Raw genomic sequence first — 144,179 nt, 5'->3', positions numbered from 1 at the left:
GTATCTGACATTACGTAAACATACTTGTAAGTGGCAACAATAACCTTAGCCTCCTACTTATCTTTGATCAAAGTGAGGACAGTTTTTAATCTCTTTTCAAACCATGAAGTACACTATGAAATTTAAGCAAACATCAAGGATTTACCCAGTCCAATCAGAGAAAAAAAGGGCATAAAACACCAGAAAATATTTCCAAATATATAAGGTAGAAAAAGGGTTAATATCCTAAAGTATAAAGAGTTAGACTGTGGTTTCCTCGAGGGTAGGGACTAGCACATAGAAGGTATTGGTGTGAATATAAATTGATACAAGTTTTCTGGAAAATCACTTGAACTAATAGATCAAAAGTCTTTTTTAAATGTGCATAATCATGACCCAGCAATTCAGTTTCTAGGTATTTTTCCTAAGGAAATATTTGGACAATTAGGCAAAGACATATGTAGGAGGCAACATTTATGCTAGCAAATATTTGGAAAACATTTCAGGTATTCACTAGTAGGGACTGGTTAAGTAAGTTATGACACATCAATTAATTTAAGTGTTAGTAGTCAACCATTAAAACTCATGCTATGAGTCTGTATTTATTAAGTTGGAAAGCTATCAAGGCTGTATTAACTGAAAAACAAATGAGGTGTTTTTTGTTTGTTTGTTTGTTTTTGTTTTTCGGTACGCGGGCCTCTCACTGTTGTGGCCTCTCCCGTTGCGGAGCACAGGCTCCGGACGCACAGGCTCAGCGGCCATGGCTCACGGGCCCAGCCGCTCCGCGGCATGTGGGATCCGCCCGGACTGGGGCACGAACCCGTGTCCCCTGCATCAGCAGGCGGACGCTCAACCACTGCGCCACCAGGGAAGCCCTGAGGTGTTTTTTTAATCCCAATTTTACTTTTATATATATATATATATATATATATATATATTTTTTTTTTTTTTTTTTTTTTTTTTGCAGTATACGGGCCTCTCACTGTTGCGGCCTCTCCCGTTGCAGAGCACAGGCTCCGGACGCGCAGGCTCAGTGGCCATGGCTCACGGGCCCAGCCGCTCCGCGGCATGAGGGATCCTCCCAGACCAGGGCACGAACCCGTGTCCCCCGCATCGGCAGGCGGACTCTCAACCACTGCGCCACCAGGGAAGCCCACTTTTTTATATTTTTAATACCTGTATGTATTTATGTGTATATTTATATGTATGTATATGTTTACATATATGTGTGTGTATGTGTGTGTGTGTGTGTGTGAGTAGTATATTCACATACATATCTATATGCTCAGATTTCCTGATCATTATCTTCCCTTCTTGCTTCTGGAAGAAACATAGCTGACCACCATGTGGTCTCACTCCATTCTGCATCCCATAGTCTGCTCCCATCCCACCTTCAGAGGAAGACAAACACAACTATTCTCCTTGGAGTCTGGAGTTGACCTGTCATGTTTCACAAACCCCCGAGAAGGCAATGAAAGCAGCAATGATAACCCAAGCAGTCCCCAAAGAAATATAACTTGCTCACCCAGTGCATGCTGAGTGGGGGGATGAGCAAGCCAGACAGAGGAGACTAAAGCCTCCACTGTCATCCTGTAATTGATTTTACCTAAATGTATACTTCTTCCAAAATACGCTGCAAATCAATGGAAAACGTCTGTAATACATGAGTAATTTATTTTATAGACAGTTTGGGGAAAACAGGTTGAATTTACTATGTACTGTACATGTCATACACATGAAGGCAGTTGAGCCTCACAAGCCAGTGACGTAGGGAGGAAAGGGATGCCCTTTTTTCATTTGAGGAAACAGGTTCACAGAAGTTATGCTGTTCACACGAGACCTCTCAATGAGTGAGCGGTAAAGCCTGGATTCAAACTCAGACTTTCTGATTCCCATTTGTAAGCCCTTCCAGGCACAACAGGGCATCCTAAACTGGCCTGATTGTAAGAATCCCCTGAGAAGCCTAGAAAAAAATTCTCAATTCCAGACCAGCCTTCTCCCTGATGATTCTGATTCTGTAGGTCTATCTGAGATGGAGCCTGGAAGTTTGTATCTTTTTAGAAACCTCACCAGGTGATTTTTATGATTGGGTCAGTTTGAGAAATGCTGACTAACACTCTTGCATATATCCCTTATAAAGAGAAATATTTATTCTCAGTCACTACTGTGTTTTCAGATATTAAGATTAACCAAGACAAGGGCAGGGCTTCTGCCTGGGGACAGGCCTATTCTGTTCCAAACATGGTGCACCTTGGACCTCTTTTGGTACGTACATTCGGTTACCTCTGTTTGGTTGTCCTCACCATAGGCAACAGAACCACACCTTTGGCCTGACAACTTCCCTTCCTCAGCTGATCTCACCTCCCCTGTGGTTGAGTCTACTTTATGCAGTGGCCTCATTTTCTGGTCTCTTCCAACTCTCCCTGGACCCTAGTGCATGAATCTCCCTCACAACCTCTTCCTCAGAGGCTGACCCACAAGCTGACTCAGCTTCCTGTCCAAATCAGCAGCAGTTCAGCCACTGAGCAGTGTCTACTTGCCAGTAGAGAAGCTTCCAGAAACACAGCTTCTTACAACCGACGTTCCACGATCCTCACCACACACTGATTTACCACTTCCTTTCCTCTAAAGAAATGAGGCTGCTGACAGGACTGCTCACTGTGCGTGACTGGCTGAAAGGGCTAATGGGAGGCCAGTAATCCTCAGAACAAAAGACCCTTTCACAGCTCTGGTGCAGCCTACCCAACTAGAGTGCTGAGGGGCCTAGCTGTAACTGTTCCGGTGGGGTGGGTCCGTGTGCAGTTGTTTCCCAGCAGTCCTTGGCTGGGCTGTGTTATGACAAAGCTGTTCTCCAAGCCCATCCTCAAGGCTCTGCCATTGTGTAAGTCATATTCAGCTGGCTTACTCAAATTTGAGTAAGACATGAGAGGTACAGATTAAGTGTTTTGGGCGTTATAAGAAGGGAGTGAAGACTCTAGCCAAGAATTTAGAAAAGCTTTCTGGACTAGAGTGTACTTGATCTGGACCTTAAATTCTGAGTTGGATTTGGACATGTGATAATGTCTAGAAGGACATATGAATGGAGGAAGAAAGCATAAGCAATCATAGAGAAAAAAAAGTGGGGGGCAGGGGGAGGGTGATGAGTTTTTATTATTCTGTGACTCCAAAAATTGTCTTAGCTAGTTGGTTTTTCATACAGTCTGATAGGCTGTAATTCTTTTCGGAAGTCCAAACTTGTGAAGAACTTTAAAAAAAAAAAACTATATCTATAAAAAAAACTACATCCCCCCTTTTCTTCTTGTTCTCTTTCTCACTTCCAGTCTGTTCCTTCTATTATGATAAGTGGCAATGAATATTTAAGAGAGGATTCCTTCTTTTCAAAAAGGAGAAGTCATATCCTGCCTGGCAAATTTTTAAAAATAAGAAACAAAGAAGGCACTGACTTCATCTCTAGGTAAGGATGAATAACTTTAATTACTCAGTGAGTATAAAATTTAACACATGCTTTAAATTCCTTATTCAGGCCCTTAAACCCTGTGCCTTCTTTTATTTTATTATTTTTCAATCTTTTTTTTATTCAAGTATAGTTAATTTACAATGTTGTGTTAGTTTCAAGTGTACAGCAAAGTGATTCAGATATATATGTATATATATATTCTCTTTCAGATTCTTTTCCATTATAGGTTATTATGATATATTGAATATAGTTCCCTGTGCTCTACAGTAGGTCCTTGTTTACCTATTTTATATACAGTAGTGTGTATATGTTAATTCCAAACTAAACCCTGTGCCTTCTGACCCAAATGACACACACATACATCATGCAGTCAGCACCCATCCCTACTTATGACTAATGTCTTGACCTCTGTCATCTCATTTCTGCTTTATGCTTTTTCTTCTAGCTACATAACTCTAGAAAATTCCCCACATTTGCCCCCTCCACCATCCCACTCCTCACTGACAGCCAATTTGGCAAATCTAGTTTCAAACCTGGATGTCTTCTTCAGATATGGTTGTGTCTTTTGCCTCCATCTTTCTGGCTATTGTGGATGACTCGTACCCAAAAGGCTGCCCACATCCCTGTGTGACACTGACAAGAGTACGCAGCCTGGTTTCCCTTGATAAGAGATTGTAAACATTCGAACTTAAAAACTTGAAGTCAGGAAAAAAAAATGTTTAAACATGAGTCTGCATAAAATACCACCCAAACATTTGATAGGGGAGGAGTAAAAGGGTATATATAGCACAGAAACCTCCCAGGCAGACCTTTATATTATTTTATGAACATAAAGGAATGGAGGGCATTGTTTCTGTGCAGAGGGGGCATCTGCTGCCACTTGCACTGGCCCCAGAGAAAGGTACCCCTGCCAAAAACAAGAACCCAGAGTGACTTGACTGCCTCACTCACCACTGTATTCCACAGTGCCTAGAATAGCCTTCTCTGAAAAGTCAAAAAGGACATTATGGAAATTTCCATATTGACCAGTTCCACTGCATTTAAACATTCTAGAGGATGTTATTCTCCAGGAATTTTTACTTACATTTCACCTCCTACAGGACTAATATACTTCTTCTCATGGAGAAGATAGAGAATAAGAAATCATTCTTCTTCATACAGTGTCCATACAGTGTCTATAGCTTGTTGCAAAGGAAGTTATTTTCTTCTTCAGATTTCAATCTTTCAAGTTTCATTGTCAATACAATTTTCTAGTATTTTTCTCTCTCTCCCTAAATTAGTTTAAATATACATATCTGGAGACATTACTAAAACATTAATAAGGGGATTTTATACAGTAGGAAAAATCACCTAATTTCATCAAATGACCCAAATTTGACAAATTTGAATTTTTTTGAATCAAACAGGACATATTTGACAACAGGACTCTACAGACTTCTGAGTTAATCAGAAACTCTAGTGTGATAAAGCCAACCACCTGCTTAAAAAGACTGATTAACAATGAAGGGAAGATGGGCTCCACTGCAGGAAGACTTAACAACATATTTGGGGTTGCAACCAGTTGCAACTAATAATGCAAGCAGTAGTCATTATTCTGTTTTTATATAAATCTTGTTAAGTGGTAAAATACAACTGACTTTCTGTGTGCAGGAAAACGTCCTGTGTAAGTGAGTCAGAGTGTGGAAGGAGCACTAGCAGACCCTGAAAGAGATCCAGAAATCTGTTTTTGATGTTTTTAGAAAGTCTACCGTGATAATTCATCTCTATAATAGCTGTAAGTAGTTCCTAGAAGTCAGAGAAGTGTCCTTTCAAGCGATTTCACATTAAGAAGGCTGTGGTCTCCCAACCTACCTCCTTACACGCCTTCATGATTCCACTTGGCCCACTCCATGATTAACCTCAAAGATCACTGATGAACTCAGCAGCCTCATTAGTTATCACTTTGACAAAGAACCTACCTCTAAGGGGAATGGAAGGGCAACACTGGACTTGTCTTTATCAAAGCACTCATCACACCATGTAAAAATGACCCATCTATTTGTCTGGCTCTTGGTAAGCTCCCCTGGGGCTGGAACCATGTCTTGTTTGCTTCCTATGTCGTAAAACTGGCAGCACAGCACTAGCACCTGGGAAATAGGAGGTACTCAGTAAATGTTCCTGAATGAGAGAATAAATTCTGTTGTAAAACACTGGGCAAACATGTTGTAATGTGTCCTTCCATGTAGTTTGTAAAATTTTGGACTTGGGAGAGTGCAATGTTCCCAAATTTTTAATCTAAAAATTTTATTTGCCTAACAGTATTGTTAAATTTAGTCCTAAACTATGAGAATGAATTGATACAGTGAGTAAAAAAGGTGATCTTGGTATCCTTTTCTATTTTAAAAAGTGACTTAGGGCCTCCCTGGTGGCGCAGTGGTTGAGAGTCCGCCTGCCGATGCAGGGGATACGGGTTCGTGCCCCGGTCTGGGAGGATCCCATATGCCGCGGAGCGGCTGGGCCCGTGAGCCATGGCCGCTGGGCCTGCGCATCCGGAGCCTGTGCTCCGCAACGGGAGAGGCCACAACAGTGAGAGGCCCGCATACCGCAAAAAAAAAAAAAAAAAAAAAAAAAAAAAAAAAGTGACTTAGAGTTTGTCACATTATATCATGTAATTGATCTCTACAAAGTAAATGTATCTAATTTGAACCCTGAATATGCCAATGAATGTTATTAAGAGATTACTATCATATATGTCCTTAATTCTATCAGTTTCATCTTATAGCTTAAAAAGAAAGCAACACACACACACACACACACACACACACACACACACACACACACAAGCAGCATAAGAAAAGGCCAATGGCATTGTAGGGTAGCAAAACATATCATCCCAAAACACAGTCGTCCCTCAGTACTGGGAGGGAACTAGTTCCAGGATGCCCCTCAAAATCCACAGATGCTCAAGTCCTTTATGTAAAACAGCATTGTGCACTCTGCCCCCCATATCTACAGGTTCCGGGGTTAGTTGAAACCCTGGATCTGGAACCCATGGATAGGCAAACTGTGTGTCACTTTGGCATAAGGATTATTTTTGAGGGGAAGGCAATTAAGAAAAGCAGATACAAGAAAAGCTTTCTGCCCTCCTGGTTGCCTAAAACAGAGCATAAATGTACAAAGGTGTCCCTCCTCCCTCTCTCTACCAGGAAGGACAAAAGTTAATCACAAGAGACATCTTTAGATCCTCATCAGCCTAGAGATGGCACCAGAGGAATCTATATAACAAATTTTACTAGCTAGTCCTTGTCTTCCATTAGTTTCTCAAATATTTGCCTTTCCACTATTTGCTATCCCTAGAGACTCAAGGTCCTTTTCCTTTGTCTTGTCATATCTCTAAAAATGTTTTGTTCCTCTGCTAAAATGCTAACAAAACCTTTGGGTTACCCATCTCTGGTACTCCCATGTGATACATGCATGGTGCACATGTTAATAACCATCTGTTTGTTTTTCCCTTGTTAATCTGCCTTTGGCCAGTCTAATTCACAAGGCCACAGCTAGAGAACCCAAGATGGGTAGAAGAAGAGATTTTTCCCTCCCTATCAGCATCAACTATGTAGAAACTAAAATGGCATTCGTGGCAAACCCCAAGTATTTTTGTGTAGGCAACAACCTATATTTTGTATTCTTATTAGGTTTATGCATAAAATAATTAGTCACAAGGTTTTTTATTTATTTGGTTTATATGTTTCTAATTTCATCCTTTCTTCCAATCTTTAAGAAAGTATGACTGAGAGTACAGGAAGCACAGAGTATGTGGTGAGGTAAGGAAATGGCAATAACAAGCCTATTCTGAACAAAAATGGTGACGGTACACCATCCATTGTTGATTTTTAGGGATCAAATCATAGAACAACCATTAAGATTTTTGAATTGTTATATCTAGATAACTCTTCAAAACACACACACAAAATTAAAGGACTCCTTGAAAGGGTATTGGAATTTTATAGTGGAATAAGCCCACTATAAGAATATGATACAACTGAATTTGTTCTATCTACCCCATATTAACTTATTGATAAGCTGAATAGTGTTCCTTCTACAAATAAGTGGTATGGCCTGTTTTACATGAATTGCTTTGGAAAGGAGCAGTTCCAAGGATTATCCTTCTCATAAGGCCCTGTGCTACAGAGACTGGCATGCCACTTAAATTCTCTTTGTCAGTTCTAATGATGTGTCTAGACATGCAGAAGGGAGTAAAAAATTGAAGCAATCAACTACATAATTTGGACAGAAAATCACATACAGCTGAAATATTGATTGGATAAAAGAAAATAAACTTCCTGCTAGTCCTCACTTTTCACTGTCTGCTCAGACACAATTCTTATCAGGAATGCAATACCTGGGCTCAAAATTGGCATAAACAGGTATTTGAAAATGTGTGCAATCCATCTAAATTGTTGGTTATCGTGCACCCTCACTACAGAAATAGGGGCCACTAATCACAACGAAATAAACCTCCAGTTCTCTGTGGTCACAATCCTTAGCCATAACCCAAATCTGCAATGGACATTACCCCAAATAACTGGATAGGAATTGGCATTTTGACCAAATATGCAGATTGGATGAACATGCAGATATACCATCTGATCTTTGGATTTTCAGTTTTTCTACATATTTACAAAATATCTATTAACTAAACCTTTTTTCTACAAATACAAAAGCAAGACTGTAACTTCAGCATTTCAGTGGGTTTGATTGGGCAGACAAGAAAAAAAGAAGGTTCCAGGAACCCTACATGTAAGTTATTTCAAGTAATCCTCACAAAAATTCTTCACTCTTCCATTCAACAAAAAATGACTGAATGCCCACTATGACAATGCAGTTAAAATAAAAAGAGAGATGGCCACTCCTCTCGTAGAACTCACAGGGAGTTTGACACAGCAAATAATCACCATTAAGCTCAGTGCTCTAATGAAAAGAAATATAATTCTCTGAGAGTATATGACAAAGGAAAATGGTTTAGACTATGCATTTCTCATTTCAGAGATGAGACTATAGAGGTTAAGTAACTTGATCAAGATTACACAGCCAAGGTGTCCTGGAGGTAGGATTCCTTCCCAATCCTGCCTGACTCCAGAGCCCTTGCTCTTTTCCTTGTTTCTCTCAATCTCATTAAGACAACTGCATGAGAAACAGCAAGCCGGAAAGATTCTTTACAGTGAATTATACTTCCCTTTCTTCCAGCCCTTCTAGTTTAATATTTCCTAAAAATGTCCCTCTAAGTTTGAGGAAAAGGTTTGCAAATCCTTGCAGTATTAATTAATTCTGCTTTTATTTAGATACCTTGCACCTCTCTGGCTCCATGCTGGAACTTGATGTGGCTAGCTGAGTCAGTCCACAAAACCTTGGTCAGTAGTTACCATGTGTATTATAAACACCAGGCAGGGGATAATGATGAAAATAGTCCTGAGACCTAGAGCAACCGCAGGTCTTATGGTAGAGAGCGTAACTACTACCCTTTTGTGTAAATTAACATTAGAATTTAACATTCAGTTGATTTCACACTTCCCATATTAGTATTGGAGGTAGAACATATTGACCAACTTTTTCACATCTTGGTATGTCACCATTAAGGTGACTGACTGGTCCAACTTTTCCTGGAACTTCCCTGATTTTAAAACTGGAAGTCCTGATCTTGAGAAACTCAGGCCCAGGCAAACAAGGATGGTTGGTCACCCTAGTCACTGTGCTACTCAGGGATTAGAGAGCTATATATTTACTTGACCATTTATTTTGAAAATACAGGCAAATATATACTTATTTGGTGATATTGCATTAAAGTACATGGGGTGCTCAATGCATACATGAAAGTTCAAAGCATTGCCCCTCATTAGCAATGCATATCTCACTACAGTATGCAAAATAGCAATGAATGTAGTACATTAAATGCAGGATTTCCATCAATCCCTGCGTACACGTACACATACACATCTGTAATGCGTTGCCTCAGACGATTTGTACCTTTGCTATTTATTTTAAATAAAACTGTGCCTTTTGCCTACCCTGGAAGAAATAACTATAAGCTTCACGTCTGAGGAGCATGCATCCCACTGCACACAGCCACATATTCCAGTACAGTTTTGACAGACATCATCCCACCAGTCCCTTAAACAACTCCAGGGAACTTTCCCCCAGCAGCAGCAACTTTCACCCAGCAGAAAAGCAGGAACTTTTCCCCAATGCAGTAATTACTGCGTGTCTTGATAAGAGTCAAACATGGTGTGCTTCTAAACTTCATAGCTACACTATAAAGTTTACCAATTGGCAGGTAAAGTTTTTTGTTTGTTTTTATATTTTCCTAGAGAAAACAAAGTTAAAGGGTCAAAATTGGTACACATTTAATTCATGATTCTCTGCTTAGTTCAGTTTTACCAATACAAAAAGCTGCAAAAATGTTGAATACCAAAGCCAAATTGTTACATTAGTGGAATTCTACAGCTTTGACAAACTGAGAATCGTATTATCAGTTTCTTCCAGAGCAAACAAATTACAATTATGACAGCAGGAGCTCTAACAGATGAAAGGGCATGTACGTGACTACATGCAGTCATGCTTTAGTCCACCATGTGAGTCAGCATCTATTTCCAATAGGCACAATTTCCAGATTCAACTGGTGTATTATGTTATGGGCAAAATTCAGCCTTTTGGAATCTTAGCACACCTCTAAGATAATCAAAGGAAATTGTACACAATCAAAAACAGATTTGGGACAAAAGTAAATAATTATTCCAGGGTGTTACAGGAAAAAAACCCATGGCCTGAAAAACATGTTCAACATGATTATTATAAGTGATTAAGATATTTTTCTCTCTTATGAAAAAAAAAGTATAACTATGTCAACAACACAATGTTATTTTCTTAGGGTTGTTACTTTTGATATTTGATGTAAGTGAAAAACAATATTTAATAACTCTTGCTATTAAAAATAGACTCAAGTCCCCATCTTTACATCCAGCTTCATCAGTCAGAGAGAAAGTCAGTCAAGCCAGAAGCATCCTAGAAGGAAGAGCCAGCTTGTTTTGCTGTCAGTATTACTCTTCCTCTCAATGCAACTTACCAAAGGTCCTTTGAGGATTCATGTTCAGCACATGTCTAGGCAAGCAGAGCATATAGTGTTGGTTTTGTTACTAATTCAACAGCTACCAATTATGGAATACTTAATGGGTACTTAATGGCTTTGTCTCAGGCAAGCTGCATAAACTGTCACAAATCCTTACAACTATGAATGGCAGGAATTATTTTCTTTTAATTTTACAGATAGGGAAACAGACACAGAGGGTTGATTAACTCTGCAAAGATCACCCAGGAGGAAGCAGCAGCAACTGGATCAGAGCATGAGTCTGTGGGATTCTGTCCATATATCCATGTATAAAGCACGATGCTTTAAAGTGTTAAAACACAGCATAAATTAATATTTTGCTTCTCTCAGACTTCTCTTTAGAAAACAGAAAAGTTCTAAATTTTATAAAACACTGGTTTTTGTTTTATTTTGTTTTATTTTTTAAGTGCGGCATGAATCAGTCATCCAGGCTATTTTTTCCTGTGATATTTGAAATATTTTAAACACTCGACACTACAATAAAAACATAAATAATACATAACATAAATTGACATAATTTATGTCATAAAAATAAAATCATTTTGTTTGGATGCATCCTAATGTCTATGAAAAATCTTAGGAGTTGGAGGCTTACAGCATCCCTTCTTGTTAGTGTTTTGTTTTCATTATTCTCATCTCCTTCTAAAAACCACTTGAAGGTGATCAGAATGTTAAAGTCCAAATAAAATAAGATAGCTAATTTTTTACAATTGTAAAATGACTCGAAATAGATGTGTTAAGTATCTAGAATAAGATGATTATGGAAGTTTTTTTTGTTTGTTTTTTTTTTGTTTTTTTTCTTTGTTTTTTTTTTTTGCGGTACGCGGGCCTCTCACTGTTGTGGCCTCTCCCGTTGTGGAGCACAGGCTCCGGACGCGCAGGCTCAGCGGCCATGGCTCACGGGCCTAGCCGCTCTGCGGCATGTGGGATCTTCCCGGACTGGGGCACGAACCCATGTCCCCTGCATCGGCAGGCGGACTCTCAACCACTGCACCACCAGGGAAGCCCGATTATGGAAGTTAAGCACTAAATTTAGTTTTAAGTTTCTATCAGTTATAGAAAATAGGTAAACAAGTGAGAATATAATTCTCATCATTCATTCTATTAAAAAGCAAACAAGTTCCTCAGAAGAGTCAAATATTTTTCTGACAGTAACTCTTGAAAGAGATTTTTTTTTAATTACTACCATTTAGTGAGTGTCCACTCTGTGTTAGGCCCTGGCCTTGGCAGAACACATTTATTTCCTTTTAAGAAGAACAAACATTATTTCAATCTTTCTAATAGGCTTATGGAATAAAATATCTTTGACTACAGTTTTTTAATTGAGTCATTCTTCAAATGAGTATTTTTTAATCTGCCTTCTATGTAAAAAAAAAAAGACGATATAGCATTAACTATTTATTAATGCAGGAACAGAATTTCTAGAAATTGAGACAAATAAAAGATGATACAGCCTGGCAAGGTCTGATTTCTGAGGAGCTGGCTTAGTGCACGAATAGAATGAAAGAAACGACAGAAAGGAAGAAAGCTAATCCTTTCACGAGCTCTGTGAAATATCAAACACCTTAGGTAAGCCTTTGACATTTGCAAGACTACAGTCAGTTTATAGATGAATTCCTTAATATGTTCCTGCTTCATGGTGCTCTTTGTTGCCCAAAAAATCCCTGATATGCAAAAACTAATGTTAGAATTCGGTAGTATTGCTAAAAATTCTCATGGGTAGAGTCTGTCATCCTGCTTTTGTTTTAAATAAGTTGATGCCTATTTTGTAACTTTAAATAGGTAACATTCACTTTAGAACTTGAAAATATATACTGTTTTTAAAGTTGAAATATGATTACTTAGGATGCAGTTTATATCGTTGCTGTAGGTAAACTTAGAAATTTGCCCTTGTATTTTATACTCCCCTCCGGTTTTGTTTTCAGTATTTAAGATAAGCAAAACCTACTTTCTGTGATTCTTTATTTCTTTGTGCTTTTTTAAATGAAATGAAGCAATTACTAATAAGGCATTTTCACTTTTATATTTTTTGTATTATAACATTTTTATGTTTAGACATAATCGGTCATCCATTACAATACTTGAAGGAACGCAGAGTTTTTGAAGACCACAAATGGATTATATAGAAATAAATGGAAAATATACTATCCTAGAATATTAAATATATACATTTACGAAGCAGTTAACTTATGCTATATTTACATATATTATGAATGTGATTCAGAGGGTCTAGTTTCTGGTGAGAACCAAGACAACATCTTTGCTCTTGCGCCTCTGGACTCCTCCTTTTCTGGGTTCTGTAAATGTTTTCCTGCTGTGTGGCTCAGTTCTGAACTTGCATGTTTTGATCTTGTATTAGGATGCTTATTACAACAGACAAAAAACACTTAGCTTTTCATGAATTTGCTCAAAGCTCATTTGGAGTCATTATCTATAATTGATTTGGGGAACAGTTTACATTGTCCAGAAATCACACTCAAATACCTCCCACTGCTTATTCAGAACCAAGGTGGGCCATTTTCTCTTTAAATGGAAAACAATGAATCCTCCCCATGTGTTGTATTTTGGGGATCAAGGAAACAGTCCCTCCCAGATCTCTTCCAGGTGGAGTCTGAGCTGACACTGGCTTCTCTCTTTTCAGGAACACGGAATCTTAACATGTCCAGGTAACCCAGTTAATTCCACTCCTCAACTGGTCTTCAGCTCAGGGCCTCTCTACTGTAAGCTATTCCACATCTGTCCGCTGGAGAAGTATGCTCCTTACGTTGCACTGAGCTCCTCTTCTGTGAGTCCCATAACTGAATTCTACTGCATTACTTTCAATTTATCTGAAATATCAAATGGCTGGTTTGAGAGGACTGAACACTATCCCACAGCAGTGCCATGTCCGTGAGCTCATGTCTTCATGTTCACAAGCTCATTCCCATTGGTCAGTGTTTCTCAAAGAGTAGTCCACATATCAGAATCTCCTGGTGAGTTCATTAAAAATGCAGACCCGGCTTCCCTGGTGGCGCAGTGGTTGAGAGGCCGCCTGCCGATGCAGGGGACATGGGTTCGTGCCCTGGCCCGGGAAGATCCCACATGCCACGGAGCGGCTGGGCCCGTGAGCCATGGCTGCTGAGCCTGCGCGTCCGGAGCCTGTGCTCCACAACGGGAGAGGCCACAACAGTGAGAGGCCCGTGTACCGCAAAAAAAAAAAAAATGCAGACCTCCAGGCCCCACTTCTTAAAATCTTTCACTAGTAGGAATAAATCTAGGTGTGTATTTTGTTTTGTTTTTTTAATTTCCTAGGATGAATCCCAGTTTATCCGTTAACAGTGTGTCTTCAGGAAAGTTACCTAAACCCTCTCAGTCTCCCTGAGCCTTAGTCTTTTCAGCTGCAAAATGGGAAGACTAAAAACTATCATTCAGGCCTATTTGGTGTAACCTTAGTAGGCAGTTCGTGTTCAGTTCAATAAATGATAGATTTTTGCTTTTGTTTTTGTTTTTTTTGCTGGATTGCTATTGGGTTTGGGGGTTTCAGAGGGCTTCCTGGTGACTATGGGCAGTTCATACTCAGCAGCCTTTCCTGCCTGGGAACTGAAATTAAAAGAACAAGGCCAACAGTTGTTCTAAATCCCTCTATGCACAATAAATTGTTTTAATTAAATTTAACTTATTTGGGGGCTTCCCTGGTGGCGCAGTGGTTGAGAATCTGCCTGCCAATGCAGGGGGCACGGGTTCGAGCCCTGGTCTGGGAGGATCCCACGTGCTGCGGAGCAACTGGCCCCGTGAGCCACAATTACTGAGCCTGCGCGTCTGGAGCCTGTGCTCCGCAACAAGAGAGGCCGCGATGAGGAGTGGCCCCCACTTGCCGAAACTGGAGAAAGCCCTCGCACAGAAATGAAGACCCAACACAGCCATAAATAAATAAATAAATATTAAAAAAAAAATTTAACTTATTTGGTTTTTTTTTTTAAGATTTTTTTTTTATTAGTTTCTGCTTTATAACAAAGTGAATCAGTCATACATATACATCTGTTCCCACATCCCTTCCCTCATGCATCTCCCTCCCTCCCACCCTCCACATCCCACCCCTCCAGGCGGTCACAAAGCACCGAGCTGATCTCCCTGTGCTCTGCGGCTGCTTCCCACTATCTATCTACCTTATGTTTGGTAGTGTATATATGTCCATGCCTCTCTTTTGCTTTGTCACAGCTTACCCTTCCCCCTCCCCATATCCTCAAGTCCATTCTCAAGTAGGTCTGTGTCTTTATTCCCGTTTTACCCCTAGGTTCTTCATGACATTTTTTTTTAAATTCCATATATGTGTGTTAGCATACGGTATTTGTCTTTCTCTTTCTGACTTACTTCACTCTGTATGACAGACTCTAGGTCTATCCACCTCATTACAAATAGCTCAGTTTCGTTTCTTTTTATGGCTGAGTAATATTCCATTGTATATATGTGCCACATCTTCTGTATCCATTCATCCGAGGATGGACACTTAGGTTGTTTCCAGCTCCGGGCTATTGTGAATAGAGCTGCAATGAACATTTTGGTACATGTCTCTTTTTGAATTATGGTTTTCTCAGGGTATATGCCTAGTAGTGGGATTGCTGGGTCATATGGTAGTTCTATTTTTAGTTTTTTAAGGAACCTCCATACTGTTCTCCATAGTGGCTGTACCAATTCACATTCCCACCAGCAGTGCAAGAGTGTTCCCTTTTCTCCACACCCTCTCCAGCATTTATTGTTTCTAGATTTCTTGGTGATGGCCATTCTGACTGGTGTGAGATGATATCTCATTGTAGTTTTGATTTGCATTTCTCTAATGATTAATGATGTTGAGCATTCTTTCATGTGTTGTTGGCAGTCTGTATATCTTCTTTGGAGAAATGCCTATTTAAGTCTTCTGCCCATTTTTGGATTGGGTTGTTTAATGATGAAAAATCTGAAAATGAAATCAAGAAAACACTCCCATTTACCATTGCAACAAAAAGAATAAAATATCTAGGAATAAACCTACCTAAGGAGACAAAAGATCTGTATGCAGAAAATTATAAGACACTGATGAAAGAAATTAAAGATGATACAAATAGATGGAGAGATATACCATGCTCCTGGATTGGAAGAATCAATATTGTGAAAATGACTCTACTACCCAAAGCAATCTACAGATTCAATGCAATCCCTATCAAACTACCACTGGCATTTTTCACAGAACTAGAACAAAAAATTTCAGAATTTGTTTGGAAAAACAAAAGACCCCGAATAGCCAAAGCAATCTTGAGAACGAAAAATGGAGCTGGCGGGATCAGGCTCCCTGACTTCAGACTATACTACAAAGCTACAGTAATCAAGACAGTGTGGTACTGGCATAAAAACAGAAAGATAGATCAATGGAACAGGATAGAAAGCCCAGAGATAAACCCACGCACATATGGTCAACTTATCTTTGATAAAGGAGGCAGGAATGTATAGTGGAGAAAGGACAGCCTCTTCAATAAGTGGTGCTGGGAAAACTGGACAGGGACATGTAAAAGTATGAGATTAGATCATTCCCTAACACCATACACAAAAATAAGCTCAAAATGGATTAAAGACCTAAATGTAAGTCCAGACACTATCAAACTCTTAGAGGAAAACATAGGCAGAACACTCTATGACATAAATCACAGCAAGATCCTTTTGGACCCACCTCCTAGAGAAATGGAAATAAAAACAAAGATAAACAAATGGGACCTAATGAAACTTCAAAGCTTTTGCACAGCAAAGGAAACCATAAACAAGACCAAAAGAGAATCCTCAGAATGGGAGAAAATATTTGCAAATGAAGCAACTAACAAAGGATTAATCTCCAAAATTTATAAACAGCTCATGCAGCTGAATAGCAAAAAAACAAACAACCCAATCCAAAAATGGGCAGAAGACTTAAATAGGCATTTCTCCAAAGAAGATATACAGATTGCCAACAAACACATGAAAGAATGCTCAACATCATTAATCATTAGAGAAATGCAAATCAAAACTACAATGAGATATCATCTCACACCAGTCAGAATGGCCATCACCAAGAAATCTAGAAACAATAAATGCTGGAGAGGGTGTGGAGAAAAGGGAACACTCTTGCACTGCTGGTGGGAATGTGAATTGGTACAGCCACTATGGAGAACAGTATGGAGGTTCCTTAAAAAACTAAAAATAGAACTACCATATGACCCAGCAATCCCACTACTAGGCATATACCCTGAGAAAACCATAATTCAAAAAGAGACATGTACCAAAATGTTCATTGCAGCTCTATTCACAATAGCCCGGAGCTGGAAACAACCTAAGTGTCCATCCTCGGATGAATGGATAAAGAAGATGTGGCACATATATACAATGGAATATTACTCAGCCATAAAAAGAAACGAAACTGAGCTATTTGTAATGAGGTGGATAGACCTAGAGTCTGTCATACAGAGTGAAGTAAGTCAGAAAGAGAAAGACAAATACTGTATGCTAACGCATATATATGGAATTAAAAAAAAATGTCATGAAGAACCTAGGGGTAAAACGGGAATAAAGACACAGACCTACTTGAGAATGGACTTGAGGATATGGGGAGGGGGAAGGGTAAGCTGTGACAAAGCAAAAGAGAGGCATGGACATATATACACTACCAAACATAAGGTAGATAGATAGTGGGAAGCAGCCGCAGAGCACAGGGAGATCAGCTCGGTGCTTTGTGACCGCCTGGAGGAGTGGGATGTGGAGGGTGGGAGGGAGGGAGATGCATGAGGGAAGGGATGTGGGAACAGATGTATATGTATGACTGATTCACTTTGTTATAAAGCAGAAACTAAAAAAAAAAAAAAAAAAAGAATCCACCTGCCAATGCAGGGAACACGGGCTTGAGCCCTGGTCCGGAAAGATCCCACATGCCGCGGAGCAACTAAGCCCGTGCACCACAACTAGTGAGCCTGAGCTGTAGAGCCCCTGAGCCACAACTACTGAGCCTGGGAGCCACAACCACTGAAGCTCGTGTGCCTAGAGCCTGTGCTCCGCCACAAGAGAAGCCACAGCAATGAGAAGCCCACGCACTTCAATGAAGAGTAGCCCCCGCTCGCTGCAACTAGAGAAAGCCTGCGTGCAGCAATGAAGACCCAATGCAGCCATAAATAAATGAATAAATAAATCTAAAAAAAAAAAAACCAAGAAGCACAGCAGGTTGCTGATTTAAACTCCAAAATGAGCTAAATAAGAGTCACCAGTAAACAGCAAGTACTGGCCTACACAAAGGGGGCTGATTAAGATATTAGCTTTTAACTTTATGCATCAACTTAACTGGGCCACAGGATGCCCAGATATTTGGTCAAACATTATTCTGGCTGTCTTGGGATGAGATTAACATTCAAATCAATGCACTTTGAGTAGATTGCCCTCCACAACGTGAGTGGTCTCCTCCAACCATCAGAATACGACAAAAAGACCAGCGTCCTCTGAGCAAGAGAGAATTCTCCAGCACACTGCCTTCAGACTTCATCAGCAATGACGGCTCTTCCTACAGCATTCTACAGCAGAATGTGTTCAGATTCAAACTGGAACATCTGCTTTCCTGGGTCTCCAGATTGCCAGTCTTCCCACTGGAATTGCAGCAATGGCAGCCTGCTGGCCCACCCTGCAGGTTTTAGACTTGCCAGCTTCCATTAATATGTAAGCCAATTCCATGGAATAAATCATATATATATATATAATATATACAGTCATAATCATATACACACACATATCCTATTGGTTCTGTTTCTCTGGAAAATACTGACAAATACAGAGGCCTTAAATAACAGGCCAGGTCACAGAGCCTTTCTTCTGTAGGTGACGGGAAGATTTTAAAGACTTCTGAGTCCAGGAGTGGCATGACCAGGGCCGAGCTAGACTGCAGGAGTCTGAGAGTGGAAAACGGGATCCTTTAGAAAGGAGAAACCAGAAGCAGGACGGTCAGTTAGGAAGTTACTATGAGAGTTTAGTGTGCTGGCATTAAGGAAAGAGGGAGATCGATGGAAATTTTTAGAAACAACAGAACTTGGTGACTAATTAGAGGTGACATCTGAGCAAGAGTGAGGGCACAGGTGTGAGGACAGGCATCCTGAGAAACGGTGATGTCCTTAACCTGAACAGAAGTGCCAAGAAAAAGAGTTGGTTTGTTGGGAAGCGTTTATGAGTTCAGGTTGGAAATATCGAATTTGATTTGCCAGTGAGACATCTAGGACATCTGGAAAATTGAGAGTAGTATTAAAAGAGAAACAATAGTAAACATTTATTAATGAATTGCTGTATGCTAGGCACAGGCACAACACTTTACAAGCCTAATCCGTTGTAATCTTCCCAAGCAACGTGAGACGAAAAATCTCAACTGTACAAATATCTCCTTTGTACAATGGAAACAGAAGGAGCTTCAGGAGGTTAAGCTGCGTAGGAGACAGTCAGTCAGAGGAGCAGCAAGGCGGCCAGTGAAGCTGGAGAGCTGAGAGCAAGAGGTGACAGGGGTAGAAAACGAGACTGAAGACGTGCCGGGAGCCAGGTCAGGGAGGGCCTCTGCAAGGTATCTGCCTTGATTCTAAAGGAGACGAGAAGTCGCTGGAGGAGCAAAGGACTTAGGCTCTTTTCTTTTTTTTTTTTTGATTTTGTTCAACTTAAAATTTATTAACCAAATCATGTTACTTAAATTGTAAGGACTTAGGTTCTTAAAGTAATTTAATGTTTCAGAAGAATCACTCTGGCTGCCGTGTGGGAACAGACTGTAGACAGCAAGAGAGGCAAAACGCCAAGGAAGAAGGCTCTTGGGGGAACCCAGGCCAGAGAAGAGGATGCTCTGGACCAGAGAGTAGGGGAGATAGGGTTGGGGTGGGGATACATTTTGAAATTAGAGCCCCCAGGCTTTATTCAGGAACTCAGTGTGGGGTAATAGAGAAAGAAAGAAATCAGGGATGATTCCAGGATCTCTTGACTCAGCAAGCTGGTGCCTGGCAGTACCATTTACCAATGGGGCGGGGGGGGGGTGCAATAGGGAGGGGAAACCATGAGTTCTGTTTTAGACATGTGGAAGTTGTCAGTATAATTTAGTAAAAATAACAATATCCTACATTGTTACAGGGGCTGAGCATAGGCTGACAGGGTAGAATTTGAAATACTGAAAGGTGCTCTAGACGAATACTCTCTATTGTTACCCCTGAATGGTCATCACTTTGGGGGCTGAATCACTTTTATGTGTGTATCATAAACCTAACCTGACCCTCACTATCCCACAAACTGTAAACCAAACAGAACTGCCTAATATGTTATATTCAAGCCCTAAACAAAATCTTGGAGGCATGCAAATGATGGATGAGAGGCTAACCTTTCCCTCCTGGAGAGGGAGAAGCCAATGGAGGCTCTAGAATAACAGCATGGACCAATATTTAATGGGGACTTACTGTGCTAAATCTTTACCTGAAAGTTTCATTTAACCATACGGTAGTATTCTGGTCCTCACTCTGTGGCGAATTCAACCAAGCAACATACTGCAAAGATTTATTTGGTTGCAGTATGATAAACAGAGTAAGGAAAGAAAGTTGAAACCAGGTAACCAGTTAGAAGTCTAGCTACAATAGCTCACATTTATTAATGAGGGATGGCAGTGATAGTGAAGAAAATGGAAACAGCATGGGAGAGATACTGATTAGAATGTAAGCCCCAGGAGGGCAGGAACCTCATCTGTCTTGATCACATCCGTCTTGTTGCACTCTGAGTGGGAACAATGACTGGAATACAGTAAACACCCAATAAATATGTGAGAAAGAATGAAAGGAAGAGAGAGAAGAAGAAAGGGAGGGAAGGAAAGAAGGAGAAAGGTAAGGGGATAAAACTGTTCTTTTAATGTGTGTATTTCGGAAGAAATTACACACTGGGAATTTTTACTGCCCGATTTCTCAAATTTTCTGAACATCTGTCTCATTCTCCTTATGTAAGCTCCAGTTTCTCCATTTAAACTTGCCACCTAGTATCATGTTTATTTTTTCAGTATTACAATCAAATAGGTGTTGGCAATTCAATATAATTACCATTAGAAGTTCCCCAATTTCTTCCTCCTTCCTCAGAAGCGCCCTAAATGTCTGAAGGCTTAATGCAGAGGTAAAACACCCAAACCAATTTTCCCCACAATTGTAAAATTTTTTACTGTTGCTCATATAATAGCTTTACTACAGCTCTCCATAGTTTTTCAAAAAGATTTATAATTATATACGTGTTTGATAATAAATAGGAATTATGAATGAATAGAATCCTCTGCCTGGAGACCTAATATTTTTTATTCAACATGTTTACCATACAAATAATTTATTTTTTAAGGACATAGGTAACTACTTTTGCCCTAAGGACAAGTATCTGGATATGCAAATACATAACTTAAAATTAAAGGATGTACTAATAGAAAAAATTCTCTGGGAATTCAAATATCTCAGTCAAAACTGTTCACAATATGCATTGAATTCAAGTGAGTTGTGTTAAAATAAATCTGACATATGTTGTTTTTCTATTCTGTCTTTTCAAGATCTCATTCTGTTGTTTCCATTTTTTTCTTTGTTTAAATTTTTCTCTTCTAACTGTCACTTATATGTGAGTTTAGGACTCACGATCTCAGTATCATCACTCTAGAGAATCCTTAGCACAAAGGAAAGTACTAGTCTTCCTGGGATATTGTCTTCACTGATGGCGCCAACAATGGACAAACAGGTTGTCATAGATATTCTCACTTTAAATGAAAGAAAACAATGTTTCCAAAAAAATTGCCTTTGAGAACTTTGGGTATTCTACACTCTACAGAATATAAATTTCATTGTTAGCAAAAGTTAAGATCAGAGATGATGCGGTGTTTCGGCAGCAACATGGAATACTGGTTAATGCATAGAATACTGGCCCTGGAATCAGGCTGCCCAGGTTCATGTTCAGGCTCAACTACCTGTAATTCTTCTGTGCCTCAGTTTCCTCTCTATAAAGCAGGGGTACTGGTGGTAATGGTGGTGCCTAACTCCTAAGACTGTTGTGAGGATTAAACGGGCTAATTTATGTAAAGCATGGGGACACCTGAACTTACTATCATTTCTTCCAGAAATACACACTGCTGGCAGGCAAGCCACTTTCAAGAAATCAAAAAGGTAAGAATCTTTACTGATCTGGGATTTAACAGGCATGGAGATTCTCACCCAGAGAAGCTTTCTGCATTTATAAAGTTCCAGGAAAAAAATTAAAAATTTTAAAAATGAAAGATCATCTGGGTTTGTTTTGGCAAATTTTAGAAGGCTTAGCAAATAAGTTAGCCTTTATTTACTTTAATGTCATACTTTTAAAATAATATGCCCCAGCTATTTTCTTGTCCTGCCCCAATAAAACTTTTTTTAAAGTTTTCCTTTGCTAAGTGTCCTCTGATTGTTTCCTGTCCTCAACTGAACGAAAAGTTCACTGAGACCTGAAGTCGTCTTAGGCTCCTCTCATCTCTCCTCTAGAGCCAAGCAACATATTTCAGGCTCTCAAAAATCTATGTTGATTGACTGCTAACAAGGCCTTAAATTTGTATAGTGCTTCATAATTTACAAAGTACTCCAGCATACAGCATTTCATTTCATCCTCACACACGAAAAAAATAAGGATCATTTTCCAGTTTAGGAAACTGGGGTGGAGAAAAATTAAATAATTTGCCCAAAGTCATAAAAGCTAGTAAGTATGAAAAGCCGAACTTTGAGTTTTGGTCCTCAGAGCAAGTCCAGCGCTCTTCACTCTATGCATTTCCCCACAGCTGACTCCCCATCCTCAATCCCAGCAAGTGGGAACTCCCATGTACACCAAGACCCTCGGTTTCACATATTTCGGGGTAAAATGGCTCGCCCCAGACCAAGGTTTGGAATTCAGGGTCCTGACTCCCAGTCCAGTGCTCTTTCCAGAGATGAGAAAGTGCATTCGCTGGATATGGAAGGGAAAGGACAACTAATCGGGAAGTAAGTCAATGACGCCCTCCCCATTCACACCTAAAACTTGCCCAAAATGATTGCAAACCCCTAGAATTTAAAAGTATGTACATTCTGTATAAGAAACTCTGACTAGGGTTTTGGAACCCTGAGTTTTTATAGAAAAACAAACCCTATATATTTACTTATGCTTTTTCCTTCTCTTCTCCCTTAATACATGAAATTAATACAATTCCTGCTTTGGTCGGGGCTTACTCAAACATTTGCCTCTGGTGTGACAGATCAATGTTTTCCCCTCAAATCAATTAGCCATGAATTAATTCTAGTGTAGCAGATATGAATCTCAGTCCACAAGCTCAGGTGTTCAAGAAAGATTGCTGTTTTATTGCCTTTTAATCAACTTAATATGGCACCAAGCCTGCATTTCATCCCAGTCATGAAGAGCACCCCTTCCATTCCCAGGCTGCACCAGATCGATGGGGTCACTTGGAACGCAGAGAAGGCAGGAAGAGCTTTGGGTGAACGTCCTCCAAGCCCGGAGTGGTCCTGCAAGGGCAGGAGCCTTGGCCTCCGTGCCATACGTGGGCACTGGGGATCTTTACCTGGACTGGCAACCCTCATGTTTATTGTCTCTTCTCCCTGAGGTGCCGTTTTTCTGGGTCTTCCCAACTCAGCTACTACCCCCTACTAAGCAATGCATTTACTCCCCCATGAGACCTCAAACCTCTTACTTATGAGTTTGGGGAGACTCTTCTGCCTTGATTTCTCCAAGCCCTTAAAGGCCTTATCTATTTCCCTTTTCCTCATAGGACATTACCATTAGCTCTTTTTTCATTGAAATATAGTTGATTTACAATATTATATTAGTTTCAGGTGTACAACATAGTGATTCAATATTTTTATAGATTATATTCTATTTATCGTTATTACAAAATAATGGTTATATTTCCCTGTTCTGGCCATTAGCTAAGGAAGAAAGGAAGCAGGAAAGAAGGAAGGAAAGAAACATTGCTTCTCCCTTCTATCCAACAAAAATCTCTGAGCCAAAACACAAAAACAACAACAACAACAAAAACTAGACCGGGCTATATTCCTCAAATAGAGAAGAGGGGAAATAACAGGAGAAAATAATCAGCTAATATTTCAGTAAATTATCCCGTCACACTTTTTTGCTCCTAGGTCTTTGACGTAAGTAAGGTATTGATGCTAAACTATTTCACATGAAACAAGATTTAACAAGACTGGTTCCTCAAAACTATGACAGTGAGCATTGTTGAAAGCACTCATTAAGAAGCATTATGGAAATACAAACTTCCAACACGCCCTGCGGACGTGGTGCAAAGCTGTCAGAAAAACATGACCTCTTTTGGGAGGGACACAGGCCAGAGGCAATGTTGGCTGAGACCTTGCTTAACAAGAGTGCAAACCCCTGACACACCGACTGCCGCCTTCTCCCAGATCCTCTCCTGATCCCTTTCACACCTTCAAATATACCCATCTTTTCTAGGGCTGTCCAAAAGGGAAACAGAAATAAACTTTGGAGAATAACACGTATCTTTCATTTTTCCAAAAATATTTTCTTTAGCTAAAGGAAGAGTTGGTGAATAACCATAAAATAGTACTCTGGTTGGGGGGCGTGGTGTTGGATGGGGAGAGTAGGGGACGGAGAGAAAGAGGAGGAATGACACCGTCAAAGTCTACTCTGACACCAGAAAAACACAACTACTCCAGCCTCATTTTTCTAAGTGAAAGGAAAAAATAAAGACTCTAAAGGATCAGCCAAAACACTGTATTAAAGGATTGCGAACTTAAAAATCACTTAAACGTGAAAAAACTTCAAGTTTTTCAAAGTAGAAAGTTATTGGCGTTGTTTTTATAGTTTTTTGTTTGTTTGTTTGTTTGCGGTACGCGGGCCTCACTGCTGTGGCCCCTCCCGTTGCGGAGCACAGGCTCCGGACGCGCAGGCTCAGCGGCCATGGCTCACGGGCCCAGCTGCTCCGTGACATGTGGGATCTTCCCGGACCGGGGCACGAACCCGTGTCCCCTGCATCGGCAGGCGGACTCCCAACCACTGCGCCACCAGGGAAGCCCAATATTAATAATTTTTAAAACAGCAGTATAAAAGGCAACCCTATAAAATAAGAGACTATTATTATCCCCACTTTACAAAAGAGAAACTGAGGCTCAGAGATCTTAAGTAATTTTTCAAAAAGAGTGATTTGAACCCTTAGCTACAGGGGTCCAAGGCAAGTATAAATTTTACACACTGTTGCCACTAGTGTCCAACAGAAAAAACTGGAGAAAAGCCAAACTCGATGGTTGCATTGCACTGAAATGAAAAATCTGATATTCTACTAAAGCAGACTATTACAAGGCAGAAATGTAATATGTAATACGTGTAAAATGTAATATGAAGCAAAACATAGTCATTTAATATTATTCTATCTGGACATATATCAGATCTTACCCATTATCAAAGAGCAAAGAGATGCAGAAAAACACCAAATAAATGTCTACAAAGAGTGGGCTTCCCTGGTGGCACAGTGGTTAAGAATCCGCCTGCCAATGCAGGGGACACGGGTCCGAGACCTGATCCGGGAAGATCCCACATGCCGCGGAGCAACTAAGCCTGTGCGCCACAACTACTGAGCCTGCGCTCTAGAGCCCACAAGCCACAACTACTGAGCCCACATGCCACAACTACTGAAGCCCATGTGCCTAGAGCCCATGCTCCACAACAAGAGATGCCACCACAATGAGAAGCCCACGCACTGCAACAAAGAGTAGCCCCAGCTCGCCACAACCAGAGAAAAGCCCACGTGCAGCAACAAAGACCCAACTCAGCCAAAAAAAAAATAATAATAATAAAATAAATAAATTTATTAAAAAAAGAAGAAAAAAAGAATTCGCCTGCCAATGCAGGGGGCACGGGTTCAACCCCTGAAAAATGTATCTACAAAGAGCAAAAATAACTTTGAGGACTAAAGTGAAGCAAGACTAATACTGCTAATCCAGGCATTACCACCTGGCTCCATGTCTCCAAATTTCAATAGGTCAAAAGTGACCAATTTGAATTTTCTCTCCTATTCCTCAACTTCTTCTACCTGTCCCATTTTTATTTATTTATTTATTTATTTATTTATTTATTTATTTTGTGGTATGCGGGTCTCTCACTGTTGTGGCCTCTCCCGTTGCGGGGCACAGGCTCCGGACGCACAGGCTCAGTGGCCATGGCTCACGGGCCCAGCCGCTCCGCGGCATGTGGGATCTTCCCGGACTGGGGCACGAACCCGCGTCCCCTGCATCGGCAGGTGGACTCTCAACCACTGAGCCACCAGGGAAGCCCTACCTGTCCCATTTTTAAAAGCTCCCCTTAAAACCCCTGGATTGCAGAGATGAACTGAACCAACAGGGCAGAGCTGTAAATAGTGATTTTGGAAATTTTACAATTCCAAGTCAAATCTAAATCCCCCTGCTCTGAGTAGGAATTGTCCACAGTCCCCTGGCAGAGAAGCTTGTAGAGAAGAGGGGATGGGAGAGGGAGGGTGTGTTCAACCTTCATTTTCTCAGCCCCTCAGTGCACACTGGACCAGCCAAGCAGCTCTGAAAGAGGGATGCTTGGCAGAGGGGAATTCTAGTTCTACTCTCGCACTTGGGATTCCTGCTTTCCTGTGCACTTTCCCAAAGCCCACAGGCAATCTAAATCCTCCTGGTTAGAATCTCACCTCAGAAGACTGGAGTAGCAGGGCCTACCCCTTCCCCACTTCCCTCCTACATCTGCCTCACTACGATGTGTTCTCACTCTGATCTTGCCTGGTTCAGTCACCTTGTCTCCCACCCATCGTGCACCTATGTGTCACTTCACTTTGGATCCAGAGGATTTGGAATCTCAACTTTATTTCTAAGTCTACCCAGTTCTCAATGCTGCTCACTAATTGTTCTCTCTACCAGCCAAGTATAAGTGCTTTTAGAACCATTTAATATATATATATATATATGTATGTATGTATATGTATGATTGCACGGGGTCTTGGTTGCAGCTCGGGCTCCTTAGCTGGGGCATGCGAACTCTCAGTTGTGGCAGGCACAAGGGATCCAGTTCCCCAACCAGGGATGAAACCCCAGCCCACTGCATTGGGAGCATGGAGTCCCATCCCCTGCACCACCAGGGAAGTCCCAGAACCATTTTAAAATAAGTCACTAACTCAGAATTGAATCCTTCAGGAAATATCCCTATGAAAAGACAGAGAACAGATTTCCAACAGCAGCTGTGCACTAAAATCACCTATTAAATCCTGAGGCCCAGGCCGTGATCAGGACCAATTAACTTAGAAGCCCTGGGAGAGACACTCAGGCACTGACATTTCTAAACATTCCCTCAGTGGTCCCAGTCAATGGCCACATTTGAGAACCACTGTGTGGAGACTCAGAACCTGCTGGTAGAAGCTAAGCGAGGTAGACATTCATTTCTACTTTGTTTCTGGACAAAAAAAAACCCACCAATGATGTGAAGCAAAAAGCCATTTTGGCTGCATTTGTAACACTCTTCTATAACATCTGGGGTTTTCCGCTCATGTCCCTTATGGGTAACTCTAGATAAAAAAAAACCCAGAATTTGGCAAAGGCATGGCTGCAGGTTGTCGTGTCTAAGGATAGTGCTGGAGAAGAGATCCAAGGGTGAGAACTACTTCTGTGGAAGGAGGAGTAGCCAGAGTCCTTTAAAAGAATGAAGGTGTACTTAGGACCTCCCTCTCTCTCTCTCTTTCTTTCTCTATCTCTCTCTCTGAAAGAAGTCACACCTGAGAGCAAAGATTGTACCCAGACAATGTCTATTAGAGGACTGCATCTCTCCCAAATCCAAAGATTTTAATAGTTTGGTCTTTTCACAGTTTTCTTTTGTAATCATTCCCTCTGTGGCAGAGATTGCTAACTATTCCTCAATATTCATTCTCCTCTTTTCATAGTAATAGAACCTTTGAGTTTCAGCTGGCTACTTGGCCACCCAGAATACAGACAGCATTCCCCAGCCTCCCTTGAAGCTAGGCAGGACCATGTGACTAAGTTCTGGCCAACAGGATGGTTGTGAAAGTGATGTGTGCAACTTCCAGGCCATTCCTTAAAAAGACTATTAGGATATAGACATGATGATGCACCACACTGGACCTTACATGCAGCTGCCTTACGATGGCACGGCAACAAGGTAGAAGTCTGGGCCCCTGTCCCTGTCATGAAGGAGAGCAACCCTAACAGTTCAGACTTTCATACGGTAGAGAAACTCCCGTCATACTTAAGCCATTACTAATGGTGGGTCTCTGTTTCTATGATTAAACCTACATCCAAACTAAGAAAACCTCCAGTTTATTCCTTCAGTGATGTTTCGTGTTGGTGATATAGTAAAGAATTAAGTAACAGAGCAGGAAAAGATACTGTGTCCTTCTCCACACCACCATTCAGCTGAAGCCAGCACAATGGCAGCAGCGTCATATCATGAGGGCAATGGTTGTAGTGTCCAAACAGTGACCACCCCTGAAATAAGCAGAACCTCAGGGCCAAGATGAAAGAAGTGAGCAGGAACGTGTGCTACAGAGAAATAACTCAGGGGAAACATGAGATAAAACCACCTATCCCTAAATATACTAAAGGAAGAGAAGTCTTCGAGAGAAATTGACACTTAGGTTATATTTCGTTTTGAACAAATTGGGATGGAAGCAGATGGGTTAGTGCACAGACTTTTGTGAGGGAGAGACTTGAGATCTGTTGCTGACAAGCTGTATGACTTTGGGCAAGTGACTTGACCTCCCTTACCTGAGTGTCCTCTCTGGATTTAGTAATAGCTATTTCATAGGGCAATAAGATGGATGAAGTTAAATGATGCACCTTAATACTTGACACAATGCCTGGCATGTAGTAAGTGCTCAATGAATAACCTTAAAAAAGAAAAATAAAAAACTCCAGCCAGGAAAAAATCATTACATTACCTCAAAAACAGATATTATTAATTCCTGCTTTGGGTCACAACACACCTCCACTTCTAAAGGAAACTCTTCTTCCCCTCCCTGCAATTCAAGTCCAAACAGAATCCTACCTTCCTCATCAGGCCTTAGCTGACCATCCTCTCCCATCTCTGAAATATATGTAGATGTATCATCTTGTCTGTATCACTCACTGCCACTTAATCCCACACTGGTTTTCATTATAACTTAAGACTTTCATGTTCGGCAGGTCTGTCTTCCATTAGAGTCTAAATATCAGAGTCCTTTTCCTTTAGTTCACACATTCTATTTAGCCCAACATGGTGTGCTCCTAAAATACTCATTAAAGGGATAAATGACACCCTTCAAACAAATGTGCATGTGCAGCTTACAGAGAGCCAAGTAGAATAAATGTCATTCTATTCATATACTGAGTAAACAAATGGCAGAATACCTTAAACTTTACAACTCAAATTAATGGAATTTTGACATTTGCAATCATCCATGAAGCCAATACCATGTACTTTAAATTTTTCCTTGACAGGAATAGATGTTTTCCTTGACTTACCTCCCTAACAGCAGGTAAGTTCTAGCTGAAAACTCAGCTCCCCACACAGCTGTTTCCCCTGCCATTTCAAAGCCCATCATGATCCTATACTTTACTGGGCTCTAATGAAATAATATTCATTAATTTATTTCTCAAACATTTGTATGCCAAATAATAACTTGGGATATCAAAAATAAATAATCCTAGGAATTTCCAATCTAGTATAGTTTGCTACTCCCTTCTCGGTGAATTTTAATATTTGTGCCTTATATCCCAAGAGCAAACCCAGGAGAAGACAAGAGACACCTGCATCTATTGTTGGTCTAACTTCATGAGACGGTATAAAGTGTTACTCAGCACAGGAATTGACTGGAATTAATGTTTTGAGTGCCTAAGTCAATCTGTGTAAATCACTTTAAAAAATCCCTGGCAACATAGTAAGTACTTGACAAGTGTTAGCTACTATTAGTAGTAGTATTCATATTATTAGTGTTATTTACATTTAAAATCACAATATTCAATGTAATGTCAAAAATAATTCAATCCCAGCTATAAGTATTGACAATATTTGAAACCTAGAAAAGTGTGGAGGTAAAAAGCAAGAGTGTGATGAGCCTGATGCAGTTGTCCATAACTGGGAACTTATCAATTCAACTTGCAGGATCCAAAATTCATTAGGAACACAAAAATTAAAGTGTAATGAATTTATTGTGTAAAAATATTCCTTATATGTGTTTTCACTTCTATCAAAAAACAGCAAAAAGGAAACAAGAATGTTCCAGTAGGATATATTTAATGATTGATACATGGAGCTCTATACATTTATGAAACATCAGAAATATAAAAAGAAATAAATGTATTCAGATTATTTAGCTCAAAACCTTGGAGATTTTAAAAGGATAGACAAATGGTTAAGATGGTAAGTTGTATGCTATGCGTATTTTATGAGAAAAAAATTGTAAGTGTACGTAAAACAATGCAATGTTCTCAAAAAAAGGCAACAACCATGCTGATACCTATACATTTTTGTAACTTCTATATAAATAAAGTTTATGCAAAAGTGTTAGGAGTCCACCACAAGAGGAACTGATTTTTAAGCAAAATAGGATTAGGAAAATTGACCTGCTGACAAGCCTAAAAGGAGAGAAATTTACAGGTACACAATCAAGATTTCCTCGGCTTTAAAAGGAAGACCTACCCTAGATGTATAGTTAACTAGACTCTTCTGTTCAAGAAAAAGGGTACTGAGTGGAATTTGAAGAGATATGAAATATGATGTCATAATATGAAAATACCAGCTATTCCAAAGCAATGTCTGTTCACTAGTGAGACGAGTGGTGTGTACCTTAAGCACCACAGGAGTGTGGCCGGAGGGAGATGGCGCTGGAGGTCAGGGAGGCTTTTTGAAGAGGCAGGCTATGAGCCGTGTCTTTCGGGACCACAGAAGGCAGGAATAAGAGATGACACTGTACTTCAGGGAAAGGAGACGGAAGATGCAAGATTTAGAGGGACACTGAGCGCGCAGAGAATGAACAGATTAAAGTCTCACAATGGAGCGGCTGAATTTATCCATCCCCTTTCCCTTCAATTTCCCTTTCCATTTCTGGTGGTTTTAGTCACATCCATGCGGTCCTGGGAGAGATACCAGTGTCTCAAGATTTCCACCCTGACTCAACCCCTCAACCGACCCAGAGAACAAGAGAGGCTGAGAGACAAAAGCAAGAGCACAAAGTGACTCTACACATGGGATACCTGCCAAGTCTTACAAACCCAAATGGCGCTCATTGCTTCAATCAGTACTTGATTTATATTACTATTAAAAGAATTAAAAATTGCATTACCGAAGTAACCACAGTAGAGTGATACACCTTAACAGCAAAGTGAGTCACTGAGGAAGACAAGAGGTGCTTTTTCGTATTTTGATTGCTGGTGACTAAGCTATGGCTCCAGAGTTACTGTCTCATGCCTGGTGACGGCTCCCAGCTCCTCCAGGCAGCCAGCTCCAGGAGTCCTCTCTGTTTCCCCTTCCATCACAGCCCTGCTGGACTCTAGGTACAAATCTCTTTACATTTCTGTCCCCCCAACTAGGCTAGGAGCTTAGGGCAGGGACCCTGGGAAGGCCCGGGTTCTGGAGCCAGAACGCCTAAGTTTGAATCCTGTCGCTGCTATTCTCTAGCAGTGTAACTTCAGGTTAAATCACCTAATCTCTCTGGACCTCCCTTTCTGATTTATCAGGGGAGGCTGTGAGTCTGAGTTAACTCATAGAAAGCACTTTAAACAGTCAGTGTCTGTCCACAGTGAGCATTCAAAACGTTAGCTGTTTGATTCATCCAGAGCCTAGCACAGTATCTGGCATATAGTGTGTGCTCAGGAAATACTTGTGGAAGGAAGGAGGGAGGGAGAAAAAAATTTATTTACTGGGTGGAAAGACACTTGTATTCTTCTTTGCACCTCTCCCAGAACCTAGCAGTGATTCGTAGATCTGTATTCAAAGAAAGACTGCAGGCAAAGATTCTACCTAAAACGAGGAAACAAAGCCATTGGGTGGCATTCCAGATGCCCACGAGATTTTTTTTTTTTTTTTTTGATCAGAGATCTTACCTTCAAGACGCTCTATTCAGGCATTTTTTTTTTTTTTTTGGCTGCGTTGGGTCTTCGTTGCTGCACACGGGCTTTCTCTAGTTGCAGCGGGCAGGGTTTACCCTTTGTTGCAGAGCATGGGCTTCTCATTGCGGTGGCTTCCCTTGTTGAGGAGCATGGGCTCTAGGTGCGCGGGTTTCAGTAGTTGTGGCTCACAGGCTCTAGAGCACAGGCTCACGGGCTTAGTTGCTCCGTGGTATGTGGGATCTTCCCAGGCCTGAGCTCGAACCCGTGTCCCCTGCATTGGCAGGCAGATTATTAACCACTGCGCCACCAGGAAAGCCTCATTGTTATTTTTTTAAAACCAAAACACCAGTTTTTTTTTTCCTTCACAGTAAATATTTGTAATTACATATGATTTGTTTACTTGTTTATTATTTATTTCTGCCACTAAACATGCATTCCATGAGGTCAGGGATTTTGTTCTTGTTGTCATATACTCAGCAGTACCTAGTAAAGTGCCTGGAGTATATTACGTGCTCAATAAATATTTGTTTCATAAAAGAATGAATGGAAAACCAGTCATGTCATAAAGAACCAGCCTAAGTGAAGAGAAACTAATGAGATGGCTTAGAAGTAATGAGACTAAAAATGAATTAGTGAAGATTTTAGACTCAAATTCTTGGTTAGTGTTAGTCTGTATTTGTTGTTTATTCAGAGGTATAAGAAAGCAAATGTTTCACCATATATCCATTATTTTGTTCAATTCTTATAAAAACAACTTTTCCAAGTACATATTATCCTCATTTTACAGATACGTAAACTGAGGCTCAGGGAAGACACTGGCTCAGATGGTGAGTGACACAGGCTGTTGCGCTGTGTTGTGTTGTGCTTTGCCTTAACCACTTCCTCCCTGTAGGCTGATCATGAAGATTCCAGGAATAGTGGAGGAGAGAAAGCGGGAGGAGAGAGATCAAGGCACCAGAGTTCTTGCAGAGTAAGGAGATAAGAGCTGACAAAACACAGTAAAAATTCACCTCCCCAAAGATCCGAAAGCACTGAGGCAGGATCCTCATCGTTCCCTACATGATGAAACGCAGGCTTGCTCAGGGCAAGTGATTTGTCCAAAGTACTTGCACTCTGGGTTTCTCTATAGGTCAGCAGTGATTCTCGAGTCCAGACAATACCCTCTCTCTCTAGCTCTCTTTCTCTGCTTTTTGTCTGGTCTTTTCGTTCTCGGTAAGAAAGCTGTTTAAAAGGCACAAAGACCAAGCAAGAAGAGACAGTGTCGCTGCACTGACAGAAACAGGATTTGGCCTTCAATACAGCCTGAGCTGGGTGCTTTACAATCAGGTTTTCGTGGGTCTGTATTAAACCCCCCGCTTTGGAGAACTGACCTCTGGCCCAGAAGACTGCAGGAAATCAATTTGTTGCAATTTTTTGCGGAAAGCCACAGCCCTCCCCTTTGGTAAAACAGAAACTTCAGACTGAGGCAGTTTGCAAAAACTTCTCTAATGGTGTGCGAGCGCCATCTGACGCCCAGAGGCAGGGGTGGCTTCAATCTCTAGTTTCAGGCTTGACATCCTAATCACAAAATGTGGTTATCAAAATAAGCAGCCACGCACTCAGATTCCATGGATTTTCTTGTCAATAATGCATAGCCAGTAATAGCCATTATAACCACTAAAAACCTCAGCTGTAAATTTGGTATTCATATTTTTCTTTATATGAATTTCATTCTATATTTGTGACCTGAGTCTTATTAAGGCATAGCTCATATACTTCTATGTATATTACGTCACCTCCAATTTCACTGATTCAACTAATATGTGTTAAGCACCGACTGTGTGTGACACCCCGTTCTTGGTATTTCAGAGGAAACAAAAATGAGCAGGGAGAAAAAGTCTTGCCCCTAGGAATTTCCACTCTTGCAGTAGAGATAAAACATCTTGACAACTTAGTGGGGGAGAAGTCAACATTACAAGTTGACTATAAGAGGGAATTGAAGGAAGCTGGGGGAATATTCAGATAACGATCCACTCTCTTATAGCTGAAAAGGCTAAGAGGATCTGGGAGGTTTTATGAAATGTGGATATGGGCTCTCTTGGGGCAACTGCTGCCCTGGGGTGGGGGACAGGGTGGGTGGGATGCCTCTCCTGAGACTGGTGGGCTCAGCAAGGGCAAGACTGGTGCAGGTACAGATCAGCCTGCTATGCTGAAATCTGGGGGCTGGGGAAGGTAGGGGCACCTGATAACAGAGAGGAGGGTAAAGCAGAAGAATGCAACTCGGACACAATAAGAATTTCTTTCTTTTGTAACAGGATAAAACCCCAGGTGCTGATGATGGGCCCCCTCCCTCCCGACCCAAATGTCTGTGGCTTCCAGCTCTGGGTTCCTCACCCAGCAAATCCATCCCCCCAAGTGGGGGCTGAACTGGGCTTTGAATTTAGGAGTGCCTCCCGAGAAAGAATAAAGCCCCCAAGCCTCTGCACTGACCATGAGCTTAATCAGAAGTGGCTCCTTTCCATTACTCTCTGGCTAGTTCAGCAGTAGTGTTTTAACTGGGTACAAGTGTGTTAGGACATAGGAAGGCTTTCGCGGGACACGTGGGCATGGACATGAGATCCTCAGTGTCCATGTCTTTTCCTAAAAGTGACTGCCCCACACAGGCTCTGATGGGGGGCAGGGTCACCTGCCACCTCCCCTTTCACAAGAAGTCTCCCTCCTCACAAAGGAAAGACTCAGCCTTCCCCCAGTCTGACTTTGGAGCATTGCCCCAGGTCGGAAAAACCTCCAGGTCACTAAACCCATGGACAGTTTGAGAAAGCATCTCCCTTGAGGGCAAAGCAGAGCAAGTAAGGTAGGAAATACTGGAGGAGGTAACGCTCATTTCACCTCGGTGACACACTGATGGCAGTCTCTAAGCCTCTGTCTTCTACTGCTGGGTGCAATGCTGGGTGCAATATTGCTCCCTCCCCTTTAGGACAAGAATTCAGAAGAGGAACGGCTGTCAAAGGAATGTATCTGAATGGAACTGAAAAAGATGAAGAACACCACTTTTTTTCAGAAAGATTTGGCTGTTCGGGTTGACAATGAGGAATTGTTTTGTGGATTAATTACACGGTGGGCATATTTCATGACTAGATAACTCAAATCTACAGCTTCAAAAATATATTTGAAGCACACATGCAATCATCTGGTAACTGCACATTTATAACTACTTAAGCTTACGCTTAAAAATGTTTAAATATCAAGTATACATGTGAGAGGGGAGATAGAGGTTTTCAAATGATTTGGAAACAATTCAAGCAGAAAGTGAGAGAGAGAGAGAGAGAGAGAAGGGCTCTGGAGGGTGGGAGCAATTCAGAATCTCTCTCTCTCACCTCACCCCCATTTGGTCTTTATCGTTGATTTATAAACACCTTCTGTGGTGTGCATTGTTTCTTTCTTTGTCTTTGTTTCAACTTGTTGAATGTCCTTTAGTCAGAGACCAAACAGCCATACCTCACCCTGCCAGCTTTCCTCCTACTTCTTTTCCTTTGATGTTGCAGTATCCCAAACACGAAAGGTGTTCCTCCAGAAAGGATTCATGGCATAAATTTGGGGAATGCTGAATACTCTACCCTTCCTCCTAGAGATTCACAGTCTATGTTAGCATTGTCTCCCCTTCTAGACCACCAGGACCATGCCTGTGGTGTTCACTGTACCTAGTTCACCTGATACCTAGTAGGTGCTCAAGGAATATAACTTGAATGGATCAGGACACCAGAGACCCTGAATAAAAGAGTCTATATACGAAAACCTGTTCAATGTTCTTTAACTCACTTTCCCAGATTATTTCACCCTAGAACTCGTGTGTGTGCATGTCCTGCTAAAACACTTTCCATGCAGAGACAATCCCAGAGACAGTAGCAGATGGTTGACCTGCTAGGGCTCCTGTGGCCTATTTAGGAACAATTTCTTCACCTGGTAACCATGTTGCCTCAGGTACAGCCTAGCTCATAGGGGCACCAGGGATCACAGGAATACTCATCACCCACATTTTGCTGGTTCTTACACTTAACTACCACACAATACCCTAAACCCCTCAAGGCCCCCTTGTGTATTTTTGAGAATCCCCATGCCCTGTCTTATATGTACTCACAGGAAAGCCTAGTCAGGTATCAGGTGGAGCCCCACAAGCCCCCATCTCCTCTGGTGACATAAGATACCACCACAGGGCTTCCCTGGTGGCGCAGTGGTTGAGAGTCCGCCTGCCGATGCAGGGGACACGGGTTCGTGACCCGGTCCAGGAAGATCCCACATGCCGCGGAGCGGCTGGGCCCGTGAGCCATGGCCACTGAGCCTGAGCGTCCGGAGCCTGTGCTCCGCAACGGAAGAGGCCACAACAGTGAGAGGCCCGCATACCGCAAAAAACAAAAAACAAACAAACAAAAAAGATACCACCACACGTTTGGAACCTGCCTGCTCTGGGATGCACCTATGTCATCTCCTCCAGGTACCACTGCATCCTCCAGCCACTGCTGCTGTCACTGAACAGCATGGCCATGCCTGGAACCTGCTTCTTCTGCCAGGTACTGTCCCATTTGCCAAGCACTGCAGCCTGAGAAACACCTTGTCCACTGTACTAATGTTCTGGAACCACTGAGAAGCCAAAGGTACTCTGCATTCTCTGGAATGCTCGGTGTGTCAAAGCCACCTTGCATTCCATCTCCAAGTGGGGAGATCCTCGTTGGGGGTACACTCTGTTGACTGCCTGCCAAGGGAGTATCTCAGCCCTCAATAGAAAGAGGCTTAGATGTGGTCACCCACAGAAGAGTTTCCCAGAGATATATGTGAACCCCAGCCATGGATATTGTGTGGCTTTGAGCTATGAACCACCCACCAAGCCAACAGATAGCACGGCGCTCATCTCTATCCTCCCTGCAGAGCTGCTTTCTCCTTTCTCACCTCCCACTTGCACTGCAGTCAGCCCTGCTCTCCCACCCTCCAGTGGTGGAGCTGCTCCTGAGAGGACACCAGAGACCTTCTAATAGCTAACATCAGTGCACTTTTCCATCCCCAGCTCACTGGACCACTCTGTGGCACCTGCCTCTCCTGAAAACTCTTATCCTTGAGCTGTCTCCAATCTGGTGGCTTTCTATTTTCAGTTTAGCTTCATATGTATTTCCCCTCTCCTGCCACCCACTCACCCCACAAAAAATCCTCTTTATAGTGACCAGAGTGATTTTTCTGGGCCTTGAAACATTAAGGACCTAAGTAACATATTCATAAATCTCACTCTCCAAATTCCAGATCTGTATAATCAACTGCCCAACATACAACTCCATTTAGAGTTCCACAGACACTTTCAACTCAGCATGTCCAAATCTGAGCCTGTGTTCTCCCCCATCTACCATAGCTCTTCTTCCTGTATTTCCTGTTTCTGTTCATTTACTTGGAAATTCTTCTAAATGCTCTTATACATGTATTGTTCAATCTTCCCAAGAAACTTGTAAGAGGGTTACGATTAATTTCCACATTTTCAAGGGGATAAAACTGAAATTTAGAAAGGTGACGTAAATTTTTCAAAGTCCCACAACAGGTAGGACACAAAGCCAAGGTTTGCCCCTGGTTCTCTCCAACTACAAAGTCCGTACAATATGAATGGACTTAAAAGTCCCTAAAGCTGGGGAACCTTATCTTAATCTTTGTACACCCAGTTCCTTCTACAACTTCCAACACAAAGAAGATCTGCAATAAGTGTTTGCCCCTTAAATTACTAAATATTTGCCTATTGCCAAATATAAGCAAGGTGCTGTGCTAGGAATCAAGGGAGAAAGAATAAAAGAACAAGACATGGAGCCTGCTCTCAAGGAGTTATTATCTTGTTTAAAGGAAACAATACAGGCAAGATTCAGAAACAGATGACCTCATCACCACTATTCTTTAACATTATTCTGAAAGTGCTAACCAAAGCAATAAGATGCAACGACAAAATAAAGGGCAAAAACATAGGAAAGGAGAAAAAGTCATCATTATTTACAATGCTATGATTTGCATAGCTAAAAAACCCAATTTTAAACATTTTTGTAGAAATAGAGAGTTTGGTAAGGGGGTCAGTTACAAAATTAATATATCAAGGTCGAGAGTTTTCCTAAAAATTTAAAGTAATCGGCTATAAAATATAATGAAAATATCCTACTTTTAATATAAAATACCCAAGCATCAATTTAATAAGAAATATGAGAAAGCTGCATAAGGAAAACTATAAAATTCTTCTGAAATATATAAAATATGACAATAAATTATTCAAAATATTTCTAGATAGCTCAATATTTTTAAAATGTCAATACTTTTCAAATTTTATGTTTAATAACACCCACACAAAAGACCAACATATATATTTTTGTGATATGCAAAAATAATACCAAGTTCATCTAGAAGAATAAAAATATAAGAATAGCTAAGAATTGTAGGAGAAAAGAGTAATGAAGTGAGACCTATCCTTCCAGATATTGAAACATATCATTGAGCAAGGCTATTAAACAAAGGAGAAACAAATCAACAGAACATAATGGAGAACCCAGAGGCAGAACCAAGACAATATATTTGGAATAAAAGTGACATTTCAGGGCTTCCCTGGTGGCGCAGTGGTTGAGAATCTGCCTGCCAATGCAGGGGACACGGGTTCGAGCCCTGGTCTGGGAAGATCCCACATGCCGCAGAGCAACTGGGTCTGTGAGCCACAATTACTGAGCCTGCGCATCTGGAGCCTGTGTTCTGTAACAAGAGAGGCCGCGATAGTGAGAGGCCCGCGCACCGCGATGAGGAGTGGCCCCCACTCGCCACAACTAGAGAAAGCCCTCGCAGAGAAATGAAGACCCAACACAGCCATAAATAAATAAATAAATAAATAAATAAATAAAGTGACATTTCAAATCAGTGGGCAGAAGATGAACTATTCAGTGATGATACTAGACCATATGCTAACCCTTGGATAAATAAAATAGGATTCCCTACTTCATACATCAGTTACCTTTTGCTATATAACCAGGCAATCTCCAAACCTTAGGGGCTTAAAAACCACCTCCATTTATTTAGTTCATTTTTCTGTGGGTCAGCAACTTGGGATGGACTCATCAGAGCAGCTCTTCTTCAGGTCTTGGCTCTCATTCATGTGTCTGCTGCCCTCAGCTACTGCTCAGCTGATATCTTGGCTAGGGACCAACTGGTCTAAGATGACCTCACTCACATCTCTGTAAGCTGACTTGATGTCAACTGGAGTGATCGAGGGCAACAAGGCCCCGTGCATCTCATCACCCAGCAGGCTTGTTCATGTGTGGCCCAGGAAGTTTCCCAGAGAGCAAGCAGAAGCACAAAGCGTTTCTTAAGGTCTAGCTTTGGACCTACACATTGTCACTCCCATTCAATTCTATTGGTCAAAGCAAGTCACAAGGCCAGACTTCAGAGGTAGGGAAACAGATTCCACCTCCTCATGGGCAGAGCTCAACGTGACATTGCAGAGAGGGGTGGTACTGAGAAGCATGGAGAACTGTAGCTATTTTTGCGACCTATCACACCTATTAAACCTGAATAAACTCCAGCATATATAATGATTTCTGTGAAATGATAAAACCACAGAAAACTTAGATGAAAATATGGATAAATATTCATATGAAGAGGAGGGAGAGATACTTTTTAAAGCAAAACAAAACTAGATCCCATAAAAGAAAAAGTGGAGAGAATTAACTCTCTAAACACTTAAAATTTTCACATGACCAGAAAAACACCATAAAAGAAAGATAAAAAGGAAACCGGGTGCAACGTGAAATGCTAGGAAATGGTTAATGCATAAAGAGTTTTCATAATTTGCCAATTTAAAAAAAACAAACAACAATTCATAAAAGTAAAAATCACAAATTATCAATAAAGATGTTCATCCTCAACAGTAACCAAAGATACCAAAACGGTAATAACATATAATTGTTGGCCTATAGGATTGGCAACGAATGATTTTTTTTTTTAAATAAGACAGTGTTATCAAGGGTTTGGAGAAAGAAATTAACACACTGTTGGTGAAAATGTGAACTAGAGGAATCTTTCTGGATGGTAGTTTGGCAATAGCTGGCAAAAATTTAAGGACATATACTTGAACCCAGCTATTCCTTCTTTTTCTTTTCTCTCTCTCTCTTTTTTTTTTAATGAATGAGGCAATTTACTAACCCAGCATCACTTGCTGGAATGCTCCTTGTCGTCAGCCATCACCTTACCTGGCAATCCCATCCAGACGTCTCTGTTCCTGCGGTGTCAGTCTGTGGACCCCACCGGGCCTTTTCCACCATTTTCGGCGCCCCCGGAGCTGGGAGGACCACGGGCCACGCTCTTGGAGCCTGGGCTGAGGCAGGACGCCGCCTCCCTGCGGCCGCCCCCCTGCAACTCGGTCGCCAAGCCGCCCCAGCGCTGCCCTGGAGGGACAGGTGCCACGAGGTGTGCAGAACCAGTTCTCACGGTCGGGAGCAAGCGCTTTAGGCCTGAGCGGCTGCAGCGCCCACCCATTCAGGCACTTTCGGCCTCCTGGACCTTCAGGAAGGCTGCTAGAGCTCTGACGGACTCCCGCGGGCCTCTCACAGTCACTAAGCATCGTGCTGCTTTCGCACCGCGGGCCAGGGAACAGGGAGCAACAGGGACTTCCCGCGCACCGTTTGGGGTTCGGCTCTCGCGAGAGTTCCAAGCGCTCCTCCCGCAGGTCTCTGGAAATTCCGCTCGCTATGTATAGCCACAGGCAAGAATGCGTAGGGAGAGACATGTGTAGGTGGCAGGTATTTTTCCGCTTTAGCTAGGATGATATTTTTCTTAAAAAAAAAAGTTTTGGGTTTTTTTTTTTTGCGGTACGCGGGCCTCTCACTGCTGTGGCCTCTCCCGTTGCGGAGCACAGGCTCCGGACGCGCAGGCTCAGCGGCCATGGCTCACGGGCCCAGCCGCTCCACGGAATGTGGGATCTTCCCGGACCGGGGAACGAACCCGCGTCCCCTGCATCGGCCGGCAGACTCTCAACCACTGCGCCACCAGGGAAGCCCTTGCAGCTTATTTTATACTTAAGAGTTTGTACCTCTTTTTCCCTTACCCCCATATGGCCCCTCCCCCTCCCCTCCCCCCACTGGTAACCACTAGTTCTCTGTATCTGTGAGTCTGCTTCTTTTTTGTTATATCCACTAATTAGTCATATTTTTTAGATTCCACATATAAGTGATATCATACAGTATTTGTCTTTCTCTGTCTGACTTATTTCACTTAGCATAATGCCCTCCAAGTCCATCCATGTTGTTGCAAATGGCAAAATTTCATTCTTTTTTATGGCTGTGTAGTATTCTGTTGTATATATACACCACATCTTCTTTATCCACTCATCTGTTGATGGACTCCTAGGTTGCTTCCATATTTTGGCAATTATAAATAATGCTGCTATGAACATTGGGGTGCATGTATCTTTTTGAATTCGTGTTTTTGTTTTTCTTGGATGTATCACCAAGAGTGGAATTGCAGGGTCATATGGTACTTCTATTTTTAGTTTTTTGAGAAACCTCCATAGTGTTTTTCACAGTGGCTGCACCAATTTACATTCCCACGAACAGTGTAGAGGGTTCCCTTTTCTCCACACCCTCACCAATGTTTGTTATTTGTGTTCTTTTTGATGATAGCCATTCTGACAGGTAAGAGGTGATATCTCATTGTGGTTTTTATTTATATTTCCCTGATGATTTAGCTAGGATGATTATTGAGAAAGGGACACTGGAGCAAAGCCCTGAAGCTGTAAGGGAGTTAGAAATCGGGCTAGAGTGATCCATGCAGATGAGGACCACTGGTTAAATTGCCTAATTCAGAAGCACACCAAGGGAGTTTGAGGCTCAGCTCAGAGGCTGGTGTGGCCGGAGTGGAGTGATGGGGAGGGTCAAGAGTAGTAGTAGCGATGAGGCCAGAGAAGTTATGGGGGTGAGGCATGGAGGGGGTGACCGTGGAAGAGGAAGGGCATGGAGGGACTTGGGGGTGGCTTGGAAGGGTGTGACTTGGATCAATGGGATATGGAAGAGGGTAGGGAATAAAGAAGGCAGATCTTTTAATTTCTGAGTGAAATGGGGAGTCATTGGAGTGTTCTGAAGAAAGGATGACATGATCTGACTTACTTATAAAAAGGACCTCTCTGACCACTTCGTTAGAATAGACTGAAAGTGAGATTCAGAGGCAGAAAGAAGCCAAGTTAAGAAGCTCCTGAAGCAAAACAGGAGAGGAGATGATAGTGGCTCAGCCTGAGGTGATAGCAGTGGAGGGAGTGAGAACTGGTCAGATCCAGTGGATGGAGGGTGTGAGACAGAGAGGAGGCAAGGATGACCCTGAGGGTCTTGGCCTGAGTAATCAGAAGGATAGAGTTGCCATTATCCAGGGTGAAAAATGCTGGGGTGGAGCTGGTTTGGGGAGAAGACCAGAAATTCACCTTTTGTCATGTTAAGTCTGAGGTGTTTATTAGACAAGCAAGTGGAAATGTCAAGTAGACAGTTGATAATAGTCTGGAGTTGGAGAGGGAGTGTCTAAAGGGGAGATGGATTTAGGCGGGGGGCCAATAACAATAAGGGTCTCAAGCACTATCGCAAGTCAACTGCCATCCAGGAACTATGGGACATGGATTAGGCATGTTTATCATTTCATCGTGGCCTTCTCTAAAGTGTGGGAGGGAGGTTTGGACTAAGATAAGCCTTAGAAGCCACAGTCTTCACCATAGTTCCCTGTGTTTAGCCTCACATTGGCACGAGAAGCACTAGCTGAAAGTTGCTATTGAATTTTTTTCCTGAAACAGCATGTACAATTCTCCAAAGCTGTGTACCAGAAACCAAGAATCTAAAGAAGGTGGCAAGCACATCCTTAGAAAAGTTAAAATCTCTGAATGAAATCAAAGCTTTACAAAGTTAGTTTGCCCTTTATTTTTTTTTAACATCTTGGAGTATAATTGCTTTATAATGGTGTGTTAGTTTCTGCTTTATAACAAAGTGAATCAGTTATACATATACATATATCCCCATATCTCTTCCCTCTTGCACCTCCCTCCCTCCCACCCTCCCTATCCCACCCCTCTAGGCGGTCACAAAGCACCGAGCTGATGTCCCTGTGCTATGCGGCTACTTCCCACTAGATATCTATTTTACATTTGGTAGTGTATATATGTCCATGCCATTTTGTCACTTTGTCCCAGCTTACCCTTCCCCCTCCCCGTATCCTCAAGTCCATTCTCTAGTAGGTCTGTGTCTTTATTCCCGTGTATCCCCTAGGTTCTTCATGACCTTTTTTTCTTTTTCTTTTAGATTCCATATATATGTGCTAGCATATGGTATTTATTTTTCTCTTTCTGACTTACTTCACACTGTATGACAGACTCTAGGTCCATCCACCTCACTACAAATAACTCAATTTCCTTTCTTTTTATGGCTGAGTAATATTCCATTGGATACATGTGCCACATCTTCTTTATCCATTCATCTGTTGATGGACACTTAGGTTGCTTCCATGTCCTGGCTATTGTAAATAGAGCTGCAGTGAACATTGTGGTACATGACCCTTTTTGAATTATGGTTTTCTCAGGGTATATGCCCACCAGTGGAATTGCTGGGTCATATGGTAGTTCTATTTTTAGTTTTTTAAGGAACCTCCATACTGTTCTCCATAGTGGCTGTATCAATTTACATTCCCACCAATGGTGCAAGAGTGTTCCCTTTTCTCCACACCCTCTCCAGCATTTATTGTTTCTAGATTTTTTGATGATGGCCATTCTGACTGGTGTGAGATGATATCTCATTGTAGTTTTGATTTGCATTTCTCTAATGATTAATGATGTTGAGTGTTCTTTCATGTGTTTGTTGGCAATCTGTATATCTTCTTTGGAGAAATATCTATTTAGGTCTTCTTCCCATTTTTGGATTGGGTTGTTTGTTTTTTGGATATTGAGCTGCATGAGCTGCTTGTAACTTTTGGAGATTAATCCTTTGTCAGTTGCTTCATTTGCAAATATTTTCTCCCATTCTGAGGGTTGTCTTTTTGTCTTGTTTATGGTTTCCTTTGTTGTGCAAAAGCTTTTAAGTTTCATTAGGTCCCATTTGTTTATTTTTGTTTTTATTTCCATTTCTCTAGGAGGTGGGTCAAAAAGGATCTTGCTGTGATTTATGTCATAGAGTGTTCTGCCTATGTTTTCCTCTAAGAGTTTGATAGTGTCTGGCTTTACATTTAAGTCTTTAATCCATTTTGAGTTTATTTTTGTGTATGGTGTCATGGAGTGTTCTAATTTCCTTCTTTTACATGTAGCTGTCCAGTTTTCCCAGCATCACTTATTGAAGAGGCTGTCTTTTCTCCACTGTATATTCTTGCCTCCTTTATCAAAGAAAAGGTGATCATATGTCGTGGGTTTATCTCTGGGCTTTCTATCCTGTTCCATTGATCTATATTTTTGTTTTTGTGCCAGTATCATACTCTCTTGATTACTGTAGCTTTGTAGTAGAGTCAGAAGTCAGGGAGCCTGATTCCTCCAGCTCTGTTTTTCTTTCTCAAGATTGCTTTAGCTATTTGGGGTCTTTTGTGTTTCCATACAAATTGTGAATATTTTTGTTCTAGTTCTGTGAAAAATGCCAATGGTAGTTTGATAGGGATTGCATTGAATCTGTATATTGCTTTCGGTAGTATAGTCATTTACACAATGTTGATTCGTCCAATACAAGAACATGGTATATCTCTCCATCTATTGGTATCATCTTTAGTTTCTTTCATCACTGTCTTATAATTTTCTGCATACAGGTCTTTTGTCTCCTTAGGTAGGTTTATTCCTAGATATTTTATTCTTTTTGTTGCAATGGTAAATGGGAGTGTTTTCTTAATTTCACTTTCAGATTTTTCATCATTAGTATATAGGAATGCCAGAGACTTCTGTGCATTAATTTTGTATCCTGCTACTTTACCAAATTCATTGATTAGCTCTAGTAGTTTTCTGGTAGCATCTTTAGGATTCTCTATGTATAGTATCATGTCATCTGCAAGCAGTGACAGCTTTACTTCTTGTTTTCCGATTTGGATTCCTTTTATTTCTTCTTCTTCTCTGATTGCTGTGGCTAAAACTTCCAAAACTATGTTGAATAATAGTGGTGAGAGTGGGCAACCTTGTCTTGTTCCTGATCTTAGTGGAGATGGTTTCAGTTTTTCACCATTGAGGACAATGTTGGCTGTGGGTTTGTCATATATGGCCTTTATTATGTTGAGGTAAGTTCCCTCTATGCCTACTCTCTGGAGGATTTTTATCATAAATGGGTGTTGAATTTTGTAGAAAGCTTTCTCTGCATCTATTGAGACGATCATATGGTTTTTCTCCTTCAATTTGTTAATATGGTGTATCACACTGATTGATTTGCATATATTGAAGAATCCTTGCATTCCTAGGATAAACCCCACTTGATCATGGTGTATGATCCTTTTAATGTGCTGTTGGATTCTGTTTACTAGTATTTTGTTGAGGATTTTTGCATCTATGTTCATCGGTGATGTTGGCCTGTAGTTTTCTCTCTTTGTGACATCCTTGTCTGGTTTTGGTATCAAGGTGATGGTGGCCTCGTAGAATGAGTTTGGGAGTGTTCCTCCCTCTGGTATATTTTGGAAGAGTTTGAGAAGGACAGGTGTTAGCTCTTCTCTAAATGTTTGATAGAATTCACCTGTGAAGCCATCTGGTCCTGGGCTTTTGTTTGTTGGAAGATTTTTAATCACAGTTTCAATTTCAGTGCTTTTAATTGGTCTGTTCATATTTTCTATTTCTTCCCAGTTCAGTCTCAGAAGGTTTACGTTGCCCTTTAACTCCCTCCTTCACATGTGAGGGCTGGACTTGCGGTTCCCAGAAATCCTCCATTTCTAGAGCAGTTTTGTCACTGCCACACTGATGTGCTTTGTATCTAGGAAGTCAACTCTTCAGATTCCAATTTCCTTACCTGGAAAGGAAAGTGAATAGACTATGTAACTCTGTTTCAAATCTTTTCCTGTTTTGTTTGAAGCAGGGCAGGGTGAAGGCTGGTAGGAGCATTGAGCACCCCTAGTTTGGCTCTCCTCAGCTCTAAGTCCCAACTCTGTGTAGGCTGCTTAGGGCACTGTAGGAGCACAGCTTGGAATTACTGGACTAGCTGGTCCCTTCCCAGCTCTGAAGGTCTCTTTTTCTCTTTACAGCCTTCGTGTATATGGCGGTAGGGTGAAGTCAAGCAATGGTGAGGATCAGGAAGGCAGAGAATACAGCAGCACATGGGGGCCTTTGACAAAGGAAGTATGGTTACCACAAGTAGGAATTCTCCAAAACAAAGTAACAAGCTATGTGGCATTCCAGACAGTTATGGAGTTGCCATAGCAGGTGACAGAGTAATCTGGCCTGTGACACTTAATGGATAGGGTTTTTCTCTCCTTTAAACAAAGGTACTTTGAGGAAAGCCTTCAAATACTAATTCAAGTTAATGTTAATTTCTTACATGCCTATTGTGGATGCATGACTGATGGTTGGAGCCTCAGCCCTACATCTGGTTCATCATTCAGATCACACTGCCCTTACCAGCGACTGTCCCAAAATACTTAATACCAAATAAGTTCAAATTTTCCATGCATATTTTGTACTGAGGCTTCAAAAGGTGAGTCTCCTATTCTATTTGACCTTCACATTTTTTGGGTTTAGGGAATTTCAAGTGCCTACATATACAGAATTCTCAACATTTTATTTTGCAAATCGAAATGGTTCTCATGCCCCAAGCAGAGGAGTACGGCGGGGGCCTCTCCAAATGAGCTGTTGTCTCTAGATGACTTTCCCCAATAGGCAGCCAGTATCAAGGACTATAAGAAGGGACCTGCCAAAAGGATTCACCACCCCCTGTACCATATTCCACCACCCTGACACCGCTTCCTGCAGTCAGTGCAGAGTTACAGGAGGGTCTGTAACTCCCTTAGCATCTAAAACCACAGCAACCATTACACTGCTTCCTCCCACTTCCTCCTACATTTTTCCCAGTGCTGCAAACGGTGATCATAAATATGTAAAGAAACATCAGAAAAGAAACATCAGAAAAGAAATGCACAATTCTCTTGTCTTCATTTTATCAATATAACCACTTTGGCTGTGACCTAAGAATCTAAGTTGACTTCATTCCAGTGAATATTCTCTGCCTTTGAGGTCAGAAGAATAAGTTGGAAGAGTGTTGAAACATCGTATTGATTTTCTTGATAATGCACTAGTATTTGAAGTTGACACATTCAGACAGCTATTGGCTTTACTTCTGCATAGTGCATGAAAATGAATGAATTGACAAGTACTTAGTAAAAAGATGACCTACAAAATTACAGAGCTACTATTATAAATTTCATACTGCAAAGAGATCTGGGGAAAAAATCTTTATAAAATCAATTGCTCAAACTTGAATGGGTTGTTTCATCTACACTATATGCTTGTGAAGTTTAAATCTCTCTCTCTCTCTTAAAAAAGATGTTGCTAAATTTATTTTTGCATTTTATAGAGTATTAGCTCATTTCTCATGGGCAAGCACACCAGAGGAAGGAAAAAATCATGAACAAATTACCAGCCAAAGAAATCACCCCTTTATGAAAGCTGGTAATATATTCCTAGATCACTTTCCTCTACTCCTGCTTCCCTAATTAGAGGAAAATGACTCCTGTTTGGGAAAGTGTCTCCATGGAATTGAACCTGGCTGGTGTAGCCAGCATCGACATTCCTCCCACCTGAGGGACTGGGGTGGAAGGGGTTGGAGTGAGGAAGAGTGTTAAGGGAAAAGAAGCTTCATGCAGAGAGTGCTGACCTTGTCATTTTCTCCTGTCTCTTCTTAGCTCTCAGTTCTTCCCAGATAACCATGCAGAGGAGAAAGAGCAGGGACAGCCCCAGCCATCAAGGCCACCAGGAGGACCTGACTTAGAGTCACTCTGCTTATACACGTCATGGCTGGCAACACTGAATCAAGGAGGTGACCCATAAAAGCCAAGTGTTTATCTGAAGAGAAAGAAAAAAGATTAAGAAGCATAAAAGTTAAGAGAAGGAGCAGCAACATGAGTGAGTTTCAAAAATATAATGTTGGGGAAAATAAATCAGGTACCAAGAAACACAGAGAGTATGATTCCACTTACATAAAGTTCAAAAACAGGCACAAGTAAATTTTTCATATTGGCGGTGGTGATAGAAGCTGGACCCACAAGAGGACTTGCAGGCAATGTATTGTTTCTTGATCAAAGTGCTGGTTGCATGCGCATGTTCTGTCTGCAGAAATCACCAAGCTGTACACTTGTGCTTGGACACTTTTCTCCATGTATGCTATATTTAAGTGAGGAGCTAAAAGTTAAAAACCTAAGGGGTGGTAGCTAAAAACATGGGCTGAAGTAGATAGTGTCCGGTTAGAAAAGAATCCCATCCCAAAGCAAATATTTTAAGAGAAAATTGAAGATATCTCATGGGAAGGAAATTCAAGAGTTCTACTCCAGCCCTAAGTCATGATATTTTAAAACAACAATTAATCATAGGTTTCCCTTATCTTGTATGTGTTCCTGCTTCTCTCTGTTCTGTAGCTGTGTATTTAAGAACGCCTTCCCATACTATAAACTATAGTAGATATAGAACTATATATCTACTATATAAGTTTATAGAACTATAAACTTGAAAACCCATCTCCAATGGTTTACTTTACAACATTAGAGAAAGTACATTTTGAAGGACAATCCATCCTGGTTGATAGAAGTTTCTTCTTCTTGGTTCTACTATCTAAAACTCCTTAACAAGAGAGACAAAATTGTCTCCCAGGACAATAATCATCTGAGCAGTGTTGATTCTAGAGGAAAAGTTATCAAGGCACAGGAGACATTTAAAGGCTCTGCGTGAATCACTTGAGACCAACTTTACTAGTAATTGCTCTATTTTTTATTTAATTTATTCTTGACACTCACTAACAGCTACAGCATACTGCATGCTTAACACCAAACAAAAACAAATTAAAAACTCTGCCTCTGAGTTGTGCAATTTCCTGAAAAGACAAAAAAAAAAAAAAAAAAAAAAAAAAAAAAAAAAGATGCTACTCTTTCCTTTGCAAATTTTTTTCTAGGTGATGGTTTTAAATTTCTTAAATATCTTCATTGACCCTACATCCAAAGTAGGCTTTTGGGATGTGTGCTAATGCCTTGGCTGACATTCCATGAGTCCAGGCCCCCACTCACTACAACGGGCCCACCTGGTACAATATCCATTTAGCCTGCACATCAAAGCTTGCTCCCTTTCAGCAAGAGCTACGCCACACTCTGAACCAAGGAAGAATCTGAATTCAACAGGCTAAGATACTAAAACAATAGATTTACTGCCAGTAGAATAAAGTTGGGCATTCCTGAACCAAGAGAAGAGATGTAAACAACACCTGCTGAGGCCACTGGAGTTTCTTGTTAATGTTTAAAAAAAAAAAAAAAAAAACCCAGAACTCACTCTTGCCTGGATGTTTAAATTTCAGGGGCTAGAATGAGGTCCTGCCCTCAAACAACGTAGGGGAAAAGCGATTTTATGAGAGTTATGAAAAATCTGAGGACCAAGAACTGTTAGGACAGTGGAATGGGAACCACCAAAGGGATTGAGTGTTGCCTTCTCTGGAAATATGAACCCACAGTGTATACTCACCTCTGTAGCTCTTTTCATCTTGCTACTATGTACTCCTTAATATGGTCTGGATGAATAAATATTCTTTTGAATGTTCATGATAAGGGCTGGGTTCATACAGGGGTGGGGAGGGAAGAGAAATATAGAACTGAATAAGAAACATTTAAATTATAAATTTTTTGAGGCCACATCTTTTTTATGTCTCTTCTGTACCCTAGCACAATAATAAGCACACAGTAAAGGCATAATTTTTGAAAATGAGTAAAAAGTCATAAAAATAAGCATAGAGTAATAGTGTATGATTCCACTTATATGAGGTACCTAGAAGAGACAAATTCATAGACAGAAAATAAAATAAAGGTTACCAAGAGCTGTGGGGAGAGGGGACTGGGGAGTTATTGTTTAATAGGTATTGTGTTTCTGTTTGGAATGATGAAAAAGTTCTGGAAGTGGACAGTGGTGATGGCTGCATAACAATGTGAATATCCTTACTACCACTGAATTGTACACTTAAAGTGGTGAATTTTATGCTAGGTACATCTTGGCAGTGTAAAAAATTGTTAATAAAAATTTAAAATGAAAACGCAAGCAGAGAATACTTGGCTAGATAGGAACAGTGACCTGTGATGTCAGGAGGCTCTGATCACCTCTTTACAGAAGCAGCTGGGGCTGAGCATCTGGCACGTGGGAGGCTCAGAAAAGGAGAAGCAGTGCTGGCACTGGGGCTGCTGATGTGTGGGTGAACAGAAGCCGCCTCTCCCATTTGAATATGGTACATTTTCTTGTGTAGAGTTCTGCTTCAGGTGGAGGACTCGTTTATATACGTGAAGAGAGTAATCACATAACTCTACACAGGAGGTGGGAAGCACCTCAGAAGATCTGGACTTTGGTCTCAAATACCTCACTTGCAATCTGGGTAGCTTACCCTTCTCAGGTCTCACTTTGTATTTCTGCAAATTAGAGCATCGAGACCACATGATACGTGGCCTCTACCAGCTGTACAACCTCATCGTTCTACGTCATCCTTTCTTTTTTCCAAACAGTTCCAATTTAAGTTCAGTGAATAAAACACAGTTTTTCATCTCTTCAGCATTGCTATTCTTTTCTGGACTCTCCAGTATCTTACTATTCTGTTCAAAGGAACAGTGTTCCAAAGTGAACATATGAGTTTCATGAAGCTATGGTGAGTGCAAAGCATGAAGAAACACCACTTGTAACTTCTAATTATAACGTAAAATCACCGTGGCCTTTTTTTTTCTTTCTTTCTTTTCTTCGGTTTTTTTAAAAGTAATAATACTATACAGTTGAAAATCACTTTCAACCATTGATAAATTACAGTCATTAGGAATCGAGCTATGGAGAACAGTATGGAGGCTCCTTAAAAAACTAAAAACAGAACTACCATACGACCCAGCAATCCCACTACTGGGCATATACCCTGAGAAAACCATAATTCAAAAAGAGACATGTACCACAATGTTCACTGCAGCACTATTTACAATAGCCCGGAGATGGAAACAACCTAAGTGTCCATCGACAGATGAATGGATAAAGAAGATGTGGAACATATATACAATGGAATATTACTCAGCCATAAAAAGAAACGAAACTGAGGTATTTGTTGTGAGGTGGATGGACCTAGAGTCTGTCATACAGAGTGAAGTAAGTCAGAAAGAGAAAAACAAATACTGTATGCTAACACATATATATGGAATCTAAAAGAAAAAAAAAGGTTCTGATGAACCTAAGGGCAGGACAGGAAAAAAGACACAGACGTAGAGAATGGACTTGAGGACACGGGTAGGAGCAAGGGTAAGCTGGGACGAAGTGAGAGAGTAGCATTGACATATATACACTACCAAATATAAAATAGATAGCCAGTGGGAAGCAGTTGCATGGCACAGGGAGATCAGCTCGGTGCTTTGTGACCACCTAGAGGGGTGGGATAGGGAGGGTGGGAGGGAGATGCGAGAGGGAGGTGATATGGGGATATATGTATGCATATAGCTGATTCACTTTTATACAGCAGAAACTAACATAACACTGTAAAGCAATTATACTCTAATAAAGATGTTAAAAAAATAAAGTAATAATACTATACTGTTGAAAATCACTTTCAACCACTGATAAATTATGGTCATTAGATATCGAGTTACATAGTAAAAGTAACTATTTTCCTTTTCCTAAATTGGTTGGACAATAAAAAGCAGCCTGATTACTCTTCATAGGAAAGGATGAGAATATGAACAAAGAAACTTTTTACACTACCTTGCACTATGTAGAAGCAATAAGGAACATTCAGTGGTGTTTACCTAATCTTGTAGTTCCTCTAGCCAAATTCATTCATTCCATTCAGTTATTCAAAGCTGCTGTTAAAAAGTTCTAAAGATTTTTTTTGAGATTTAAGAACTTTTTATGTACAATTCATACCATTTCAAATGAATCAAATGTGGCTCTATTATAGACTGCATATAAAGTGGTTAAGGTAGGTTCAGTTTTAAAGGAGGTTTTCAGTTAAATGTCTGGGTTTTGCCTGAATGATGACAAATAATCAGTCTGATTGAGCAATTCACTCTTCAATCTATTGATTTGGTAATAAATAAAGTAGAAATACCAAAAAGCCTAAAAGCACTTGAGTATAATGGATGAAGTTACCCTAAAGAATAAAATGGTATGAAAACTAGAAATCAGCTTTCCAAGGAGGGAAAAAGACTGAAATTAGAGCAACCAAGTGAAAATTAAGAACATATCTATCTATTCCCCGTCCTGGGGAATTCCCTTGCAGTCCAGTGGTTAGGACTCGGTGCTTTCACTGCCGTGACCCTGGGTTCAATTCCTGGTCAGGGAAGTAATAAGATTCCACAAGCTGAGTGGTGCAGCCAAAAAAAAAAAACAAACCCTTAAAATAACATACCAACAATATTCCAATTGACATGTCTTCATTAGATTAGTTATCTTTAACATTTTTTCTTTTTTAAATACATAGTAGGCTGGAAACCTAAGTCAGGCTTCCAGTATATTATTATCAGGAAACCCAGAAAGTTCCAACACCGTAACATATTTTCTTTAGATGATGATATATCATATTTCAAGGATGCATAGAGGGAATCCAATTATGCTTCAAATTCATAAAACCATAGAAACAGGTTTCACTTAAAATTAAATGAGAAGATAATATGCAAAGATACACAAAATCTTTATTAAATGACCACATAGTAATCTGATATACTACTTCCTGATACAAGAAAAGGGATTATGAAGTAGTTCATAGTATATTAAAAATTTTCCAAAGTAAAACAAAATTTGCAAATAAAATATGTCTACACACATTGCCATTTCCTTTCATGACCAATTCCCCTCTATTTGGACATCCACCTTTCACATACCTATTGTCCTGTGCTGTTCCCTGCATCATGTTCCTCCTCCTGGATGGTGAGGCATCCCCTACAAGGTCTCTTCAAAACTATACCACCACCACAAAATTCCTTTTGCTACCAAGCTCTGATCTCAGCTGGATCTCCTGGAAAATGGCAATAAGGTAAATACACAGTAAGGTAGTTTCAAGGGATGACAGGCCTTTTATGACCTGATTATGTACGTTATGTAGATGGCTACTTCCCCACACCAAAAGCGAGTCATTCCTAATTCTCAAATTGTCTTCTATATAGTCAATAGAGCTAGTTATCTAGAAGAGAGAGAAACACAGAGAAAGAGAGACAGAGAGAGAGAGAGAGGGAGAGAGAGAAATACATACTGATTTATTTTTAGGTTAAGAACAAACATCCTAAGATATCTAAAAATTCCATTATGTGTCAGGGAAATATAACTGAAAGAGGGTGATGGTTCAAGGCATTAAAAAGTGTCTGTACTGACTGGGTTTTATATATACCAGAACTGATGGTGATACCCAAGCAAAATGCAGGGGTACCAAATACCTATTCAAATAAGTTGTAAACAAAAATCAAGCACAGATTAGATCTGAACAAATTCTTCTCTACTTAAGACAATGACCCCCAACTTAGAGACTACTAGCCTCTACCAGTTTTCAAGTGATGACAAGTAGTCCTCAAATTCATATACATATCCAGCCAACAGACTAAATAAAACACATGCTTCTCAACCATAGGGATGACTATTCCTCATACGTAAATAGTTCATGATGTGATTAATAAAATCCAAATACATTCAAAGAAAGTATTGAATTCATAATTAGCTTGTCATTAAGTATTTTCTCAGCTAATAAATATTCAACTACTCGTATGAGTGAGTCCTTGAAATTTTGGGTTTTATAAAAAGTATCTTCATGTCCACAAAAGGGTTGAGAATGGCTAACCTAAGGTTCTATACTAAACTCTCCAGACAAAGTTAGATGTACCCGGGTTCCAGTGCCTCCGTATGTACAACATACATAAGCTGATCTCCCTACTTCCTTCCACAGTGATGAATAACCAAAATACAAGCATGGCACTAAGTTTCAGTGATATGCAAAAAAATGGATTTTCCTCTGGAGTAATAAATTTGAAGTAACAAAAGGATGATAAACAAATATAAACATGTGACTAAAATCCATACAAAAATATATTAATTTATCAGATCCCCTCCATAGATAATCTGCACAGAGTACACTGAAATGTTCCCTTAGCATGAATTGACTATGATCTTATGAGCTAAATGAGCCCACAGGGCTGCTTCACACCTGCTTTCCCAATATCACTCTGTAAAGAGCTCCAAGCTCATTAGCCAAGTGGACCTTCTTTAAAAACAGCAAGAATAACATATGAAGAGCAAAGAATAGATATGAAATCATCAGCAAATCTAAGGCAGGTTGATTGTCTGGTCCTCCTTGAATTTGGAGATCTTCTTAAACTCACTTTGCTTGAAGAAAAGCTGGGCCAGGATGTGGTCTGCTATGGCCTGGAGATAATCGTCCATGTCAAGGGTTTGCAACTGACAGTGGAAACAAAAAGAAGATGTATCAGTACCAAATTACTCAGGTTCCTACAAAGATCTTACAGCCATCAAGGCATTTTCAAGACTGTAGGTACATAGCTGTGTAACATTAGGAGCTATGAAATCCTGCGAATGGTCCCCTTGTACACTTGTCTCCTCTTGCCATGGGGAGCTCACCATTTCGACTCTGGGAATAAGGAAAGTCTGACTGATAGCTAGAGATGCTGAGGCATCTGAAGCTTTCTTTATTTTTTTTTTTATTATTTTTTTTTTGCGGTACGCAGGCCTCTCACTGTTGTGGCCTCTCCCGTTGCAGAGCACAGGCTCCGGACGCGCAGGCTCAGCGGCCATGGCTCACGGGCCCAGCCACTCCGTGGCATGTGGGATCTTCCCAGACCGGGGCATGAACCTGTGTCCCCTGCATCGGCAGGCGGACCCTCAACCACTGCCCCAACAGGGAAGCCCTGAAGCTTTCTTTAGAAGGGACCTCCATCCCACTGGGAGGTAGTTCTCTTTAAAGAGGGAGCAAGACCTTTTGTCTACTTGTAAGCAGGGACTAGTGGCAAAAGGGCCTCTCAGAGCTCCATGCCCACAGGTACATGATGGAGGCTGACCTGGCTGCCAGATAAGTGGTCCTCCTCCTGCACAGCCAGAGACAGTCGTTCATCTCTGCCTAACTGGCCTGGCTGTCCAGTTGGTTGGCTCTGACTCTGTCTGTTTGTCCTTGTGCCCTCTCTCTATCATGATCTTATTGTCCTTTCTGTACCCCTCCCCCTTGACACTACCTCTCTTTTTCTCAGCCAGCCTCTCAATTTCTGCATGTATGTGGGTCTCTCTGTGTCTCTCACTGTGTTTCTGTCTCTCTCTGTGTCTGTGTCTCTGAGCTTATCTGTCTCTGAATCTCTCTCCTAACTCTTTGTGTGTGTGTCTCTAGGTATGTCTGCCTTTCCCTGCCCCTCTGTGTATAGGTCTGTCTGGGTCTGGGTATGTGTGTATCTGTGTGTCTCTCCTTCTGTGTCTCTGTCTCTTTATGGGTCTCTGTCCCTCTCTGTGTCTATGTCTGTATGTCTCCTTCTATTTGTGTACCTGTGTTGTTTCTCTCTTTTTCTCTGTGTTTGTGTCATTCTCTTTGTAGATCTCTGTCTCTCTGTCTCTCTCTATGTCTCTCTGTGTGTCTCTGGGCACGTATGTCTCTCTCTGTGTCCCTATGTCTCATTCTGTGTTTCTCTCTAGGCATGTGTTTCTGTCTCTCAGCCTCTCTCTTATTCTTCCTCCTTCCTCTTTCCCTTCATACCCCTATGCAAAATAAATCCCCATTAGAAACACCCCTAATACCCCTTCTACTGGGTTAGTCGGGGTTATACTCCCTCAAGATGCATATCAGACATTCCTGGCGGTGGGGGTAGATGTAAAAAAAATTCCTCCTACCCCAAATTCTGATTCATTTTTTCCTTCCCTGTTGTGGATCACTCCCTTAAATTGCTTCTTTTCATTAAAAAAAAAAACAAACCTCTACTTCTATTCTCTTTTCAAAAGATTTATATTCTTTAATTCTTGACTTGTATTTAATAATTTTCAATTGTTATTTTTATCCTTCTTTCATATTTTTAAGTTTTAATTTGTTGGTATTAGCCTTTCACATCACATTAATCTTTAATTAATTTTTAAAATTCCCTTTTCTTGATCTTAATTTTTTTAACTCTAACTTGCTGTTTTAATGAGATTTCCCTTCTTTTCCTATTTACATTTGATTTGATTTCATTTTGCTTCATGATTTGTTCTTATAACAGCTGTAGAGAATGATGACCAAGGGGATGGCAGTAGCGGTGAGTCCCACATCAACAGCAGGGGACACTGGAATCCTCTTCCCCCCGAGAGTCTACAGCTAGCTTTCCATTGCATCTCCTCCTCACAGAGCTCTTCACAAACCTCATCCCAGGCACCCCCAGGAAGGTTTAGAGACCCAGAGAAGCAGATGCTGGAATTTTCCAGTGTCCCTCAAAGAAGGAAAGTGTCATCATGGGAAATAAGCACCACTGAGCAGGATGGCGTAGGTTCTGTAGATGATAGTGCTGAATTCATGCTGTGCTCTCCCCTGGAGATCTTGTTGGGTCTCCATGTAGGAAGAACCATGGCCAAGAGAAATGCCTGTCTGTTCCTGGTATTATTTCTGAGTTACAATCCACATTACTGAAAGCTGTCAAGAAAATACACACCCTAACCTTTGGACCAATTTGCCCTCACTCCTCTGACCACTAAAATGACGTTTATAAGCAATGACGTCCAGGACTCCTTTTCCACTGCCCTCTGAGTTCCCAGTCTTTCTCTCTGAGCAAGCAAATCTTTGATCACTAAGAATTCTAACAGACATTCTTACTTTAACATTCTTAAATATTCAAAAGAACACAAATAACTAATGTTGGTGAGGATGTGGAGAAAAGGGAATGTTGGTGGGAATGTAAACTGGTGCAGCCACTGTGGAAGTATGGAGGTTTCTCAAAAAAACTAGAAATATAACTACCATATGACCTGGCAATTCTACTCCTAGGTACATAATAATAAAAAAAAAACACACTTATTCAAAGAGGTACATGCACCCCAGTGTTCACAGCAGCATTATTTACAATTTCCAAGATATGGAAGTGTCCATCAACAGATGAATGGATAAAGAAGAGGTGGTATATATACAATGGAATACTACTCAACCATAAAAAGGAATAAAATTTTGCCATTTGTAGCAACGTGGTTGGACTTGGAGGGCATTATTGCTAAATGAAATAAGTCTGACAAAGACAAATACTGTATGATATCACTTATATGTAGAATCTAAAAAATACAACAAACTAGTCAACATAACAAAAAAGAAGCAGACTCACAGATATAGAGAACAAACTAGTGGTTACCAGTGGGGGGGGGCAAGGTAGGGTGGGGCAGTGGGAGGTACAAACTATTGGGTGTAAGATAGACTACAAGGATGTACTGTACAATACAGGGAATATAGCCAATATTTTGTAATAACTAAATGGAGAGTAATCTTTAAAACCTGTATAAAAATTTTTTAAATTATCAATTCTTAAATGGTATTTTTTTTTTTTTTTTTGGTACGCGGGCCTCTCACTGCTGTGGCCTCTCCCATTGCAGAGCACAGGCTCCGGACGCGCAGGCTCAGTGGCCATGGCTCAGGGGCCCAGCCACTCTGCGGCATGTGGGATCTTCCCGGACCAGGGCACGAACCCGTGTCCCCTGCATCGGCAGGCAGACTCCCAACGACTGCGCCACCAGGGAAGCCCTTAAATGGTATATTTTGTATAGTATAATCATTTGCCAACATATTCAAGTTAACATTGTATAAGGGTAATATATTGAACAATAAACAACTCATTAATGCCATGAACAACAATTCATAGAAAGCCGGGCCATTAAATAGCTAAAGAAGTTAAGAGTTTATGAGAGATGGCAAGTCAGGAGATATTCAGAGCAGGAGATGCTACCTTTCTGAAGAAGGTCACTTGAAGAGAGCTGGTCTAAAGAGGGACTGTTTCCTGAGCTCTGCATAAAGGTTATGGGGGGAACTAATCTCAAGACTTAAGTCCCCATTTACATTCTTACCATTCTGGATATGGTATTCATCTTCCCCACAGACAACAACATTCTGCTTTGCATCTTCATGCATTTCAAATGCTAAGTTGTCCATTGGCGTAGATGGGCAAGCAATTCACTGAAAAAGAAAAACAGGGGAGGGACGTAGCTTTAGCAAATGGAGAGATCCCTGAGAGGAGAAGAATGATGATTCTTAAGGAAGGAAGTGCTTATAGAGAGCTGAAAGTTAAGGAAATGAAACAAGGAAGTTGTTTCTTAAACAATAATCTCAGTTGAAAAAAAAAAAAAAAACCGTAGAAAGCATTGCCAAATTAGAGACCAACAAAACACTTCTTGTGGTCCCCAACTCTTTGCTCACTGATGGCACATACACAGTTAATAACAACAATAGCTAACTAACACTTATTTCCTCCCTTCAACAAAGTACCAGGCACAGTACTAACTGCTTTCCATACATCATGGGATTTAATTCTTACAGCAATCCTGTCAGGTACTATGATGATTATTCCCATTTTGTAAATTAGGAACCTGAGGCACGGAGAGGTGCGATACCTGCCCGAAATCACACAACTAGTTTTAGTGCAGAAGCAAAGCACCCTTTATCAAAAGATTCTTCCATGGCATTGGTTCTCTGCAGAGTTTGATGGTGGGTGCTCAGTCTAGCACAACATTTTATCACCCAAATCAGTCCTGCCTCTAGATAATGTGACTGAGTTTTCTATGTGGTTTACTTATTAGATAATTTTGTTACCTGAACGTTATATCTTCATTTAAAATTCATTTTGCATCAGCTTTCCTGGTGATGAGCTGTGGTCTGAGTAAGCTAAAAACTACTACTGTAATCCACAAAACAGTCACCCACCCTCCCTTCCTTTCTATCTTCCTACCTTTATTCCTTCCACAAACATGGTTGAATGCCTACTCTATTCCAGGCTGTGTACCACTCTGCACATTACGAAGCCTTTTATTACCTTATAATCTAGTAGGAGAAATGGAAAAGAAAGCAAATAATTTCCCCCCGAAATGTGCTGTGTTCTGATAGAAGTATGTACAAGATCTTGTGAGGACGGAAAGAATAATTGTGTTTGAGATAGGAAGAAAAGGCAAGGCCTCTCTGAAACCATAATTTTGAGCTAAGTCTTCGAGTCCCAACACTGTTTCACTTGGTAGACACCCTTAGCCAGTTACATTCTATTTCATATTTCTGACTTGTCTGTAAGTAGTTTAGTAACAGATCATGTGGTAAAAATATAGATTCTATCTGGGTCAGGCAGCTCAAGCTCTGACAAGGCTGAAGGTTAATCTATGCTCAAGTGATGGGGAGTGACTTTGTGGCTTTCCTACCATATCTCATCAAATCTAAGACGCATCAGTGACTCATATCAATTTAGCCTTTTCTCACAGAGACCTGGAATTTAAACGTACGGCATTGATTTTTGAGGTAATAAAGTATTCAAAATAATTTATCTGTGGAGCCAGCAAGGTGATTTTCTCATCATGCTATCAGAGTACCATAAAACATATTTTTCCTATTAAATTTTCCTTGTGCATTTGTTAGAATGAATTCTACATTTTAACATCTCTAAAAATGGGATGTGCTTTACAATGAGTGGTCTCTAAGACTCAAATGGAAATATAGGTGGTGTGGTCACACCAGTATATACTAGATGAATATAAGTCCTGCCAGTGGCTATAACCAGGGCAGAAGTTTATAGTGTGTGATTAAGAGTGAAAATTCTAGAGCCAGACCACCAAGGTTTGAATCCCAATTCTGCCACTTATTAGCTGTGTGACCTGGGGCAAGGTACTTAACCTCCCTGTGCCTCAAGTTCTTTACAATGGGGCTAACAATGTTGCCCTCATAAAGGTGCGAGAGGACTGAACTAGTTAATATAAGTAAAGCACTTAGCACAGTGCCCATACATAGTAAATGCCCAATGAATGTCAGGCTTTTCCTTTTTAATAAGCACAAGTAGACTCACTACTTTAATAAAACCCTTATCTTTTTTTTTTTTTTTTTTTTTTTTGCGGTACGCGGGCCTCTCACTGTTGTGGCCTCTCCCGTTGCAGAGCACAGGCTCCGGACGCGCAGGCTCAGCGGCCACGGCTCACGGGCCCAGCCACGCCGCGGCACACGGGATCCTCCCAGACCGGGACATGAACCCTGCATCGGCAGGCGGACTCCCAACCACTGCATCACCAGGGAAGCCCCACACCCTTATCTTAATATGGTAGAAGGACATCTGAATTCATAAACCACCTATCATCCCTCCTAGTAAGTCAAATTACTACATCCTCACTCATTACCTTGAATCATTTATAGAATTGTCCTTATTTTGCAAATTAGAAAATCAGAATAAAAGACCTGCTTATATTAAGATAACAGAATTGTAACTAAAACCCAGGTTTTCTTATTGCCCTTATAGTGAACTTCCTATCTAGACCATCCCTAAGTACCACTGGCAATATATTTCTTATCTTTTAACCCCTTCATCTTCTTCTAATCCACCCTTTCACCATTTAACATCATTTAAACCATGGTCACTTTAGTCTCCAAAATGGGCAGTGCTGGTGGGAAGGCAGGAGTCCTTAAAATCTATGTAAGATATTCATCAGATATCCACCAAAAAAATATTTTTTAATGAAAGAAACAGAAAATCACCATTAGATTATCATAATAATAACTGTTTCAAGCAAGATCCCTTGGTGGGTGCTAAAATTACTGGTTGAAAGGTTAAGCAGAAAACAGAATATATCATATTGTTTCTGTTAGAAAACCTGAGCCAACTGGATTCTTCCTTTATGCCATGCTGGCATAGAAGAAAAGGCAGTGCTTCTTTGTTTCAATAAGAACATTTCCCCAGCGGCCCCCATCTCCAAGTTATCTGCCTTCTATGATTCAGGTGGAAAAAGCTGATAAGATAAAGTTGGCAATTATTTGATTACTTCCTTTGAAATGTCTACCAGTAACAAGATTGATCAATGCTCTTATTATGCAAATGTTCCTTATCTATTGCTAACTTTAAGATGACCAGACACTGGAGACAGTTACCAGTATCATAAAAGATACAGACCTTTGTCTCAAAGACAACAATGTAATGATTCGCACCAGTAACAAATACACAAGGAAAATTAAACAAGACAAAAGCTATGTTTGGGCTTCCCTGTTGGCGCGGTGGTTGAGAGTCCGCCTGCCAGACGCAGGGGACACGGGTTCGTGCCCCGGTCCGGAAAGATCCCACATACCGCGGAGCAGCTGGGCCTGGGAGCCGTGGCCGCTGAGCCTGCGCGTCCGGAGGGAGCCTGTGCTCCACAACGGGAGAGGCCACAGCAGTGAGAGGCCCGCACACTGCAAAAAAAAAACCAAAAAACAAAAAACAACAACTATGTTTTATAGTACCCTGGTAACAAGATGAGGAAATCCTCTTACTGGTCCCACAGATAAAACTTAATTTATTTTAAATATTTTGTCACCTCAAAATCAATGCCATACATTTAATTTTCAGACATTTGTGGGAAAAGACTCAATACATGTTCCCACTGCTCCCATAGTCCACCATTACCCACTGCAGAATGTTCTCAGGAAGAATTCTAACAGGTGTTATGTGGGTATGGGCTCCTAAAATAAGTGTCAGAGAAGGGAAGGAGCTGGGAAGGAGCTCTGAGCTTGTGAAGAAAATGAAAATATTCTATTCACGCAGCTCTACATGACAATCTGATCTTGGACAAGTTCCTTAACCTTGCTAAGTCAGTTTTCCTCATGTGTATAAAATTAAGGCTAGATTAAATAACCCTTAGGACTGTCTAGCTCTACTCACTTGAATTAGAGATATAATTATTTGGGGAAATAACACTGCTGGATTCCCAACACTCCCATTTTTTTCAAGATTTCATTGACATAATAACTCAAGATATTCAACATCCCAGCTTTTGTTTGTTCCCCAATATATTTGCTTCATATGTAATTTTTAGTGCCAATCCAACAGCATTTTAGAACAGAAGGCTATTGAGTGGTGATATGAACAACAAAATCAGCTGAGTCCAACTCCAGAAAACTTCTGTTACAGCTCATGTGCATTCATTCAACAAATATTGACTGTAATGGTTTATATCAGTGATATATCTGTTTAGAAGGGCATAGTTAACTTCTCCAAGAAGTAGACAACAGATAAATGAGGAGAGATCACAGTGATCTTAAGTTCGTTAAGTATGAGCAACACTCTATTGCTCCAATGCAAAAGAAACATAGAAACATTATACCTAGTGACTAATAACAATTGTAATAATATAATAGTTAACATTTATCGAGGCTTCCTTTATGATCTATTTTACTGTCCCATTAAATGCTCATGACAATCCTCTGATGTAGGTACTATCACTAGCCCCACTTTACAAATGAGAAAGGCAAAGTGTAGAGAAGTTAACTAAGCCAGGGTCATATAGCTATCATGTGGTAGAGCCTCAACACAGACAGGTCTGACTCCAGAGTCCCCACTTAGCCCTTGGAAACAAACAAAGAAACACCCAACATATCTCGTCACATACAACCTTTGTTTTCTGAAATATATGTAACTATGAAGATATCTTGGTCAGCATTTAAGGATGAAAACATACAATGTAACAGAGGCTGTCAACTTCTTTTTGTCTCCAGACACTGACACTTGCAACACATTATCCCTCACCACAACCCAGTGATCGAGTTGAGGAAGAAATACCACCCAGCTAATCCTGATATACCCACCTTGAGAATTCCACAGTATACACACTCATATCTTTATTCATAAGCAACACTACATATGGCTCCACCTAAATCTTGCTTGTGGCTCCAAAAGATTTTTAAATAAAATGTATATTCAAAGATTTTTGCCACATTTCTCTTATGCAAGACTCGTGTTAAAAAAATTTCATCATACTTCAATAGCAGCTTATAATAAAGAAAACTGAATTAATTTTAAAAATTTAAATGATATATCTGTTTATAAATTACAGGTATATTATTTCTACATAGATACTGCAGTAAACTAGGGAAGAGAACAATGAGTAAGAAGAGTAATCCAGGGAAAGCAGATACTGGACCCAAATCAGGAAGGACTGAGACATAGTCACATATAACTGGAAGGAAGAAGGTTCAACAATTAATCAAGCTAGCAGAAGAAGTATAACAGGGCTTCCCTGGTGGCGCAGTGGTTAAGAATCCACCTGCCTAATGCAGGGGACATGGGTTCAAGCCCTGGTCCGGGAAGATCCCACGTGCCGCGGAGCAGCTAAGCCTGTGTGCCACAACTGCTGAGCCTGCGCTCCAGAGCCCGCGAGCTACAACTCCTCAAGCCCGGGCGCCTAGAGCCCGTGCTCTGCAACAAGAGAAGCCACCGCAATGAGGAGCCCGCACACCGCAACGAAGAGTAGCCCCCACTCACCGCAACTAGAGAAAACACCGCGTCCAGCAACAAAGACCCAATGCAGCCAAAAATAAATAAATAAAATAAACAAAAATTTTTAAAATGTTATAAAAAAAGTATAACAATAATCCTTGGAAAATATAGGATCTAATACAGAAATAATGAATTAAAGTCATGATGTTGATGTTTAGGTTTAACCATAATGCTAGAAATATTTTTTAAATCATTGTATTTATATATTTTCTATCTGTTATTTAAAGTGGCCAAAAGAATCAGATATACTATTTTGAATTGCAGTTTAAATTACTTCAAGGAATTTAATTAGTCAATTTGTAATCATTATAATACTTGGAAAAGTTAGGTTTTAAAATTGCATATATTTACAAATTAAGCATTTATTATTGGTGGTGTTCCTATGTTAAGTCTCTGGAACAAAGGATCTATCAATAAGAATTTAAAATATGTAGAAAGCTTCAGGTCTTACACTGCAATTGAATCCCCACAGGGCTACAGATATTCAATATATAGTTCTGCTGTATACTTAGAGAATTATTCCTCAATCCTATATTCCAAAAATATTCCTCTAGAGCTGGAGTCAACAAAATCTTCCTGAAAACAGCCAGATAGTAAGTATTTTAGTCCTTGAGATCTAAGAAGCAAAACCAAAGATATTACATTGGTACTTATATACCAAGAGAGAAAATAAATTTCCACAAATGTTTGATAAAATTCAAAATGTAATAATGTCTACAATTTTTCATGATACAAGTCTAATGAGAAAAACTGAATTCTTTGTGGGGAGACAACATTTTGCTTAATTGGGATTCAAAGTTATTGCTCCTTATCAGCAAAACCAATTACAAATGTTCATTTGTTAATGCTGACCTATGTGAGATGTTACATATTTCACCTTTGAACATGTCTTTTCACACAGATAGTTACTGACAAATACTGCTACCAGTCCACAAGCATATTATTTTAGTTGAGCATATTCATCACTTGGAAAAGCATGTAGAGAATTCTATTAGATTCTTCTCTTGACGGTTGCCATTTTAAAATACATTAATCTGGGACTTCCCTGGTGGCACAGTGGTTAAGAATCCGCTTGCCAATGCAGGGTACACGGGTTCGAGCCCTGGTCTGGGAAGATCCCACATGCTGTGGAGCAACGAAGCCCGTGCTCCACAACTACTGAGCCTGCGCTCTAGAGCTCATGAGCCACAACTACTGAAGCCCGTGCACCTAGAGCTCATGCTCTGCAACAAGAGAAGCCACCGCAATGAGAAGTCCACACACCACAACAAAGAATAGCTCCCACTCGCCGCAACTAGAGAAAGCCCGTGTACAGCAATGAAGACCCAACGCAGTCAAAAATAAATATAAAAAAATTTTAATTATATAAAAAAAGAATCAGTTAATCATCATTTATTAGCTTCTCTTCCAGGTAGGGTGAATCCTACTTTATTAAAAGGATGACTACTTCTACTAGACTGTTTATAAACTACTTCCTGTACAACCAGTGGTTGCTCACTTTTTTTTTTTAACATCTTTATTGGAGTATAATTGTTTTCCAATGGTGTTGGTTTCTGCTGCATAACAAAGTGAACCAGCTACACATATACATATACCCCCATATCTCCTCCCTCTTGCATCTCCCCCCAACCCTCCCTATCCCACCCCCGGGTGGTCACAAAGAGCCAAGCTGATCTCCCTGTGCTATGCAGCTGCTTCCCACTAGCTAGCTATTTTACATTTGGCAGTATATATATGTCAATGCCACTCTCTCAGTTCGTCCTAGCCTACCCTTCTCCCTCCCTGTGTCCTCAGGTCCATTCTCTATGCCTGCGTCTTTATTCCTGTCCTGCCCTGGTTGCTCACTTTTAAAGTCAGTAGTGAAATTAATCATCTCTAATTTCACCCCTTATCTGAACTCTGCCAACATTAAAAGCATTCCTAACTTGCCCTCTTTTTATTCGAGGTCAGAAAATGTGGTTCTTTTTTTTTTAAATTTATTTTTGGCTCCGTTGGGTCTTCGTTTCTGCATGCAGGCTTTCTCTTGTTGTGGTGAGAGGGGCTTATTCTTTGTTGCAGTGCACGGGCTTCTTATTGCAGTGGCTTCTCGTTGCAGAGCACGGGCTCTAGGCGTACGGACTTCGGTAGTTGTGGCTTGCAGGCTCTAGAGCACAGGCTCAGTAGTTGTGGCGCACAGGCTTCGTTGCTCCATGGCATGTGGGATCTTCCCAGACCAGGGCTCGAACCTGTGTCCCCTTCATCGGTAGGGGATTCTCAACCACTGTGCCACCAGGGAAGCCCAGAATATGTGATTCTTGGACAAGATACTGTTCAAAGTACTGAACCAAAGCCCTCATTTGTGTCATTCTTGCCAAGTGAGGCCTTCCAACAGCCAGAAAGGCCCCTGCTACACAGGTAATGCTGAGTTTGGACTTTTCCACTCGAACCTGAGACTATGGGTCATAGAGAATGCTATAAAAACTCCGTGCTATAAAATCTAGACATTCTAGATCCTAGAACTGGGATACAGAGACATCAGCTCCTAGTTTTACAATTCCGAACTCTACAAAGGGGAGTCCCCCTTCTATCCCTACTAGACAATAGAGGATTCCTAGGCTTCCAATCACCCTGGCAGATCCTCCCCTCTACTCCTCACCCCTTACCTCTATACCTTACTCATCCTTTCATATTTGTGGGCTCCTCTTTGTGACCATGGCTAAGTAGAGACCTGACATTGAAACTGAGCCCCTCAAACTTGACATTCTACTGTATACGGAAAACAAGTCACATGCAAACCAGGATACAGATGTTGTAACATCCCCTGTAAAGTTACTTTGTAGGCATGGTCACCAGCTAGGAATCTGAAACTTCTACTAATCCATGAAAAAACTAAGCGAAACAGGGTCTGTTAGTTGATGCTATCAAAGTTCGTATTTCACCTCATTGTCCCTGTTTTTACTCGTTCCCCACCTCACACCTTCTCTTTTCTCTGACTTGAAGTGAGAGTGTTGGGGAGGCTATGGCTACTGGCTTAGTCTACCAGCTAAACTTGCTTTAATCTTATGTACGGTGAAGAGGTCTAAAGGATACGTAACAAGCGTGCTTCCCTTGAACCTCCACTCCCAACTCATGATGTCAAGCCTATACCTTGCTGAAGACCCAAAGCAAAGTATTCTTTCAAGGGCCACCACTTTACAATGGCAAAAGCACTGCCTAGGCTCAAACACCCTTCCATTATGTGAGTGTGGGGATGGTAGCTAGGAGAGACGGAGCACAAAGGACATCAGTGGTCTAACAGGAACCCTGGGCTGAAGCATCCTGAAGAGGAAGAAGAGAATTGGGATCCTAATCATAATGCTTACAGTCTAAAGAATGTATCTGGTCTACAGAATGGAGAGAGATGTTTTTTTCTCCTCAAAACAAAATAGTTATTCCTTGGTGTGGGAAGGGAGAGGGAGAGAAGAGCATTTCTTAACATATTCCAGCACAGTTTTCAAGAGTTGTAACTGGTGAATGAATGCCAGGGGCTGAGCTCAAAGCCAGATTAATGGGTAGCAGGCCAATCACACAATTTATCTTGTTGCTGCCAAAATAGTGCCCTCTAGTGGGAGAAATTTTAAACAGTCCTTACTAACACCGACAGGCATCTATTTCTACAAAATATCCACACACAGGCAGCTAAATGGCAACAATTATAACTAGCTGAAACTCTGAAAACAAGTACTGACATAATTGCATTTATCAATAACTGCTAACGCTGGGCACTTTCTATGGTGAGGCACTGTGCTAAGCAAACACTTTACAGGCATTATCTCAATCCTTACAAGTGTGTGAGGCAGCCCAATTAGCTCTGCTTTATAAATTGAATCTTACAGCTGTAACTCGCCCAAGGCACCCCAACTAACAAGGGGGGAAAATCTGACACTTAAATTTTAAACCCTCGTACAAAATCTGACTCAGAAAAACAAAGAATGAGAACTACAGCAGAAAATTGGGAAACGTTTGCTAAACTTTGTTCGTTTTTAATAGAATATTGATTCTGCTTTAACTGGGAATAATGAAATAAGTAAATCTCTTTCTGAATAAAATTCTTCATATTTCCCCCAGGTCCGAAAAAAAAAAAAAAAAAAATGAAGACCGAAATGATTTGAGGTCCTTCCAGAGCTCCTGTCATCAGGGCTTCTGAATCCCACTCCAAGAGACTTCTTTGTGCTTGTTTCTGTTGTCTTCTTATACTCATGTCCAAAAGCCAACATATATCATTCAGTAAATCAAATAACATCTAGTACTGCAAACTAAGACAAATAAATAGCTGTCTAAATATTATTATAAAAAAACCCCTATATTCTAGGGACTTATTTTACAATGTCATAGGAACCTCAGTAAAACTGTATTTCTGAACAAAAACTAAATAAGGCCTACTTTCTAGCTTTATTTCCTGAAGAAATTACTAACATAATGCATTTATGTCATGGTATCAGGTTTTAAGGACTACCGGAAAGAAGGAAAATTGTATTTGGAAAAAAGTTCAATTTGACTGCAGCCACAAATCAATGTAGGGACTAACAGTAACAGTAGCAAAAATTAACATTCACTTGAAGCTGCATCAAAAACACTGCCCCCCCCCTCGGGCTTCCCTGGCGGCGCAGTGGTTGGGAGTCCGCCTGCCGATGCAGGGCACACGGGTTCGTGCCCCGGTCTCGGAGGATCCCACATGCCGCGGAGCGGCTGGGCCCGTGAGCCACAGACGCTGAGACTGCGCGTCCGGAGCCTGTGTTCCACAGCGGGAGAGGCCACAACAGTGAGAGGCCCGCGTACCGAAAAAAAAAAAAAAAAAAAAAAAACCCACAAAAAACTGGCCCCATTCCTTTTGCCTACAGAATAAAATACAAAATTCTTGGGGGCCATCCTCAGATGGCCCCCCAAACCAGTCTCTCAGCCTCATTCATTCAGAGAAGAACTATTTATGTAGCACTTTAATTACCCTTAGGTACTATTCTAGTCCTTGAGGGGTAAACAGTGAATAATGCAAAGCTCCTGCCCTCAACATTCAGTGAAGAAAAGGTAGGAGTAAAGGGGAAAGGCATACCAGCATGGGGCCTGGGCGGGGAGGGGTCAGGGTAGGCCTGCTTGGTAAAGTGGCATTTGAGCAGACACCTGAAGTGAGGGAGGGAATCATGGGGTGTTTGTGGAAAGTCTGACCAGATGGGAGGAAACACTGCAAAGGCCTGGAGGCAGAGGCATGTTTGTAGTTATTTGATAACAGCAAGACCAATGTGGCTGAATCAGAGGGCAAATGGGGTGACAGGAAAGGTCCCGGCCTTGCAGGGGTGAAGGGAGAGGTGTTGGCACACCTTACTGGGCTTTTTAGGCTAGGGAAGGAACTTCACAGTTACTCTGAGATGGGAAGCCACTGGAAAGTTTGAAGAGGTACAACATCGTCAGACATGTTTTTCAAGGATAATTCTTGCTACAAAGTACAGAGTAGAATGGGGAACCACAACGGTAATTTCAGCCTTCTGTCTTATTCCTAGCGCCTCCCCCCACCTAGGTGTATTAAACATTATTAGCAGCTAGTGTTTACTGAAATCACATGTGTGAGGCATTACCATTTAATTCTTGAAACAAAACTGCCAAGTACCTACTACAAATGGAAGGAGAAATTTAAATAAAGCCTCAGGCAAGATCGAGGAGCTTGCTTACAACAAAGAGCTAATAAATGGTGGAATCATAAAACAAATCTGCCCATATTAAAGCACTGGTTTCTTCCACTACAACACACAACATACTCTTCCAAGTCAGTAATTTTGTATCAGACCTTTTTAATGACTCAAGTCTTTGCACGTCTTACTCTCTGCCTTCCATCCAATTTCTTTGATGGCAAATTTGTTCATTTTGGAGATCAGCTCAAGCATTCCCTCCTGAGCGAACTCATTCCTGATTCTTCGGGTCACTTGGCTGCTCCATCGCCCGTGCCTTAACAGCAGTTGCTCCATCTTCATTTCTCTGAAACAATACTTACCTGGGATAGTGTAATTGTATCCAGTTATATATTTCCATCGAGTTCCTCAAATAGCCATACTTTGTCATCATCTCTCCCACCCTTACACTCCTCTCTCCTCCTTCCACCGCCACGCAGAGCCAAATAAATGAATGCTGAATGGAATAATAAATTATCAAAGAACAATATGTAGATCCTTTATGATCTACTCTATGCATCCTGGACATCTGATGCCACATTTCTTAAAAAATGAAAACAACTCACCAAAAAAAAGAGAGATAAATATGAGGTGATGAATGTATTAACAAGATGGAGGAATCTTTTCACAATGTGTGTGTATCAAATCATCATGACATACACTTTAAATACCTTACAATTTTGTCAATTATACCTCAACAAAGCTGGAAAAAAATTAGCTATGGGTGCCAATAAGAAAAAATACAGTGGATGGATGTTAACTAGACTTATATACAAATATCAAATATATAAATATCGAATCATTATGTTGTACATCTGAAACTAATATATGTCAATCATATATCACTACGAAAAATAAAGTGCGTACTCTAGAGTTTTGCTGTTAAGTAGGGCTCTGGACCATTTGTACAATGTAGACATTTAAACAACACAGGGAAAGCTAGACAGCATTCAAAAAAAAGTGAGATAATAATGAACATAAAACTTTGTCCAAAAAAATAATTTAGAAACTAGAAAACAGCCTGAAAGATGGAAGTAGCATTATTTTTGTTGGTTCCAATATTAGGAAGACCAAAATGTGAGACTGTCTTGAAAGGCAAAACTAAGAGTAATATGTGGAAGACACAGAAAAAATCATGGCTTAACTGAAGCAATATACTACAAAACAAAGCATTCCAATTGCAGGAAACGCTGAATTTCCAAAAACACTCAAAAGTTATGTGGCACCTTGATGAAAAACAATTGAAGGAATGCAATCTACTCCCCTGATATTCTGATCTTCATTCATATAATTCCAGAATATTTATAATAGTCCCAGATTTCTAGTTCAGATCCGTTTTCTTTTACAAAGTTATCAAATTCATTAGATTTTGAAAATATTGGCCCAAGGTTTCTTACTGGGCCTGTTTCCCAAATGACCTGACATTTTTGCTATTTTACCTTTATTCCAGGTTTTGGTTTGGACAGGCTACACAGTATATTGCAAAACAGGGAGGTCAGAGTTGGACAGGTGAAGCATTTTTTTAAATTTCCCTTATGATATTTTCTCCCACCAAAACCTTTCTAGAACCTGACAAGTTTCCATGCCAGTCATCAATTTATAGTCTCTCAGCTCCAAATTCACCCTGACGGGGCTCACCTGCTGCTTTCTGGCAGCTCCACCATCAGTAAACAAGGTGGGTATAAAGACACCAGGTAGTTCTCTGCCCCAGTCACAGTCCCAGAATGTATGGTTCTCCTTGGCGACCTCACAGACCTGGCCCAGGCTGGTGATCACCTTCCTTCAACTTTCCCAATACAAACCCCTTACGCTCCAGGTGTCCAGCCAGCACTGTCCAGCGTGCAGGAAGAATCCTCACTCCCTCTCCAGGCCCACACCCAGACACCACCTGCAGCTTCCCTGAACCTTGGAGAATGGCTTCCTGCTTGCCTAGTAACTGAAAACCGACTCTGGTCTGGACAAACCAGTGAACTGTGCCATCAAGTGGACTGCAGGTACCCCTTCAACAAGCTCTGAACCCAAATCTTAGCTCCTTCCTACAAGGTTGTCCTTCCTTGAGTACTCTCCCTTACCTCTGGGGTACCATATAGAGCTCTCTTATATCTTATCTCTTTTGTCACAATTTAAAACTTTTTTTCCCCCTGTGGAACCCGGGAGAGAGGGAGGCAGCCAGGTCCAGGGAAACACCACTTCTTCAGCTACTGCAAATGCTGAACTCCCGGGAGTCTGACCAGTTTAACACTTTTTTTATATTAAGCTTCTCTTGTTTACAATCACTGTGTGGTTTCTGTTTCTAGATTGGACCCAGACTGATAGTTTCTCATCAAGCCAGGCTCAGAGAAGCAACACAATGAAAACCAGCCACTGAAAGTTTCCCTAGACTTAGTCCTAGATCTGTAAAATAGTTCATGTACCTGATGAAATGCAGAATATATAAAAACTCAAAAATCTTAAAAGTTTTCAGGGCTCAAGAGGTTAGAAAGCTTATAGCCAAGTCATCCAAAATACAAAAATGTTAATTTGATAAACTGCAATATCAAAAAAGAAATCTCTTCCATAATAGGTTTAATTTACCTCATTTTAAAAAGGATTTGCAGGACATCACATAAATAAAAGACATGGTTTCTCCTATCTTGAGCTTACAACCTTATATAGGAAATCAGGCTTAGAGTTATCAATTAACACTTTAAATTTACATGTTTCTGGTTATACATCATTATGTAAGAGACACTATCAAGGAGACAAAACAAAATCAATCATCTAATACTTTTTGAGACATTTTCTCCCCTAGGGATACAAATTTGCTACAAGAGGAATATAAAAAACATAAACAAGAAATATAACAGCTAAATGAGCAATGGGGAAGGAAAATGAAGAGCCAACCTACCAGAGTTTGGAAGGTGAGAATGTTTGGAAAAGTAAGTATAAACTCTGTCAGAGCTTTAAAGAAATGGAAGAGTAAGCTTTAAATAACCAGAATGAAAGAAAACTGAGTACTTCAAGTATGGGAAATAATATGCATAAAGGTGAGAATATACATAGAAAGTTTGGGAGAATCTGAGTAAAGCAGTTTAGCTGCAGCAAACTTGCTGAAATAAATCAGTAAGATTACAGTGGTGGTGTGTACAACAGTATCTTGTAAACACTAGTCAGGATGTCTTTGGATGTATGAACTGAAAATGAGGGGAAGAATGGTTAAGGGTGAAATAAATATTAGGAGGCAAATGGACTAGTCTCGGTTAATGTAACGAAGTTGCTACATTGTAAAAAAAAGTTGTTACGCAGACATGTCTGGTCTACCATAAGGACAATGTAGAATAAACTGGGAGGGTAAAAAACTAATATTTTTGTTCAAAAAAGGAAAATGATCTTAGCCACAGATGAATTTTGTTCCCTTTCATGCTATTCTGTTGAAATGAATTTTGTTCCCTTTCGCCTATTGTCAAATTTACTTCTTGAAAGCACTTCTAACAAAGAGGTTCTGAGACATAGTGAAAGGTGGGACAGGAAAAAAGGAAACAAATTCAAAGTTATGAGTGATTCCACATACTCAAAACACAGGGGGAAAAAAAAGAAATCTTGTCATGATTTATCTTCAGGCAACATTTTGGTATAACTGCATATGATTTAACAAGACATTATCCCAAACATTAAATACAAAATAATAACCCCCCAAATCCACATTTATAAATTGCAACAAGAAATAACATAACTAGAGAGACATATAACCCAAACAAACCCAAGAAGACAGAGTTCCTCAGTTTGGTCAGAAATCTCTATGAAGCTGAAATGAATTGTCCCAGAAAAAACTGAGAGTTCTTACTGATAACAAAGAAAATACAGTTGAGTTTCAAGTCTTCACATATGCATCACACTTTTATCCCTTGATCTCAAATAATTTTTGGAATTAGGTTAAATTTTTTCATGTTCAATTAAAAATCTGAAATGTCTTATTAAAATTTTATCACTTTTTTCTATTTAATATTTTTCAATATACCTAAAAGAGAGAAAAAGGTTGATAAAACTTCATATTCACAATTCTATTTTTAAAATCTAATTGTTCTCATCTGCTTTAAATTCCCAACTCAGCAGTCTCAATACTGTTGTCTCCTTTTTTTCCTCTGGAAATCTCAAAATAAAAAATACTGAAATATTTAACAATTAACTAAATCAATTCCTTAAAGAATTTATTGAACACTTATCATTTACATTTTTTTCTTGTTTGAATCTCCTATATATTTTTTTGAAAGGTTAGAATTAATCATTTAGATAAAGTTCTCTTTTTTGCTAAAAAACTTAAACTTCCATATTTAATACAAAAGGAAAAATACTCTGGGGTAAGTATAATCAAGTTTCTTAAAATACTAGTTATAACAAAATTTTAGAACAGGCTTATCTTACTTAGTACTGGATATATATGTTCTTGCAAATGGGAGCACTAACCAAATCAGTGCTACTCAGAGTTAACAAAGCATAATAATCCCTTTGGAGATGCTTTCTAGGTATACTAAACATATTATATCTGATCAACATATAATATGTAATTATCTGATATCTTTGTCTGCTCTGCCTTTAGAATTCGTGGAATACTGGATTTCACTGGAACATGCTCCGCTCAGATCTATGTTCATCCACTTAAAATCTATCTGCTCTTTTAACGGCCAACCACATTTCAATCATCAAAGTAATGTCTTGTTTGATTGTATGCAAACTATCTGCTGTGAAGCAGAAGACCATAATCAGAAATAGAATGTCTGCGGCAAAAACACCTCCACAGAGTAAACAAAACAAACTTATTAGCAAGTGACTCTTAAACTGGGCAAAAAGAATAGTACAGTGACTGACTCACTAGGCAAGGAAAAAAGACAGGATTCACTCCACAGTCTTTGACATGTAAGTTCTATAACAAAGGTCTTTAGATAGTGCTTTAAATTGGGGGGGGGGAAATTCTTTGACCCAATGTACTTAGGAATTCCTATTTGACAGTGAAGCTACTTATTAGCAAAAACGCTCCAATTTGGGTAGTGTTAATTTGTACTATCTGTATACATACCTATTCTTTAATTTCATCAGGCTTTTTTAATATGCTTCACCATGGCTTATGAATTATTTCTTCATTTTGTTGGTAAAGATGTTTCCTGCTTAATAGACGCTCACTTGGTATAAGTTGCAAAATTATAGAGCTCTGTTCAGTCCTAGTTAGTGACAAACCTTAAAGAAAGTTTGCTTTAAAGAAAGTTCAGCACTTTTCTAATTTTCCATATTCATTTAAGTTTAGTTATCAAATTTCATAAAGCAACTGGCCACTGATATAGTTTTTACTAGTTTGAGCTAACCTCAAAACTTAAATCTGGGAAATAATATCAAAATATTAAAATCTCAAATATCCCCCCAAAAATATTTTATAAACTGTCAAGTACTGTCAAGATTATCTTACGTAGAATCAAAGCATTAATTAAATGAGGTTTTCCTGGAATTCACAATATAAAACATCCTTTTAGCACTGTACCAATTAATGTTATTTGCAAATATAACATTCTTAAATGTTTGCTTTATGAAACTTGAAAGTAACATACTTCCATATGGTTAAGATACACCATAACAATTTTGACATTCCTCAAGCTCCTTAAGTGGATACTAACTTTATAAAAGAGTCTATTTAAGAGATTTTAGATAGAAACCAGGAAAAGCTTCTTAATGATCCAGAATCAGATGATAAAATGATGAGGATGCTGAAGAAGGTTAAGTCCATGTAAGCTTCAAGAACGGAAGTCATCCATCTTTGAATATTAGACATTTGACAGCCTGAAGACCAAAGTCAGACTAGGACATATAGTATGGGTCCTTCTAGTTCACCTCCTGGTATTCTGGCACAAAATGAGGATAGGCCACAAAAATCTATGGACATTGTCAAGTCTGGTTTTTATAAAATACATAATACTTGAACCAATCACAGAATAATATATGGCTTCTAATTACTTTGTCAGTTTAAGCAATAGGAAAAAAAATACATTTTTGTTCTGTGGTGACTATTTATTGGTTAGACTTTTATTTTCCTCTTCATATTTTCGGTGACTGTTTCCCACTGGAATCATCAACCAGGTCTCTCAGGCGAGATAAATGGTGCAAAGCCCTTCATTAAAAAGTATAAAACACATTACAAACCAATATTAAGGAATGGATAGGTAATGCAAAAAGAAATGGTGATTACACTGTTTCTTTTTTTTTTTTTTTTTCTTTTTTTTTTTTTTTTTTTGCTGTACGCGGGCCTCTCACTGTTGTGGCCTCTCCCGCTGCGGAGCACAGGCTCTGGACGCACAGGCCCAGCGGCCACGGCCCACGGGCCCAGCCGCTCCGCGGCACATGGGATCCTCCCAGACTGGGGCACGAACCCGTATCCCCTGCATCGGCAGGCGGACTCTCAACCACTGCGCCACCAGGGAGGCCCTACACTGTTTCTTAACTTCAAAATTAGTATGAGAGATAAGTTTATGGAATAGTTTTAGTATCAAAACTGAAAATTTTTCTTTACAAAACCTTGCAATCTGAATAACTGAGGGTTAAAATAATTCATCTAAAAATCTATAAACACTTACTTAAAAAAATGATATGTTTGACATTTAAGGGTTTTTTTTTGTTGAAAGTGTGCCAAGTAGCCTAATAAGAAACAATAATAGGTATCATTTGTGTCACACTTAAAGCATCTTTTTCATGTACTTTGCAGAATGAAATGATACCTTCTGATATACTGTGTATATCATTTAAGAAGTAAAGGACATAATTCATTTTTAACATGTACAGTCAAGGCAGCTAAATTTAAACAGCACTAAAGAATCAGTTACAATTGAGGAAAACTCATTTTTATTGAGCATGGGGGAAAACAAATGACAATTACATTGACTAATGTAGTATTATACCAACAACCTGGTTTTTCTCAATCATCCCTCAGACAAACCAAGAAGATAGGAGCCCTTAACTTTCCAGTCTTCCTCTAAAAGTATTCTTCCAGCTTTCCTTCTCCCTTACCCTTCAGATCCTTGAGGATCACTCAAAAATATGTTAATCAACCATATTTCAGATCTCTGATAAATAAGAGACCAAGAAAAACAGAAATAATATACCAGTAATCTCTAAGGTGAGAAATTAGTGAGAAGTTACTGAAAGGTGGTGACAACACCTTATTCTACAGTCTCCAACACAGGTTCAATTGATGTATATTAAATAAAATACATCTTCCACTTTATCAAGGATAAGGAGATGGAGGAAATTAGTAGTGTTAATTACTGCATTACGTCTATTCCCCTGTACTCTATTTCTTAGACACTTTTACTCAAATGTATTAAGAATCTGAATTCTGCCATCCTTTTGGCAGCTTCTGTTAATTTTTGAGACTGTCATCTTCATTAACTAAATGACAATAACTCACCCAGGGTTACTAAGCAATCAGAGGTAAAATTAGACTTTATTATTTCTACATCCTACAGTAATCTCTCTCTACTTAAAGAATTATTTTCTTCCTACAGGCATATTTATGAGGAAGAAGATAATCTGTAAATATACTTGGGGCTTATCTTCCTTTTTCTTTTCAGGCTGTTACTCAAGAGAAAGAAGATGACAAGTGGCTAGAATCTGATGTTACTGTTTACAAATCGGAGGGTCAACAAATCCTTTAGATTTAGAGGGTCTATGAAATTGGATGGGGAAAAAAATCATCTTTATTTTCACAAAATGCTATCTCTAAATTAGCATTTCCTTCCATTATGAATGTAAGCAACAGCCAAAATCTGTGACCTCATATGCCATAGAAATCAGAGGTATTTTCATATCACATTATAGTCATTGCAAGTATGTTTTATACTCATCACTACTTCAAAATTACAATAGTTATATAATAGTTACAAAATTACAACAGTTATTAAACCCACTGCTAAAACATACGTCCTCTAAGTCTTTCTGTCTACAGTCCAAAAGTTCATAGGACATAACTGGCCAACTATTAGACAACTTTAAGTCTAGTTTTCATCCATCAAATAGTGAAGTCTCACTGGTAACCCAGACATCAATGCCTTCCAATATTCCCTTTCTTTAATTGTTTGCTGATCAATATGTGAAAGGTAAGTAAAAGAGCACACCATGGTTTAATGCTTTTATTCAAGTTGTGCAAAAGGCCTTCACACTAATACATGTTTTTACAAAATGAATTTTAACTTACCTGTATTTTAAATGTATTATTTTAAATGCAATAAAGAGAAGCATATATTACTAATTAGAAATGTATTTTAATATTTTCATAGTTAATGCACTATAACTGGTTTCCTTTCTAATCCCACGTAGTATATTTTATGTCTTTGAAACAAAATGTCAGATAGAAAGGGGAGTGGGTAATAATGGGAAGGGATAAAAAAGCTAAGTAGAAGTGTGAAATCTTCAGTCTCTCTACCTCAGCTACGCAATCATTTGGCAGTTCCTTTCATCGAACCTCTATCTCCCGTTTTGAGAATAAAGCGATCTGTTTAGAGAAGAGTCTATCAAAAGTGATTGGTATTTCAAAGTTAAGTGTAGGGAGAAGGGAAGAATAAAATTGTAGAAGGAAATTATTCTTGATTTTCTGCTCCCAAAAAGTGAAAAAGCAGGCTAATGGGGAAAACATCAACCTAAGGGTTGTATTACAACATTGAATAGCCATTCACCTTAAAAACTGAAATTTAAAAAACCCATTTCTTATTGTGACAATGTATCTGTTGATGATCATTCAAGTAAATACTAATCAACCCACAGAAACTCAGTAACACTGATTACGTGATGGCAATTTAGCTGTATTACTCATTGACATCTTACATTTGTTTTTCTACTAGTACTACTGTACTGGCTGTTCTCTTAAATACTATGTTTACTGGCCTATACTCAGCCTAGTATCCAGCAAGAACTGAATGAAAGGCTTTTCAGAACAAACTGGCTACTATTTCCTAGATCCAAGTAAAATATGAGCACATTAGAATAAAGGAAAATATTTGCTTTAGGGTCAAGTTTTGCAAGTCTGAGAGCTAATTCTGTCTATCCCTAGTGTAGAATGAAGACCAGAAAATTGAGCAAGAAAAGAGATCTGAGAAATGAGACAATTTTCCAGCTATCATTAAGTTTGGTTTTCACAGCATGGCCTTTAGTATTGAGAATTACAAAATCTTACACATTCATCTCCAAATTACATGTAAAACAACACATTCTGAAGCCAAAAACAAATTATTTTTGGATGACTGATGATTCTGCAATTGTCTACTACTGCTCACCTTTATAGTATGCGAGCAATATACAATTGCTCATTTTTTACAACCAGCCTAAGCTTACATGAAATAATAAAAGATTCTAGAAAAGGCCCTTGTTCAAACACTATAATTTTTTCACTTGCCTTAAGATAATAATTTTAGTATGTAAATGCATAAGACAAAGCTAAGTGTTACAGGGATACAAAACAATTACAACTTTGATTCCTACTAAAAGCAAAATCCCTCTGGGAAAAATAACATTTTAAGCTGCTACCAATCATTTTATACTTCAGATCCAATGAATCTTTCTCAGCTATTTCTAATGAGAGAACATAAGAAAACTGAGTTTCCAAGGGAATAAAAAGAACCCATACTAAGATCCTGGAGTTTCCTAAGGCTAATGAAAGATATTTTAAAACTGGTCAGCAATCCAAACAGTTAGAAAGAAAAGCAGTTATTTGAGGAATGGGGAGAAACATAATAAGAAAGCACCCAAGGTACAATCTGTAACTTCTGAAAAAGTTGGGTCTATTTATTTTAAAATATGAAAAGACCATAAATCTAAACAGAACATTTTGCAGTCTAGAAAGAGGAATTCTGAGACTGAATTAATTTTAAATTATCCTAAAAACAGTCAATCTAAAGACTGAAAATAATGGGGAAAAATGTACTAACATGCTTTTGTAAGTCTAAACTTACTTTCTAACAGTAAAAATGCCTTACTGATAATACTTTTGAAATGTAAAGTAAAAGCCAAATTAAGATTGCTTCAGCTACTCCAACAGAATCAAAAGCTAAAAGCCATCTAACAAAACATGAATCTCACTCTCTAAAAATGGCATTCTATATGTAGCAAACTACTGATTGCCTACGCTAGAAAAAAGTTACTACTATCAAAAAAAATTACAGAAAATGGTAAAAGCACCTATAATCAGTATCAATTTTTGTGGTTATTTAATTACTTATGGTTCAGGGTTCATTTTCACCGAGAAAAACATCTTCCAGGGTATGAACTTTAACTCGGGAAACACATTTAAGTCTATGACACAGGTTCAGTATCAAAGCTTGAGGTCGGGCTTCCCTGGTGGTGCAGTGGTTGAGAGTCCGCCTGCCGATGCAGGGGACACGGGTTTGTGCCCCAGTCCGGGAGGATCCCACGTGCCGCGGAGCGGCTGGGCCCGTGAGCCATGGCTGCTGAGCCTGCGCGTCCGGAGCCTCTGCTCCGCGATGGGAGAGGCCACAGCGAGCGTGGGGTCTTTATCCTAGAGAATCAACTGAGGCACTGCACCTAGTCTAAAAGGATAATGTACCACTATCACTAATGAGAGGAGTGTTACGAACATAGGCTATAGAATCACACTGTCTGGTTTGAATCCCAGTGCTGTTTTACTAGCTATGTAACCTTGGGCAAGTTACTTTATTACTTGATTTTTATTACTTGATCTGTATTATGAAGATAATAATAGTACTTAACCTCATAGGGTTGTATGAATTACATACAAAAGCACTCAGAACACTGATACTTGGTAAATGTTCAATAAATGTTAGTTATTAGTATCATTATTCACTGAATCCTATTAAATATGAAACACTATATCCAAGACTATGTCAAGCTACAAAGAAAGAGGCATTATTTCTACCCAGAATACTAGAAGTAGAGGGGGGAAAAATCACACATATATACATATTTTTTAAGAATGAAAACAAAAATGATACATATATATCATGACAATTAGAGTCATAAGTTTACATGTCTAGTGTTTCACTTTTCCACTGCTTCCTTAGGTAAGAGAATCCTAAGCAAATTCTGAAAGGACAAAAGGCAGACCGTATTTGTTTAGCCCCACTTACAGTCAAGCAAAATGGTGTTTGTTACAAAGTAAAAAATCTTAAACTCAGTATTCCATCTTTTGAGGGCACTTCATATTCACACAATCAAATCTATAAAATAAATACTCGTCTCTTCTACCAAGATCATGACTGTAGGAAATTCTTCCCAACTTTTTAAGATATGTAACTAAGAAAATAAGTAGATTAACGCCTTAGGGCATTTAGACCTATCTTTATATCCAGGACATCACATCCACTTAAATTTCTGTGGCGATATGTCACATAATGATATACTTACTTAGGATTATTTACCTCTTCTAGAGGGAATATATGACAACACATTGCACGTACAAGTTGTTCTTCCAGAAGATCCACACCGATACTATCTCAGATTGTTGGTATTACTCAGAAATGAAAAGAGAATTTCCCTAGGCCATTCACACCTATTAAATTTTAAGTGTCTACAGTTATCTCATTAGGTCCTAAGAACACTTTAAATAGAAAATAGCACAAGTTTAAGAGAAAATCTCAGGATTAAACAATATGCTCCAAGAATCTTAAATATACCTAGCACACCTCCTCTTCCAGCGACTTTAATTTCATCCTGTAACCTTCTGATTTCAATCAGAGATGTTTGCATCCATAACATACTCAGAAATTAACAGAGAACACTTACTTTTGAAGTGACCTATTAATAGGAGCCATACTTTCCTTCAACTGTAATTTAGAGAAATCATCTTCTGAAACCTATTATTAAAAACACCAAATATAATAAAACAGTGAAAATATTATATAATTATAAACTTAAATGCTATTTAATATGTGTGATTAATAAGAACATTAAAAATATTGTCTGCATTCCCAAGGAAATAATTCTAAGCAAATAATTTTCAGTAAAGCATTAAATATATACATATATTTTTTATTCTAAGAATACTACAACTTTTTCGTCTTGCAACTGTCCTAAAGTATGCTTCTAAATGTTTGTTCATTAAATATCAAATCTTGGCTTGAAATTATGACTTTACTGAACAAGGCTTTATCTCAAGAATGTTTAAAAGGAGAAGGAAAAGAAGGATGGATTGCACTGTATGTTAGTGTTATGATCATTAGAATGTAAGGAGAAAAATTAAGAAATACAACTTAAGTGAGTAGCATGTGATAGTTCCTAAAATCTAGTACACTCGTGATGAAAACTGAATTTTGTAAAGCTCTACTGAATAACAAAATAAACAATATCAATTAAAATGTACTAAGTATTTTCCAGGCATTAAGTTTTTACCAGGTGCCAAGCACTATAAATAAGTACTTTCTATAGTTTGTTTCAATTTGTCTTCTCAACAATCTCATTTTACAGAAGAGGAAACTGAAATTAAGGAGGTTAAGTGATCTGTACAAATACCGCACTTGCTAGTAAGTGGCAGAATTAGAATTTACAATCAGGCTTGGGAGAACATAAGCTAGGTTTGTAAACACTACACTACTGTGAGGAAAATTCGACCCCTATGAAATATCAGCCCAAAGCAGAAACAGATTTCCAAATTCCTAGGAAATACACAAAAACACAACTACTTTAAAATAAAACTTTACATAGCCGTATTAAGAGTCAATAAACACATGGTAACAAAATTAAACTTCAGATGACAAAGGTTATGGGGAGAAGTCTAATGTTGAAAGGTTCTCTAGGCCACCTCAAATACAAACACAAGAAGTTGGACTAGACAGAATACTTTTGTCGGGCATTAAAAAACAACTCTTACAATCCTTTCATCTACAGTTTTAATAACATCATATCTAAATACGATGTTGTATTTATAACCATAAACTTAATAGGACAATCCATTCAGGGGTACACAACTGCAAAAATCTTACAGTATTAAATTTGAGTAAGTTACTTTCTAAAAAAAAAGAATAACAACAGTACAACTCTACGACTTGTGTTAATATCATGCTTATTAACATAAAGTTAGAGGCCAAGCTAAGAAAGATCTTGGAGGAAATCTTATCCTTCACAGATCTCAATCCACATTCATAGATTTCAATTCATAAATTAAGTTTGTGCTTACTTGTTTAATTTCTCCTTTTGGCTCTGTGGTTTTATTCTGATTAAAACTTTCTTGCACTGCTTGAAGATTAAATAACATTTGTTTCAGGGCTTCAACAGGACCATGATGTTTCCCTCCAGAAAGGGTACAGCTCTAAAAGTTAAAACAGATGAATGAACCATCCAAATTCAGAAGGAGAAAAGTTATATTTTGTATTATTTCCCCACAATATAAAATTAATGCAAAATCCAAACAATACATGTCAATAAAGTGTTCCAACAAATGAAAACTGTAACTCATAAACCTCCCCTTACCCAGTCACTTAAAGACAATCACTATCAACAGCTTGGCACATCCTTCCCAGTCCTTGTTCTTTTAAAATGAATGGTACATGTTTACATTTGCAATGCATTCACTTAGTACACTTAAAATTATAGATTTTTAGAACTGAAAGGTCCTCAGAGAGCAGGTAAGTCAATATGCTCTTTTCAAGTGTGTAGATGACGCTGGTTATCAGCTGAACAAGGACTAGAATTTCAAATATCATATTCTCTGCACACTTCCAAATACGTTTTCACACAGGGAATGCTGGTTTTTCACCTCTTTATGGACCACACATTCCTTGCTACCTTAAAAACACTCACACATCGATTACCACTGATCTTATCTGCATCCAAAGAAGGCAACAGCACTTAGACACATAAGGTGGTCAGTTAAGAGAACCTGTACAGGATATTTTCAAACTTCTTTTTAAAAGTCTTACCTTTATTTTTACATCTTTCAAATGAGTTGCTGTGTCCTGATAATCATCCACAAAGTGGAAAATAGGCCTCTTAAGATGTCTATAATTTAAAATATTTCAACATAGACAGTATAACATATATACGGAGTTAAGCATAGTGGCCAAAAAGATTGTAAAGGCACTCTCCACAGTTATATGAACAGGGTATAAGAAACAAGGTGTGGGAACGTAATAAAATGGTGCAGTTCCTTTGGAAGACGGTATGGTAATTCCTCAAAAAACTAAATACTGAATTACCACAATGATCCTGCAACTCTCCTTCTGAGTATATACCCAAAAGAAGTGAAAGCAGAGATTCAAGCAGATATCTGTACACCTATGTTCACAGCAGCATTATTCACAATAGTCAAAAGGCCGAAGCAACCTAAGTGTCCATCAACAGATAAATGGATCAACAAAACATGATACATACACACAATGGTGTATTATTCAATCTAAGAAAGGAAGGAAATTTTGACAGATGATACAACATGGATGAACCTTGAAGACATTATGCTAAGTGAAATAAGCCAGTAACAAAAGGAACGATATAGTATGAGTCTTCTTATACGATGCTATGGATTGAATTGTGTCCCCCTCCAGAATTCATGGTGAAGCCCTAACCTTGAATGTGGCTGTATTTAGAGATAAGGTTATAAGGGGGTAATCAAGGTTAAGTGAGGTTATAAGGGTGGGACCCTGAAACCACAGGATTAGTATCCTCATAAAGAGACACTTAAGAGCTCAAGGAAAGGCCATGTGAGGACAAAGTGGGAAGATGGCTTGTATGCAAGCCAGGGAGAAAGCCTTCACCAGTAACAGAATCAGTCAGCACCTTGATCTTAGATTCCCCCACCTCCAAAACTGTGAGAACCAAATATCTGTTGTTTAAGCCACCCAGCCTATGGTATTTTGTTATGGCAGCCTCAGCAGACTAAAACATATATGGTTCCTAGAATAATCAAATTCATAGAGACAGAAAGTAGAATGGTGCTAGCAGAGGCTGGGGGTAAAGGAGCATGGGGAGTTAGTGTTTAGTGGGTAGAGTTTCAGTTGGTAAAGCTGAAAAAGTTCTAGAGATAGATAGTGGTGATGGTTGCACAACAATGTGAAGGTATGGTACTTATTGCACAGAACTATACTTAAAAATGGTCAGGGCTTCCCTGGTGGTGCAGTGGTTGAGAGTCCGCCTGCAGATGCAGGGGACACGGGTTTGTGCCCCGGTCTGGGAGGATCCCACACGCCGCGGAGCGGCTGGGCCTGTGAGCCATGGCCGCTGAGCCTGCGCGTCCAGAGCCTGTGCTCCGCAATGGAAGAGTCCACAACAGTGAGAGGCCCACGTATCGGAAAAAAAAAAAAAAGGTCAAAATAGTAAATATTATATATACTTTACCAAAATTTAAAAAAAAAGAAAGAAAGCAAAAGAAACAGGGCATAAGGATCCAGTTCCGCTTATACTCCTACAACCTTGGAGACAGCACCTGAGGCATTATCTCTAAATGATCTGCATCCAGCCACTGGTTTAGAAGAAATTCAGGTTGCCTAATGCCAACCATAAAAGTTACAAAAGCTTGCCTCTGCAATTTGCTATGTCTGCCTTGAGTGAACTTTTCAGGCAAAATTGTGGTCAGAATACCAAAAAAGAAAACTACCAAACAGATTATATGAACTGTTCTGTGCCATTCACGAATCAATATTTAATAAACGTTGGCATGTTTGATAGAATTTGTTCTGAGACTTCTCGTTAAATCCTTGTAGTGAATGTCTCTGAGTACGTCTTTTTGTATAGTATAGCTCTGACTCTCAGAACTATAGTAATGTTTCATGTATTCAAAAAACAATTATTTAAACCACATAAAATGTGGGAATAACCCAATTTACACAATAAAAAAATGAGCCACCTAACAGCATTACAAATGAACATGACCACACTGAAAGGAGCTGGGCAGAAAATAATTAACCACGGTAACTTTGGAAAAGAATATTTTGACTGGATATTGTAAGGCAAAAGACAAAAAGAACCATACACAAATAATATCATCTAATTAGTAAATGTGTTTCTTACAGCAGTATGGGTTAGCAATTCTGAAACTACGCATATGCTAAGACTGAAAAATTAAGTAAACCTACTATAGATAATAAGAGTAAAGATTCTCACCAGATGAGAAAGAAGTTACAAATAAGGAACAGAGGGGCTAAAACAAACCCTGTGGTATTGGACTGGAATCAGTAGTATCAGTACGAACTCATGATTTTATACCTACATATAAAATATACATATGTAAATAGATATACAAATATATATGTGTGCATGCACGGCTTAGTAAACTTATGTTTCCTAAGTCTGCCTGCTGAGAAAGTCTAGAATAAATAAAAATCCAGCAGCAATAAGCACACCTAGTACCTAGAGCTTAGTTTCTAAGTACCATATTCCAATAAAAAGAACCATGGCTCCTCAGAGAAGTGCTCAGAAAAGCATAGGGACATGTCAAAAGGACACAGGAGCCAACCTGAAGCAACTCTTTATGGCCTAAACTGAAACAATTTAAGCAACAAAATAAGTAATAATATTGTATTGTATTAAACCTAGAATAAAATAAATATCTATGAGTCCTAATATAAATAGTTTAATAAATAAATGGGGGAGAAGGAATAGCTCTTCATTACACAAGAATTTCTATTAATAATGCAGACAAAAAGTCAATATCCACCAATGGATACTAAATTAGTAGATGAAAGTTTGAGACTACTTGAATAGTCTCACAGTATCTCCCCTACGATATTTATTAATCTCAAGGGGAAACCATGATTTTACTAAAGAGAAAACCAGTAGGCACCACGTGTTCAAGACTAACATCACAAGTATTAATATATTATAATTTTATATATTACATATTACTGTATTAACATATTGCTCTGGACTGAATGTTTGTGTCCCCCTACAATTCAAATGTTGAAGCCTAATCTCAATGTGACAGTATTTGGAGGAGGGGCTTCTGTGAGGTAACTAGGTCATAAAGGTGGAACTCTCATGAGTGGGATTAGTGCCCTTATAAGAAGAGAAACAGAGAGCTTTCACCCTCTCCGCTCTCTGCCATGTGAAGATACAAGGAGAAGATGAGCATCTGCAAACAAGGAAGCAGGATCTCACCAGACACCTTCATCTGGACTTCTCAGCCTCCAGAACTGTGAAAAATAAATGTTTGTTGTTTAAGCCAACTGGTCTATGGCATATTTATTACAGCAGCCTGAACTAAGGGACATATCAATATTACCAATGATATCAATATGTCATGAACGCTCTGATATGATGCACTGAGAAGGGCACAGCATGATTTCTGTCGCATTCTTGCCAAAAATTCATAACCTCATTCTAATCATGAGAAAACTTCAGATAAACCCAATTCAGGAACTATCTACAAAAAAACCAACTGACCAGTAACTCTTCAAAAGTGTCAAGGTCATGACAGACAAGGAAAGACTGAGGAACTGTCAGACTGAAGTAAATTAAGAAGACATGACAACTAAATGCAATGCTGGATCCTGCAACAAGACATTGGTAGAAAAACTGGTGAAATCAGGATAAGGTCTATAGTTCAGGTAACAGTATTGGGCCTAAGTGATCATTATGATAAAAGATGTTAACATTAGGGAAGCTGGGAGAAGGGTGACAGGAACGACCTGTATTATTTTTGCAACTTTCTGTACATCTAAAATTATTTAAAAATAAAAAAACACCGTGGTAGTGAGGTTGTGTGTGTAAAGGCATAAGAAAAGGGATTAGTTGGTTAGTATTTAACAGTCATCCATCTCAAACTTTGAAAAACTTATGCAAATTTGTGCCTCTACCAGCGCTCCTTACCCAAGTTAATTGCACCACCCAATCCTTTAGTTGCTTGGCTCAAACATCTTGGACCCATCCTTTGAATCCTCTCTATCTCCATCCTACAAGGTCACCTTCAAAACACATCCCAAGTCTAACTATTTCTGACCACCTCCAATGTACCCACCGTTCCCAAGCCTTTACAATCCCTATCCTGGAAGACTGCAAAAGCCTCCTAACTGGGTTCCCTGTCCTTCTCTAGCTCCTTTCAAGGTCTATGTTCCATACAGCTGCCTGTTTATGTTTTAAAATGTAGATCTGATCATTTCATTCCTCCAAAGTACTCCAGTGACTTCTCCTCTCACTGAAATAAAACATAAAATCTTCATTCCATTGCTTACATACCTACATGATCTGACTCCTGGTTACCTCTCCATCTTCTCTCTTAACCATTCTTCCTTGTTCATTCTGATTGAACTACACTGACTGGACTCTGATATTCCTTGAACATGCCAAACACTTTTCTGCCTTGGGGTTTCTGCACTTACTATTCCCTCTACATGTAAAGTTACTTCCCTGTGGGTACATACATGGCTTATTCACTCATTTTAGGTTTTGGCGCAAATATCACCTCACTAGAGAAGCGATTCCTACCTACTCTAGTTAAAATTTCTCTATCCCAAGTAATTTTTCTTCATAACATTTGTAGTATTCCCTTATATATTACATTTTGATATAGCTTATCTCTCCAACTTGGAGTAAAAAGTCCAAGATGCAAGGTTTCTTCTCTCTTATTTACTATTAGGAATACAGTTCCTAGAAAAGTGCTTGGTATCCAAATATTTGGCAAATAAATATTTGATAATTAAGCTTCACTTAATCAGCATCTCCTATAGTATCTTATACAGAGCTCTAAGGTCAGGGACTTCCCCGGTGGTCCAGTGGGTAAGACTCTGCACTCCCAATGCAGGGGGCTGGGGTTCAATCCCTGGTCGGGGAACTAGATCCCACATGCATGCCGTGACTAAGTCTGCAACCCTGCATCCCACAACTAAGACCAGGTACGGACAAAATAAATATTAAAAAAAAAAAGAGAGCTCTAAGGTCAGACGTATTCTGACAGCCTCTACTTTCTCTAGTAAATTTCACTGAAGGAAAAGATATATATTGTATTAAAATTTTTAGCTAATTTTTGCTTTGAGTGTTCAATCTCTCAAATCTTCCAGATGTTAAAATATCAAAAGTGTATTTCAATATTTAACAGCCATGGCTTATACTTCTAAATCATATTATGTATCATTCCTTATGTGTATATATACACATTTACACTTTATTTTAGGGTTACTTGCAAGATACACATATGCTGATTTTATAAAACTGGAAAATAAATTTCCCATTTTAAATCATAGGGATGTATAATTGCATCTTAGAAACATAACTCTCAATAAGTAACTGCCCTATGGGAAAATATAATTTACTCTGTAAGGTTCTGTTTTGTATGTTTTCCAGAAGAAAAAAAAAAGTCATTGTAATGACAATTTAGGTTCCCTGTAGAGTTCAATCCCAGGTCACTCTACTTTAGAATACTAAAATAAAATTATCAATAATTCTAGGAGTGATGGTTTTATGGATGTGTGTTGGGGAAGAAGGGATTTGAGTCATTTTTTGTTTTATACTATCTAAATAACTTAGAAATCAATATCTATATATATTAGTCATAAATATTCTTTTAATAAGTTAAAAAGATTTAACATCACCCACCTGATTATCATTATTTAAAAAGTCTTCAAGGAACCCGTCAGCATACTTTGCCCTTGAAGTTTGTTGAAGACTATCATCAGAGTTAACCGGAACAGGAGATTTGCTAGGATTTAAGGATACGAGACAGCAAATAAGTTCCCAATTTACAAAAATTAGACAGTATATAACTGATGGTTATCATTTAAATTAAAGTGGTCACCACTAAATAACCATTAGGATTCATACTGATGCTGTTTAGTGATTCCTTCACCTTCTCCCTAAACTTCTTCCTTCATCCCGCCCTATCTCCTTGCTTCTCCTTTAAAGCTTTAAGGAAAAACTATAAAGAAACTGAAGACATTAGACTTCAACTAAACAAATAAGCCTTCAAATATAAGTATCCTCCAAAAGCTCATTTGTTTGAAATAAGCAGTGCATTTTTCCAATTAAACATTGTTAGTTACTCAATATTAATACACAAAACTGCCAGAAATTTATTAAGTTTCTACTGGGATGGCAGTTACATGCTGTTCTACGTCAAAGCAATAGGACAGACTTCTCCCCCAGAACTGGCACACAGATTAAAGTGGGAGAAGGATCAATTTTGAAATTAAAATTCCTGAGTTCAAATACCAGTCCCACTCACTTATATGACTTCACAAAACTTTACCTTAACTTCAGTTTCTACATTTGTAGTCCCACTTATGTCACAGAAGTATTGCATAAATTAACTCTATATACCTGGTACATGGAATAGAGCTCAATAAATAATAGTTTCTATCTTGATGTTCAAGCAGAAGGGCATCCCCAGCAAAAGTAAAAATTTTCCCCAAACCAAATTCTATTAGTTACAGAGAATAAAGAAACTCATTTTATCTTTTTCATTTATATATCAATATAAGATGTGGCTCTAACTCAAGTACTCAGATATCTAAGAATCTTCTTAAAACATTTAAATGTCATAATGCTAATTTTTTCTCAATAATTAGCAGCATTTCATTATTGACTCATTTGATTTGTAATTTACTAGGAACTTTTTCTCGCTTCCAAGTAGTCTTTTCTCCCATTCTTTACCAAAGAGTTTGTACACCCACCAACTATCAACAAAAAAGCATTTACCTGATTATAGAAGATGGGTGCTGGATACATAGGGAATCATTATAGTATTCTTATACTTTTGTATTTGTTTGAAATTTTCCATTATAAAAAGTTAAACCAAAAAAAAAAATTGTCTGGTTGTAGTTACTCTCTCAGTACACTACCTTTGAGTATTTCTCAGTCAATTTTGTTTCTGAGGACAGATTGATAATAATTTGTCATTATCACACTGAAGTCAGGTCTATTCCTTCTTCTCACACCATCATTAATTTAATGTAAAACATATCCATCATAATATGAATTTAATCTTCCAAAAATCAACAACTGTACCATAAGGTACTAGGGCAAACCATTAATAATAATTATACAAGTCAGAAGTCATAGTATCTAATTATAAAATACATTTGATGCATTCAAAAATTTTACTCTTAATTTAAGCATCTCAGATATGATTTGCTCACCCATTTTGGTTCCATTTGAAAGCAAAGTACTGCAGCTATAGGATTTTACAAATACAGATACAAATACAACCAACTGATAAGAAAATAAGAAATTACTAAAGATGAAAGATAAGTTTAAGAATTAAGTGAGCTAATTATTAACCCAAGTTTTTTTCTTTTTAAAGATATTAATGAACCAACAAGTGGGAATTGAAGCTAAACAAACAAAAAATACTCTGGATGATCATCGCCACTATTAATATTTTTAAGACAGCATCATAAATCAGAAACTGTCCTAAGTACCTTATATTTACTTATTTTTTAACATCTTTATTGGAGTATAATTGCTTTACAATGGTGTGTTAGTTCTGTTGTATAACAAAGTGAGTCAGCTATATGTATACATATATCCCCATATCCCCTCCCTCTTGGGTCTCCCTCCCACCCTCCCTATCCCACCCCTCTAGGTGTCCACAAAGCACTGAGTTGATCTCCCTGTGCTGTGCGGCTGCTTCCCACTAGCTATCTGTTTTACACTTGGTAGTGTATATATGTCCATGCTACTCTCTCACTTCGTCCCACCTTACCCTTCCTCCTCCCTGTATCCTCAAGTCCATTCTCTACGTCTTTATTTCTGTCCTGCCCCTAGGTTCCTCAGAACCTTTTTTGTTTGTTTTTTTTAGATTCCATATATATGTGTTAGCATACGGTATTTGTTTTTCTCTTTCTGACTTACTTCACTCTGTATGACAGACTCTAGGTCCATCCACCTCACTACAAATAACTCAATTTTACTTCTTATTATGGTTGAGTAATATTCCATTGTACATATGTGCCACATCTTCTTTATCCATTCATCTGTTGATGGACACTTAGGTTGCTTCCATGTCCTGGCTATCGTAAATAGTGCTGTATATTTATTTTCTAATCAACTGAATCCTCACAACCCCAAAGGAGAAGTAATTTGTACAGAGTCTCAGCAAGGAAGTGACAGAGCTAAGATTCCAAACTAGAATTAGTCAGTGTCCACTTACAGAAAAATAAGATGTTCAACTGAGAAGGAATCAAGAAAAGGATTCAGGAATTAACAGACTCTGCAACAGAATGAAGGCTTAGACAACTGAAGATAATAAAGTATCGGAGCCTAAGGCAGGATACAGGATTACCAAGAATGCATTTCTGATGAATATACATGTAATAATGTCACTAAAAGAAACTTTCCTACCTCAGCTCTCGATTCTTCCTCTATACTCACATTCACGGGTATCTAGGTAAACACTTTTTAAATTATTCTGAGAAACTATGGCATAGAAAGGTTACGTACACAAAGGAAAACAATCTTAGAAACTGAAAACATTTACCATACAAGAAAATGTGCCATTATTTACAGAAAATAATGACTAAGAAAGTAAACTGTAAATGAAAAGAAATGAATAACTCTAATATATGGAGAGAATATAGAGGAAGAAAAAAATTGAAGTCAAAAAAGTAACAAGAATTTCATAGCCTTCTCCATTTGCAAAATAGTTGCTCTTGGTTCTAATTCCTCATATTTAATATATATCAATATTTTACAGTGCAACAAGACAAAAATTATATAATGTACCTAAGATTATGAAATATTACGCCATCTTGTGGTAACAAATGAAAAATGCAATTTAAAGCAAGCAACACTGAAAGCTATGCTCTACAGAATTACCATGTTATTACCACTGTCAATTATCATTGTTATTTAAAAGATAAATCAGATGTTCACATGACATTCTTCATTTGGAAAACTGAACAGTTTTTCTATTGTAACTTACTTACAAAGTAACAGGAATATTTTCCCATGATCTTTCTGCTTCAAGTTTATCTAATGAACAAGGACTGTCATCCTTTTTCATAGACTTCGGTAATTCTTCAGTACAATGCTCTAGACTTCTCTTGGCCTTCAGGATAAGCAATTCAATTCTGTCACCTAATTTAAAAGATCACATTAATTCTTTAAGATATAAATGCAAAGCACAGCAAAACCTCACAAAGGCAACAAGAATTCAGATAATTTGGAATATACACGTATCTGTAATAGCAAGCTATGTTAAAATGTGACATCTGGGGCTTCCCTGGTGGTGCAGTGGTTGAAAGTCCACCTGCCGATGCAGGGGACACGGGTTCGTGCCCCGGTCTGGGAAGATCCCATATGCCGCGGAGTGGCTGGACCTGTGAGCCACGGCCGCTGAGCCTGCGCGTCTGGAGCCTGTGCTCCGCAATGGGAGAGGCCACACCAGTGAGAGGCCCACGTACCACACACACACAAAAAAAATGTGACATCTGTTGTGACACAAAGAAAAAAGAAAAGACATTTTCCAGTCACAAAATGCTACATAAATGAAGACCACAAGAGTTCAAAACAGATATATCACTTGATGGTTACATCAAGAATATGACATAAAAACCCCTAGATGTGAGGTCAAATTTACAGCACTTTCTTTGGTTCTTAAAAACAACAACAAAACAAAACAATTACCACTGAATGGCTTTTTGGATCCTAGGAGAAGTGGATTGCCACACTGACATTGGCTACATTCAGAATCACATTTATATTCATTAACTAATCCTTTATCATCACTCAAGGAATGTGAATTGTTTGAAGGTTCAAAAGAATATTCAAAACAATCTAATTTATTCATTAGCCGACAAGTTCTTTGTGCCTGGTAACTATGCCTACGGGAACAGTGATCTTCTTTAAATATTTGATAAATCCTTTGACTATCTGTATCAGGCAGCAAGTCTTGATTGTAGAGCCAGACTGGGTATTTGAAATCCGGTATACTCGTTATCCCTGAAACATTAAGGTCAGACTTCTGGCTAGTGAGCCATCTTGGGTAATTCTTTTCAAGACTGTGTTCTGAACTGTCCCTAAAAGATGATTTCTTGTTAAAAGATAAAGATGGTACAGAAATACATTTATTAGCCTTATTCACAAGTTTTGGGTTTTTCAGCCTACCACACTGCTTTCCTTTTACATTTGTGTATACAACTGGGGTAACTAAGTTATCCTTGCCCAGGAGAGTGGCTGGTTCTTGAAAATTTTTATTCTTTTCATTGTTGGATGAACTCAGTCTTCCAGTATGTTTCTTGCTTTTCTTTCTAATTCCGTGACCTGCTCCAACATAAGTGAAAGAAAATGATCCATCTGCTGGAAGTTTTAATAGATCATCAGTTGTTAGGCTAATGGAGTCCATGTCATTAATAGTCTGTCCTCTACAGGATAAGGACAAATCTTTTTTGTCATCAAGATTTTCAAAAGCTGAAAAACAAAGCATAGTTCTGTTTATCTTCCTGTATCACATATAAAAATACTTTATAATATTCAACAGTAAATGAAAATTAAGAATTAAGAATCATGTTTGCCATTTTCCCTTCTGGAATATATTCTCCACTTCTAAGAGTAGAATGTAAACTTTTTCCACACTAGGGGCCATTCTGTAAGTGCTCAGTAAAGTGTTAACTGGATTATCAACAGACGCATTTTCCAAACTTGTATTCATGGAAACCTTACCAAGGAAAAACACTTAACATCTTGTGAATATTACTGTCCCACAGAATACAGATCAGGAAGACTAATATAGCCCTATCCCATCAATTGGAATTGATCAAGTATAAATTCTGAAAGGCTGAGATTTGTTTAAAGTCATTAAGCTAGTTAATGAAAGCTAGAACCATCAAGTCCGTGCTATTTCCATTGTGCTATAACAGAACGGCTTAAGGGTTTAGGATCAGCCATCTACTATTATTAGTTGCATTTCATGAGCTTCTCCTCCAAGGTCAAAAGGGGATCTTACCTGAAAACCCCTGAGAACCAGAAAATTACAGTATCATTTAAGAAATATATCCAGATCTCAATATTACAAGTCATTTTTACCCCAAAGAAGCATTTAGTTTTCCAAGGCTACAATACATCTCTCAAAATGCTTTAAATCGGTAGGCAAAAAGAAAACAAAGAATAAAGCATACCATTCTTTGGTTTATAAACATAGTTGGAGAATTCTGACATATTAGCAGAACATCTATCGATGTTAATCTTTCCAGTGCTTGCACCAAGATACATATGGCTTAGATCAAAATCATCAATATAGGCCTGTAGAGCCTGAGATGCAGAACTGTACAGTCTATCCTTATACCGAAAAGAGCCATCAGAGTTAGAGGAATTACTACCACTCAGGTTGCAGCTTGCTAACAGAGAAGATACTGAAGATTCCCGAGAACAAACTCTGCACTTTGTATTTAATTTTGCCATGGCTTCCTCAAAATGGGTTATTTCTACTCATTTCTCTTAGAAACAACTGTAATACAAAAACAAAAGGTTAAAGTTCCAATTAAAAGGAATAATAGCTATACACAGAGAAATTACTAAATCTGTAAACATTTTATAACTTTCTTTAAAAAATAAAATCCATTATCTATAAATTATTTTTAGGTAATGCACATTATAGATTATCTGTTTTAATTATTGTGAATTCCTTCATCATCAATTTAGAAAACATTTATTGATCACCTATTATGTGCCTGGAATTATGTATACAAAAATCATCTAAGACTATGTATAGAAAGTACCAAGGGAAGAATACTCACTTTTTTTTTTAAAGTCCTAAAAACTACTGATGTACAGTCTTTTCTTATGCTGATATAGTCTATGACATCACAATACCTAACATTCCCCTATACAAAATATTTTTCAATTCTTAAGCCTACCACCACGCGCTGCACATAGTAGGTGCTTGATAAATTTTTAAAAGGCATCAAATGACGTAGCTGAAACAAGAAGGAACAATGGAGAATACACACCTTCAACATTTTAAATGACAATGTGTAACTTTAGCCAACCCCTTCTCCCAAGACTTGAGAAAACAAAATAATTTACAATATTCATTTATAAAGAAATAAACTGCAAGTCTTACCATATAATGAGCTAGCAAAATGTTCTTTTCCTAAAATAACACTGTCAATAATCATTTTCTGACATTCATTTTTGATACTATCCTCACTATTTTCAATTCTTATGTGAAATGGATTCAGCCCACCTCTCTTTCAAAGGAGACTTAATAGTTTGGAAATTGCCTTAATGTATTCACCTGTTTTTCCATTATTAAAACTGCGAGAATTCCAGTCTACCTTCATATAGCAACGATAGGACCTATATTTGAAAACCTAAGAAATAACAGAGTGAACAGGCACTGCTTCAGTAAATAATGACATTCTTTTAGAATTAAATCAATGGATTTTCTGAAGTAAAAATGAAAGCTTAATGTCTAGGACTTAACACATGCTATGATGTTATAAAATTAATGTTTACTTTTTGGCTATAATTTTTGGAATGTTTAAGTTTTAACAACTTTTAATGTAATCTTAATAACTGTCAAATTTCGCTTTAAAATACTGAGAAAGTTTTCCGTTTACGAAGAAAAGAGTAAAAGGTCAGAGCTGACACTAGTCAGTGCAAGCAGCAGCAGAACATAAGATAATGGTTATTTAGCCTCTGATTTCCCTGAATGCTGTGATACTATTGGTATACCTCTAAAGAATGGCTAGGCCAAGTCAGCTCTGCCCTTTCTTCACCCCTCTCACTAATGATTTTAACTTTTCTCAAGTAAATATTGCTTGGATAACAAACTTGACCAAACGTTTCCTCCCTTATTCCAACACAGGACAGGTTACCGATTTTATAATTTATTTTACAAAACCTTGAAAACGAAAACAAAACCCTAAAAGGGAAAGCTGATGGATTACAGTTGTCAGTAAGTGGGTAATAACATTTATCTTAATTCACAGGAGGCAAAAAGAAAATCCACAACTGAATTTTTATTGTGCAAAGTTTCCAAAAGTACACCAAAGAAGAAAGAAAAGTTTAATCAACTCCTATGCACCCATCATCCTGCTTCAACTACCAACACAACGAAACTCTATCCACCCACTTCTCCTCACTTCTGCCACAGAATTATTTGGAAGCAAATTCCCTGCATCTTACCATTTCTTCCGTTAACACTTCCGGGTGTATCTCCAAAAGGAAATCCATCATTCCGACGAATAGAACGTTAGCACGAGTGGCCAGAGATCTCTACTACCTTTCATTCAAAAACAGAACGTAGTGTTAAATTACCACACCAATGAGAACAGCTCACAGGAAATGAAGAACAACTCTTAGAAATAACAGCTATGATTTATGTTATGAAAATGAACGTGTGTTTGTTCTGCAGCAAAAAGACAAGAATTAATGACCCTGGAAAGCGAAGATCGCTGGCGCCCCTGCAGCGGAGCATCTTCGGCTTCAAAGCTTCCGCCCTTAACTAGGAAACACCTCCCTTGGGGATTCCAGCACCCACCCACCCACCCACCACAGTCCCAGACACAGGCTTCTCACAAACCATTCATCAGACAACAAGAGCGAGCAGACAGTTTTGCCGAGGTGACGGCCCCTAAAGCCCAAGACCCTGCCTCCCCGCCCGCTTTAATCGCCGACAGCGCCTCGAGGTCCAGGTCAGGTCCTCTCCGTCCTGTTCCGCGACCCTCCCCCTAAAGTTGCCCGCTTTCCACCGGGACTCTCATCCCGCCCCCTCCCTCGGGAGACAGCCCACCCCTCCCCTCGGGCTGTCAAAGGATGGGACGCCTTTCGAAAATACACGCCCTTTTCCGGCCGAACTCACCGACGAAGGCCCGGAAAGAGAGAAAAGCGCACACGTCCTCAATTCTCCACCCAAAGCCCTGGCCTGCCACCCGACGGGAGACGCGACAACGCACCCAGACCCGGACGCCGCCCGGCCTCAGGTTCCGCTAGCTCGCAGGTTCCTCCGCCGTCACAGCCGAGCGCGGCGCCCGCGCTCCCTTTCAAACTGACCCAACATGGCGCTGGCTTGCGGTGCGCATGCGTGGCGCTCGGGCGCTGGGGCTAGCAGGGCTAGGGGCAGGGGGCGGGGCGGGGCGGTAGGTCGCTCTCCCTGCTGGGAAGTGTAGTTTCTCCCTCCTGGTCTTTCTTGGGCGGGGAGGTTCTCGACTACCGCCGCGTCGCTACCCCGCGTGCCCTCCCCACCTCGGTCACGGCTCTGCGCAGCCGGTCTGCGCATATGACCGGCTGAGCTTCCTTCGGCCAGTTTCCCGGGGCTTCGAGACGGGACGGGGCGGGGATGGGGACCTGGGGCCCTGGCGGCTGCCCGTTTCGGTCGCTGAGAGCCAGCCCTACAGCCACAGTCCTTCCAACACGCTCGGCCTCCCCGCCTTCAGAGCACCCCCTCCCCGGATAAGACACCGACTCGGCCGGCGGGGGCAGATCCCCCGACCTCTTTTTTCCCTCCTCTTCAGGGCTTTCCCCTTCCCACCCCTGAGCCCAGCCTTCCTGGGTTTCCAGCCGGCCCCTCACCTTCAAAGCAGAGGCGGGATTGGAGGAGGGAGTTTGGCCAGGGATGGGACTTAACAAACTCCTTGGGGACCTTGATTCCCAGGGAACAATGGCAGTGACCCAGCACGGATTGGGGACCCAGTCAGGCAGCCCAGAAACAGGGAGATTATACAAACAGATGTAAAGACCCACTTAACAACATGTGTGAACCTGTCTACAAGGCTGGGACGGGATATGAGGTGCGAAGAATCCAGTTTCAACCGAGTGGTGTATCGGAAAAAGATGCCATCTCAGTGTTGGTTTGTGTTTATTTTCCACTGACCCTATGGGTGAAGATATCCTTGACCATTACTCTGTCTGAATATGTTCCAGCTCATCCGATCTTACATCACCAGGTAATACAACTGTAGTCTTGCTGTTTGCTCTTTTCTTCTCTTCACCCTCTCTAGCCCACTAAACTTAACCTTCCCTTTTTTTCTTAGCAAATGAAAAAGTCCAGAAGCTACAAAATTTAGTTGAGTGCTTCAATTAAACACGTTTATTGTGGCAGGAAGTAGTGCTAGTGATTTGAAAATGAGTAAGACAAAGTCCCTGCAGGAAGTTTACATGCTAGCGGTATGTTCCAAAAATCTGCAATTTCTTGATCCTTCAGTATCAAGTATGTTGCTGGTAGGAAATAAAGAACCGTGTTATATATGCTGGGACAAGCCCAGGTCAGGGACCAGCCAGGATTGTTAATGGCGTGACCTTAAAAACTTCGACATTTTTATCCACATTCCACCTAAGTATCTTTTTAACCTATTCTTTTTAAAGATAATTTCTTAAAGGTTCTTTTTCATAAACATTATCTTTAATGTTTCTCTTACTACCTTTCTCCTTCATTGAGGAAAGATATATCAAATGTTTCCAAATGAGTACATAAAGTATAAATAAAGGACACTGAGAAAATATTAAGGAAATTATCAAATATATTTACCTAATTCATGGATCAAAATAATTCTACTTCCACTTCATTCCTTCACAGGTTGAAAGCTGTGGAGATCTCCACAAGGATTTGGAGAAGAGTCCTAATAGTTATTAAAATTCTGGACTAGATCTACTAGGAAAGGTAAAGTAACCATGAGTCTCCTAGGAAGGAGGAATTATAATGGTTTACTAATGCTTTTCAAATAGACGTGTCAACTACGTGCTGTGCCTTGCCGGAGAACTAAACACGAGAAAGCAGATTTATGATCCCACCTAAAGGCCTTTAGGTAAGAGCTAAGGAAGACGTGTGCTGATAATTAAACTTTAAGAAGGTCTATTCAGGCAGCTCTTAGGAGAGTTTTTTTTAAGGTAGCTTTAAATGTGTCCATTTTAAGAAAAAAAACTAACTTTTTGATCACCAAGAAGGGGCCCGACACTGTTTCAATCACTTCTACGTATATTAACTCACTTAATCCTTACAATGACCCCATGAGATAGGTATTACTATCCCCAATCTATAGAAGTGAAAATTGAAGTTCAAAGTTTAAGCAGTTTACTCAGAATGGTAAAGCTGGTGGTGAGTGGCAAAACCGAGATTTGAATCCAGCTCTGTGTTGTCATATTCTTTCCACCACACCAGCCAGCTTCCCTTAATTGAAAACTGGGTGATGGGCCAAAGGACCAATGAGACTCCACCTTCCTGAGCTCATTCAAAGCAGAAACAGCATCTTACTCAACCTTTTTTGCCACATCTACCACAATATCTAACCCTTAGCAAGGATTCAGTAAATGTGTTTGAGTTGAATTGATGTGAATTTGATCCTCTCTGAAGAGGTAACATTTAAGCAAAGACACCAGTGAAGAGGAGTCAGTCCTGTGAATATATTGGGGAAGGACATTACAAACAGAGGGAACAGCAAGTACAAAGACCCTGAGGTAGGAAGTTGCTTGGTTGTATTTGAGGAACAGCCAGGAGGTCAGTATGAGTGGAGCTAAGTGGGAAAGAAGGAGACAGGTAGGAATTGCCTTGGAGAGGAAGGCAGGGGTCAGATCATTTAGTGCCACTGCCACTCACTTTAAAAAGATGAATTCCCAGTAACACATGATCAACAGATTATGCTGCTTTACAAGAGAAAGGAAGCATGATTTAGCTGTTAGAAATAATTTATTGAATAACTATTATGTGCCAGGCAAAGGGGTAAGACATTTAAGTGCCTTATTTCATTTAATCCTCATATCAGTTCTACCAGGTTAGGTATTGTCCCAGCTTTACAACTTGAGAAAATGAGGAAAGAGAAATATGAAATAACATGGTTCACAATTAGTCTGTAGCAGAGACAGGATTTGACCCAGGTCTCTTTGACTCCAAAGCCAAAGCCTGCTCTTTTTACTGTATCACATTTTCTCACTTGAAAGACTATGAATAAAAAGGAAGAGATTCATGCTTGCATGCATTCCAGAAGTAGTTATTGTTCATTGCTATGTGACAGACATAGAAATAGTATTAAAATGTAACACACCATTTTAAAAAAATGTTGTACGATTACATTCTCATCAGTCATTTGTTTTTAAAACTTTGCAGGTAGATGGACTATAAGGCACTTGCCCAACAAACTGCTCAAGAAATTTTAGGTTACTATCAAGATACATCAGGCTGGAAAGTGGTTAAGACTTCTGTAAGAAAAGAAGTTAAATATGTTTCAAGAGTTTGTTTTTTAATGAGAAACAATTCATTGCAAAGACATTTTAAAAAATATTTTCTTCTACAAGCCAAAAAAAAGTTTTTACTTTTGCTTTATTTTTTGTTTTTTGTTTTTCATTTTTTCTGTATCTGACAGCTAATTTATTTGTGGATTTTTATTCCCCTTTGAGAAAAAGATAACTGTTTCCAGCAAGGCTTCTAAGAAATTCCATGGAAATCTGTAAGTACAATCTCCTATTTACAATCATTGTTTTGAATTCAATGACATTGATGTATCTAGAGTTCAATGCTACTTCATTAGCTATAAAATGTTATTTGATAGTGAACAGGAAGTAGAAATTAATTATAAAGTCACTTGTTTGAAATGTAAAATTAATAAAATGAGCAATATGTACCATCTAATTTCCAAATCGGAAGACAATCAGAAAAGAAAATCACTTCTAGTGAATAATTCACTAAGATAGGAAATTTCCACTTCAAGAAATAATTACTATAAAAATAGATGGATATTTTCTTTCTAACAGTATTTCGTGGTCTTTTAAACACTTCACCTTTCCATTAAATGAACCACTTAAAGATAAAGTTTATTTTCCCAATATATTCCTCTTGCTAACATATATAATTTATTCTGTAAGCTGCTTTTAAGGATATTTTTGAGGATCCTGTTATTTCAGATACAAGTACTCTAAGAGAAATTGTGCTGATATTTTTAACCTTCTTTTTAAGAGTTGTTCCTTTGTTGCTCGTGATATCACATTAATGCCATCAGATCATCATATGCTATTGAGAAAACCAAATATTATTTAGTTTATTTTTGAGGGGTAGGGGTCCACTCCTTCTTTTCACTACTCTGTTTTGTGCTTATTGCTCTTTTTATCATCTGACTATAATGATCTATCTTGTGTTTCATTTCAATTTTTTTACTGTAGGACAAAGCTGGTATACTTTCTCCTATTCATTTTAATAATTATCAGGAAGGTAATCCCTACCTTTGTTATCTAAATAATTAATGATTCTAATAGTGGCACTTGAAAAAATAGATTGAGCAGGGAGTGGGTAACGTCAAGCCCAGGCACACTATGGGAATAAACTTTTGGATGTTGTAGTTTTTTGGTGCCTTCCAGGTCAGACCAGTGTGGACAGCAAGCTATGCATCAAAGAAACCTTGGAAGGTATTTATTCTACAAATACTTGCTGGGTTCTTTTATACAAGGTGCTCTACACAATGCCTAGAGCCATTCAAAAAATAGCCTCAATAAGGCTGTTTTAAAGCTTTATTCAAATTTTTCATCAATGATATTGTCCTCTTACATGCCATACTACACAGACAAAAAAAATTGAAACTTTTTGCACTTGCTTTAAGAGAAATTTATATGCACTGCATACTAGTTTATTTATTAATACACAGTAATATCTTATCCCAAATCTTAGTGAGTTAAAAGACACTGTCTCATGGTTTATGTCATCAGGAATCCAGATGTAGCTTAGCTTGGTACCTGTGCCTCAAGGATGCTCACAAGGCTGCAGTCACGGTGTGATCTGGGGCTTAGTTCGCACCTGAAGGCAGCTCTGCTTCCAAGCTCACTTACACAGTCACTGGCAGTCAGTTCTTCGTGGGCTTGTTAGACTGGGGACCTCAGCTACTTGCCAGCTCTAGGCTAGAAGCCTTCCTCAGTTCTTGACACATGGGCCTCTCCATAGGGCTATTCACAACATGCCAGTTTGCCTCCCTCAGAGGGAGGGATTTAAGAGAGAGCCAAAGAGCAAACAAGATAGAAGCCAGAGTCTTTCTGTAACCTAATCTTGGAAGTGACCCCCCCCCCCATCATTTTGGCAGTATTCAGTTTATTAGAAGTGAATCACTAGATCCAACCCTGACTCAGGGGAAGGGGATTACATAGGTGTGTCAATACCAGGAAGTGGAGATCACTGGGGGCCATTTTAGAGGCTGCCTATCACATGATGACTTTAGCAAACTCTCTTTTAATTCTTCTTTACAGTTCAACTACCATCCAATAAATATCAAGCACAGCTTCAAAATTAAGACTGCTAGAAGATACACAAATCTCAATTTTGCATGCTTGTTTTGTCAAGCACAGCCCACTGATTCTTCTAAATTTAGCATGTTTATGTACAGCAGGAGAGTGTGACTGGAGCAGTTAATATTTTTCAAAATATCTATATTATTCTAAATCAGCTGGGGCAGATATTTAGGTTCTTCCAAAGGAAATCAATCTGAACATGTTGATCAGGTTGGTCCGCCTCAGTCGAAACGTTTACCTCCCCCAGCTTGGAATGAGAAGAAGGTGAGATTGCCGTCAAATAAATCAAGGGAAAAAGCTAGGGAAGCTTAAAATTTTCCAGTACTTCAAGCTTCACAGTTTTATTTATAGGGTTATAAATAATCAAAGCAAGAAATATATGTGTGTTAATTTAGACTGACAACCAAGTGTAAATATTGCACACTTTGGGGATATATAGCATGGTCTAATATGGTTTGCCAAGCTAGTGTCTGGGAGAAATTATCCTTCAAAATGCCCTGTGGGGAAAATGGGTTGCATTGTCAAGTTTCTCAAAACACTCTAGACTATTTTCTCTTCTCTAAGGTTCAGAGAAGTCCTAAAGTAAAGACATCTGTCAAACTGTAATTCAGACTCTTCCAGATGTTTTCAACCAAGAACATGCTTGCAAAACATTGACCTAGATACATAATGGGTCACTCGTCTCAGATTTAGATTCTAATAGAAGCTCTAATTGACTAGGTATGTACAGAGAGAAGTGATTTATTTTTCATTATCTCCCTGCTATCATTCTCTCGCATCTCATGGATTATTTCAGTAATTTCCTAGTGGATTCCTCATATATACCTTTACTCAACTACATCCTATTCTTCACACAATGGTTAAAGTAGACTTTTGAAATATAATTCAGTGTTTCTCACCTGCCTAAAATCTTCTAAAGGCTTTATTATGCTCTGCAAGGCACTCTCTGGCCCCCACCTACCTCTCTGACCTCTCCTACCACTGCATCCTTGCTCTCCTTAAGCTACAGCCACGTAGGACTACTGTTTGCACGAATGCACTGAACTTAAAGCCGTCTCAGAGCCTTCGTAGTTGCTCTTTTCTTGCCTAGCGTGCTCTTCACCCAAATCTTTCTAAGGCTGATGTCATTTTTGTTTTCAAGATCTCAGCTTCATTGCTTCTCTGCAGAGTGACCTTCCTGGCCAATTGGTCAAAGTTCTCAAATACACCAAGCCACTGTTTACTACCCTATTCTGCTGTTACCTTCTTCATAGCATCTATCACTAGATGAAATTTATCTTCTTCATTTGTTGTCTTATTTATTACGTCTCTCTTATTAGAATATAAACTTGAGAATAGGAACTTGAACAAGAAGCAGACTAGAAATAAACTCTTGTTCATCGTAGTATCCCTAACACCAGAACAGTGTCTGTCACATAAACACTTAATAAGTATTTCCTGAATGAATTTATGGACTTTAGTTATGTTATATTGGCTGCCAAATAGAAAGCATTTAAACATATTTGTTTCCCTTATAACTACAGAACAACAACAACAAATCCTGAAGATATTTTCTCAGCACTTTCAGCTTTTCTTATTAATTTCCCACCCACAAAGCTCCTTTTGTGGTTAGCTTTGAGCACTTGCCTATATGCATGAGAAGGGGGCCAGTTCTTTGGTTGGAATTTTTTTCCTTTCTACCCTCAAGAGATGAAATACAGACCTACCAGCACACAGTTCAGCTGACACATTCCCCCATGTTCCCTATTAATTCCCCTATTAATCTACTGTATGTCACACACTAAGCTAAATAATTTCATTTTTAAATTTACCCATATATCCCACAAATAGTTTCTATTGCCTGTTGTTTTTCCAGTGTATAGATCACACTTTCCATGTTTCTCTGCATGCATGCCTCACAGTTTTCTTGAAAACTGGACATTTTAGGGAATTCCTTGGAGGTCCAGTGGTTAGGACTCTGCACTTGCACTGCCGAGGGCGCAGGTTCGATCCCTGGTCAGGGAACTGAGATCCTGCATGCTGCATGGCTCGGCCAAAATCAATTTTTTTTTAATCCTTAAAAAAAAAAAAGAAAACTGAACATTTTAGGTAATATAGCAACTCTGGATACAGATTCCACTCACTCACCCAGGGCTTCTTCTTGCTTGGGCATTTATTTGTTTAGTGATTTGTCTGGACCAATTCCGTGAAGTCTGTTCCCCACCCAGTCTGCAGCCTCAGATATACCTGCCCTGATTTTTGTCCTTGTTTTTATCTTTCAGCCTGGCGTCCCATAGGTCATCCCTAGGTTAACACAAGCCATTATTGGTCACAAGTTGTGCTTAGCACCCAAAGCCAGTACGATTTTTACCCTTTACTGTCAATTCTGTGTGTGGCTTGGAAACTGTTTTCACAGATCAGGGAGTTTTATGGTTTTGCCCTGCCCTGTAGCCAGGGGGGCCGGTAGCTTGGAAGTTGTGTCACCAGTCATTCCCCAGAGGACATAGCCTTGAGGTACACACATTCTTCCAAACCACCAGCGATGACTATGATTTTATTTTAAAGTGGTCAGAATAGCTTATTGCTCCGTCAGTGATGACTCAGAGATTATGCTTAAGTCTCTTGAGCCAGTAAGACTTCAGCCCTTCGCCACTTAATCTGTGTATGGCTTGGGGAATGCTTGCAAGTCGTTCAAGCCACATATTGGACTGATTGCTCCTAAGTAGGGGCAGCCTAGCATATCCAGCGTGATTTGTCTGAGTAAGGGCAGCCTAGTACAAAGCTCCCATTGCTTCTCGGTTAGGGACAGCCTGGTACATCACTCTGAATGTTCCTTAGGAGGGGCAGCCTAGTACACCCACTCTGATTTCTCCTGAGTGGGCAACCTCGTATATCTACTCTCATTACTCTGATTAAGGGCAACCTAACATTCCCTCTGATGGCTCTGAGTAGGGACCTATGCACTAATACACTGAAGCCAAGTAACACTTCTATTCCATGAGCAAGTGGGTAGCATAGGGGAAGGATGGTACCATGACTTTCTCAGTTTGCTCCTGTTATTCGGGAGGTGAGGGGCAATTTAGGCCCCAGGATTCACAGCCTACTGTGCCTTGGCAAAGCCCTCACCCTACCAGTGAGATCAGGGTGTCAGGAAACCCTAGTCTTCTGAGCAGTGCATGTGGGGAATAGAGCTTCTACAACATGAGCTGAGAGTTTCGGTGATGAGAGATGTCAGTGTCCTGCTGATCCCAGGATGACACCATAGCCCTAGCCTGGATCTCGTGGGGAGAGGGAGCCCCTGTCTTCTAGTCTGCACCCAGCTGGAGCAGGGCTACCGTAGAGTGAGGGGGGTGGCTGGAAGGAGGTGGTGGCTCAAATGCTACAGACTCTGACTTTTCCCACCTAGATTTAGTAGGTTTTCTTGAATAAATGTTTCTTCATTTCCTGTGTGCCGCTAGGTCAATTTCCAGGGAATTTAAGTAGGTTTTAAAAGTAATGTTCGCCAGTTCAGTGGCTGTGGAAGAGGGTTTCCTTAGCTCCTCACATAGCCACTCTGGAAGTCCCACTCCCGACTCTAATTATCACATAGGAAATGCCAAAAATAAGATCACTAAAAAGCCTATCATCTTACAGGTGCTTCCCCAGGTTTATAATTTCTAGTATGCAAAAACAGGCACTTTCTACTGTTTTCTCCTCCCTTATCCTCCTAGTTTACTGTTCAGCAGTACTCATTCACAGAAGCCATAAAAGGCTATAAAATGATTTAGAGATGCATGTTCAAATAAGCATGTTGAAACAAATGCACATTTCCTAAAAGGTGTTCATTGCTTCATGAAATGATGATCTGTAAGAAACAATTTCATGTATCAATTATCCCACATACCAGCTAAAGCTTGTCAGAAACTGTGAGAGACAAGAGAGAATAATTAAAATATTTTTAATTTGACTTGGTCACTTTATTCATAATGAGCATGAAGCTTTATTATAGATCTTAGTAAAATATCCAAAGAACCATTCATTTTAATGATCAATAGGTATAAAAATATAGTTCTTAGATTCAAATATGACAAAATTGATATCTCTGAAGAGTCTTGAACACAGTAGATACTGAATTGCTCATTCAGTGATAGATTCAAGTATTCAAGACATAGAGATGTTTTATGTTTTCAAAGAGGCATGATATTTACATATTTTTAAAAAGCCAGTAACTCCAATACACCTCTAACTAGTGAATTAAGATAAGGTACTTTTTTTTTAAAGATAGATTTAATTCATTTTTTAAAATTTGGTTTGTTTATTTTTGACTGCGTTGGGTCTTCGTTGCTGCCCAAGGGCTTTCTCTAGTTGCGGCGAGTGGGGGCTACTCTTTGTTGAGGTGCGCGGGCTTCTCATTTTGATGGCTTCTCTTGCTGCGGAGCACGGGCTCTAGGTGCACGGGCTTCAGTAGTTGTGGCACGCAGACTCAGTAGTTGTGGCTCACGGGCTCTAGAGCACAGACTCAGAAGTTGTGGCGCACGGGCTTAGTTGCTCCATGGCATGTGGGATCTTCCCAGACCCGGGCTTGAACCTGTGTCCCCTGCATTGGCAGGCAGATTCTTAACCACTGTGCCACCAGGGAAGGCTAAGCTAAGGTACTTTTTAACTAGTAACCTACCCTCTACCCAAGATACAACTTTAATTATATTTCATAATCTTATAGGAAGCAAAATAAATAATTTCTGCCTTGCAGTCATATAATACCAATAACTCAAACTTTTCTCACCTTTACAAATGACTGGAAAATGAACAATTAGCCATTGAGTAGACAGTCTAAACCAGGAGTTGGCAAACTTTTTCAGTAGAGAAACAGAGAGTAAACATTTTAGGCTTTGCAGCTCCTGTGGCCTCTGTTCTAACTACTTAGCTCTGCCATGATAGCCCAAAAGCACAATACGTAAGTAGACATAGACAATACATGAATGAATAAGTATGGCTGTGTCTCAAAAAAACTATTTACAAAAGCAGGAGGTAGGCTAGATTTGACCTATGGGACATAGTTTGCCAACCCCTATCCTAAACAGAGGATATGAAAAATCACAAATCCTCAAATGCTGATAAACTTATATGTATATTAGGGACTCTTCTTTCCTCCCATAACAATTTTCATATCCAAGTCATAGAAACACATATGTAAACTACCCCCCAATGTATTAGTATAATATAGTGAAAAGAGTATGGGATTGGGAGGCAGTCAGAGTTTCAATCATGCATTATTATGAACTCAAACACATTCTTTTTCCCTTCCATTATAGTTTATTAAAAGATATTGAATATAGTTCCCTGTGCTATAAACCTTTTTGTTTATCTATTTTATATATAGTAGTTTATATCTGCTTATCCCAAACTCCTAATTTATCCCTACCACTGCCCCCCTTTCCCCTTTGGTAACCATAAGTTTGTTTTCTATGTCTGTGAGTCTGTTTCTGTTTTGTAAATAAGTTCATTTGTATTATTTTTTAGATTCCACATATAAGTGATGTCAAATCACATTTTTCTTTCTCTGTCTGGCTTACTTCACTTAGTATGAAAGTCTCTAGGTCCATCCATGTTGCTGCAAATGGCATTAGTTCATTCTTTTTTATGGCCGAGTAATATTCCAAAAACTATTGTTAAGGGCTCAGTACTGCTAACTTTCATGTTGTTCAAGCGTCAACATAATAAATAGTAAATGTTTGATCACTCAGTCAATAAAATAGTGCTATTAAAAGATTAAGGGTAGTCATTATCAGTAAATATATAGTAAGTGGTTAATAAAAGATACCTAATTCGATGTTAGTTAGAAATACAAAAAGGTCAAAAACTCTTTATCCTCAAAATTTACAATATAATTAGAGAGAGAACAGATTAATTTAAAAAAGCAATCTAGGGAGGTATATACAAACCCCTTAACAATAGTTTTGTGCTTAAATTTTAACTGTTTTATATCTGCCTTCTTTTTCAAAGGACCTGATAATTATTCAGGTTGTTTTGTCACTGTCTTCTATAGAGTTTAATAATAAGCTCTTAAAAACTTTGTAGATCTGAAGGAAGGAAACCTTACATACTAAGAAAATTTTAGGATATCTCACAGAGAAAACTAGGGACCAGCTGAGCTTTTAAAGAGAGACTAACATAGAAAAAAATAGTCTAATGACTTACTTGTTTACCAAATCATAAAAACAAGGTTCAGAGGAAGAACTCTTCATAAATATAACAACTATTTTCTGTAATTATAGCATTTAGTTTTTACCTCACTTCCTCCAAAAATTTTAACTTTTTAGAGGTTTAAAATTTTGATTTTACTTAAACCTATCTCCTTAGTTTAGAAAGAATGATTAACAGAGAAAGGAAGTATGGCCAATATTATTCAGATTTCATTTTCATTTAACAACCTACTGCTAAATAGTGGGTTTTAATCCAGTTTTCTCACATTGTCGTAACTTCATTGATTGTGATAGCCCAACCCAATTCTATTGATGAATTAACATAAAGATTAGTTACTTCTCAAATCTTGACATGTGAAAAATAAATGAAATTCAGAAGTCAGTGTCCATAAATGGAGTTTAATTGTAACACAAGCGTGCCCATTATATATTGTCTATGGCTGCTTCACTGATACACTAGCAAAGTTGAATAGTTGCAACATAGAACATGAAGCTTGCAAAGCCTTAATTATTTACCATCTGGCCCTTTACTGAAAAGTTTGCTGACCACTGCTTTAGACCATATTACATCCTTCAATTAAGAATTAAGGCCACGGGCTTCCCTGGTGGCGCAGTGGTTGAGAGTCCGCCTGCCGATGCAGGGGACACGGGTTCGTGCCCCGGTCCGGGAAGATCCCACATGCCGCGGAGCGGCTGGGCCCGTGAGCCATGGCTGCCGAGCCTGCGCATCCGGAGCCTGTGCTCCGTGACACGAGAGGCCCCAACAGTGAGAGCCCCGCGAATTAAGGCCACAAGATATTGCACAACCACACAAACTTCTCATCAATTACTGTTGGCTTATGATAAATACAGTAGGTAAATGTTTGTGAGAAAGAGTTTAGAAAAATTCTAAATGAAAGTAGCCCCTTTAAAAAGACAACTATAGAAACATTATAAACAAAATTTGTAGAAAAATGAATTTTTAAATAATTTATATTAATTATTACAATGCATATTTATATAAACCTGGCTACTTCCAATTGAATATTACTATTTTAAATTGCTGATATTACCTTCAAGTTTTCTTTACATTATTTGCTAAATTAGTGTGCTTTATACTGTGATAGCATTATATTTTCAACTTAGACTAAACTTATTAAATTTTGAATTTTCTTTATTTTGTTAACTATAGATATCGTGTTGAAGGAATAATTCCAGAATCAACATCTAAACTATCTGATTTCCTCTACAAACCTGAAAACAGGGTCACATGGGACAAATCATTGAAACTGTACAGCATGGTACAAAAAATTGATTCGGTAATTTACTGTTTAATATTGGACTTTCACTGTATGAGTACACTTTTAGTTTCCTTAGTGATTTGAGTTTATTAAATCTGTATTATGTGGACACTTTGTATTTTATAGGTTCAAATCAAGTTGAAATTTTTATAAAAAGCTTAAAACTTCCTCCTTTATTAGTCAAGAGTTCAATTCCAATTACCTTTATTCTGTTTTAAATGAATACCACACTCTGAACTTGGTCAGCTCTCCTGCAGATGTGTGCCTTCGGTTACTGAGGGGACTGAACTCGTGGATTCACCTCCTCCATTAGGTGGAATAAAAAGATTAAGCATGCCTTGTTGATGGGAAGTCAGTAGATTTATCTTAGTCATAATACACTAGATAACAGGAACACTGTAGACACTGTAAGGACTTAAGAACAAACAGCATGTGACTTTTTTAAAGAGTAAGTGTGAAATAACATTATATTGTGGTTTTAGAAACACTTTCAAATACATTATCTCAGAAATGAAGAGGGAGAATAAAAACAGAGAAAAGAAAAATATAGGTAATGGAGTAGAAATTTAAAGTCATAGAGGTGAGAGAAAGAAAGACAGAATGCAAGAGGCAAATAGGGCTTAAAAGGGGAGAGAAGATCAGGGTGAGGTGAGGGTAGAGTGAAAGCTCAGGAGGAGAAAAACATGAATGAAATGAGAAAGACTGTTAGCTGGTAGAAAGAAGGAGGAACAGGAAGAAGACAGGAGTGGGGTGAGGGATTCTGAACTCTGGTACAGCACAGTATAGGCCTGACACTTATTAAGACTGCTAGACGTCACGGTATGTAAATTATACCTCATAAGCGGCTTTTAAAAATTGAGTCCTACTGTTTGGCTAATAATAACTTTATTAGAAGGAGCTGGTAAATGTGAATGTTGGAGTAATGCAAACTTAAACAGCTGCATTTGTAAAATTCCACATCACTGAGTCTTTGGTTCTTAGAGTCTCCAAGCTGCATTTCACTCATCAAAACAAATGGCCCACATATCTGCCATCACCTTATCATTTATTTAGAACTCTGTAGGTTAACTTTACCTCCTTTTATTAAACTGATTTTGAAATCTGGGATGGGGGTGAGATTGTAGAAAAGCCCAGAAAGGTAAAGCAGTTTCATCTTGTAGAGAGGCCTTGAAGTTCTTATCCACAAAGAACACCTGTCCATGACCTTCTTGGGATTTGAACATGGCCCATAACAAATGAAAATCCAAACATTGGACTGTTTCATTCATGATTGTGTGATACTAATAATACAGTTTCATTAGCATTTCAGATATTTCTGCTGTTGCTGCAAGTCAGCTATAATAATGGAAAGTATACTAGATTTGGCATCAAAAAACTTGAAAACAGATTCAGAGGAATTTTGTGATATGTCCAAGGTCACCACCGCCAATGTATGGTATAACCAGGACTTATACCTGATCTCCTGATTCCAAATTTGATGCCTTTTCCAGTATACCACAGTGTCTCTGAATCACATTGTACTGTGAGAAGAATTAGTCTGCCTTCCAGTGAATGTTTGTAGCATTCACTTCCAGAGGTGCATTTTTTTTTTTTTTTTTTAAGAAGCGGTACGCGGGCCTCTCACTGCTGTGGCCTCTCCCACTGCGGAGCACAGGCTCCAGATGTGCAGGCTCAGCGGCCATGGCTTACGGGCCCAGCCGATCCGCGGCATGTGGGATCCTCCCGGACCGGGGCACGAACCCTTGTCCCCTGCATCGGCAGGCAGACTCTCAACCACTGCGCCACCAGGGAAGCCCCAGGGGTGCATTTTAATTGACTCATTCACCCCATTGGTGAGGAAGGGATTCCTGCTCTAGGGTTATGGTGGTGGTCAAACACATGACACCAGCACTAGACAAATGAGATCAACAGCACTTTGTTAATCCTTAATCACAGCCCAGGAAGGACTGTTAAGACTTTGTTAAATTAACATTTGTTAGTGGAGCGCAGGGTGCCATAGCGAGCCAGGTTCTACAAATGACCACAAGAGAAATTGAAATAGAGAAGTTTATTACTCACGGGTCGAGGAGGAAGTGTACAGCACACCTCAAGGGCCCCATGTGGGGAGGTCAAGGCAGGCTGCAGACAGAGAGAGGCAGGACCTGAGGCACATGCCTTTATTAGTGTCTGTGGGTGGAGTGCTTTGGGGTTCCTGGGCTAAGGCCAGATTGATCAGTTGGAACCAAAAAGAGCAGGGTTTCCAGTAAGCTCCACAGGGGACATCTTACCTAAGGTGCTCACAAGGGGAAGGCCCTGGGAAGTGGGAGAGACAGTTGAGCAGAAGTGCTGTTGGGGAAGTCGTATCAGGAACTTACATTGGCTTGACTCTGAGGGCTGTTATGTGGGGGTGTCCTTACATGAGAGGACTAGTGTTAGTTCAAGGCCCCTGCAGGCTGCTCAGCCAAACAAAATGGATACCGAGGCAGCAGCACCATGGAGTAGCTTAGCTCAGCTCTCAAGGATGCACCGTGTCATGCAGTGCGACATGGGAGTTGCACTCAGGAACAGAGTGAATCGCTAGGGGTTGTGCAAGGCAGGCTTTGTAGTGTCAAGACGTTGAGGTGACCCCTGATTTCTGCAGGAGGATCTGATTGGTTGTTGGAATAATTCTGCAGGGTAGCCGGGAATGAAATGCACTACTCAGGTATGAGTAGGCATCGTGTCTGATCCTGCTGATAAGGAGGGTTGTTGGACTAAGGGTTCTTATCTGTGGGAACAGAGTGGGGAGAGGAACTTGCAGTTCGGCCATTCACAACCCTCCCAGTTTTACCAGATGTCAAAGCAGCACATATATTGGCCTTTAATTTTAGGCCTTACACCACAGGCTGCTAAGGCAATATATTTTTCAGAATATATTACCTAGTCAGTGTGGGGTAGTAGACACAATACTGTATTGGAAATCCAGGTTCTAGTTCTATACATATCTCTAGTTCTACATGTAATTTAATGTTAGGCTTCAATTTCTTCATCTAAAAGTTCAAAGGTTAGATAATATCAAGATTCCTTTCTGATTCTGTCACACTTATGATTATATTAACCCGTGTTAGATATATGATTTGCAAATATCTTCTCCCATTCTGTGGGTCACCTTTTCATTTTGTTGATAGTTTCCTTTTCTGTGCAGACGCATTTTAGTTTGATGTAGTCCCACTCGTTTATTTTTGCTTTTGTTGCCTTGCACTTATAATTATACATCTAATGTTTCTTCAACACTGAAAATGCAAGTTGACTTGGTGATAAATTCTTAAAACTTCAAAGCCCTGCTTTTTCCAAATACAGTCCAACCTTATGCAGTGAAATTCTTTGGGGAGCAGTACAAAGAACAATATTAAATAATTGTTGCAATCTTTATGATTTGATTTGTTTCAGGACACATTCATATGTCATACCATTACACAAAGTTTTGCCATGGGCTCAATATCCCCCTGAGACTTTATCGACTTAGTGTATTTGAAGCACTACGAAGGGAATATGGATATTATCAGTTGTAAGTTGAAACATTTTGCCCACACTTTGGAATTACTACGAGTCATTAATAAATTTTTTTACTTTTTTTTTTTTTTTTTGCAGTACGCGGGCCTCGCACTGATGTGGCCTCTCCCGTTGCGGAGCACAGGCTCCGGACGCACAGGCCTAGCGGCCATGGCTCACGGGCCTATCCGCTCCGCAGCATGTGGGATCTTCCCGGACTGGGGCACGAACCCATGTCCCCTGCATCGGCAGGAGGACTCTCAACCACTGCGCCACCAGGGAAGCCCTAAATTTTTTTTACTTTTAACTCAGTTTGAAAGAAACAATATTTTCAATTAATTATTTTTGTATTTACTTAGTGAGACCAATAAATGCATGTTAATATAGATAAGCCTGAAGTTTTACCTAATTCTAGAGGTGCCATTTATATCATAGTCAATGATTATGGCATCTCCTGGCCTTTTTGCAGCATATACCCTGCAGCACTCAGTATAGATAGATACTTGCACGCTAAAACACCATAGCATACATTATAAAACTACTAAGAAACAAAATTGATCTTTGGATATATACTTTTGTATTTAAATTACATAGAATGGGTATATCTAGAAAGTGAAAAAACTCATGAAGAAAATTTCAAGAGATAGGTGTTTTCATAAATGTGCTTATATTTCTTTTAAAAACTGGAGGTTTTGATATACCCTTATCCACCCTCTGCCAAAAAAAATGTGTCACTCTGTAAGATACAAATACATAACCACTTCCTAATTTGCGTTATTCATTTAAAACGTACCAGTTCACACCCCAAAGATCTTTGGACTCCAAGAACTCAAGATAATTCATGGTGAAGGGACTTTGGTAGGACAATGGCCTAGAGCCCTTTTTTCCCCTATAATTCAATTTAATCTCACTATTCCTATGTGAATAGTTTCCCCTACTGTAAACTACTCGGGGAGGGACAGTTAAGTGTTGTTAATTATTATTTTCCAACGAGGTTGCAGTTACCTTGATATATCTGTAGGACTCTTAAGTTTCTGAGTCCAGGACTGAGTCATTGCTCTGCTGATAACACTCATGCACACGGTTAGCTCTCTTGCCCATACCACTGGGGACTGATGTTCATCACTTTCACATAGTTGTCTCATAGAGTTTCATACAGTTGTCATTTAGTCGTCTCATTTTTAAATGAGGGCACATAAAAATTTATTCACTGCCTATAACACAAAATACTGTTCATTTGAATCATAGATCTGTTATTATCTATATTTTGAAAGCATTCAATTTGTATATCAGTTTTAGTGGTCAGAGGGAAGGTAAAAAGTAAGTATGGAAGATAAAATCAATAAATAGTTATAATCAGCCTTTCAGTGATCACTACTGAATTTGCTTTAAGTGATTTTCTTTGAATGAGTTTTTCATGATTACTGATAGTTTTCTTCTTAATGTTTCGGTTGTTGTCTAGCTTACTGTGTACCTTGCTTTGAGCTACATATTTTGCATGCATTTCCTCACCAGTGAGGAAACCGAAGTTCACAGAAATCAAGTTACATAGCTAATAAGCAGCTCAAGTCTTTCTGATTTTCCAAAATCTGTACTAACTATCATACTATGTGCCTCACAAAAGACCCATACTTGTTTGTGGAATATAACAAATTTTTTAAAAATAAAGAAATATAATCTCCATATCTTAAACAGTGAAAAAATATGTTAATATCACTTCTGGCAGTACCATTTTGCCAACATAATTGGCTCTGTTAAGATGATGAAACAGGTAATGAAAATGGGAAATTGATTCCACCACATTTGTCTCCTAAGCTAGTCCTAAGCTAGTGCTTAACGTTATATTTCTACAGAAGTGTTTGCTTATGTTAAAATCATATAGGAAAATTCTCTGACAAGAGCAGGATTCAGTTGCACAGAATAAACAAATATATTCTGTTGCACAGAATAAACAGTTGCACAGAGTAAACAAATATATTTGGAAGAGTATATATAATTATCATAAACATAATCATAATCAGATCACCTCCCTTCTAACTTCACATACAATATGCAGTTATGCTGCATAATTCCCAAAACAAAATCTACTGATTTTTAATTATATATTGAAGTTAGCTACAGGGAATTGGCAGAAAGGGGCATTTAAACTACTTCTATTGACAGACCAAATAACTACATCAAATATTTTATTTTAAAAATTTATAAACCAAAATGTCTATAAACCCACTATCCTAATAGAATAGTCTCTTTCTTTGTGATTTCTGCTTCAAATCTCAGAAAGTAACTGAACAATACTTTTAACAGTTTTTCCTGTATGTGAAAGATAACAGCATCTTTCAAAGTACTACATGAAAAAGTTTGAGAGGACAATAGTGATCATACTGACATTCTTTCATTTTTGGCCTGTGTACACATTCAAATGTGCAAACATACATACATATGTATAAAACTAATGTCACTGCTGATAATAACTAAGTTAAATCAAGTGCTATGTCATACATTTTTTAAAATATGCTACTGGAAACAGAATTTTTCATCTTTGTGGAATAAGTTTCATTTTAATTTTTTTTAATCACTTAGCTACTAGTGTGGATTTTCCAGCATATCCTCCATCTTCAAATTATATCCGTGGTTGTAACCATGCTTGTGGCTATATATGTTCACCTCTGCAAAAGTGTTATTTCCATATATTTATTTTTTAACAGTTTTTTAGATCAGTTTGTAACTTGTTAACTAACTCACCAGAAATATGTTCTGGTATATTCTGTTGGGAAAAAAATTGCCCCTAAATACAATTTTTAAAATAATTTTTTAAGTATTTTTGTCTTAAGTATAATCAGAATGGATAATTCCCTATAAAGTATGATTTGAGGTTTCTGGCACTAGTCACGTATATACAAACATCCTCACCCCCTCCTATTAACCTTAACCTGATGTTTTATGTTTCTCCATTAGAGTCACTTCTGTGAATTATTAAGGAATTTTTGCAAATTAAAAATAAATTCCCTAGAATTATAATGCAGTTACGTTTATCAGCAGTGAGTGCTTTACCTTGAATAAATTCTTTCCAATGGACTACCTACTGAGAACAGATACCTGCAGAATGAGCCATCCAGTAGGTAAATTCAGAAAGGGAAGAGCTGGAGAAATTAGAGATGAGTCACTGCCCACAGTTGGCCAGCCTAGGGATAAGATGGTAGCATCCAATACACATAGTCTTTAAATGCATATATATTAATTCAATGTATATCATTCTACAAATTCATTACGTTTTAATTTTTGGTAAATGATTTTATATTAAATAAAAGATATTGACACATAAAACCAGGTGTAAAACTTTATAGTGGTCAGATATAAACCACTCAATATGAGAAAAATATTTTTGTGAAGGAAGTCAAAATAAAATTACATTTAGACCCGTACTCCTTAATATTTTCTCTACTGAATTAGAGAACTAAAAGATATTCACAAATATTTACGTTAATGGACAGGATCATTGATGCAGATGATTATGTTGATAACGATATGGCCTTTCTGCCCATCCATCAGTTTTATATCTATGGCCAGGACTTTATTCTCCACAGCAGGAAAGAACAAAACAGGGAAGGATTATTACTCCAAATCAGCTAGGTACATCAGCTGCTGGTGGGGACTCTAGTTGGGAAGCTACACAACCTGAAGTGTGCTTCACAGGCAAAGTCCCCTTCTTGCACCTTGTCACCATTCCCTTTCCACTGCAAAAAGCATAGGACAAAAGGTCTGATTTAGATATCCCACCTAGGGTGGAAACTCTGCCTAGCATCCTGCTGGAGAAGGGTACTGACAAAAAAGTAATTTTGTACCTTCTCTTTCCATGCAGCCCAAGTCCTGTAGTAAACTTATAAAACATATTATCTGTAGTAAAGGTACTCTACAGTAAATGTTGGAAAGGCTTTGTTAAGTGTGTAAAGCCCTAGTAAACGCAAATAGAGATTTAAGACCATACAAACTGCTAGTGAGTCCAGCCACTTGAGACAATGTAAAAATAGTCTAAACTCTGCATAGAGAGGGTGTAAGAATATAGACACTCACGGTTTGTTGGAGCAGTCGTCTTCAAACCCCCCAAGAGAATTTTGTAAAACTGTATACTGCCTTGCACATTTTTAAGTTGATATTAAAATTTTTCATAGCATTATATTATGAGGGTGCAATTTCCAGCATACTCTAAATCCTGACATTTAAAAAAAATGGTTGTATCACCCTTCTAAGTGCATCCAATGGAATCTAAATACCATAACAACTTGAAACCCACCATTACATTATCAATTTCAAAATACATATAACCTTTAACAGTCAGAAAGTTTATGTCATTTCTTTTCTCCTTGATCCCATATTTTTACTCTTTTTCCCTTGCATAATTTTATCCTAATAGAATATATTTTATGCTTTGGGTTCTTTAATTAATCACTATCTATTTTCTATCATACCTCAGTAAAAATAAGTACCTAATTTTTAAAATTTGTTTTATTTTCTATGACCCCAAGTATCTAAATGTTAAAATATATATATGATAAAGATAAATATGTGAGCCCCAAGATAAATATGTGAGCAAACCCGAACATTAACTATATAAAATACTAACAATATCCAATTTGGAGGTTATATAAAGAGGAATTTGGAGGAATTTGATTAAAATTAATATATTTTAACATCTTTGTGTTGTTTGGAAAGAGGGTACAGACATATACAATTTTTAGATGTTAAGTATGTTAAATGTTTAAGGATAATCAAAAACTTAGAATGTTTAAATTTCAAATCAGTAGAAAGAAAATAGAAAATTCAACCAAGCCAAAAGGAAGACCAGGAAAGGGATAAGGATGGGAAAGAAGCATAGCATAGAAAAAGAAAAAAATAGAAAGCACAAAATAAGATGGAAAAAGTAAATCCAAACAGACTTGCACTTCTGCACTATGGTGGGACAGATACTCTTAAGTGTTCTCCCAATACAAAACACTAGATTCTGAAGAAAACAAACGATTTAATTCATTGCTGGGTTGTGCTATATAAGAGAAATTTCCAGGTCCCATCCCTCTACACTCACACAAGGGGAAAAAAAAATTGAGCTGAAACAAAAGCAGGAAATGAGCAGGAAGTATCAGGCAAGAAGCAAACTTGTCTGAGTGCTGAAAATAAGACAAAGACAAACTGCATTCAGTCAGGAACCTTGCCAGGGCTACAGTGGTGCCAATGGGTTTGGAATTGCCTCGCTGGAAGCAAATGCAAAATCACATCTGAAGGAAAGCATACACAATTTAGGTCCTTTGTTTTCCCCCAGATTTAGCTTAGCCATACACTAAAGAAAACAAGCCAAAGTAGTACACAACAGTATTTAGTACACAATGGTACACACAAAAAATTAGACTTACAAGACTTAAAATACTGAAATGATCAGAAATAGAATATGAAATATTTATGAAAATTTTAAAATTAGAAATGAACTTACAAGAGACTATAATGAATAAACAGGAAGATTAGAAAAAGAATAAAATGAAGAATATAATTATTGACATTAAAACCATCATTAGTGTTTTTAAATCGATCAGACATTGCTGAAAAATGAATTACTAAATAAGACACAGAGCTGATGAAATTAACCAAAATGCAGCACAGATAAACAAGATGATGAAAAATATGAAAGATTAAAGGACATGATAGAGTAAGAAAGTCCATCATTTGTGCAATCAGAGTCCTAGAAGAATAGAGAAGCAATATTTGAAGAGTGGCTAAAAATTTAACAGAACTAAAATGAATTGAAAGAATCAGAAAGCCAGCATACACCAAGAATAAAAAGAAATTCACATCTCCAAACATTACAGTAAACCTGTAGAACACCAAAGAAAAAAGAGATTATTTTATTAAAAGTAGATAGAGATAAAAGATGATCTAAAAAGTCAGACGCTGAGGCACAAAGATGTTGAAATACCAACTTAAGGCCACAGAATAAATAAATAGCAGAGCGGGGATATACCCCTTGCATTCTCACTTAAGAAAGTGTACTTTTTACTACTTTATTTTCTCTTTTTAAACTGTCCCAAACTGTTTACTTTTCTTAACCTTTTTTTTTTCTAACTTTCCAGTTGTCCAATGATTTCTGGCTGAAACAATTACAAGGATTATTAGAAACTTTGTAAAAATGTATTATCTAAAAAAGTAATATACTCCTTCATATGAATTTTAACTACCTTACCAGAATACTGCATGTAGAAAATTCTATAGTCTTTGATCCTAAGCACTAAATATTTGCATGGTAAATAATTTCTGATATTCTTGCTCCAGGTTATTGTTTTTGATAACCCCAACTCCCTGTTAAAAATCCTTGATAGTTAGGGAATTTTCAGATGTCAAGAAATCTAAAACTAATTAAAAGTCCTCACCAGGAAGAAACTATTTTTAAACAACTTTTATTCATGTTTGTACACTTTATTTTTATCATCCTTTCTTTCTTATATCTGGAAAGGATATAAACTTGAGAACAGACCTACTCCAATCCAGTGCTGACCCACACTTTGGTGTCTTCTAGAAACATCCTCTATGTCTTGCAAATTATAAAATGTCCACAAGCTTATATCTGATTCTTAATCTGGAAGGCAAAAGGGGAATGCAACAACAATGGGAGAAATAGGATACCCATCACTTTAGTCACTGTGTATATTTGTTGTGGGTATGATATCCTTAATCTCATCTCCAAATCTTCATCTACAAAATTGTAGAGAAGATTAAAACACACCTAATCCATTGTTTTTAGACCCTACAGACTGGCCAGAGGAAATGGACTTCTTCCATTATCTGACATTCTTAAAGACCTATCACTTTGAATTTCTAGTGTCATCCTTCCCTTAATCAACTTGTATGGAGAGTTCCTTCTAGTTCTTTACAACAAATACACTCCCCAGCCCAATTCCCCGCTGGGCCTCTGCCACACAACTCATTCGTTCAATACTTAACTGAGCACCCTCTGTATGCCAGGCATTGTGGTAGGTTCTAAGTATACTAAGAATCATTAATTGAATATACACTGCTTTGGTATTTTTTTTAAATCAACTTATCGAATGGTACATAGTACTTCAGTCAAAGACATACATTTTTAGCAGGTTAGCTGGCAATAGAATTTCTTATAGCTATTTCCTAATGAGGTGAACTTCTTGAGCAACTCCATAGTTCACAGAAAAAACCTGCTCTTTGGTACAGCATACCAATGATTTGGCCACTCTATTTTTTATGTACAGTCATAGATATCTTCCTCCCAATGTTTCCACAATGAATGGAAAATGTACTAATGCTGACCATAATATTCTTTTTATTGAAGAGCAATATAAAATAGCTTTAGAAATAAGAGGAAGGTAATATTTTACATTATTTCTGTTATGAATATTTTTATGCTTTGTGCCAGAATTTACTTCCCATAACTATATTTGCTTTATTTGGAACATTTTATATTGTGTTTCTACATTATTGAAAGTATTAGTGTTTAATTTAGAAGAGCTTAATAAACTGTTAATCTGAGAAAAACCGTCTTTCCCTTTTTTCTGAGCATGCTTATTTATGTTCAGTGTGGAAATCTGATCCTGTTCTCTTCCAATCGGCCAACAGTTCTTTTTGTACCTCTTCTGGTAGTTCATAGAAAACTTCAGGATCAATGTCAGAAGGAAAAGTAATTTTCTCTTTGGTAGAATCTTGCTCTCTATTTTCTGTAAGTCCTTCATTAATAAAGACTGTTGCCATCGGTTGTTTATGGCTGTCTGTAGTGCAGTTTTTGGAAAAAAGTTGCTCACTCTGCACATTTGGAAATGAATGGAAAACAGATACAGCAGGGTCTGTTTTTGAAAAGTGGAATCCTTGAGACTCTTGAGGTCCTTGACTCATTAGTTCATCTTTTAAGTTACTGTCTATATAATGTGAATAATCCTTTTGGTTAGACACATAAGAGGAACTACTGCTATTTAAGCCTGATGTTCCTGGTTCACAGGGAGATACAGAGGATATCTGTTTGGTATTGGATAAATGATCCCTAGGATTTAAGGAACCAGCTTGCCTTTGTTTTGTAGAAAAGAAAGATAATACTCCTCTAGAAGCATGTAATGGACAGCTCAAACTTCCTTTCCCTTGAACTTTTTCTCTAGATTTTCCAGAAAGGATTTCTTCTTGAATATCTACTGGAAGCTGCTTAAAGACCTCTTGGTCAATACCCTCAGGAAGTGAGGAGAGTGGAAATTCATTACTGTCTTTTTCTTTAGAAAAACCTGTAGTATCTGGTGGAGACTCCCCAGTTCTTTCAATTCTTCCAGTTGGTAGAAAATCCCAATTTGTTTCCTTGTCTTTAGAAAACTCCTCCATATGAGTGTCTTTCATTTTCTAGAATACAAGGATAACAGAAAAATTTAGATAACTGGTATCTTTTAAACATTCATGCTGTTGAAGTGTGATTGTAGCTATTATCCGACCAACATGTTTCTGTCCTACTCCATAACTTCAATCCTTTTGGCCAGTTCCAAACAACTAGAAATGATCAATCCACCACAATTAGTCACACAACTGTGTGGATCTTTACTCACTATTCCAGGAAGACGGCTTCCTTCCTAGAAAGCACTGAGCTAGAAAGTAGGTATGTACTGGAAACCTGAAAAGGACCTTAACAATCATGTATTCAAACTTCCAATTCTGTGAATAAAAAGACTGGTGGCCTATAAAAATAAAATGATTCACCAAGGGTATCTAAAATATATGTATATGCCCAGATAGCATCAAGGGCTGGTTTTCTAAAATTCCCTATTTTGAAGTGTAACATTTAACAGAAAAAAAAAATACTTCTACAGTAAAAACCCAGTATCATTATTAAGATGTAACACTATTCAATATTTACATGAAATAAAAATTTTAAAACACCTTCCATTTTAATTTGCCTAATTTTCCCTCTGCTTTCAAGCACCATAAAAATGTACAGATAGTCAAATACAATTCAGGAAACATCAACACATTAGTAACTTCCAAAAAGTAAAAGGAGAAGAGATTTGGGTCACTGTTTTTATTGAGCACAAACTGTGTGCCAGACATGTACAAGGTACTTTCACTTATGTTTACTCTCTAATACTACTGTGAATGAAAGACCTTTAATTCTCATTCTACAGACTGATTAAAAAGTAAAAAGTAAACATCTTTTTAAATGTCAGTTAATAAACAGAATAAAAAGGGTCACTGAAAAAAAGTAATTTGAAGAGGGCACTAATTCCGTATTTCCACAACACTATTCTGTTCTCCTTATAAGCTTAAATGTAAATGAAAATATTACTAAAATTATAATGACTGATTAAACAATAAAAATAAAATAATAAAAACATTTAAAATTAAGAGTTGGACTTCCCTGCTGGCGCAGTGGTTAAGAATCTGCCTGCCAATGCAGGGGACATGAGTTCGATCCCTGGTCCAGGAAGGTCCCACTGCAGCAGAGCAACTAAGCCCATGAGCCACAACTACTGAGCCCATGTGCCACAACTACTGAAGCCCACGCACCTAGAGCCCATGCTCTGCAACAAGAGGAGCCACTGCAATGAGAAGCCTGCGCACCACAACGAAGAGCGGCCCCCGCTCGCTACAACTAGAGAAAGCCCGCGTGGAACAACGAAGACCCAATGCAGCCAAAAATAAATAATAAATAAAATATACAGATACATAAAGAAAATAAAATTAAGAGTTAACTGTAGGCATAAACAATTTAGTAAAAGATGATTATATTTTAAAGCATTTGGTAAACAAAAGTTTGCATTTTCTTTTAGTCATGTGAAAATATGACTAGCCTCTGCCTCTCTATTGCCACACTCTTAATTTCTACAATTGTAAAATGAGGAGTCATATTCTATCAATATTACTACCAGAATTTTATGTAATTTCAAAACGAAGAAAATTTAAATATTTGAACAAAGACATCTGGGGGGGCTGTCACTTGTAGCTTATGTATAAATTGACAAGATTAGATTTCCAGTATTTGAAAATATTTTCATATGAGCTAATCATCACATTCCTATATACTGTTATAAATGTTTTAACAGTTCCAAAACAGAGAACTTCTATCAAGGTTTTCTCTTTTATCCAGCGATGTTTTTGTTTTATTCTTAGATCACAGTACAATATACTTAAGGCTAGAAACCATAATATGAAAGGCACTATTATAAGTAAGTCATTAAAATATCACCCAAAAGAATCTCTAAATTATATCAGTTAAACACAAATTTATATCTCTAAATTTAACCATACAAATCTAGTAACAGTGTACTTACAAAACTGTGCTTGCCAGAGCGTGAAGTTGTTGATAATGATGGTGTTAAATAATAATCAATAGTCCCTTTCTTAGCAGTATTTAGGGCTTTAAGGTTGCAGAAGCACACACTTAAAAGGGTAAGATGAAATGGCATCTTCACATTCACCATATTTCGAAAAAGTTTCATAAGTACATCAACCATTGGGGTCATCACATCATAATTTCCTAAATAAAATGTTTAAGAAGACAATATCTAAACACATTATATCATAATTGATATTAAGAGCTTAATCTAATTTATATTGCTTAGATTAAGAAGTTAAAATCCTAAATAGATATCATTGGGACATCTTGACATTATTTACTGAACTGGGACATCTCAACATTAACACCAACTGCCAAATGAGTTAAAGTTTTCAGAAGATTTGAAATATGGAACTTTTAGTTATGGGAGAATGATGAGGTCAGAAAATCTCCCCATAAAATTAAAATAAAACTGAACAAAATGGTCAAAAATAATCATTCTGAGATTCTGGAATGAACCAAAGGCAAATGAAGTGAGAAGCACTGATTTATGAAAAGCTGCTGGAACTTAGGTAATGAAGTGGGGACAGCAGCCTTATTGGTTGGAGTTGCTTGTATCCCCATTTACACAGTGCAGTTTGTATAGTAGTTTTACCAGGATGAGGCTGGCTGTGAAAGCCGGAAGCTTTGCTGCCAGAAAGGACTGACCTGATTTGAGGTAGAGGGCAAAAGCCCACACCCAGCAGTGTTGCCAGAAAAATGAACAAACTTGGTAGGAAACAAAGGAAATCACATAGCTCTTGAGCCTGAGGTTGCAACTGTGGTTGGGATGAGTGAAAGATCAGTGGACCAGCCATAAACTTAACCAGGAGATCTGAAAATGAGAGAACCACAGAGGGACTAGATAAGCTCTCCTCACAACCCCAGCTGACTGAGAGCTGCACACACAGAGAGGAGCCAAGCTTTCCACACGTCTCTCACCAGAATGGCAGCAAGCATACCAGGGGAGATGCAAGAAGGACGAGCCGAAAATAAAGGCCAAGGCAGATTTGAAAAAGGCCTAAATTTTGAAAGTGCTCTCCAACCCAAGCACTTGTCTGCTGACAGAAAATGAAAGCCTTCCAGGCTGTAGTATTTGAGCAAACCTTTGACCAATTATTGTCTAACCACCAAACTATGCAGACACAGGGTAATCTCCTAAGAAGACAAAATTAAAAATTTAAATTTAAATTAAAAAGAAAGATAAAAAGTTAAGCAGAGAGATCAGGGGCAACACATCACAGGGGAGGTAGCTTAAGTCCAGACAGGTTACAAAGAAAGAAAAGGAAAAAAAAGCCCACAGGGAAAAAAAATCCAAATCCAGAGTTTCTAGAGTACGTTATCTAGTCCAATTTTCAACAAAACATTATAATACATACCAAAAAAAAAAAAACAGGAATGTGATTCATACTTAGGCAGAAAAAGCAGTCAATAGAAACTGACTTTAAGTTCAATTTAGCAAAGACTTCAAAGTTGCTCTTATAGATATTTTCAAAGAAAGAAGATCATTTTAAGGAATTAAAGTAAGATATAATAACCACTACCAAAAAAGAGGGAGTCTTAATAAAGAAACAGAATCAAACAAAACAAAACAAATGGAAATTCTAGAGTTATAAAGTATAGTAACCAAAACAACAACAACAAAATCACTAGATGTGTAACAACAGTTTTGAGGTGACAGATGAATCAGAGAACTTGAATACAGCTCAAAAGAAATTACCTAACCTGATAAAGAAGAAAAAAAGTCTGAAGGAAAATGAATAGAATTGCACACACCTATAGGACATTATTATCAAGCATACCATCATATGTGCAATGAGAGTCCCAGAAGGAAAGGAAAGAAAAAGAAGAGAGAATATTTGAAGAAATAAGAGCCCCAAACTCGCCATATTTCATTTAAAAATTTAGTCTACAGAATTAAGAATCTCAATAAATCCCAACTAGGATAAACACACACACACACACACACACACACACACACACACACACACAAAACCACTTAGATATACCATAGTCAAACTGCTGAAAAAGAGAGGTAAATAACTCATCACATAAAGGAGAACAACAATACAACTGTGCCTGGTAACAATTTATTGCCTCTCAGCTACAAATCACCCTTCAGTAACTGCTGTGTGATAATGTGTTGGACTCTAAAATTTTTTTTACATTGAACTCAACTGTTAAGTTTTGTCAGTAGGGAGAACTGGAGGACCATTAAAGGAGAAAGGGTGTTTCTCCTCCTGGTTCCAATGTACTGTCATTTACCTTTTCTTGCTCCCATAACATGGTCTGTGTGCAGTACATATGTGTGGAAATATCCAATAGTGCTGTGCCATACCACATGTTTGTGGAACGCTCAGTCCCTCAGCAACCTCCAGCCCCAGTCCAAGCCTAGTGACCATGTTACCATGGCACTAGCAACTCAAACACTGCACATACCAGGCCTGTGCCATAAACAGCACCCTGACTATTCCTGCATACCCACCTAATAGGCTTGACTTGCATATGCCACAGAAAGTTGCTTCCTCCAGCTCTTCCTATGCAGACACCATACCCTCCACCTTTGCACTAGCAGAAGAATGAAGATTCCTTCAGCATAAACACCTACCAGTCTCAGCTTGCCCACATCCTGGAGGATTGTTAACAGAAGCCCTCCCAACATGGACACCTGCATACCCCAGCTCGTGCGCTGCCCTGCCGGTGAGCAAACTCCCAACATCCCAACACCTCCTGTGCACCCACCAATCAGCCTCAGCTCATCTGTAGATCAGAGCGTGGTATTCTCTTTGCCCAATAACTATGGACCAGCTCTGGGCCAGGTAACTCAAAGGATTTCTCTACCATTTAGTGTTCTGCAACCACACCTTCTCCTTGAGGGGTAAGAGGACTCTCTTTTCCAAGTTTGCCCTTCCTTGGATACTTTTCCTTAGCCCTCAGGTACCTCTTAGAGTAGCTTTATATCTTTATGGTCACTCCCCTATCATAATTTAGTAATTCTTTGAAACTTTCCCTGTTCAGATTTCTGTGTGGTTATTCTCTCTTGATTGGAACTATTAACAGGAATCTCTCCTGATTAAGCTATTAACAGCTGCCTCCTCATCAAAAATAATGAAAAGCAGAAAGCAATGGAATACTGTATTCAAAGTATAGAAAGAAACCAGTAAAGGGTTATATATCCAGATAAACTGTCATTCAAAAATGCGATTTTGGAGAAGTAGTCCATAAATTTGAGTTAAGTAGAATGGTGTTGCTCAACTCTTCTTTTCAAATGCAAATGGAACATTCTCCAGGGTAGACCATATGCTAGGCAACAAAATAAGGCACAATATATGTAAAAGGATTGAAGTTACTTTAAGTATGTTCTCTGATCAACTAAAATCAAAATGGAAATCAGCAACAAAAAGAAATTTGAAAAATAATCAAATATTTGGAAATTAAACAGCAAATTTCTAAATAAGTTTAAGGGTCAAGGAGGAAATCACAATGGATATTAGAAACTACTTTAGCGTTAATGAAAAAGAAACACAACAAAATTTATGGAATGCAGCTAAAGCACTGCTTAGAAGGAAATGTATAACTTTAAACTTGAATTATTAGAAAAGAAGGTAAGTATAAAATAAATAATGTAAGCTTCCATCTTAAGAAACCAGGAGTGGAAAGGCAAATTAAACCTAAAGCAAGCAGAAAGAAGGAAATAACAAAGATCAGAGCAGAAATAAATGAAATAGAAAGTAGAAAGACAATTGAGAAATCAATGACACCAAAAGTTGAATCTTGGAAAAGATTAACAAACTGATAAACCTTTGCTAGAATGACCAAGGGAAAAAAAAAAAAAAGAATACACAAACTACCAAAATCAAGAATGAAAGAGAGGACATCACTATAGACCCTACAAAAATTAGGATTATAAGGGAATATTAACAACTTCATGACAACAAATTAGACAACTTGGATGAAATGCATACATTCCTAGAAGATACAAATGACCAAAACTGACTCAAAATGAATAGAAAATCAGAATAAACTTATAACAAATAAAGAAATCAAATTCTTATTCATAAAAGAACAAAGCTAGAGAACTTACACTACCTAATTTCAAAACTTACAACAAAGTATCAAGGCAGGATAGAACTGGTATAAGGATAAACATATAGATCAATGGAATAAGAAGGTCAAAAATAAACCCTTACATTTACAGTCAATTAGTTTTTGACAATGGTGCTATGGCTATTCAAAGAGGAGAGAACATTCTTTTCAACAAATTCTGTGGAACAACTGGATACCCACATGGAAAACAACTGGATACCCAAAACTCCCTGTGAAGACTACCCATCTATGGATCATATTTCTAACTCAAAGTTTGTTTTTTTAAGAGTTCGACCTGCCAATTAAATTATCAGAAAATTAGTCCATTACCTGTCCCTAACTTCTGAATTATGTGGGATGGAATTGGGCACTGACGACTCTCACGGCTATAGTGCTTCTCAGATGAATACCGACGGATTATTAATCTTACTGTATGTGGCTTCCTTCCATCTTGGCAGACTCTAAAAATCAAGAGAAAGAGGAAACAAGGAATTAGAAAAAGTATTATCTAAAGTTTTTTTAATGGTCCAATATACCTCATTTACCTAAAGGTGCCAGATTTAGTAACTGTAACAATTTTAAATACAGTTGATAATTAGGCAGTAGGCAATAAAGGTCCCTGAACAGTCCAAGCAAACCTCACAAAGTCTACATAATAAAGCTCTGAAACTTAAATAAGGCTCTCAGGCCTCATGCAGAATTGATTGCTATCAGAAAAAGAACAGAGATAAGATATAATAATAAGACATTTTACAATCTAAGTCCAAAACGTAACTAAAAGCAACATATTAAAATCAGCAGGAAATTTAAGAAACAGAGAATCATTTACTGACAGAAGCAAATATACAAAAAAATGACAATGTTTTACACATGTAAAAAAAATAAGATTACAAAAAGAAAAAAAAATTTAATGAGATTATTTCTGTCAAAAAGCACTCCTCAAATAGATCCAAGGGAGTCAGTAATATCACCATTATATGGCTTTAGAGAAATAATGTGAAAGATTAATTATACACTATATTTAGGAAGGTAAGTACTTGTCCATGCATCTTAAAAAGTGTTCCATCCAAATAATCTTGGTTTTAGTGTTGAAAACAAAACTTTTAATGACATGGAAAATCCACTTATAAAGTAGAAAATCTAATTACTAGAGAAAACAAATGTCATCAAAGAATAACATTTTCCTTTCTATATGTGTCACAAACATAAAATACAAGTATTATTAAATATACTCAAATTGATTTTGAATTAGAAAATTTGGATTTTTGTAGTAAACAATTTTTTTCTTATTGCTTTATCACAAAACTTCTTGACTGCTGCTTTATTAAGATAATATCTTAAATGGTTCCTGTAAACATGTTACTAGTTTAAATATCTTCCAGTTCTATTAAGTTAATATGCAACTCAAAGAGTGTAATTTGGTTCCTATAACTAATTAAGACATACTAGAAAAAGGTTATACCCTAAGCAATCTTAAGACCAGTGCCTAGAGAATGGATTAATGGACCAGTGCCTAGATGTATGATTTTATACCTCTTACATATCTATAGTATTAATCATTATATGCTTGAGAACATTCACACACATGCACAATTTTTTTTTTTGCCAGTTACTTAGATGGCATTATACAACTCAGTCACTGATATAAGGGGCCACTATGTAGAAAAGGGAATGCCAAGCAGAGATAAGGAGAAATGGTTAATAGTTATTTCACAGGTTTAGAGCATCTAGATTCATTTCTGGGTTGATGCTTCAAATAAGAGAACCTATAAAATGTATACTTCTTGTGGTTTCTCTATGTGCACAACTTTTTCCAGTGACCAGGCATTTCACAGTAGTCTTATATTTAGCTGAAACAAAGCAGATAACCCAGTTTCACTAGCATAGTCACAGGCTCAGCCTGAGTCATATCACTGAAGCTGGGTCATATAGCCAGACAGTTGCATGCAGCAAATGATGAGCTGCGCGGCCATGCTCAAGACATGGGATTGCAATGCATGTTGCATGACTGCAAAGTTGAAGGAAATTTCACTCTATCAGTTTTCTGAGAGTTACAGTCATCCAAAAACCATCTTCTCTAGTCACATTAGCCATCCTAGCATCATTACAGAAGCACGCCTACCCAGAACTGTTAGACCCCTGACACCTCACTTTGAGAAATCAAAGAAATGGGAGGAAAAGAAACGGAGTACTGAGAAATAGATATATGATGGCAAAGGAGCATCAGAAAACTCAATGTCTTGTTCATTTTATGCAATGCTATTTGTATACTCATAATCCCAATTGACACTCTTTATGTATTTATAGGCCAGTAACCCTGCACATACCCACAATCACTCTCACTGCTCACACATAATCCCATTAAGCTATTCCTTCATCTGACTCCATTTTCTTTCACATGGTCTGAGGCACAGGAGATAAAAGGGTTCCTCTGCTTTCTCCATCAATTTCCTATCCTCAATCATCACAAAGTTTATAGGTGCCGTGATTCTAGAGATACCCATACAACTCCCTTAGGTTAATGATCAGCAGCTTAAGATCCACAGTAAACCACAATGTTACTAAAATTAAGACCAATGGAAGTAGATGAATTAAGTTTAGTTAAAAACATCTGTTACTTTATAATGATCTATCTTTGCATGTTTAGTCTCCAGTTAATCGGTAAGTTCCAAGATAGAACATCAAGTATTCTTTCCATGTACTATACACAGAATCTATAAGATGATATGGCAAAATGGAAAAATCACCTGTTCAAAAGACTAGCAAGTAGTTCTTCAATCTTATTTTTAGCTTCAACTTCTGATGAACATTTTTTGAATGAATCTTCCTCACTAAAGGACTACCAAAGAAGCACAAATAAGGATTAATAAAAACCCAAACAAACATATCCAATTATCAGTGTATATGTCAAATAAATGTTCAACACATTCTTTACTAACTTACCTCATGTACTTAGTTTGAGCCATTTAGTTCACTTTTATATTAAATCTTTTTATCTGCAAGTTATTGTACTCCACTAGAAAGTGCACTGGAAGTCAAGAAAATTACAAAGCTCTAGTACCAATGCCACGCTTTCTTGTACAATTACAGTGAGGCTCTTAATCTCCTAGGACTTGAATCTGAGTTTAACCTTGGGCAAGTTATTTAACCTTTCTAAAGTACAGTATCTTCATCTTAAAAAAATAATGGGAGAAAGAGGGAGTAAGGGAGGGGGGAAAAGGTATGAACAAACTATAGTACTACCTACCTGGAAGATTCACTGTGAAGATTAAATGAGATAATGTATATATTATTATCCCTCAGGAAAAAAATTAATCAATGTTATCTGGGTGATTATACCTTTCTCCATTTCCTAAACCATTACACTACTCTGAAAACAAGATTTTTAAAAATTAAAATATTTTGCCTCCTGTATACAATATAGGCTATTAAAATTAAGTAGTGTTCAATCACAGTGGCTAACTTGAGACTTAAATACTAATTCTTAGATTCAATTTAAGAATATTTATTAATCTACTATAATAAATAGCCTTCTCATAGGAAAGGGATCATGTACTAACCTAAAAAGCAAATTAGAATAGTAAGAACACAGTAGTAAAACTAGAAATCTTTACCTCAAATAATGTGACAACCAGTATTCAATTAAAATGAACATCACCGCCACATACCTGAGGAGGTCCTGAGGGTGTCACAGGAGAGTTATCCTCTCCAAAACTGAGCTTCTGGATACGCTGAGCAACTGAAATTCCTAATTCCCTTTCTAATATTTTGGATGAAAAGGTTTGAAGATCACGCACACTACTGATACCCAGTGCTTCCAGACGTTTAGTAGTTTTATAGCCAATACCTAAGCAAAAAGAGATGCATACGGTGTTACAATAGTTTTTCTCTTTAAAATTAGCTAATTAAAATATTATAAAGATATCAACCACGTCTTTTGATACCATAATTGGTATTTTGCTAAGATCAAACTTTATTAAAAATTAGGTTGTTGTTCTGCTCAAGGCCTCTGAGTTATGAACCACCTTGAAAACCTAACAACCGTAGTATAATATAATGAATAAGGAGACAACCAATAAATGCTGTCTTGATATTGATAAAATGAAAATTTTACCACCTGTTACATAACAATGTGGAAGTATTGAAGAATCATAGTTATTATTCATGTAAAGAAAGACTGTCACTAGAGCAATTAAAATTCATTACCATTTGCTAATTATTAGCTAACTTGACTGATTTCTATACACAATACCACACATTTACATCTGGAGGTAGTAACCATCCCAAATACAACTTCGATCCAGAAAGCAAACAAACAAATCTTCTCATTAGCGAAACTCCTATGACAAAGTTCTTGCACTAAAACTCAGTCATACTTTATCACAGGAAAAAAATTAATGCTGTGATAAAGGACCATACGCTTCCAGGTTATAACTTTCATGATCATATTCAAACTATACAAAAGTAGGTAAAACTAGGAAAATACTTTCATATATATAGATTCCTAATATAGATTCCCTCCAGAAAACGTCAGGTTTTTTGGTTTTCACCAAGAGCCAAGTTCACAGGCTCTAAGAATTAATTACACGTAGCTGTAATTTTTAAACTTAAAGAAATACAATAAAACCAATATATATTTTTCAAATATATTTGTCTTACCAGGCATTTCCTTTATGTGGTTCAAACTATGAATGAGATCTTGAGAACTTTCAGGTAGTAAGAGTGTTTGCTGATTTGGTTTAAAGATGCCAGACACTAATTTTGCCAATAATTTATTAGAAGCCACTCCGGCACAGCCTGTGAGACCCAACTGGTTATACATGGCTTCCCGCATCTCAGCTGCAATCTGAGATCCAATAAGTAGTCTGATGTGCAAGATGTCATGCAGGTTTATAGCTATAAAAACAGCCAATGTTGTTAAAAGTCACCATCACAAATTTTAATTTTCTTTTTAACAAATGAGTTTTAAAAAGATAAAGGGCTTAATCTATATCCAACCCCCCTTCCCTACCACCATACTGCTACACACTTAACTAATCTCTCTTGTCCTTCACAGGAATTCTGTAAAGTAACTACCACAAGTGAATTCCAAGGCCTGTGATAGCAAATGCATACTGGGAATGCTGAATGATTAACAGATTACGAAAATTGATCTCATAAAAAATTCCGACAGACATTAGTAGAACTTTTACTCATGTTTATCTGGAAGTAAGCATAAAAGTAAAAGTGTTACATTAATGATAAAGCTAACATTACAGCTTTAAAGATCTGAATCTAAACTTTACACACTAGTGGTATGTGCTATTAAAAACAATTTTGGATTTGTATATAGTTTAAGAGATCTTTTATTAAAAGTATAGGGAAATTATATAGAAACAAATTTCCTTAGGTGTGAAAATGACACTAGAGTTATATGAGACAGTCTTTATCCTCAGGAGTATTTACCTTTCAAGTGTTATGATGTCTGTAATAGTGGCTCACAATCTATCAACCAGTCAATAAACAGCAAGATAAAGCAAATGTGGCAAAATGATAACAACGGGAGTATCTACAAGGAAGGGCATACTGACTGTTCTCATTGTACCCTTCTGTCAACTTTTCTGTAGGTTTAAAAAAATTTTTTAACACAGTCTTATGTGGAGGAGAAAGAAGAATTCAGGAAGAATTAGATATTTTAGGACATAAGACCTAGCTCTCTGTAATATGTTCTAACAAATAGAATCTAAGTTTGCTTTAAAAATTATACAGAAACACATTTGGAACCTTCTTGCTACCCAGACCTCGTAAGTGACAAAAGAGCACAGGTACAAAAGACACATGAAAGCTTCCTATCTTCTTCCAAGACAGAATGGTAGCTCTACTTCTTTTCTCCTTGAATATCAGGGAGGTGGATAATGACTGAAGATTGATCCACCAGCACTCACAAAAGGAGAACAAGAGGAAGCACGTGCTGGCTGAGACCTGTGAGCAAGTACATCAGGACAAGTCGTAGAGAAAAGCAGCGTAGCTTGCCGTCTACGTGGTATGAGTTGGAAGTCACCAGCAGTCACAAGATGTTTGAAAGCCTAATTAGATATTCAGTAGAGTTGATTGCAGCTTATCTTCAAATGCAAATACCCCTGGAAATACCATCAGTCATTCATACTTTAATACGTGAAGGAGAGGAACCATTCTGTTTTCTTGCTAAGAGTTGGCAAAGATTATTTGAACTGATTAAATATGAGCTTGCAAAAGATGGCAGGTGGGCCTGGACAAGCTTCCACAAGGGCTATCTTGGGAGGGTCTTGATGCCTTTGGAGAATAGAAGTGAACAAGCAAAGAGGCAGCAAAGGCAAATTTAGTCTACCTAAAATTTTGCTTAAAAATGGTTTTAAGAAAATCAAAAATTTCTCTAAAAAGCCAACTCCTGTAACTTAAGGATGACCTAACGTGTCATCCTCTTTGAAAAACGATAACACAGGGACTTCCCTAGTGGCGCAGTGGTTAAGAATCGGCCTGCCAATGCAGGGAACACGGGTTCGATCCCCGGTCCAGGAAGATCCCACAGACCACAGAGCAACTAAGCCCGTGCACCACAACTACTGAGCCTGCACTCTAGAGCCCGCAAGCCACAACTACTGAGCCCGCGTGCCACAACTACTGAAGCCTATGCACCTAGAGCCCGTGCTCCACAACAAGAGAAGCCACCGCAATGAGAAGTCCGTGCACCGCAACAAAGAGTAGCCCCACTCACAACTAGAGAAAGCCTGCGCACAGCGACAAAGATGCAATGCAGCCAAAAAATAAAATAAAAACCGTAATACAGGACTGTGTCAGAGAAATGAAAAGTGCGCAAAGCACTGAGCTAAATGTCATCAAAATACAATTTTCTGCCTATTTAATATGGACTAGCAATACCTGATTCTAATCATCTTAGACTGCTGAAATATGGCTAATATATCCAACAAAAGCCAGAATACTTTCAGAAAGACATAATCGACTCTCTGAACTGACTGAACATTAAGAAATGTAGATACTTCTAGTTACTAAATAGAATGAATAAGAACCCACTTACACTGATTACCGTATACATGACCCGACACTGTCAGTGCTGAGGGTTCATCACTTTGAAGCTGCTCTAGTCTCTTCTCAACCATTTCTGTTAGATCCACAAAATTTTCATCAAATCCGAGTCTCTCAACAACTGGACTAAATTCTTCCAACAACTCTAAATTAAAATAACATTGGAGCACAGATGTAACTGAAGTTGTAACTAGAATAGATTTACCTCTTTTATACTTAAAAAATAACAAAGTATGTTGTTAAAGGTTTTACATATATTCACAGTCCCATAATATCTTTAATAAAGTCCTCAGTTAACTGGGATTTTTTTTTCTGTACCACATTCTGAGTAAAGGCAGTATTTTCCAACAAAAGAAGTCCAAAAATAACATTTCCTGGGCAGATACTCATAGCAATAAATTTCTCAATCTCCTATACCTATAATTTCTCTATCTGTACTACATTAAACATCAATGCTTATAGTTAATTATGATCTTGAAGCAGTAGGTCAAAGAATAAATTATAGTCTGCTTAGAAAAGTAAAAACAAGTAATAATATATTCTAGCTATGTTTTTCATAAGAATTTTAAAAAGGCAAAACAAAATAAAATTTTAAATTTCCAGTTAATACTAATCCAAAGAGAAAAGTTACTTAATTTTCAAAATATACTACAATGCAATACTTTTTGATTAGTCACCCTCTAGCACATTCCTAAGGGCAGAGATGGACCATGACTTACATGTATTTGAATGCCCAGCCTCTAACAGAATGCCTAGTCCGTAACTCAAATGTTTACTAAATCGAGCTGAACCAAGATTTGAAATAAGTTCAAAAAGACTTACCAATTCTCATTTTTAGGATTAAAACTAATAATTTGAAATCATTAAGAAGAATTTTCACTTCTCTCTAAATCACCTATGATACCAGCTGGATGGCAGAAAACAAATTATTAGCCTCTTATTATATAAAAATGCATAGGTTCTTAAAGTCCTATAATATGAAAGCTCTGTTTTATTGATGCCAACACTGATAACAGCAGGAGAAAACAATTAATAAAGACAACAGTGTGATCTGGTGACCACCAAAAATCACTTTCAACCTACCTAGAGAAAACTATATATCTACTCTGAGGAAAAACTGACAAGGTGTCTGACCATATAAAAGGATTCTTTTGAATTTCCCTCATCAATTTCTGCTTTTCTTCCCCAAAAGTAAATACCTGATGTCCAGCAGTAACAGGTAGAAAATAAAAGTTTATCAAAACAATACTATATAAAAAACAAAGAACAAGTTAAGTGCTAAGGAGAAAAGCAAGTTAAGTACAAAATCATGCACAAAGCTGGTGGATCGCTGAATATTGATTGATTATATTGGTTCTATTACTAGGTCATAGGAATAAATCACTTATCCATTCCTGAAGTTAACCTCTTTTTTGCTGTCAACTTGTCGACTCCATAAACAAGAGGCATTTATTAAACATATGATTACACAAGGCCAAAGAGAGGAGCTATAATTAGAGAAAAAACTATCTAGACAAAAATGTAATACTGTAGAATAAAAATATGAAGTAAACAATAAGGTTATACATCATAAATTGGTCTGAAATAAATTCAGTGTAGGACTGTTAGGCTATGTTCCTATTTCAACTCAGAAAATACCATGAAAAAAATTAACAAAATAACATTTTATCGATGCATAAATCATACTTAGAATATTTATTGTTATTATATTAGTGCATTTTTAATTCTTTCAAGATACTACTTTATAAGTTAAGAATCAGCATAAAAACTGAGATTTACTCATTGAATTTCCAGTAGATATTTTCACTGTGAAGAGTTGCAGTGGCACAGAAATCATAAGAGAAAGACTGATAAGTCTGACACCATAATGCCAGACAAAACACAAATTGGAAAAGTAAAAAAGATGAAACACAAATTGGAAATATATTTATAACACACGGCCATCAAAGGGCTAATTTCCTTAACTTCCCCAAACAATGACACAAACCAATCAGAAAAGAGAGGAGCAATCTAAATAAAAACGGGCCCAAGTGAAAAGGCCATTCACAGAAAACATATATAAATGACCAAAAATACATGAAAAAATGCTCACACTTACTTATAGAGAAATGCAAATCAAAACAATGATTTACTATTTTTTCTACCTATAGGCAAAATCTTTATGAATATCTAATACTGTCATACATACTAGCAATATGTTGGGACAACCTCAAGTGCAACATATAGCAGTATTTCTAATACAAATTATCTTTGATCTAGCAATTAAACTTTAGGAACTTACTTTAAGGATATCTTCATGAAAGTATGTGAAAATTCCTGTATGAAAATGTCTACTGAAGCATATATTTGTAAGAGCAAAAAGTTGGTAACAGAGAGATAATCCCTCACTATCAGGGAAACCACATAATTTACAAGATATCTTTTGAATAAAAGGAGGTGCTATTAATAATTACGTAGGGACAATGGGCATAAAGTGGGACATACTGTCTTCATATCAGTAAAGGAATGGTTAAATAAGTTTGGGACAAAATACAACAGAATACTGTGCAGGCACTAAAAAGAATGAGGAAGAGCTATATGAATGAGATGAAAGATCACCAAGAACAAAGGCAAGATGCACACTGTCTGTATTATATCATCTCTTCTATGTACAGTAAAAATTAACTTCTGAATATTCAGATACACACACATAATTGTGCACATTGTCTATTCACACACAGCCATATACACATATGTGGCGGAAGGGGTTTGGGTCATTGTTTTACACATATGGAAAAACCTGATACTGGTTTTTGCATCTTGCCTTTTACTCACTCAACAAGGCAATCTCTATGAGTCAAACAGTACAGCACCAATGCATTCTTTTTAATGGCCATATAATATTCTATCATAGAGAAGTCTTAGGTTATTTAGCCATTCTCATCCTGGTGAGCAATTGTTTTCATTCTATATTTTTAGCAATTATGAACCATGCCACAAGAAACATTTTTGTACATATACATTATTTTAGTTCTATTAGATAAATCCCCAGCAGTGGTATTATTGGGTTAAAGAATATAATAGGTATCTTTAATTTCAAAACATGTTTCTAGATTGCTTTCTTGAAAAGGCTGTAATACTTTGTTTCTACTTTTTCTCACATTCTTATTTTTGGTACTAATGAATTTGAGCATTCTTTTTCCACATTGTTGAATTTGTTCTTTTTGTTAATTGCCTATTCATATCCTTTGTCCATTTTTCTTAAGTTTCTTTTTCTTGTTAATTCCTAAGAGCTCTTGGATATTATATTTATTATATTTAATGCTTTCATCTGAAAACTGCTACAAATAACCAAAGAACAAAACAAAAACAATAGCAGGGCTTCCCTGGTGGCGCAGTGGTTGAGAGTCCACCTGCCGATGCAGGGGACACAGGTTCGTGCCCCAGTCTGGGAAGATCCCACATGCCGTGGAGCGGCTGAGCCCGTGAGCCATGGCTGCTGAGCCTGCACGTCCAGAGCCTGTGCTCCGCAACGGGAGAGGCCACAACAGTGAGAGGCCCGCGTACCACAAAAAAAAAAAAAAAAAAAAAAGGAATTTACTAAAACAATAACAAACAAGATAAATAAAAAGCTGATCCTTATACATTTTAAAACTGTATATATTTGCCATATGCCAGTACAACACATGGTTTCATTTTTCCTGTAATTTATTAAAACACTAAGATTCAAACCCAAACCTTAGTAAGGGGGAGTTTATCTACACTGAAATATTTAATATATACATAAAATCTAAGAAAAAATATACTCCTTATCTTTGCTAATACTTCCTAACAAATTGGTTTTTAATTATGTTAATCAAACATTACAGAAGCCTCTCTCAACTACCATTAGTGCATTAGAGTACAGCATATTTCTTCATAGTTTATTTAAACTTGGCATTTAAACTTATAATTTAAAATATCTGGTTCTTTTTGGTTTACCTTCTCCCATTTTCTCACTTAAAAATTATTTTACATTTTCTCATATTTATGTAAACATCAGTGTGACAGAGTTCAAATTCCTTCCAACTATACATTTTTGTCACCATTACTCATAATATATTAAGTCATTCTCATATAAATTTGTTTTAAATGGGAAAGCCCCAAAATAAAAGGAAACTGACTTATGCATTTTACATTTATTAAAAGATTCATGTAGTTAACAGGCATCCTATATAAAAATTAATGCTGAAAGTGTATTGCCCATAATCTGTACCTGTAACGTACCTGTAACCTTATATGACATCTCTCTGTAACGAGTCAAATCTTCTCCATTAACTAATACTAGCTGTGGACACTTTTCTTTTGCATCTCTGACATTCATAAGTTTCTTAACTCCAAGTTTCCTAGCTTCATAGTTGCAGGTAACCACCAAACATTTCTGCTGAACCCCTATAAGAAATAAATATTTTATGAGAAAAATAAATATTTTATGAGCAGGATTAAAAATTAAAATATAATTTACTTATTCCATATTATAATTGTAAGTTGTAATATCATCTGTTTTGATAAGAATAAAAAGCTCTCAGTTAAAAAATACAGCCTCCATTCATCAAAGCTCTATGAAGTACAATTTAACAAAAATTACCACAAACAAGCAATTCTATGAAGTCTTCTGCAAAAAGATACAAATAAAATCCTTCGAGGATTTTTTTCAAACAATACAAAACCAAATTAAGTTACATTGAATTAACTCTATATAACTTTATATATAACTCTAGGCCATGTTTTACCAAAAAATAAAGCAGATGAAAATAACTGAGTACAATTAACTACCGGTTGCTGCTAGAAAACCTAACTTGTCTCCTGAGTAACTTTCCAATGAATATAAAGCAATGTTCTGTTACAAGTGCCAACCTACAGCAATTACTAGGGATCTCCCCCAATCAGTGTTCTAATTATTGAACTGTTCTTCATAGTAATCTTCAGAAAAGATTATAGACAGTGAGGTGGCATTATGAGCCCCCTCCTTATCAAAATGATTAAGTTATGATCATCTACAGACTTTAAAAATTTTAGTTTTCCGGTAGCTTAAAATTGCTAAAATTATTTGCTTTTCTCTTTACACAAGTTGACTACTTGTTTACCATTATTAAAGTAACGTTCATCTAAAATATGTAAAACACAAATATGTAGATGGGAAAAAAAGGTTATGTCCATTCCCCTAATGTAAGACATTTTGTTTCTAAAATGTTGATACTATAAACAAGGCAAAGAAACATTATTTCATACATTTTTGATATATCAGATTATGCTCAAAAATAGAAGCACTGAGTCAAAAGTAATAATTTACGATTCACCAGTGAACTATGTAAAAAATCAGATTAGTAACTTCCTTAACTAAAAAAGCAGTCTTTTAATGCAGGATTAATGGACTCACCATTATGTCACCAGCCCAAGTTAAGCAGTCATATATCTGCTGAGTATAAACGGAAGACTATGCTGCTTTCTCCTAGAAACTTTCAGCATTATATCCCTCACTTCCTGGTAATCATTCATTCCTGCATCTTAATTACACAATACCTTTTTACTAATCATTACTTACAGAACATCTTGTTACCATGCTACTAGTTAGAAATGCCTTCAGAAGAAAATTGAGGTCCCCTAATCCTAACTCCTTGACAGCCTTAATTTTAAAGATCCTAGACTGACCTTGGCATACCAAAAACTAGTCATCAGTCATCCCTCTGTTCCTTAGTAAATCAACTAGGCTGAGCTGAACTGGGGACTTATCAAAACCAAAATAGACACCAGAGGGAAGCAGCAGGTGAACCAAAATTGCTCTTTATGCTTTTACTGAAAGATAAATCCTTACTACATGCATAAAAGAAATTTTTAGAAATTTAAATTACTTTCCCAATTTAAGATATAATAAAAAAAAGAAAGTTTTTTTTTTAAAAGCCAACATAATAGTAAGTAAATCCCCAATGTAAAACTTCTCTTTGCCTTTTATTTTAAAAGATACTTATTATTTTATGGAAAGCTTGTACTGTATGCCTTAACATTTTGGGTTCTGTTCAAAATCCAACTATTTTGTCGAATATTACACAATTCAAGAGTTAATTTCAAAGTGGGAGAACAGATGACAACTTCCATTAAAATTAATAAGAGATTGTTCTTAAGATAAGACGGTTGTAAAATTCCAAACATTGAGAAAAAGACTAAAAGTTTATCATGGTCTCTCTGTTCATCCGTTTGGTTAACTATACTACTTGTGTCACGTTCACCATTTATTAAACGATTATAAAGTTTACACCTGAAGTGAAGCAAAGATTACTGTCTATAAAGCATCATAGAACTGCTTCCAACATTTATTAATAAATTAATAAATCATAATATAATAAACATAATAAATAATGAATCCTATTACACAAAGAAAATAGTATCAAACTCCAGAATTACCTAAAGGTTTGCCCTTTAGTTCTGGATTTGAGATCATTTCTACTTGTGCGTAAAAGCAATCCAGATCCACATGTACTATGACTCTAGATGAAGAACTTCCTGCTGGCACCACTTGATCATGGACTGCGGCACAATATGCAAAGAAATATAAAAATACATTCAGGCTGTTTATCTCCTCTGAGCAACTGCCAGCCCCTTAAAACATGGCAACTGAGAAAGAAGAATGCAGAGTGATTTTTAAAGTTTTTTTCCTGGATTTATCACGTGTCAAAGCATCTAAAAATTACAGACATGAGAGAAACTCCACCCACAGTAGAGTCTTCAGTCCTGTTTACTTACTATTTCTTTGTATACTATATTTTTCTCAGGATAGTAATAAATTTAAGGAAAAAACTTTATCAATAATGGAAGATTGCAAGAGGTAATCCTAGGACTTGGAAGTTTATGGGAACATTTAGAGTAAGTTGCAAGGGGCAGAAAAGTTTAAACACTGATCTTTCAACCAACTTAAAAGGTATTCTAAGTGGCATGTCCTTAAACTAAAAAAATAATCTGAAATACAAAGCAGCACAAGACGGAACCTATGGGTCCCAATGGACTACATTTAGCTCCCATATGAGATCAAGATTAGCTGGTTCAATGCTGAATACTCAATACTTAAAACAGAGCCTGGCATATAATAGACTACCAATAAATACTTGCTACATTGAAAGACAGAGTAAATATTTCCTGGATTTTAAAAAGTGGTTCATGTCTTGAGGCAAGGGGCAGAGGGATAAGACAGAGGAGATTCCAGCGCTTAACACCAGTTAAAAACAAGGCAGGGGGCTCCCCTGGTGGCGCAGTGGTTGAGAGTCCGCCTGCCGATGCAGGGGACACAGGTTCGTGCCCCGGTCCGGGAAGATCCCACATGCCGCGGAGCGGTTAGGCCCCTGAGCCATGGCCGCTGAGCCTGCGCGTCCGGAGCCTGTGCTCCGCAACGGGAGAGGCCACAGCAGTGAGAGGCCCGCGTACCGCAAAAAAAAAAAAAAAAAAAAAAAAAAAAAAAAAACAAGGCAGGTTAAATGCAATGTGGTTTTCTGGTTTGGAGCCCGGACAGAAAAAAATTAAGTGGAAAAAAACTGGTAAAATCTGAATAAAGCTTGTCCTTTCATTAATAGTATGCCAATGTTACTTTCTTAGTTTTGACAAATGTATCATGGTGATGTAAGATATTAAAGTTACGAAAAGCTATCTGTGCATCTCTCTGTAAATCTAAAATTATTACAAAATTTAAGTTTTTAAAAAAGGGGGCGGGGGTCTAGGAGGCAGGGAAGGAGAGCCTTGGCCCCAGGCCCGGGGGTTGGCGCGCTGCAAAGTAGGGTCCAGAGGTTGGAAGTGGGTCACCGGAGAGGCGGCCACTGCAGACGTGCCTCGTCCCCGGTTCCGAGCGGAGCCGTCCCTTCCCGTCTGGGCTGAGCCCGGGCCCCAACCTTTGCCAAACGGGCGACAAGTTCCCCCGCTTCTGCAACCTTTAGGCGGCCGGGGACTCTTCCGTTTTCACTGGGCTGTTTGAGGGATTACAAATGCAACCTCGATTAACCAACTGACGCGCCCACCCTACTCCTACTGGTCAAAAAAATCCCTCTCGGGATCTTGGCCTCAAAACACCGGGCAGCGAAGGGCAGCTCTCTCAGCGGAGCCGGGAAGACGAAAGGACCCGAGCCGGGCGGGACGGTCGCACCCCAACGGCCGCCGCCACTACCCCGGGAGTCCTCCCGCCCCGCGCTGCTCATTTACACCAAGGGAGGCCGCCGGGCTCCTCAGGCCCCAGCGCACCCGGAGAGCTACCGGCTGCCCCCGCCTCAGCCCGCTCCATGGCCCGAGCCGCGTCCTCTTCCTCGTCGCGGTCGCCTTCTTCCTCGGGCTCCACCCCCTGCTTCTGCGTCCCGCCCCAACGGCCAACCGCAGGGCAGCTTCCGACCGCTTCCGCCCGGTCTCCAGGGAAGCCGCTCCGGGCTGGCGCCTGCGCGGTCTGCGCCGACCCGCGGGCTGCTCCGAAGGACTCGCCGGCTGGGAATCCTCCGGACCAGCGTGCGGGGGTTCCCGCCCGCCCGGCAGTGAATGAGAGATTGCCGTACCAAACAGCTCATTTTTTTCTTAAGGTCTTCGGATTGAGTCCCACACCACAAATTTTAACTGTTTATCTTTACTTAGAAGCCAGCCTGTTCTCCTGATCAACTGTTAGCAGAATTGCTAACCCTTAGACGCTGAATGATTTATGCTGATGGAGTTGGGGGAAAGGATGGAAATTATGGTGACAGCAAGGCGACCATGTAAACTAATATGATTAGCAAGTATGTTAAAGTTTGCGTTTTGTTTGTTTGGTGTTTGATTCAAAGATACTGTGACAGATTGGACCCCTGAATTTTTAATCATTTAAACTGAATAGGATTTTGATACATGAGCTTTGGAGTCCGGTAAAATTCTCAATCCAGACCCTCCAACTTGCTAACTGTGACTTTGGGCAGGTTAAATAACTGCTCTGAACCTGTTTCTCCACTGTTTAAAAAAAAAAAAAAAAAAGGTCTTGTGTGTATTGGGATTAAATGTACGAATGAAAACTAACGTACGCTTTAATATTCCAATGAATATAAAACACCTGGGACATGGAAGGTTAGAAGGTGCTCAATAAATGTTCATTCTCTTTGCTTTCTGTTAAGATGACTTTTGTGCCTGTGTGTGTGTGTTTCTTCCAACAGAGAACATTTGGAAATTTCTGTGCGTGTGTGTGTGAATGAATATATATATATATATATATATATATACACACACACACAAAAGTATTTTGATTTTTTACAGGACTTTTTCATAAATAGGTTGTGAAAACTTTGAGAAACCCATTAAAGGACATGCTGATGCATCCATAAAGAAGGAATAACAGGCAGAGCTGGGGATCTGTGGTTTGGAGACCAGGTCTTCCTCTTTGGGTATTTTACTCTTAGACATCTGGACCAGTTCCTTCAAACTCTCCAGTATGGGATCTAAGACACCAATTTAAAGCTATCCTGCTTTCTTTGCGATTGCTATTTGATAAGTCTAGATAAAGTACTTTTGAATTAAGTGCCTCTTTTGGCTATCATCAAGGGTCCAATTACTTGTAGACAACTAAGGTATTTTGTTTCAATTCCTCCACGTTGAAAATGATACAAACCAGGGAAAAACTATGGCAGATTAAAACAGTTCCTTTATAAG

The 144,179-nt window shown here is 38.5% G+C and overlaps 3 protein-coding genes across 11 annotated transcripts; 1 reads left to right on the top strand and 2 right to left on the bottom strand.

The window, feature by feature from the left end:
* Positions 1-71,515: 71,515 nt before the first annotated feature.
* On the bottom strand, positions 71,516-96,889 carry LOC309814377 (lung adenoma susceptibility protein 2 homolog). 4 transcript variants are annotated; one of them, XM_082640143.1, is made up of 9 exons: positions 96,674-96,889; positions 95,998-96,094; positions 93,987-94,315; positions 92,497-93,279; positions 91,797-91,947; positions 88,471-88,573; positions 82,127-82,258; positions 80,737-80,807; positions 71,516-75,100 (listed from the first exon to the last, which is right to left on the bottom strand). In XM_082640143.1, the coding sequence occupies exons 3-9, from the start codon at positions 94,267-94,269 to the stop codon at positions 75,028-75,030; spliced, it is 1,596 nt and encodes a 531-aa protein (XP_082496269.1). In that variant the 5' UTR covers positions 94,270-94,315; positions 95,998-96,094; positions 96,674-96,889; the 3' UTR covers positions 71,516-75,027. The 4 variants fall into 4 exon arrangements, with proteins under 4 accessions (XP_082496269.1, XP_082496268.1, XP_082496271.1 ...); XM_082640142.1 differs by having other exon boundaries at positions 96,768-96,889; XM_082640145.1 differs by having other exon boundaries at positions 93,034-93,279; positions 96,768-96,889.
* A 244-nt stretch (positions 96,890-97,133) lies between these two features.
* On the top strand, positions 97,134-115,725 carry STARD6 (StAR related lipid transfer domain containing 6; the record flags this gene model as incomplete). The annotated part of the gene is given in 9 exon segments (XM_082640609.1): positions 97,134-97,757; positions 98,387-98,470; positions 99,911-100,004; positions 100,167-100,172; positions 100,174-100,250; positions 109,405-109,531; positions 112,922-112,978; positions 112,982-113,039; positions 115,604-115,725. Coding segments are annotated over 7 exon segments (537 nt in total). The 5' UTR covers positions 97,134-97,757; positions 98,387-98,470; positions 99,911-99,914.
* A 3,544-nt stretch (positions 115,726-119,269) lies between these two features.
* POLI (DNA polymerase iota) lies at positions 119,270-143,027 on the bottom strand. Of its 6 annotated transcripts, none has more exons than XM_082641614.1 (10): positions 142,725-143,027; positions 140,946-141,068; positions 138,771-138,935; positions 134,518-134,670; positions 132,123-132,359; positions 131,132-131,310; positions 130,211-130,302; positions 127,794-127,924; positions 123,334-123,539; positions 119,270-121,414 (listed from the first exon to the last, which is right to left on the bottom strand). In XM_082641614.1, exons 1-10 carry the CDS (start codon positions 142,801-142,803, stop codon positions 120,599-120,601), a joined length of 2,181 nt encoding a protein of 726 aa, XP_082497740.1. In that variant the 5' UTR covers positions 142,804-143,027; the 3' UTR covers positions 119,270-120,598. The 6 variants fall into 6 exon arrangements, with proteins under 6 accessions (XP_082497740.1, XP_082497742.1, XP_082497739.1 ...); XM_082641615.1 differs by having other exon boundaries at positions 119,271-121,414; positions 142,764-143,026; XM_082641611.1 differs by having other exon boundaries at positions 119,271-121,414; positions 142,669-142,822.
* Positions 143,028-144,179: the final 1,152 nt, after the last annotated feature.

This window comes from Mesoplodon mirus (genome assembly GCF_964341445.2).
Source record: "Mesoplodon mirus genome assembly, chromosome: 13".
Taxonomy (NCBI): Eukaryota; Metazoa; Chordata; class Mammalia; order Artiodactyla; family Ziphiidae; genus Mesoplodon; species Mesoplodon mirus.
This window is presented reverse-complemented; position numbering and strand designations above follow the sequence as displayed.

Coding starts and splice junctions, on each gene's coding strand:
- POLI (XM_082641614.1), bottom strand. CDS start 142,803: ATGGAGCGGGCTGAGGCGGGGGCAGCCGGTAGCTCTCCGGGTGCGCTG. Junction 130,303..131,131: donor CACCCTCAGGACCTCCTCAG/GTATGTGGCGGT, acceptor CTTCTTTGGTAG/TCCTTTAGTGAGGAAGATTC. Junction 127,925..130,210: donor CTTGCTAGTCTTTTGAACAG/GTGATTTTTCCA, acceptor CTTGATTTTTAG/AGTCTGCCAAGATGGAAGGA.
- LOC309814377 (XM_082640143.1), bottom strand. CDS start 94,269: ATGGCAAAATTAAATACAAAGTGCAGAGTTTGTTCTCGGGAATCTTCA. Junction 93,280..93,986: donor TGTTTATAAACCAAAGAATG/GTATGCTTTATT, acceptor TTTGTTTTTCAG/CTTTTGAAAATCTTGATGAC. Junction 80,808..82,126: donor CAAAAGGAGAAATTAAACAA/GTAAGCACAAAC, acceptor TTTTAATAATAG/GTTTCAGAAGATGATTTCTC.